This window comes from Osmerus mordax, chromosome 3, assembly GCF_038355195.1.
Source record: "Osmerus mordax isolate fOsmMor3 chromosome 3, fOsmMor3.pri, whole genome shotgun sequence".
Classification (NCBI taxonomy): domain Eukaryota; kingdom Metazoa; phylum Chordata; class Actinopteri; order Osmeriformes; family Osmeridae; genus Osmerus; species Osmerus mordax.
In genome coordinates, this window is record NC_090052.1 from 9624755 (window position 1) to 9763886 (window position 139132).

General features: G+C 41.3%; 6 protein-coding genes and 1 long non-coding RNA gene across 10 annotated transcripts in view; 4 read left to right on the top strand and 3 right to left on the bottom strand.

Moving 5' to 3' along the window:
* Positions 1-57279: 57279 nt before the first annotated feature.
* Positions 57280-59857, bottom strand: LOC136940799 (small integral membrane protein 10-like protein 3). Its single transcript, XM_067233112.1, has 2 exons — positions 59550-59857; positions 57280-59237 (listed from the first exon to the last, which is right to left on the bottom strand). The coding sequence occupies exons 1-2, from the start codon at positions 59727-59729 to the stop codon at positions 59217-59219; spliced, it is 201 nt and encodes a 66-aa protein (XP_067089213.1). The 5' UTR covers positions 59730-59857; the 3' UTR covers positions 57280-59216.
* A 649-nt stretch (positions 59858-60506) lies between these two features.
* On the top strand, positions 60507-69891 carry LOC136941280 (ras-related C3 botulinum toxin substrate 1). The gene is made up of 6 exons (XM_067233747.1): positions 60507-60841; positions 66831-66902; positions 67407-67524; positions 67703-67765; positions 68079-68238; positions 68475-69891. The coding sequence occupies exons 1-6, from the start codon at positions 60807-60809 to the stop codon at positions 68603-68605; spliced, it is 579 nt and encodes a 192-aa protein (XP_067089848.1). The 5' UTR covers positions 60507-60806; the 3' UTR covers positions 68606-69891.
* On the bottom strand, positions 69884-72626 carry LOC136941277 (inactive serine/threonine-protein kinase 19-like). Of its 3 annotated transcripts, none has more exons than XM_067233736.1 (7): positions 71848-72626; positions 71619-71714; positions 71355-71500; positions 70980-71215; positions 70653-70750; positions 70320-70467; positions 69884-70171 (listed from the first exon to the last, which is right to left on the bottom strand). In XM_067233736.1, exons 2-7 carry the CDS (start codon positions 71710-71712, stop codon positions 70126-70128), a joined length of 768 nt encoding a protein of 255 aa, XP_067089837.1. In that variant the 5' UTR covers positions 71713-71714; positions 71848-72626; the 3' UTR covers positions 69884-70125. The 3 variants fall into 3 exon arrangements, with proteins under 3 accessions (XP_067089837.1, XP_067089838.1, XP_067089839.1); XM_067233737.1 differs by lacking the exon at positions 71848-72626 and adding an exon at positions 71829-71836; XM_067233738.1 differs by lacking the exon at positions 69884-70171 and having other exon boundaries at positions 70406-70467; positions 70667-70750; positions 71619-72626.
* Positions 71981-88626, top strand: dxo (decapping exoribonuclease). Its single transcript, XM_067233732.1, has 7 exons — positions 71981-72002; positions 85612-86088; positions 86267-86493; positions 86742-86961; positions 87313-87448; positions 87835-87929; positions 88046-88626. The coding sequence occupies exons 2-7, from the start codon at positions 85619-85621 to the stop codon at positions 88182-88184; spliced, it is 1287 nt and encodes a 428-aa protein (XP_067089833.1). The 5' UTR covers positions 71981-72002; positions 85612-85618; the 3' UTR covers positions 88185-88626.
* Positions 88627-91360: 2734 nt separating this feature from the next.
* slc25a17l (solute carrier family 25 member 17-like) lies at positions 91361-111435 on the bottom strand. 2 transcript variants are annotated; one of them, XM_067233733.1, is made up of 9 exons: positions 111139-111435; positions 110885-110945; positions 110629-110695; positions 110207-110355; positions 109982-110098; positions 109727-109872; positions 92007-92102; positions 91776-91858; positions 91361-91611 (listed from the first exon to the last, which is right to left on the bottom strand). In XM_067233733.1, exons 1-9 carry the CDS (start codon positions 111211-111213, stop codon positions 91464-91466), a joined length of 942 nt encoding a protein of 313 aa, XP_067089834.1. In that variant the 5' UTR covers positions 111214-111435; the 3' UTR covers positions 91361-91463. The 2 variants fall into 2 exon arrangements, with proteins under 2 accessions (XP_067089834.1, XP_067089835.1); XM_067233734.1 differs by lacking the exons at positions 110629-110695; positions 110885-110945.
* Positions 111436-118568: 7133 nt separating this feature from the next.
* Positions 118569-119456, top strand: LOC136941333 (uncharacterized). The gene is made up of 3 exons (XR_010876480.1): positions 118569-118622; positions 118914-118978; positions 119375-119456. It is a non-coding gene; the product is annotated as an uncharacterized lncRNA (long non-coding RNA).
* Positions 119457-136762: 17306 nt separating this feature from the next.
* The window catches only part of anks4b (ankyrin repeat and sterile alpha motif domain containing 4B), a 2792-nt gene continuing 422 nt past the window's right edge, over positions 136763-139132 (top strand). Inside the window, exons 1-2 of the mRNA XM_067233731.1 lie at positions 136763-136959; positions 138058-139132. The exon at positions 138058-139132 is cut by the window's right edge and continues 422 nt beyond it. Of these exons, the coding sequence (XP_067089832.1) occupies positions 136799-136959; positions 138058-139132 (1236 nt within the window). The 5' untranslated portion in view covers positions 136763-136798. The remainder of the gene's footprint in view (positions 136960-138057) is intronic.

Consider the following 139132-nt stretch of genomic DNA (forward strand, 5'->3'; position numbering starts at 1 on the left):
CCACCAGAACCGGCCCCCGTATACGCCACCAAAGCTGCCCTGCCAATGCATCCACATTCTGTGTTTGATGTGATGCTAGTTACGGAGTTCCCAATGTAATGCGAGCGCGCAACACGTGCAAGCGAAACATTTTGGCCTTTATTTGAGCACAAAATAGTTTTGGAGCTTCATGTAAAATAAACAGCCGTTTTTCAATTGGTAAAATCTTGTCTAGTGAAGGTGATGTATTTTTGTCTCTTAATGCTTCAGCCCCACCCTTACGTTTCTTAGCCTGGTTTTCCAAATTATAAACATTTAAAACTGAAAGCATGCAGCCAAGGAGCTCTCCACCTTTATTACTCATTTAAAAACTATTTGATAAATCGAATATAAAAGCATCATAGAATGTAAAGTAAAGTAACAGCTAGCTGGCATCAGTTACTTGTAAGATGCATAGATAATGTTTAACAGTAAAATCTCAATTTTGCTTGCACCTAACATATTTGAGTGTGCTAACATTAGCAATAACGTCAGCTAGTTCGAGGTGTATGCATAGGCTAACCATTAAATTAGCATCATATTTCCCGTATTTAACAATGATTAAACATGGACTTACCTGAAAGTGATGCACGGGCATCATTTCGCAGTTTGTTTCTCTTTCTAATTTCTGCCCCTGACCCTGTTGTCTTTTTGAGGCCATTTTCGAAAAGTTGACCCTACTGTCAAAGTTCGTCAGGCCACTGAGATAGGACAGGGCACCCACGCGAGCTTGGGAAGTTGAGTGTGTATTTGTTTTGGGGGGGGGGGGGGGGGGGGAACCATCGTAACTTTTTTTGAGCAATTAAATATATCTCTTGTTCTGGCTGTTTTGTGATATACATGCCTAAAAGGTGCCTAATATTTATATACTGATATAATATCGGCATTATAATTATTAGTACTATGATGATTTTTGAGTTGGCAATTTTTTGGTGCCCCCTCAGGACTTGGTGCCCTACGCACAGCGCGTAGTGCGCGTTATGGGAGCGGCGGTACTGGTCACACTGATTTAACTCCTATGTGAGTTAGCTGTCTGGTAAGCAAACAGCTCCAACTTCAAGCACGGATAGGATATTACATGACCAGATATTTCGTATTTTCTGTTGTTTTTGGAGTACTACTTAACTTGTAGCGTTTAAACTTTTTGATCTGGCTTTTAAGTGTGTCCCAAAGGAAACATCCTGCTGGGTTTGCCTTGGATGAGGGCTTCTCATTACTGAGTGTTCCTCTCTCGTAGGACTGAACAATGACTCCTTTTTGGACTTGACACCTACACATCTTTTTTACCCATACAAATGCCAGCACACACCCACAAAGAAACACACATGCCCACACACACACAAACAAATACACATACCAACATACAGAGAAATGGGGCCGCACATGTACAATAGTGATGGGAAGTTTGGATCATTATACTGATTCATTTCTTTGAATCTCGTTCAGTAAAATGAACGAATCTTTTTTTTGAGTCATTCGTTCATTTCAACAGGGGGGGGTGGCTATCCGTCCACTGCAAACACGTATCATATTCTCATGTAGGTTAGTGCATGACATGTGCACAAGCAGATACTATTTTTAAAGAAATTCCTGCATTAAAAATAATTTATCATGACAGTTTGTATGATTTGGTCATTTATTATCACACTAGCATTTAATTATCACGGCAAACAATTACACTGCACTAAACTGTAAGTGTAAAGTGAAAATAACAAAACCAGTCAGTATGATGACTTGAGCGAATATCATTCACGTCTTACTAAAACAGCGGACACGCGAAAGGGAATGAGGAAACTGTTTCCTCTACTAAAAAATACAATGCGGGCACGTGAAAAAAGGATCCAAAGACTCGTAGAAAGACTGAGTCGGGAAATTAACAAATTGTTCGTTTCCTCGAGCTACCACTACAGAGCCTATGCAGGTCACGTGAAAAATGATCCAAAGACTCGTAGAAAGACCGAGTCGGGAAATGATCGAATCGTTCCCTCTAGTGTTTCCTCTAGCTACCACTACAGAGCCTATGCAGGTCACATGAAAAATGATCCAAAGACTCGTAGAAAGACCGAGTTGGCAAATGAACGAATCATTTCTGTTTACTTGGACGAGCCTATGCAACAGTCCCGATGCGCGGCAACGAGAAAATGAACGAATCACTCTTTGAGAGGACTCGTTACTCCCGAGTCCTTGTAAGGATTCGTTCAAAATGAACGAATCGTTCACAAACGACACATCACTAATGTACAATAACTAGGTCTATGATCACACATTAAGCCATACAAAGCAGGCCCTGGCGGTGTTGACTGAGGACACAGCAGACACAGACCACAGCTAGCCCTGACAGAGTGACTCACAATGGTTGGGGATGGGGGGTAGTTTATTGACCAGTCTGGTTGGGTGGTGGTGAGCCTCAGGCTAAGATTAAGAAGCTACTGATTGCTACTGGAGCATATTGATGCTATCTATGCACTCACTAGCAGACACGCACCCCCCAGCCTCCAGTGACCTCTAAATAGAGACACTGATATCCAACCAGTGATATTGGATTAAAAGAGGATGGGCATCGCAAGCGTCTAATCAAATTGGGCAAAAGAACCTTGGCGGGAGGATATAAGTGTAGGAGGTCTGTATTGAACATCACTCTTCAACCATACTTTATAGAAGTATATAAATGTGATATAGGTGTGATCAGGCCCGTAGAGATTACCCCCGCAGCCCCTGCACCGCGGGAGGGCCTCGCAGGGACGGGGGGCCTCGCAGGGACGGGGGACCTCGCGTTTGTTATTTTTTTATCCAATTTGAATTACATGGGATGCACACTATGGTCTTATTGTGTTGTCTGTGTTTCCAGAGTTGATATAAAAATAAAGAAAAGTATATTTAATTGTGCTTTCTTTGTTAGCAAGGTAAGTGACGTGACGAAATAGGTCAGATGGTCACACAGACCGGCGAGCCCGCAGCAAATAGGTAGCTAACTGTAGCGCAGCTCGGATCCTGCTACGTGGACTGGTGTTATTGTTGGGCCGTCAAGGTCATTTTCCAAGCTAAAACTGATCAAAACATATCTCAGAAGCTCCATGTCACAAGAGAGGCTGTCAGGTCTGGCCATCCTTAGCATAGAGAATAAACGTACGCGCAGTTTAGATGTAAAGAGCGTGGTTAAAGACTTTGCACAAATATTTGCTAAAAGTGTATTCACCTGCAAACCTGTAGAAAGTAGCCTACCGGTGTATCGACTATATGTAGGCATATTTATGTTGTTGTAACATATGTTCTTGTCAGGGTGTGAGGAGGGGTAGGACCCAAATGCAAGGGAGTACACAGCCATACTGAAACAAAGGGTTTATTACCGAAAAAAGCCAGGGACACGGATAGGGTACTCACATAGACAGGTATGGTAATGACAAGACAAAGACTGGACACAAAACAGAAACCTAAATACACAGAACCAAACGACACACAGGTGGACACAATGACGCTAACGAAAACGAGACACAGGTGAAGACAATGATAGGGAAACACTAGGACAGGGCAAAAAACTGAAACTGGGGGGGCACGGCTGTGGCCGTGACAGTTCTGTTTGAGCTGTTTGATAGGCCCTAGCCTGTTTTTTTCTGTTGGAATACATTTGTTCTCTGTTTGAGCAGTTTTTTCTGATTGAATACATTTCGCTCAAAAGAAAAGCTTGAGTTTCGATATCTTGCATTTATTATACGGCTCTTCAGAATGTTCCTAAAAGCTCAGTTGATCGCGTCAGGCTCCTGTTCGTCCCGTCGGGATTTATCGTGGGGGGGGGGGGGGGGGGGGCTCTCAGGGTTATTCTGCGGGGAGGCCTCATGTGTTTCCGTTACGGTACTGGGTGTGATATACTTACATGCAGAATTAACACAAAGTGAGTTCTATATGTTGAGACCCAGCTGGGGGAGGGGGGTGTTAGCAGCTGAGTGGGACTCTAAATTGAGGGGTACTTTTCTATCAAGCATTCCCCTCTCCACTCAGAGCTGGACTTCTGTGTACCAAGTCACAGTCACAGTGGGTGGTCAATGGAAGAGCAAGGCGATGCATGCCGCCGTTTGAATCTAGCCTAGAGACTACGAATGTCAACAAAACTCCTCAATAGGTGCATGAACGGGATGAACGGTTTGAAGTATTCCACTACAGAGTTTGTGTGTATCTTCTCTTCGCTCAGCCTGGGTTGATGAATGGGACAACCACATTGACACACGCTCATATACATTTTACTCTCTCTCTCCTGCCCTGACACAAATACACACACACTGCCAAGTAAAATGGCTGGTTTTCACACTGCATAATCAGGGTGGTCTGTCGCCCAACACCAAGGCCCTCAGGAGCGTGCTGTGAATGAGCTATCGAGGATAAATGTTCTGATTGATCCCATCTGGGTTTCTAGCAGGCTCCCCGTGGACACGCTGCAGAGACAGGACCATGCTGGGCTGGAACAGACTTCAGGAGTGTAGAAAACGCAATGAAACATAAACCAAATGTCAAAATGAATAATTTCGGCCAATATAAGTATGAAAAATGCTCAAAATATTATTCTTATTTTTAGAACAAATGTACGTTTCTCTTTCCTTAAAGTTATGTTTACTTTTAACAGTACATTTTTTTCTTTACAGAGCAGCCAGAGTTAGTAACAGTTTTGGTATTTCACAAAAATAATGTATCGCTCTCCTCATTTCTTTAGTCATATAAAATGTCACAGTGACAAACAGCTGCTTCTGGTGGACCAATCACAACTGTCTGTTCTGAATGCTCTTCCTGCTCCATTATCCAATGAACACCCTTTGTTGCCCTATAAAAGGAAATTGCACTGGTCAGTCTCATGCATGTCATATAGATTTTGCTCCCACGTTTTTACAGCATTACAGAGCTTGAACTGCACTGTAAGCGCTCAGGGGGACTGTTGTTTCTTAGAACAGAACTGAAATTATTTGTAAAGATGGACAGCTTGGCATGACAACATTTGGTTGTCATTTGGTTTCTCTGGACAGGACCGAGGGCACACTTTGAGTGAAAGTAACTCTGCTAATGACTGAAGAATTGATTTAAGAGGAGAATGTGGTCCAACTCTCCCTCTCTCACTGGCATTACTCCATATCTCTCTGGACAGTCTTCAATTCTCTTTGTCTCTCTAACTCCTTGCAACCTCTCTCGCTCCCTTTCACTCTCTTAGACACATACAGTACATGTCTTGCTCTATCACCATTTTCCACCACTCTGGTCTTTCTTTCTCTCTCATCCACTCTTACTCAATGTCCTTCTCTCTTTTTTTTCCTACCTCCCTTTCTTTCATTGGCTCTGTCTGTCTATCTAGCACTTTCGCTTTCAGTCTAATTTCCTTTCACACTGTATTTTACTCCATGTCTCTCTCTCCCTCCCCTCCTCCCCACCCCTCCCTCACTCTATCTCCATATCTTCTCCCTGTATCCTCTTCTCCCAGTTTAATCTCCATCATCTCGTGCCTGGCAGCAAATGTGTGTATGTGTTTGCATGTGTGTCTCCAAGCGTGGGAGTGTATGTTGGACAGAGCACAGGCGGCAGTGATCACTGGGCACAGCAGGGATGGTGTCGACCACCACAGACCCGCCGTGTCTCAGACAGGATCCCACAGCGAAGACCCGGCCTGCTTGGCCGCTTCCTCTCCACAGACTGTTTCTCACCCACGCATCCCTGCGATTCTGCCCAGCCACGGCAGGTTTGCCCAGCACGGAAGTGCTGGGCAAACCTGAATAAGAGGCTCCGGTGAGTCCTGGTTCTGATGGAGCTTTGGTATGTTGGGGATGATGATAAGACAATAACTGAAAAAGTCCATGAACAATCACACACCTACACACACGTACAGTACGGTGCAGCTTGTGAGGTACTTCTGACATGTGAAAGTATGCATCCACTGCCAGTCCAGGACACACGTTATTCCAGATGAACAGAAGCTCCGTGATATGAAACACACAGAACTTTTGTTTCTAGATCATGATCCATCAGCCCATCCGCTTAGGCTGCCCAATCAGACAGTGCCGCAAGGAAAGTGTGTGTGTGTGTCTGTCTGCCTGCGTGTGGTGCTCTGGCAGCCCTCATAGCTGTTGTCAGTTATCTCTGGATGGCATCAGTGAGGGGGATGCTTTCCAGCTCCCTAACAGAATGTAAGGTTTTGATGGTGGTGAACCCTTACAACATCACACAACTGTATGTCTGTCTGTGTGTGTGTGTGTGTTGCTGTTGACGTTGGAGGAGAGGTCTGTTTCATGGGGCACAATGAGCACTCTGTGCCCACACTCTCCCCACCACAGTCAAACATACACATCCTGTGGTGGTGCCAGCAGTCATTTTGTGTTTTGAACAAGTCTGTTTTAGAAAGTTTCCTTATTTACATTTGTTATTTATATATCCTTAACTTTTAAATCTGTGGACTGACTGTAAGATTTCTTAAATAATTCCTAATATCTAGAACTGTGTGTTACAAAGATGTATTCTTTGGAACATTGGATATGGAACTTTTCTGCATACACAATTTGCCACTGAACTTTACCTGAGACTGAGTACATTTGTTTAAGGTGATACCTGGCAACAGTATTGGACGACCTGTTGAGATAGCTTTGTAAGTGCCTAAACAGAACCAGCTAAAATATAAATAAAGCCATTTATAAACCCTTATAAGCCACGTTATAGCCTAGTTCAGCTTTCTGCAACTTGGGGTGACAACCTTTTCTATACTGACACCGAATATAGGTCAATCCATACATTCTGCATTAGCATAAACACCTTCAGAGAAGCATACACTCACTGAATGGGGTTTTCATGAAATCATGCGTGCAATGGGGTCACCAGCACAGCTCCGAAAGGCTAAAACTAACCTGCGATCTTTAGCATGGTATTTATTTATGTGTGTGTGCGTGCATGCGCGCCATAGTACGTCTGGTTACATGTGCAATATGCTAGTGTGATGTAGGTTACAGTTGACCAAAATGATGGAGCCGGAGCGCTGTAAAAAGCCTGGCTAAATCTATTCTCAATAATCAGCTGCAAAGTGTAGGCTATGCTACAGTGTTGTATATGTCTGTGTGGTCATATTAAATTAATCCTACATGATGAGTAACCTTTATAGAATTCTCTTGTGTTCAATTTGATGGGCATAACCTGCAAAATAACGGTCGCCTTATGTGATGACATGGAAGGAAGAAAATAGCCTACCTTGATTGTCCTCGTCCATGATAGCAGATGAAAATCCAACGTCCGAAATGGGATTATGGTCGCAGAACTTCAGTTGTAGCCTATGTATGTGATAATTAATGGCAATGCGCGATCATTTTTTTAAATATACATTTGCCGACAGGTTGTCACATAGGTAGCGTCTTGTAATTGGGGATATTGTGCTACCAACGCTTAAAACACGACGCTGTGTTCCTGGTTATCAGTCATCTAGCAGATGTTACAGTATGAACGACGTCCTTCTGCCAGAGCGAACGGGTTTTATCATGCAAATACGCCTCCACTCCACTATAGGAGAGTAGGCCTATAGGCTATCTCAGTTTGTAGTGCACGTCACCATTCTCCGTCCCGCCCTGCTAACGACAACGACTGAAAAGCTGCCCTCGCGTGACGCCAACAACAACTAAACATTTTAAACCCTGTAGTAATTCATAATGTGTGTATGTGTGCAGTCGTGCAAAGTTTCAGTTCCTAACATAATGTAATAAGCATAAGTAGCCTACAAATATGAGCATTTCTTCATTCATTTCCTAATGTGTTTTTTTTTATATTAGAGAATATATACATATCGCATTTTAACACGAGAGAAAAACGCTTATAGGAAAATTGGTTTCACATTCAAATAAAACTCTGAAAGGCCAGGGAGAGCTTGACAGTCACTTTAAACAGTGACACAAAAAGAAGACCTCCTCCTGAGCTCTCTCTCTCTCTCACTGTCTATCTGTCTCTCATTGTCTCTCTCCCTCTCTCTGTCTATCTGTCTCTCACTGTCTCTCTCCCTCTCATTGAGTTTGTGTGTCTACAAACGTCAACACACACGGTTTCAATTATAGCATTCCTGGCTCCACAGAAACTGAGGGGGTCTCACTTCCTGTGCACAATACTGCAGTGGTCAAGAATGAACACATGTTTTAAAATGTATTCATTCATTTCTTTACTCACTGACAACTCTTGAACAAATGTTTCTATGTCAGTGTTATTTTTGCACAAAGGAAATATGTGCTGTCTCTACAATTCAAAATCAAGCGGCCCTGTTCAGTGTGATCTGGTACATCACAGTCTGGGTCCTTGAAGACTGTAACGGTGGAAACCCCAGGTAGTGAAAGTTCGGGCCAGGTAGGCCCAAAATCCTGCCAATTAACTAGGGTGTGATACCGTCAGCAATTAAGGAAAATATAACAAATGCAAATAAGGAGAACAGCTCAGAAGCTTGATGCAAGTGTACGTAGTACTCTTTACTAAACAATAAACACACAATCAAAAACCAACAATTCCCCCTTGGACCCACGTCAAGGCAAACAAAACAAAAAAAAACATTAGCAACTTAAATGCCTGTATCCACGACACTCAAAACACGAAATAAACAAAACGATGCAGCGAAGCAGTCTGTGGTGTGTAAGGGTGCGTGTATGTAGGTGTGGGTGAGTTTATGTGGTGGTGGAGCGGCTTGAGAGTCGCACAGCTTAGTCTACGAGACGAGCAAGGTGTTCTCCAGTCTGGACTCACGGACACGTTAGACGCCACGGATCTGCCCTGGTCCCCATGAAGAGTGGCTACGTCTTTTACATACCCGTCACATTGGTGCCGTGACCCGGATTCACTAGGTTAGCGTCAGCTAACCGCCGGAGTGAGTTTCAGAGGGGTGAGTGTAACGGTGTGAAAAGCATGAAACTCACTCCTCAGGTATGTAGCAGGCCACCCGCGTCAACGAAGAGCTAGCTTTTCTTTGGCGTAGTTGGTAGTGGTCGCGCTTGGCAAATCGGAGGTCGAGCGTTCGAATCCCGCAAGTGGCGAACGATACCTTGTTGTGACGGAGCGTGGCTACGTCTGTTACATACCCGTCACACAAACAGTCATGATTAAAATATTAGCTGCGCTACAGGCAGAAAATAGGTCATATGTATAATCGTAGCGGTAAGGCCTGAGCAACTGACTAGCTGTCCATTAGCTGCCGTATTGCTTAGCCAGAATAAGAGCTTTATTACCAAGTATGCTTACATATACAAGGAATTTGTCTTGGTGACAGGAGCTTCCAGTTCACAATACAAAAACAATACAAGAACAGCAGGAAGATATAGATAAATATAGCTGCAAGCAGCAATGAGGTGGCCAATCAGGTAAAATGAATATAATTTTAATAGTTTGTGTGAGGATTGCCATGACTATATACAGCTAGACTACAGGTAGCTATCGACTGCGTAGTACCTGGCTTCCTTTGCAGATGCTTACAGTCTCGCTAAACAGAAAACCAGTGACATGGCAGGTGCGTTGGCTTTGGCTGGGTTCGAACCTCTGACGTTGCCCATGCCAGGACACCAATTTATCCTAGTGAGCTATTCCCAGTGCTGGAAGATACTGTGTTCAGTTACATTGTAAAAATATAAGCAGTTTTTCAACTGGCAAGCGGTTGTCAGATTTGGCAATTTTAAACAGCTGTAATTCAATCCTATTTTGACATGTCAAGGTGTTTGTGGTGTGAAGATTATCTGTGCCAAATTTGGTGAATATTGGATACATTTTGTTGGAGGAATAGGGAAAAAAAAGTTTGATAAAACGTAAAATGGCGGCCGCATCAATTCGACTGTTATAACAAGTTAACATGTGTCAGACACGGGATCGCCCCCTAGAGGTTAGATGACACAACCTTTTGTGTACCTTTTTGGAACAGAGGCACCTGTACCAAGTTTGATGTCAATTCAGAAAATATGTCCTGAGATATGATCTCACTTTTTGTTTTGGCGGCTTTATCGCTGACTTTGATCGGCTTTACCGGTAAAATGGGAGTCAGATGGCTGAGTGGTGAGGGAGTCGGGCTAGTAATCTGAAGGTTGCCAGTTCGATTCCCAGCCATGCCAAATTACATTGTGTCCTTGGGCAAGGCACTTCACCCTAAATCAAATCAAAAACCATGTGAAAACTTTATCTGAAGACAAATGGTGCCAATTATTTTGCTTATCAGAATCAGAAAAAATCCCTTTCTGATTCTGATAAGCAAAAAAATTGGCACCATTTATCTGTTAGGTTATGAATGTAAATTGACTTGGAATTTCTTAATTTGATACCTATTTATTAACCATGGTTTTCCTAGTTTAGAATAATATTAAACCTTATACTTTGAGTTTACTTATCAGTTATTAATTAAATAACTTTATTTTAAACTTAGATATACCATTTATTTTTTAAATCTTAATTCAAGTTAAGGTTGTTTGGTTTAGCTTTGTTATTCAATTGAACCTTGTATATGTTTAAACCACACTACTGTACCTTTTCCCTTAAAGGTACACAAAAGAATATACAATATTCAAAAGGAAAATAAGAAAAGATTACATTAACTAACCAGTCTTCAAAACCATCAATGTCCATTCAATTACAAAAGATTCGAAATGTAAACAAAATAAAATAAATGATCAATCACTTCTTTCTCTGTATGATTTGCTCTAGCATACAGTTCACTTATCGTCAAGAGTTTGCACTCTCGCTCCAGAAGATTTCACTCGCATGGGTGGCTCGCCATCTCAGGTTCAAAGAAACCGTTGGTTTCTAGAAAGTTCTTCAATTCGATGTTTCCAGAAGGATTTTCTTCAATTTCGATCCCAGATCAAAAACCTGGCCTGTTATTTATTTAAACAACAGGACCATAAGAATTTATTAAACTATCTTATCTTCTCGAAATAATAAGTTTCTGGTTTCAGAAAATCCAGCCGCTAGCTTATGTTAGAACACATGGAATTAGCTGCATAGCTAAACTTCACATGTCCACATCTTTACATTTCAAGAAACAATTGAACTGTTATTTCTAACAATATGATTACAATATTATCAACCAAAACAAAGTACATTACTTTTAGAAATAAAATACATATGTATGTTGACTCACCAAGTTGGATGATTTAGGCTACACACTAAAAGTCTGCATGGCAATGCTTTCTGCAATCTGCTTCCATCCACATCAATATAAGTAACAAACGTGGATTGTAACGCCTGGGACACACTGCCTGCGATCGTCTGCGACGCGCCTGGAAGCGCCTCCTTTTTTCTTTCGGCGCCCATGTTATCAATTGGGACCGACCACACTGGCTGCGAAGCACCGCGCTTGCCTGCGATTGCCTGCGATCTGCAGCGATTGTTTCGGCAGCTGGTCAAATTTTTTCGCGAAGCGCTTGCGAAATCTGCTGCAGGATGATGAAATACACCATATTAGTTGATATATTTGAATACAAAAACATGTTATTAAGATTTGACTCCATTAATTGTAGACTACGGTGAACATTTGTAAAGTTGTAGACTTTATAATTAAACAATGTTGGTAACGAACGTCCTTTACATGTGGTTGCTCTGATGAAAACGAATGAAAATAAACGGATTGATCCGTTGAGCTAGCATGCCCGTAGTTGTTTTGTTTGTTTGAGAGAAACGAGTTGTCACGCGTTGCACACAACACACAGGCAGACATAGCCTACTGAGAGAGAACCCCCAAGTCGATTTCTAAAATCAGCATCAAATGAATTCTCAAAGTTGAAAAGCACAGGGAGTTGTTGTATGTCAGCAACAATTTTACAAGGACAACGTAGATAAGGATCAATGCTGGGATATAGGGAGTCAGGTGGCTGAGCGGTTAGGGAATCGGGCTCGTAATCTGAAGGTTGCTAGTTCGACGTTGTGTCCTTGGGCAAGGCACTTCACCCTACTTGCCTCGGGGGGAATGTCCCTGTACTTACTGTAAGTCGCTCTGGATAAGAGCGTCTGCTTCATGACTAAATGTAAATGTAATGTAAATGGATATAGCCAATGCCATGTTTATGTACCATGTCAGCGTAAAGGAAAGCTCAGAGTAGCTGAAAGGCTTGGTGACCGGCGCGGAGAAATGCGCGTCTGGTGTGAACAGCTTTTGCTCAGTCGTAGCCGATCGTGGCGCTGCGCGGCACGTCCAGGCGCTTCGCAGCCAGTGTGTCCCAGGCGTCACTCTACGATTGATATGTCTTTTTAACTGAATTGTTCTTTAATGTTAAACAATTTAATCAATTTATTTGTTAATATATCCAAATGTTTCAGAGATCACCGTCTTGCATGCTTCTCTTGATTCTCTCCATCAATTTCTGACAGGTGTTTGCACGTTAGTTTTGATACGTCACAGATTAGTCACATGACTTCCGGTGAATATGGCTATTTTCAATATCTTATTCGAATTTAATATCCCTAATTAGGAATTTATCCTAAGTTTAGTTTTGGACAAATGTACAATATTTTTACCCATTATATACATATTAAACTTTTATATAGTTAGGTTCCTCCGGTAGGAGGGAACCTATTGTTATTATTGGTATTCTTATTATTATTAGGTTCCTCCGGTAGGAGGGAACCTATTGTTATTGTTGGTATTCTTATTATTATTAGGTTCCTCCAGTAGGAGGGAACCTATTGTTATTGTTGGTATTCTTATTAGGTTCCTCCGGTAGGAGGGAACCTATTGTTATTATTGGTATTCTTATTATTTTTCTTCTCCTTGCGCCCCAATATCTCAAAAAGTCCCTGGTCATACATTTTCTAATTTGGCACATTGATACTACATCCAAGTGGGTACCCCCACACCAAATATGGGCCACATCGGACGGTGTGTCCTTGGGCAAGGCACTTCACCCTACTTGCCTCAGGGGGAATGTCCCTGTACTTACTGTAAGTCGCTCTGGATAAGAGCGTCTGCTAAATGTAAATGTAAAATGTAACCTAAGCCAGGACACATTCCCACTGAATGCACCATGCTAGGCATGATTTAAAATTCCCTTCCAGGACAAGTTATGGCACTCCAAACAACCTGTTTAAAAAACCATGAGAAAGTTATTCTTTACAGCAGCAACCCAGTCATCGCCGTTGTCCCGTTTTTATAGGAAATGTACAAGCAGTTTCAACTTAGGCTGAATCTAACAACGCTTACCAAAGGAGAAACAGCTTACTTTTTTATACAGTAGCTGAACATGACAATATTCAACACTGAGAATAGCTCAATGGGCTGGGGTGGTGACTTGTAAAGTATCAGGTTGTAGGTTGGAATCCAGCCATAGTCTTTTGGCCTGTCATAATTTTGTTTATCTGTTTAGTTCAACAGGATGACATCTTTCTGAAGTACCACAAACAATTTCACCTTGGTATGTCAAAATATGATTGAATTAAAGCTGTTTCAATGTTGGCTGAATCTAACAACGCTTAACACAGGAGAAACACCTTACTTCTTTATACAGTAACTGAACATGACAATATTCAACACTGAGAATAGCTCAATGGGCTGGCATGGTGACCTGTAAAGTATAAGGTAGTTGGTTGGAATCCAGCCATTATCTTTTGGCCTGTCATAATTTTGATCTGTTTAGTTAAACAGGATGACATCATTCTGAAATACCATGCACAATTTCATGCAATTTCACCTTGAAATGTCAACCATTTCTTAACCTTTGTCCCAAAGCTGACCAAAGCTAATACTCTGCCCTTTTACGTCATACAATCTCAACAGTTGGTGTGTAGCAGCGAGGATAGAGGGACTGACTTTTGTAACCTTATGCTCATGAGTTCAAATCCCCATTCAGCCTGTTGTTGGCCAAACATTAAGTAGTTTTGCTCCCTTGTTGTCCAACTCTCAATCTTCTACAGTGTACATGTTTATAATATTTTGCCATTTTGCGGAGGAACCCGCATTGCTGCTTGCAGCTATATTTATTTTTCTTCTCCTTGCGCCCCAATATCTCAAAAAGTCTCTGGTCATAAATTTTCTAATTTGGCACATTGATACTACATCCAAGTGGGTACCCCCACACCAAATATGGGCCACATCGGACCATAGGGGGCGCCACAGGCCACGCCCAAAAGTCCGGTTTTCAAAGTGATGGCATTTCCACCCCATTGCTCCAATTCTTCTGAAACTTGGTGTGCATGCCTCATTTTTCATGAGGAACAAAAAAGCCTCAAGGACCCATAAGGTCCGCCATGATGGATTTTCCTATACTGTGATAATTTGGGAAAACCTTCAAAATTCCTCTTCTCTTGAACCAAAGGTGAAATTGACTTGAAATTTGGTACAGATATGTATCATTGACGTATTTAAAAACATTACTTAAGGCAATTTAATTAAGTACAAAATGGCTGAAATGGGTGTATTTATGTAAATGTCCACATTGCCTCAATATGTTTGTGTCACTAAATCAAATGTATTTTTGAAGGATGGTTCAAACCTAATAAGCTTTAAGGTGACATGCCTCTGAAGTACCATGCAAAGTTTCACCTTGATATGTCGAAATATGACTGAATTACAGCTGTTTGAACTTGGACCAAATCTGACAATGCTCGCCATTGGAGAAACAGCTTTTTTTAATTATCCAGTTATTGAACTTTGTGTATTCCATGCCTGGGAATGGCTCAATTGGCTGAGATGTTGTGCTGGTAATCAAGGTTCAATACCAGTCAGAGGCATAGTTTTTAATTTTTTATTCTGACCAAACGGTTTCTAGTCTCCCGATAAATCCTCCGGTTGTAAAACATAGCAATGCGTGTTTATTTGAGCCCATCACAACACATCTGTTTAGCGAGACTGTGTAAACCACTGCAACACAAGCCAGGTTCACCACAGTAGCTAGCTACACATGGTAGTGTTAGATTCACAACTGAGTTAGCTCTAATGAAGTATATTGATTATTGAGGTGGACTCCTTGCCTGTTGCGCAAATTATTTCAGTGACCTAAGCTAGGACACACAGCCACTGATGCTAGGCATGATTTGAAATTCTCTTCTATGACTTATGTTGAGTTATGGCACCCCAAACAACCTAATCTAAGCAATATGAGTAATATATTCTTTACAGCAACAACCAGGTCTAGCCTGACGTTGTCATACTCAGAATATGAGTCTGAAAACTCTCCGTTGGGCTGTGACTACGGGGCCTGTTTCAACCGAACTCGTAAAACAAATGCCTCTTCGCTCAATTGGATAGACCTACAACCAATCAGAGCAACGTAATATGTTGTTTGTTGAAAACGAATTCAACCCAAGGGCTCTTTCGTGACGTTGTTGATTACGTTACTGTTGATCATCTGTCCATCATCGTATAAAGCCCGCCCTGGCAATTTCATTGGTCCGTCCAGATCCTGGTTTTATGTAGTTGTTCCCAATACGAGACCCTCCAGACCCAACTTCCCGACCAAATTCTTTTGTGGGCGGGGAGAAGTTGGGCTGGCAGCCAGGCTAAACCAGGTCATCCCCATGTCTTGTTTTTATAGGAAATTTACATATCTTGATTGTGGACAACTTTTTGTTCCCCAATCTCAATGAACAGCCAAATACAGCAACAGTATTGACATTGTTTAACAATTACCACAGTCATTTTCTCACTTGTTCTACTTCTAAAGTCGCAGAATGAAATCAAAACAACCACTAGCGCGGTGGTTTCATTCCACCTTAGATTTAATGAATGGTGACATTTATAATCTTTGAAATAATTTGATCAGTCTTCAAAATATTATAATTATATATGCATATGGAAAACGTTTCAACAACAATGATATGGTATGCAATGCCATAGATTAATTATACATTACATGTTTATAATATTTTGCCATTTTGCGGAGGAACCCGCATCGCTGCTTGCAGCTATATTTAGTTATATTATTGTAGAATCTTGGTTTAGTAAATTTGGGTCATTATTTGACTTGCTATTTTTACTTTGTCTAGGTCAGAGTTGGCAAACTCTGATAGCGTACAAGAACTCTGGTCGCGTGAAGTATTTAAACAAATATGTAAAACAATCTGTATTCTTGATCTGAGGCAAAGGATCTGTTAACAGAGAATACGGCCCATACTCTTGACCTGCACTGTAAACCCAAATAAGTTAGCAGAACTCAAAAAAACTAAGGCAACTGATTGCGTAAATTCTTTTAAGTTAATAAACTTAAATGTTATGTTTTCAGAGTTAAAATATTTGGATTTGATGCTACATGTACCTTTTGATTACAGTTAAATTAAAGTGTTTATTTAGTCAACTCAAATATATCTGTTCTTGTGACACAAAGTTTTCATTCACCTCTCCAAAGGGATTAGTTAACAGAACTTATAAAAAATAAGTACACAAATTCACTCTGTTATGTAAACTTGACTCAATTTTTATTAGTTTCCATTGCATTTTTTTTTGTACACAAAAGTCAAACACTTTGACTTAGTAAACTCAAAAAGATGAAACTTAAAAGCTTTGTGGCAACTTATTGCCTCACTTAAATTGAGTACAATCAACTCAAATGTCTTATTTTCTTGCCCTTGCCCATTTTCTTCATCGCTAATATTTAAAAGACAGAAGAGAAATAATCACTAAAATGTACAAAAAAATGCAAAAGGAATGGGAATGTATACTTTTGGCTCAAATGCACCGCAAATCTAAACAAAATCTTGTTAAACAATTATCAAAAAAGCTCTACACTGCAGAGGCATTATTTTTCACAAAGGAAATCCCTTTGAACTCCTCTCTCCCCTCACCCAACTTTCTCCATTTCTAATCCTCCCCTCAATCTCTCCTCCCCTCACTTTCTCCTCACTCCTCTTCTCCCCTCCCCCCCTCCTCACCCTCTCCCAAAGTTTTGGGGCAACTTAATACCTCACTTAAATTGAGTACAATAACTCACTTTGGTAATTGTCTTTTTCTTGCCCATGCCCATTTTCCTACATTGCTAAAAGACAGAATAAAGAGATAATCACAAAAATTTACATGGAATGTATACTAATTGGCTCAAATGCACCGCAACTATAAACAAAATCTTGTGTAATTGATTAACAAACCAGCTGAAAACCTGCAGAGGCATTACTTTTCACAAACGAAAGCCCTTTGAACTAGACTCTCTCCCTTCCCCTCACTCTCCCCAACCCTCACTCTTCCTCTCCCCACGCTCTCTTTCTCTCCCCACGCTCTCTTCCTCTCCCCACGCTCTCTTCCTCTCCCCTCGCTCTCTTCCTCTCCCCACGCTCCCCACGCTCTCTTCCTCTCCCCACGCTCTCTTCCTCTCCCCACGCTCTCTTCCTCTCCCCTCGCTCTCTTCCTCTCTCCACGCTCTCTTCCTCTCCCCTCGCTCTCTTCCTCTCCCCTCACTCTCTCCCCCTCCCCCTCTCAATTTCTCTTCCCTCCCCTAACTCTCTCCCAAGGTTTTTGTGGTCAAGCTACTTTTCTACATCAACAAGTCATTCTTGAGAGTCTGCAGCTTGGGCGACAGTTTACCATCTTACAGACCAAGTAAAATCTTCTGAATGAAGTCAAAAGTGTTGGTCAATCCCATGGGATAGCTGAGGTGTAGTGCATATATCAGTCCAAACATTACCAGGAAGGCATCAGCAAGTCTGGGGAGGCTGACCACAATGTCATTTTCAATGACGACAGATATTTTCACAGGCTGGTAGTGAACTGGGCTTGTGTCATTGTCACTGATGACTAAGGAGGGCCAACGCAACACCTCCAAACTCTGGCTCAACGGACTCTTCCTGTATGAATGAGAGATACATTCTAAACTAATCCATTCTTTTTTTTGGTTGACAAATTATCTCCTGCACTAAAGTATGCTAGTCATGAACTAGATTCAATGTTCTACAAAGCCAATATTATACTGTTATGTAGTCATATTAACAGAAAGTGCAAAAACATTTGTATTTTGATGAATGTTCACCATATAAGTGCTACTGTTAATTATTCAGAGACTCACTGTGCAGGTTCTGAAAAATCCAGACACTTCCTCACGCAGATACACAGGGAGGGCATGGAGAACAGTGGTACGCGTGGTGTGGATGTCATGCAATTCCTTTAAGAATAAAAATAGAAGTTGAAGATGTTGACCTGCTTTTAAACCGTCCAATCAGAACATGTCCACAATATTCACATCACATGTTCACATCTTTAATGCAATCACACAAATAGCTAAAACAATGTGAATTGTGAGTGCTAATTGACTGTAGACCAATTGTAGAACTGAAAAGATAATTTGAATAATTTAAAATGTACAACATTAGAGCTTCAATCTATGAAATCTCTTCACCTGGGCATCATGGACTTTGAACATTTCAGCCAAAGCATCTGCCGTCTTCCCAGTCTTGGATGCCTTCTGTCTGAATAAGGTCATCAGTCGAGGAAGATGGCGATCAAGCTCAGTGTAGAATGTGTTGGGCAGGTTCTGGTTTGTAATCCGTTGGAATTCTGCATACACCTACATTTAAAAACAGAGCAAAAGGACAATACAGCTATATCAATTAGTCAGTTCAAAATTACTCAAAAGTGAGTTTCTTCCCCACAAATTGTTATTTGCTCCTCCATACATTCCATAAGGAGCTGATGAGTCCATTAATAGCCACAATATGAAAGAACCACAACTATCACTTTAAACTACACAGAATATGCCATACTTTATCATCAAATGAAAAACTGGAAAAAGAGGAGTAATCCATATTACCTCAGACTCCATTTTGAGAGCAGGCCAAAGGTCCATGAGCTCATTTACTGGTGGGCCTGTATTCACTATGTTCTGTCGCCGCAGGGCAAGCGTGGTCTGCATCATCTTTCTAATGAGGGGTAGGTTATTCTCAGTCTTCTTTACTTCGTCATCAATTTTCTGCCTCAAGTGCTCAAGACTTGAGGGATCTTCACCTTGCGGAAAGTTGGGTAGAAAGTTGACCTCTGCTCGTTTGGGTCTTTTTATGTTGGAGTGTGGAGGTTCTTTGCCAGGATTTCCTCTACTTCTTTTTCCAGCATTTACAGTGACCTCCTGACATCCAGCCCGTCTCATCTTGGTCCTGTAGTTGCCCATTTTAAACTTGATGCTGTTCTTCCATCCATTGCATCCAGTTTCCGATCCTACTTCCTGAAGGCAAGAATGCTTGGCCACAAGAGCCTAAGCTGCCATTGTGATGTCTCTATCACTTGGATAAGCCTTGAAGCCATACATGGAAGCTGCAAGCTTTTCCAATATATCATGCTTTAAGTCTCTAGTCAACTTCAGGTGTTTGTTGTTTTTCTCAAATTTGTTATTTCCTTCTCTACATTTAAGCTCGACGTCAAATGAAAATAGGGGAATTGGAAAAGGACCTGAAAGCCATCTGCTAAGACGTTCTGGAGATGACAGACTTGAAAGTATTTCAGTGGATGCAAGAGAGCTGGTATCTTCATCAACAGAGATATGCACAACAGCCTTTAGTGGCAACTCTTCAATATCGGAGAGGGATGTAAGATTTCCATCAAAGTCTGGATCTTCATATTGTAAACTAAAATCTAAGTCTATTTGCAACTGTTCTTTTATAATCCTTATCAATGCATCAACAGAGGCTGGTCGTGTACTCAGTTTAATCTTTCTTGCTTGATCTGGCTGGACAACCCGAAGGACCATGGGTTGTGGGGACGCATCTGCCATTGTGCTATCAAAACAAGACAATTAAGATATGATAATGAACTGCTCGATTAGAGTAATAAATAAAGATACAATGATTTATTAATAAAGAACTACTCACCATTGGCTAGTCTGAGTTCACTTTCACTTGTATGAAGCGCTTGGGAGTCAACAGCAGCAAGCCATCTATCTTATATCCTGAGAGTGGAAAAGTATCATTGAGATCAGATTGAAGATGGATTGACAAGTCTTGTACGAGTGGCTGACAGCTCATAGGACCTAAGATGTTCTACATACCAGGACTCATAATCAGAACAAAGAAAAGAAACATTGTGATTCACAAGGTAGATCTGTTCTATTTTGCTAAATTTGGATAGTCCACTACTGACTCCAACAGACAGAAACATTCCACAGACATAGTCTGTGCCATCAACGGTCACCTTTGATGTTTGGTAGATTGTGTCACTAGTTGTTTGTGTTTTAATGTGTGCCATAGCTACTTCTGGTAGAGCTGAAACCAGAACAGAGTCAACTCTGTATGCTTGTGTTCTTGGCTTGAAAAATTATGGTGCAGCAAGATGATATGCCATCATGTGTTGGTGTCTAACTGCCATTGTCTTTAAAATATTTTTGAAGTTTTGAGTGTCATGCACTACTCTTTTGAAAAAGCGGTGTTTGGCCTCAAACCGCATGGTCCAAACATGCAGCAGGGGGCCAAAGCACTTGACTAAGGTGGGATAATGCTCAACATAATGATGTTTAGGACGAAGCTTAACCTCAGGGAAGACCTCTAATAGTACCCGCCTATGATCACTGATTTTGCACTCAAAATAGTCTAAGGTTGCATTCGTATACGATGGACGCAGAGCTAACTCCACCAACTCTTTCAATTCCATCAAAACTGCCCATGCACCTTCACCCTCTGGTACTACACCACCTACAAGCAATGGAAGCACACGGAGCAGTGTGGCATTTTCATGCCCATTGCCACCTATTGTTCCTCGAGACGTAAATGTCTTTGGAATTGGGTGAGGTTTATCCACTTTATCAGTGTGCTCATATGGGAATGATACAATCTTTTGGTTCAAAGACTCCAGAGTTAAGTACTTGAGCCGGATCAGCTCCTTAACCGTTGTGTTATCTTCGGGTCATTCTGACCCATCAGTCATTGTGACCCACCGTCGTATTGCAACAACTTTACCGCATACAAAAACAAAGTGAAGCATTTTCTTTTAACCGTTGGGCTGTCTCAGACCCCCCACATTGCAAAGGTTAAAATAAAATTATTTTTATTTGTTTTTGTATTGGGTAAAATTGGGTTAACACAACGATGGTTCGTTATGAACCTTTGGGTCATGTGACCCGAAGGCAGCACAAGGGTTAACAAAGAGAAAGCTCCACAGGAACGATGCCTTCCAGAAGATCATGCAAGATATCTGGAGGAAATCCTGTGATTGGATGGAAGTAATTCAGGGATTTGTCTTGCAAGACACATCCACGCTTAACACCAAAGTGACTGCTCAAAGTTTCACTTTCTTGAACATGATGTACATGAAGGTTATGGTTGGCTTTGGTTCTCTGAGAAAACATTTTCTTTCTGACTTCAGTTGCTTGAAACTGTTCTCTTGTGGCCATAAAGAATCTGCAAACATAGCCAGCTCTAAATGACTCCACAAAGCCACTCAATCCATGGGCCCCCAGATTATCCGCAGAAACACAAAAGATGGTGCCTTTGACATTCTGACCAACCTTTTCAATGAACACACCATCCTGTTCAAGAGTACGAACAACACGCAACAATGGCGCGAATACAGATGCATATCCATACTTATGGAGGTCTGTCACTTTTACTAGCATTGCTAGCTGTATAGTGTGTAATGCTGATCTGTATTTTGGTGGCACATTGGCAAGGACCCAGTAAACAGCACAGAGTTTGTGAATTTTACGTGATGTGCCAAGCGGGTTCGCAATTTCAAGGTCATCAATGTATATTTGGAGTGGTAGGATGAGATCCCCTGCTGACAGTAACTCATTTTCTAGAAAATGAGAGCCATTAGAGCATGACACATATTGGCCAGGCTCAGTATTCTGTTCAGTTATCTTGTTGAGAATGTCTGTGTTCTTAAACAACTCCTGAATCATTTGAAGGATAGGAACATACATGATGGTATGTCCAGGTTGCTCCAACAGATACTCTACTGGCATTACACATGGATAGTTGCGCTCAATAAAGTTTTTTCTGCGCTTGGATGAAGACAACTCTGCACCTTTAGAGGTAGCAGTAAACAGAACATTGGAGTCTATGACAGCACTAACAATTTCATCCAGTGTAGGTTCTTCTATATTGTGACCATTTCTCTGCAATGCAGCATGCTGCACAAAACACAATACACGCTGCTGAGAAGGTGATTGGCTGCAATCTGCCTACCCTCGAGGGCCTGCACACCTCGAGGACCCTGAGGCGAGCAAGGAAGATTGTGGCTGACTCCTCCCAGCCTGGACACACTGTTTCAGCCACTCCCCTCCGGCAGAAGGCTGCGGTCCTTCAGGACCAAAACCTCACGCCACACAAACAGTTTCTTCCCATCCGCTGCTAGCCTCTTCAACAAGGCCAAGGACTCACACTGACTTGACTACTAATCACTTTATCTGCACAAGACACCTTGCCATATTGTTGCCCTATTTGTACTATAGCAATTTTATTTCATTCTAAATCTTTTACATTTTTATCCCCTTAGTATGAGTTAGACTTGTACACTTCTTATTTAAGATTCTTATATGTTTAATGTGTGCACCTTCCTGCCAGAGTAAATTCCTTGTCTGTGTGAAGTTTCTTGGCGAATAAAACCCATTCTGAATAATAATTAAAAGACGTAGAAACAGAAACAAGTTGGAACAGTGAAGAGCGTTGGCCAATCGGATTGATTCCTTGTTTCTTGTAACGTAGCAACCGTTGGTCATTGTCAACATTTGCCAACAGTTTTATACAAATCACTTACGTATATACAATTTGTATATGTATGCATGTAAACAGAAAACAAAACATAACGTAAAAAAAATAAAAATAAGTAAAAATATATCCAAACAGGCATTAGGAGGACCAACCAAATTTACTTGTTATAATAATTAATAAAAGGTTGCCAAATTGAGTAAAATGTTCGTTCTTCATTCCTTAAAGAATATTAAAATAATTCCAATAGTAAATTTTTCATTACATCTCTAAGAAGGTTTTGATGAGTAGGAGGAATTTTGTTTTTCCAGTTTAGTAAAATTAGACGTCTGGCTAGCAACATTACAAAACACAATACATTAATTTGTGAGCTGTTCAAATTTATATCTGCAGGTATAACACCAAATAATGACATTACTGGATCTGCTGGGAGTCTAACTTAAAAAATTGCTGACAAAGTCTCAATTATTTTAGACCAATAGAGGGTGATGCAGGGACAGTTCCAAAATGTATGTGACAATGAAGCAGGAGCATATCCACAACGATCGCAAGAGGTGTCCACTCCCGGAAACATCCTGGACAGTCTTTGTTTGGAAAGGTGCAATCGGTGCAGGATTTTAAACTGCAGCAGACCGTGTCTGAGGTCTTCACTCCAAGCATCTTTTATATGGTCAAGTGTAGTTGTACAATCTATCTGCGAAAGGTAATTATACATTCTAGAAATAGATCCTTTTTTGAGCGGGTTGTTCAATAATACAGTGTTCATAGGACATATTTCAGGTTGATTGGGAAAAGAGGGAAATGTCGTTTTAGTAAAGTTGCATATTTGCAAGTATTTAAAAAAGTCCTTGTTATCAATATTACATTTTTGTATTAACTGTGCAAATGTTGGAAATATTTTGTCAATGAAGAGGTCCATAATTGTATGCACTCCTTTAAGGTCCCAATGTTGAAATGTTTGACCTGCAAATAGCTTATGCGCTTGATTACCAGTTATTGGTGTAAGGACTGAACATTGATTCCACTGAAAATGTCTTCTTATTTGAGACCACATTTTAAGTGAGTGAGATACAAGAGGATTCTGAGCCTTAAATTTTGAAAGATCAGAGGAATAATGCATCAACGATCTCAGTGTATTAGGAGAAACAGCTTGATTTTCCATCTGTTCCCAATCAGGTGTAAGAGATCCATTCCAGAATGACATACATCGAATGTTACAGGCCCAATAATAGTCTTGCTCTTGCTCTTGACGAAGGCGGTCGCATTTTTCTATCCTCCCCTCCCTGACCTTCCCTGCTTGGCTGTGTATGTGTCTTGTCTTGTCTCAAGATACTCTCTCATCATCACTCTCCGAAACTAGAAGCATGGAATTAATTAGCTGGTCTCTTAATGCTATTGACACCATCTTCTCGAAGAGAAGCTCGGGTGCGGGGGAACCCAACTGTCCGGACGGGACGTTCGCAGCTGGCTACACGATGGACGCGTGGGAGAATTGGCGTGTCGTGTGTCTAACGGCGCTTTCCGTGGAGGACGTTGAAGACATCTTCATATTCGGAACCATGATTACAGGCTTTCTGCTGTTTGGAATAGGCGCTGGCTTTGTATATCGTAAAATCAAGGAAACGGCTGCAGCTGTCAAAAGCCCCGTTAGGCTGCCCGATATGATTGATGCGGTGGGCAGAGTTGCTGGAGCTCAGTCTGTGAACTTACAACGCAGCATTGATTACAACAGGGATAAGTTTGCGGCTCTGCAGAGGAAGATGGAGGACTTGGAGACCTTCCTGAAGGGTGGACGCGAAAATTGAGTTGCGGCTACTCGTCAAAACAACTACCCCAATCTTATCCTCTTTCGGCCCCGTAACCAGCACAAGGCCTGGCCAAGGTCGTTGCTGGAAAACAACTCCCCTGGAGAGCGCTGAAGCGAGACTATCTTGCTCCTCCCTTCCCCCCCCCCACCGACATCTGTGGTTTGGTCTCTTCCCGGGTCATGACCAAGGATGTCTCCTGGCCAACACAATCTGCATAGGGAGAATCGGACTGATTGTGGCCTAGGTCGAGGGCGCCAACCCAGACTTACTCACACATTAACTTTCACCTACTACAGATATCACCACCCCCCCACCCCCATCCAACGCCTTCGCCTGCTTGTTTCCCCAGGGTGGCTGGCGGTTCTGTGTCCAGCGCCTACATGGCTGCAGGTCCAGATGCTGCTTGTCTACCCCCCCCCCCCCCCCCCCACTCGTTGCAAGTATCGTGTTTTTGTAAATGTTGTTGTGCTTATGTGCTGAGGTTTTTGTCTGTTCCCACACTGTACTCCTCTAGGAGCATTGTCTGGGTGTTGCCTTTTTCTCTCCTCCTCTCTCCTCATGTTATGCTGTAACTTTCTAGTGGCGCCGAAATTGGCTGCCTAGGTAGGCTCTCCTACCGAAGTAAATTCCTTGTCTGTGCAAACTTTCATGGCAAATAAAAACCCATTCTGATTCTGATTCTGATTCTGATAGAGTCAGATGGCTGAGCGGTTAGGGAGTTGGGCTATTAATCAGAAGGTTGTTGGTTCGATTCCTGGCCGTGCCAAATGACGTGTGTCCTTGGGCAAGACACTTCACCCTACTTGCCTCGGGGAGAATGTCCCTGTACTTACTGTAAGTCGCTCTGGATAAGAGCGTCTGCTAAATGTAATGTAAATGTAAATAGAGCCGGAAGCTGGGCAATCTCATTCCTCCTATGTGTTTGGGTCTTTGTAAAAAGGATTTTTTAATTCTTGGCGTCTTTTTATTCCAAATAAAGGACGCAACTAAAGAATCTATTTTGGTAAAAAAATTATTATTAATCAAAATTGGAACACACAAAAATAAAAATAAATACTTCGGCAAGACATTCATTCTGATAATATTAATTCTACCAGCGAGAGAGATCGGGAGACTAGACCACCTCTCGACCTGTTGCTCCGTTTGTTTATATAGATTTACTAAGTTTTTGCTAAAGAGGCCAGATATTTCCTGCGTGATATTTATTCCAAGATATTTAAAACAGTCTGAAACAGCGAAGGGAAAAGGGGTGAGTGCGTGTACTTGATCTTTTGCTTTAGGGCTGATCGGAAACAATATGCTTTTTGACAGATCAATTTTATATCCTGATACTCTACCGAAGTCCGATAGCATGGTCATAATTTTTGGTAGAGAAAGAGATGGATCTGAAATATATAGAAGTAGATTGTCCGCATATAAGGACACTTTATGCTCCTTATCTCCTCTTACAATCCCCTTATAATCCCCTGAAGAGCGTAGCAAAATAGCAAGAGGTTCTATGACCAGTGCGAACAACAATGGAGATAAAGGGCAGCCTTGTCGTGTTGAACGGTGAAGAGGAAAAGAGCAAGAGTCCATATTATTTGTGTGAACACATGCCTTAGGCTGAGCGTAAAGCAACTGAATTAAAGAAATATAGTAGGGACCAAATCCAAACCTTGACAGGGCCGAGAAGAGAAAATCCCATTCGACCCTGTCGAAGGCCTTCTCGGCGTCTAGCGAGACCAATATTTCGGATACTACTTTGTTTGGATTCTGAGTGTAAATAATGTTGAACAGTCGCCTGTTAAAAAACAACTGCCTGTCTTTAACAAATCCAGTTTGGTCTGGTGACACAACAGTTGGAAGAACCTTTTCCAAACGTATGTCTAAGATCTTTGCCAAAATGTTGTTATCTACATTCAAAAGACTTATGGGTCTGTATGAACCTGGTTCTAGAGGGTCTTTGCCAGATTTATGGATTAGAGAAATGCATGCATCGTATAATGTTGGAGGTAAAGAACCTATAGTCAGTGCTTCATTATAAACACTTAAAAGAAGTGTTGAGATTTGATCTATAAAGGCCTTGTAAAATTCAACACTGTATCCATCAGGGCCAGGGCACTTTGTGTTTTGCATACACAGTATCGCTTGTTTTATTTCTAAGTTTGAAATAGGTTGTTCCAACAATTTTTTGTTATCTAGATTTATGGTGGGTATCTAAAGGTTATCAAAAAAAAAATCTATTAAGTTTGGTTCATTTTTGGATTCTGAAGAGTACAATGTAGAATAAAAATTATTGAACGTGTCATTTATTAATTTGGGATCGGTTGTTGTCTGACCAGAATCTGTATGTATCTCCGTAATTAACCTTGACGCTGCTTCTTCTTTAATTTGCCGGGCTAATAGTTTACCCGTTTTTTCCCCATATTCATAATTTGTGTGTCTTAATTGTGTCAAGAATTTAGTTGTTTCTGCTGTGTACAGTAAATTGAGTTCAGTCTGCAAGGACTGCTTTCTTTTATAAACGTCGGGTGTGGGGGAATTAGCATAAACTCTGTCAATTTCTTTAAGTTCTTGGGTCATTTTTAACTCTTTTTCCCTTCGCCGTTTATTTTTCAAGCTATTCAAGCAAATAATCTGGCCCCTCATATATGCTTTAAATGTTTCCCACAAGGTGGATCTTTTGATCTCTGGATCATCATTTGTATGCAAGAATATCTCAATTTGTTTTTGCAGGTCTTCTATTACTTTATCATCCGATAAAAGAGCATTGTTAAACCGCCATTTTTTGGTTGCCCCATCTCTATGTGGAATGATACTGGACTATGATCAGATAACATAATTGCTTCGTAATCACAACGTTTGGTGTTTGTTAAGTATGCATAATCAATTAAGAAATCTATTCTAGAAAACGAATGATGAACCGGAGAGAAATAAGAATATTTCCTTGTATTGGGAGATAAAACTCTAAATGGATCAAATAATTTATAGGTATTCATGAGCGTATCAATGGCTTTAGCAGACTTTGATATGTTGGATGGTTTTTGTGATGACCTATCCAATATTGGGTCTAACACCAGATTAAAGTCCCCTCCAATAATCAATTTATGAGAGTCCATATTAGGTAATGCTGTAAACAAAGATGTAATAAAAGCCTCATCATCAACATTGGGGGCATATACACTGACTACAGTAACTGGTTTATTGTACAATTGTCCTGTAACAATAACATATCGTCCTCGAGGATCAGATATTGTTTTTGATACCAAGAAGGGAATTGTCTTTCTAATAATTATAGCTGCATCCTCTGTTTTTCACTGGGAAATTAGAATGAAATACTTGTCCAATCCAAGTAGCTCTTAACCGTTTATGATCCTGATCTCTCAAGTGAGTTTCTTGTAAAAACCCAATATCCATTTCTAATTTTTTTAAGTGGGTCAATACATTTCCTCGTTTAGTAGGTTCATTGAGTCCTTTACAATTCCAGGAAATAAGTTTGACCAAGTTTTTGTGACTAGTCAAGTCTAAAATATTGTTTTTAGCTATAACTGTTTAGATGGAAAAATATTTAAAAAAATACTCTGTTTCGTTTTTTGGGCGATCTCCAATAAAAACTTGTTAGCGTGAATAATGCATGCATGGTCATCATTAGTGACGGGCAAATCGAGGCTTTTCGAAACACCGATACAATAGGGGTTATGCGGAGCGCCCAGCGTTCGAACCGGAAAACAGATGTAATCGTTTCCGCTTCTCACTTCCGTACACATCTGCAGCGCTTGGTGATGCAAAGAACTTATATTGACAGAGAAGTTCAAGCATTTTATAAATTATATTACTCTCTACATTAGGCTAAGGGTGACAGGTAAGAATAAAGTGATGAGTTTATATAACGTTATAATAGCCTAACGTTATACCGTTTCCCAGGAGGTAACGTTAACGCTAGCTCTACAGTATACACAAATAAGTTATCAATGAAATATATGAATTCAGCAAATTAATTTAAGAAGCTCATTTTAATTTACTGTCATATCCATATAAATCAATATTCTGGTTTCTATGGCTAGGACCTGCAGTTCCTAGAAGGAATTAAGTTCACTAGCCTACTACTAGACAAAAAAACGTTAAAGTTAGCAGGTGCATAAGATTACGCTACCGACAAAATTAGCGAGGTGAAGTTAGTTTCATATTCGACATTCGTCTCACATTCGGAAAACGCTACTTTGCAGCGTCGAGTTAGGGACCGGGTGAAAATTACCCATGCAATTTTTAAAAATGATTACTTTTATAATATTTTTATGGATATTTAAACCAAACTGTCACCAGATTATTCTAATAATGTCTGGCCTACTTCCACACCCTTTATTTTTTCAATAACGTTTTGAATAGAATTCCTATTAATCGTTAATCTATGAAAATAGCATGAAATCCTCGCTAATCTCAATATCTTTTTCAAACTTGTATCAAAAAATCTCAAATATACACCATATTATTCTAATAATGTCTGGCCTACTTCCACACCCTTTACTTTTTAAATAAAACTTTTTTTTTTATTATAGAAAATTGCTAATCTCTGGAAATAGCATGAAATCCTTGCTAATCTCAATATCTTTTTCAAACTTGTTTAAAAAAATATCAAATACACACCAGATTATTGTAATTATGTCTGGCCTACTTCCACAACCTTTACTTTTCCAATAAAGTTTTGAATAAAATTCCAATTAATCGTTAATCTATGAAAATAGCATGAAATCCTCGCTAATCTCAATATCTTTTTCAAACTTGTTTCAAAAAATCTCAAATACACACCAGATTATTCTAATAATGTCTGGCCTACTTTCGCAGCCTTTAATTTTTCAATAATGTTTTAAAAAAATGATAGAAAATCGCTAATCTCTGAAAATAGCATGAAATCCTTGCTAATCTCAATATCTTTTTCAAACTTGTTTCAAAAAATCTCAAATACACACCATATTATTCTAATAATGTCTGGCCTACATCCACAACCTTTACTTTTCCAATAAAGTTTTGAATAAAATTCCAATGAATCGCTAATCTCTGAAAATAGCATGAAATCCTCGCTAATCTCAATATCTTTTTCAAACTTGTTTCAAAAAATCTGAAATACACACCAGATTATTCTAATAATGTCTGGCCTACTTCCACACTCTTTACTTTTTCAATAATGTTTTTTAGAAAATGATAGAAAAACGCTAATCTCTGAAAATAGCATGAAATCCTCGCTAATCTCAATATCTTTTTCAAACTTGTTTCAAAAAATCTCAAATATACACCAGATTATTCTAATAATGTCTGGCCTATTTCCACATCCTTTACTTTTTCAATTATGTTTTTAAAAGAATGATAGAAAATCGCTAATCTCTGAAAATAGCATGAAATCTTCACTAATCTCAATAACTTTTCCAGACTTGTGTCTAACAATCTCAAATATACACCAGATTATTCTAATAATGTCTGGCCTACTTCCACACGCTTTACTTTTTAAATTATGTTTTTAAAAGAATGATAGAAAATCGCTAATCTCTGAAAATAGCATGAAATCCTCGCTAATCTCAATATCTTTTTCAAACTTGTGTGAAAAAATCTCAAATACATTTACATTACATTTATTCATTTAGCAGACGCTTTTATCCAAAGCGACTTCCAAGAGAGAGCTTTACAAAGTGCATAGGTCACTGATCATAACAACGAGATAGCCACAAAACATTGCGAGTAGCCAAAACATGAAGCACACATTGTGAACAACCAAAGTAAGTGCCAAAGGGAAGAACCATAAGAGCATGTAGTTAAACAAGTTACAATTAAACAACATGAACTGCTATAAGTGCAAGTGTACCTGTGGAAAAAAAAACAAAACAAGCAACAATAATAAAAACAATATATCACAGCGAGTACAAACCATTTTAAATCAGTTACCACTAACCACAAGAGCAACAAGTCTCTGAGCAAGAGTCATTGTGATCCTTGAGGAAACTAACATCAAGCGGTCAAGCGAACCATTCCTAAGTACCGTTGTACTCCCGGAACAGGTGCGTCTTGGGCCTTTTCTTTGAAACATTGGAGTCGGGGCCTTTGAAACGCTCGAAACCTTTACTCAACAGCGACATCTGCTGGCAGCTACGAGTATACCAACTAACAGTCTTATAGCTAATTCCAGAGCCATAGAAAAAGAGAGTTGACACGCTTTGATCTCGCCGACACGTGATCACGTGGTTCATGTAGCTCGCTGTAGTTCCAAAAAACCCCATTGCTGTCAACCGGTTTGAATGGTTTTCAATGAAGCTGGCCAACGGAAGTCGCTTTCTCAGGCAAATGATGAATGAAACAGGCTCGGTTAAAGAAATCCGATATTCTGGCTATCTTCAGCAGACTCGTATCTGCAAAAGGCAGTCCTCCCTGACGTGTTTGGTGTAGAATGGAGTGAAATACAACATTGTGAACACTCACTGCCAGTGAAACACATGAAAAAAGCTAGAGCTTTTTTTGTCACGTGGTTCCGGTAGCTCCCTGTAGTTAAACAAAACCCCCACTGCTGTCAACCTGTTTGAATGGTTTTCGGCGGGACAGACAGCAGCACCATCTCGATTCACGGACATTTTCGGTATATTAACACATAATGTCAGTTGGTTACTGGTGTGTTGTATCATGTATGTCTGATACTTTATTAACATGTATGTATTACATGAACATAACGCAATATTGTGAAGCAGAGCTAGAAATGGCTATGCTAGCTACCATACTGTACATACCAAACAGTAGCCTAATGAGGACTATATTGTTCCACTTAACGTTTAACCTTAGACGGTTGAAGTAAATGGGTCTTGTTAAAAGTTTTTGTATTCATCAGCCCACTTACAATTTAGCCTACCACATTAACAACACTTATATTTGTAGTACTTGATGCAAGTTGAATCTAACCATTATCACCAGCAACTGCTCAATTTAAGACAAGAAAGGAGTTTGGTAAATAGAACAGAATAAACAAGGCAACCAACTGCATTCAATAAAACATTTTATTGTACAATATGTCCTGTGTTCTTCCACTCCTTTTGTTTGTAGTGATCCGGTGATCTTCTGGCTATGATACATGTACAGCTAGCTACAGTAAAAGTGTTGCTTACGTAGACCTACAGTCTAGCTCCAACTGCATTTAGAATCTAACAAGCTTAAGATAAACTTTATCTAAAGCTATCTATATGAAATGCTACTCATAACAATTGATATGGTGGTAAAAATATGAAAAAATTAAGGATTTTCATCAATTTACCAGCTAACTTGCTTCAGAGACACTGAAAATGAATGGGGTTGAACGGTGGAAAATGCAATGTTTGGAACTACAGGTCGTATGTGACACGCTTTACTTCCGCATTTCTCGATAACAATGGGAGTCTATGGAAGTGTCGCAACTCTCTTTTTCTATGGCTCTGGCTAATTCCACATTGCAAAACCGAACTAAAATTCATAGTTGAATAACGACAGTTCGGTGGGTAAAATGAACATACAGTGAACCTCAAAGTCCATTGACACCTCTTTCCTATGCAAATCTCAAAATGAAAAGATTTGGCTGTAAAACGGACTGGCGTCAGTCCGGTGGCCTTCATTTTTTGGCTCTGGTCTGTATCTTTGTCACACCTCAAAATTTACATCCAGACCAGCCCACTAACTGGTGTTCTTGCCCAGTCCGAGGTAGCGTAGATCTCCGATACTAGTTTAGCTGCGTGCTGCTCTGTGTAGGCTACTTCTAAGGAATTACAAAGAAGAACGTTTTGAACTAGAAAGTGCATTTCCTGCAGAAAATGCGTTGGAATGCTGAAAGATGAATTTATTTATTTTTAATTGCTGAAAATACAGAAATTAGAAAATACCCCCAAGCTGAAAGCTGAAATGAATTTTAAAAATGTGTGAGTCACACAAAAGAGGCAGTGTGGAAGCTGAACTGCATCATCTAACAAAGCTAAGAACTTAAATAGCCTACAATGCGGGAGAAGCTGAAAGCTGAACTGTTAAACAGAAGAAGAAGTAGGCTAGCTAGTCGTAACAAGAAAATTATAGTTTTAACAGCTGAAATTATAGGATCGTAATAGCAGTAGCAGATGTAGCCTATCATTGAGTGCGTTTACTCGGCTTTCTCAGTAGGATTCAATGTGTTGATTGAATAAAACATACAGCAGTAGGGCCGATACAGGAAGACACGGCGACACTTTGTTGCAGAAGGATGATGGTGCAAGTTTTGTCCGTGGAGCATACAACGATTAATAAAAAGACACATGTAAACGGAGTAAGTAAGTAAGTAAGACATCCTCAACAGAGGATGTACTTCCTTCGGCAGCTGAAGAAGTTCAACCTGCCAAAGACAATGATGGTGCACTTCTACTCAGCCATCATTGAGTCCATCCTCACCTCCTCCATCACCGTCTGGTACGCTGCTGCCACTGCCAAGGACAAGAGCAGACTGCAGCGTATCATCCGTACTGCTGAGAAGGTGATTGGCTGCAATCTGCCTACCCTCGAGGACCTGCACACCTCGAGGACCCTGAGGCGAGCGAGGAAGATTGTGGCCAACTCCTCCCACCCTGGACACTCCCTGTTTCAGTCACTCCCCTCCGGCAGAAGGCTGCGGTCTATCAGGACCAATACCTCACGCCACAAAAACAGTTTCTTCCCTTCCGCTGTTGGCCTCTTCAACAAGGCCAAGGGACCACACTGACTCAAATGACTTATTGCTTAAAAAACTCTGCTTTTGCTCTGCACCACAACATGGTATCTTGTACATTTGTATTCATTGTAATATTTGTATTTTTGTATTTTTATATTGTAATTTACGGCAACTTATATTTTATTGTATATTTAATTCTATTCTAATCCCACTTAGTACTGCTAGTTTATGTACCCTTAGTATAGTTAGTCCACATATTTAAATTTTAGGTATATGTTTATTGTATGCACCTTCCTGCCAAAGCAAATTCCTTGTCTGTGCAAACTTTCATGGCGAATAAATCCCATTCTGATTCTGATTTATATAGCACATTTCATACAAGAATTGTAGCTCAAGGTGCTTTACATAAAATCAATAAAAACAATAATACAAGTGATAAACAATTCAAACAAAAATAAAAATCCCATTAAGATCTCTGTTCAAGAGAGAGAACAACTTTAAACATGCATCTTAAAAGTAACATATACATTTGGTTCACCCATGGTCTGTATATATAAAACCATACACTGTTAACAGATCCTTTGCCTCAGATCAAGAATACAGATTGTTTTACATATTTGTTTAAATACTTCACGCGACCAGGGGGGTGTTCCATCAACGTCGCTAACGCAAGTCGCGCTAACAAGAATAAGTCTCACTTGGGTAAACGTCAACTTAGACTTAAGCCTCAAGCCGTTCCACTAACGTTCCGTTCCACTAACAGGCAACGCTAATTCAAGCTAGACCTCAATAAGCTTAGACTGTGCAGCCCAGATCAGGCGATCGTCGAAAAGAGGAGTTATGTCGCAAAAAGTATAGCGTAAAGCAGCAGAGGTGTGTTGTTTCAGCAGTTGTTTTTTTGTTCCCAAAAAGGGCAATGTTGCCGCAATTAACATGGCAAGGGAGACAACTTGTCAAACCATTACGACCATTAAAATGCGTAAATTGTAGACCTACCAAATCTACTTAACATATATATATATATATATATGCATTTAGGCCTACTGATAATTAGCGTAATTTGATGAGCTGTCTGAAACCGTTCTGACAGGCTAGCCTATGGTCGATATTCTCAACAGGAGATTGAGAATAATAGCCCAAAAAAGAACGTGGCAGCAATTGAAAATTGTAGGATACAATTCAAAACACTGAAGAAGGCCATGGTTAATTGCACTTGATGTGGGCTAATAATGTTTTTGTCTTCACATCTTGAACAAAATCAAAAATTACTTCAAAATAACTTTGCCACACACATTTATTAACTGATAGGCTAAATGCTGAGTTTTAAGATAAAAGGGAAAGATAACCATGACTTAAATGGGGATTCACTGAAATGACTAGTATTGCACAGATCCAGCACTGACTTTTTAGATCAGAAGGTGACCCAAACTGCACACTTTGTTTGGCAGAACAGTCATTTAAAATTGCTCAGCATGACTATCATTATTATATTACGAGTATTTCCAATGGATGAACTTCAGCTACTGGTGTGGAAAAACAGAGACTTTCATTCATCTTCCGTTTTGTGCTTTACGGAGACATGGCTGAGTGAACTGATCCCAGACTCTGCGCTACAGCTAGCAGGTTTCAAACTGCTGAGAGCGGATCGTAACCCTGTGCTCTCTGGCAAAACGAAAGGCGGTGGTATTTGTTTTTACATTAACAGTGGCTGGTGTGAAGATGTGACAGTGATTCTGCAGCACTGTTCTCCTGATCTGGAATCATTTTTTATTAACTGTAGATCTTTTTACTCGCCACGAGAGTTTGCATCATTCATTCTGGTTGGCGTCTACATGCCTCCGCAGGCTAGCGTTAACGAGGCTCAACGTGTGCTCGCCAGCCAGATACTGAGTGTGGAGCATGAAAATCCGGATTCCTTGGTTATTGTGCTAGGCGACTTTAACAAAGGCAATCTCACTCAAGAACTCCCAAAATATAGACAATTCATCAAATGCCCTACCAGAGAAGGAAACACCCTGGATCACTGCTACTCTACAATCAGCAAAGCATACCATGCGGTCCCCCGAGCAGCACTGGGTCACTCTGACCACGCCATGGTCCACCTGATTCCTGCATACAGGCAGAAGCTAAAGCGCTGTAAGCCTGCTGTGAGGACATCAAAACAGTGGACCAGTGAAGCTATGGAGGATCTGCGGGCGTGCTTGGACTGCACTGACTGGGACATGTTCACGACTGCTACCAATAGTCTGGATGAGCTCACAGAGGCTGTGACATCATACATCAGCTTCTGTGAGGACTGCTGTATACCAACACGCACCAGGGTAAGCTACAACAACGACAAACCCTGGTTTACAGCTAAACTCAGAAGGTTGAGGTCAGAGAAAGAGGCCGCGTTTAGGAGTGGGGACAAAGACAGTTTCAAGGAGTCAAAGAACAGGTTTAGCAAGGCGGTGAGGGAGGCTAAACGACTGTACTCAGAGAGGCTAAAACACCAATTCTCTGCAAACGACTCTGCTTCTGTCTGGAGAGGGCTCAGGCAAATTACCAACTACAAGCCCAGAGCCCCCCACTCCACTAACGACTCCCGCCTGGCCAACGACCTGAATGAGTTCTACTGCAGATTTGAAAGACAATTGGACAGTCTTGAACTACCCCTTCCCACCCAGGAGGCCTCCCACCTCCCCCCCTCTACAGTGACGACTCTCTCCATTCAGGAGGGTGAAGTTAACAGACTTTTCAAGAGGCAGAACCCCGGCAAAGCAGCTGGGCCGGACTCTGTCTCTCCAGCCACCCTCAAGCACTGCGCTGACCAGCTGTCTCCGGTGTTTACCCACATCTTTAACACCTCCCTTGAGACATGCCATGTGCCAGCCTGTCTCAAGTCCTCCACCATCATCCCTGTGCCCAAAAAGCCAAGGCCAACAGGACATAATGACTACAGACCCGTCGCCCTGACCTCTGTGGTAATGAAGTCTTTCGAGCGCCTGGTGCTGGCACACCTTAAATCCATCACTGACCCTCTACTGGACCCCCTGCAGTTTGCCTACAGAGCCAACAGGTCTGTGGACGATGCAGTTAACATGGCCCTCCACTTCACCCTACAGCACCTGGACTCCCCAGCATCCTATGCCAGGATCCTGTTTGTGGACTTCAGCTCTGCCTTCAACACCATCATCCCCGCCCTGCTTCAGGACAAGCTCTCCCAGCTGAACGTGCCTGATTCCACCTGCAGGTGGATCACAGACTTCCTGTCTGACAGGAAGCAGTGCGTTAAGCTGGGAACACAAGTCTCTGACTCCCGGTCCATCAGCACCGGATCACCTCAGGGCTGCGTCCTTTCTCCTCTGCTCTTCTCCCTGTACACCAACAGTTGCACCTCCAGTCATCCGTCCGTCAAACTCCTGAAGTTTGCGGACGACACCACCCTTATTGGGCTCATCTCTGGTGGAGACGAGTCTGATTATAGGTGGGAAGCGGCCAACCTGGTGACCTGGTGCAGCCAGAACAACTTAGAGCTCAATGCTCTTAAGACAGTGGAGATGGTTGTGGACTTCAGGAGGAACACAGCCCCACTCACCCCCATCACCCTGTGTGACTCCCCAGTCAACACTGTGGAGTCCTTCCGCTTCCTGGGCACTATCCTCTCCCAGGACCTCAAGTGGGAACTGAACATCAGCTCCCTCATCAAGAAAGCACAACAGAGGATGTACTTCCTTCGGCAGCTGAAGAAATTCAACCTGCCAAAGACAATGATGGTGCACTTCTACTCAGCCATCATTGAGTCCATCCTCACCTCCTCCATCACCGTCTGGTACGCTGCTGCCACTGCCAAGGACAAGAGCAGACTGCAGCGTATCATCCGTACTGCTGAGAAGGTGATTGGCTGCAATCTGCCTACCCTCGAGGACCTGCACACCTCGAGGACCCTGAGGCGAGCGAGGAAGATTGTGGCCGACTCCTCCCACCCTGGACACTCCCTGTTTCAGTCACTCCCCTCCGGCAGAAGGCTGCGGTCCATCAGGACCAATACCTCACGCCACAAAAACAGTTTCTTCCCTTCCGCTGTTGGCCTCTTCAACAAGGCCAAGGGACCACACTGACTCAAATGACTTATTGCTTAAAACACACTGCTTTTGCACTGCACCACAACATGGTATCTTGTACATTTGTATTTTTTGTAATATTTGTATTTTTGTATTTTTATATTGTAATTTACGGCAACTTATATTTATCCCACTTAGTACTGCTAGTTTATGTACCCTTAGTATAGTTAGTCCACATATTTAAATTTTAGGTATATGTTTATTGTATGCACCTTCCTGCCAAAGCAAATTCCTTGTCTGTGCAAACTTTCATGGCGAATAAATCCCTTTCTGATTCTGATCTGATTCTTTCTGATTAACGTAGTCTGCCTCCACAGATCCAGAGGGGGCTTGGACAGTGACAGACTGTGGCTGTGCCAAGTGTTGACACAGCCTCACTTTGGGAAAGCATGCCCTACTGGGAACATTAGGGGAGACTGTTGGGCACAGAATCTAATTGTCTTATTTGGAAAGGGCAACATTTGGGACACTGTCATGTAGGGGCAGCATAAAGGGCACTTCATAACAGCACCTTTTTCCATTGGAAGTAAGGGCATGGGAACAGTCCAATTTAGGCCATTGTAAGGGCACCTTATAGGGTACTGCATCACATTTTCTATACTATAAAGGAACTATTTTTACATTTATAGAGGGCACACTGTCATTTATTGCATGGGGCATCCTGTGCACTCAAGCATATTTCACAATGTGAATGGCAGACAGTAGGGCACTTGGTCTAATTTTTGCCACTCTGGGCATTTTAGAAACGCTTTCAACCATGGGGGCACCAGGCAGTCACCCCCTGAGTCTTCCAATGGGCCTGGATACACCCATGGGGACAGTATATTGCACTTATAATATTGGGGAAGCCAGAGGAGAGGTAATATACAGGCTTGTCAACATATAGGCTACTTTACATTTACATTTACATTTAGTCATTTAGCAGACGCTCTTATCCAGAGCGACTTACAGTAAGTACAGGGACATTCCCCCCTGAGGCAAGTATGGTGAAGTGCCTTGCCCAAGGACACAACGCCAATTGACACGGCCGGGAATCGAACTGGCAACCTTCAGATTACTAGCCCGACTCCCTCACCGCTCAGCCATCTGACTTTAAACAATGAAAATACTTTATACAATTGAATAAAAAGTCCTCCTTGATTCTTTGTGTTTCAAGATTACCTGAAAAACTGATGATAATATTCAGGTACTGCTTTGGAGCAAGGTATACCCTTCATATTTCCTGGCATAGTTGCCCGTTCAAGAATGTCCCACATGCAAAGACATAGACAGATGCAGACAGACTGAACAGTGTCAAGGCTTGGCTACAGTGGGTTTGCTTCCTTTTGTGTGATTCCAGCAGACTACATAGTCTAGGCCTACCTACATAGACTGCAGTCTACTACCCTCCTTTCTACTATTATAGTCTACTCTCCTTTCTATTACTTTTTACAAAGGATGGTAGGCTGCTCTTATGTGTTCATTGCCATCCTTAAGAGTTGCTAAAGTGTTATTTCATATATATATATTTATGTTTTTTATTTTTTAAGAATGACAATTACATGTATCTAGATAAACTATGCTGGGCCTGCTGAACCTATACTTCTTCAACAGATACTAGTCAGGGAACCATTACTTCTGTCTCTGAAGACCCTTGGGGCTGGTGGGATAAACGCTCTTTGTATAATCTGAGCACCTTCATCCACCACAGGGTTGTCAAAGAACGGATACGCCATAATTGATTGTAACTTGTCTAGACGCTCTGCTTAGTTTCTAAGTCTTTATTTTATGTCAATTAACCAATGGCTTTTGAAAACAAAAGTGACATTATTTCTTAACTTGTATATTTAAATTAATATATTTTTTGGAGATGAAGTAAACATGTAGCTAAATCATTAATGTCTGCACTTCAAAAAGTCTGAATTTACGTTTCCGAACACGGACTAAAGTGGTTTGCGTGCAGGAATTTACTCGACAGAACTGTCTTTTGAGATTCTGTTTCCGCCTGTTTGAAATTATTTGCAACACATATTAGTTTAGCTTGACTTTTAGCCTGACACGGATCAGGCTAGTTCCGAAGTATAAGTTACCTTGGTTACGTAGCTAGAACTAAAATAAGCCACCTTAATGGAATGGAACTCTCGCTAAAGTAAGTGACACTTGGCGAGATAAGTCTAGTTTCTCCTTAATCGACGTTGATGGTACACCCCCCAGAGTTCTTGTACGCTATCAGAGTTCACCAACTCTGACCTAGACAAGTAAAAATAGCAAGTCAAATAATGACCCAAATTTACTAAACCAAGATTCTACAATCAAATAACTAATAAAAGTAGGATTACAAGTAACACACATACATTTGGTTCTCCCCTGGTCTGTATATATAAAACCATACACTCTGTTAACAGATCCTTTCCCCAGGTCAAGAGTATGGGCCGTATTCTCTGTTAACAAATCCTTTGCCTCAGATCAAGAATACAGATTGTTTTACATATTTGTTTAAATACTTCACGCGACCAGAGTTCTTGTATGCTATCAGAGTTTGCCAAGTCTGACCTAGACAAAGTAAAATTAGCAAATCAAATAATGACTCAAATTTACTAAACCAAGATTCCACAATAATATAACTAATAAAAGTTGGAAAACCCTTTTGAGATCAAATTACTTAAATGCTATGGTAAAAAGGTAGGTTTTAGGCTGTCTTTTAAAAATGTCTAGAGTGTTTGCTTCCCTAATATTTATGGGTAATTTGTTCCATAGTTTTGGGGCGTAATTGACAAAGGCCGAATCGCCAATCTTCTTATGACTGCTTCTGGTGACCTCTAATAGGCCTGCACTTGATTATCGCAGTGTTCTAGCTGGTGTGTTGTTTATAAAGGAGTTCGCAATGTAACTAGGTCCTTGTCCGTGTAGAGCTTTGTATGTGAGGAAAAGGACCTTAAAGTCAATTCTGAAGGTAACAGGGAGCCAGTGTAAAGTAGCTAGGACAGGACTAATGTGTTCTCTCCTTTTAGTTTTGGTTAATAATCTAGCTGCAGAATTTTGAATGAGCGGTAGTCTTTCAGTGGTTTTCTTGGGAAGACCAGTGAAAAGTGCGTTACAGTAGTCCAGCCGGCTGGATATAAAAGCATGAATTAACTTCTCTGCGTAATTTTGGTTTATGAATGGTCGTACCTTTGCTATATTCCTCAGGTGAAAGAAAGCTGTTTTGGTCACTTTATTAATTTGAGAGTTGAAATTCAAATCTGAGTCCAGGATTACACCGAGACTCGTCACCTCTGGTTTAAGACGGGGTTAATTCTCCAAGATTCTTAATAAGCATCTCTCTTTTGGATTTGGGGCCACATAGCAGGACTTCGGTTTTGTCTTCATTTAATTTAAGAAAGTTATCATTCATCCATTTGTTTATTGCCAACAGGCAGTTGGTAATGGAATTGATGGCCGTTGCATCGTTGGGTTCAGTGGATATATATAGTTGTGTGTCATCCGCATAGCTATGGAAATCTATGTTATGTTCTCTGATTATGTCGCCGAGTGGTAACATATAAAGAGAAAAAAGTAATGGACCTAAGCAGCTTCCTTGAGCAACCCCGTAGCAGTTCTCATGTTTCTTGGACCTATGGTCACCTAAACTAACATAAAACTTCCTTCCTGTGATATATGATTTCATCCAGTTCAATACACTATCTGTGAACCCAATAAGCTTTTCCAGTCTATTGATTAGGATGTCGTGATCAATTGTATCAAATGCTGCACTGAGATCTAACAGGATAAGGATAGAGACTTTATTTGCATCAGAGTTTAGTCTGAGGTCGCTAATTATTTTGGTGAGAGCAGTTTCAGTACTGTGATATTTCCTGAAACCTGACTGCGAGACTTCCAGGATGTTATTTTCTTCAAGAAAATAATTTAATTGGACTAAAACTATCTTTTCCAGTACTTTACTAATAAATGGAAGGTTTGATATTGGTCTGTAATTTGCAAGTAGACTGTTATCCAATTTGGGTTTCTTTAATAGGGGCTTTACAACAGCTGTTTTGAAGGCATCTGGGAAGACGCCAGTTCTAAGGGATGTGTTTATAATCTCTAGCACCGGACCTGAGACACTATCAAACACTCGCTTAAAGAATGTTGTGGGTATAGGATCAATATCTGAGGTTGTGGAGTTAGATTCGCTGACAATTTTGGAAAGTTCACGTGAAAGTTCAAAGTGTGATACAGGTAAATGTGCTCTTGGTTATGTTGCAGAATCTACTGATGTCAGTTTCGACCCCACTATTAATAATACTAGCTCTGATCAAAGTTATTTTGTTCTTGAAGAACAAAGCAAGCTCTTCACATTTAACTGCTGAGGATGGAGGTGGGGCAGGGACAGTGTTTAGCAGCTGGTCAATGGTGGAGAAAAGAACTCTGGAATTTCTGGCATTTTCTGTAATAATGTTGGAGAAATATTCTCTCCTTGCTAGACGGATGGTTTTGTTATAGGTGGTTAGTGTATCTTTGTAGATATTGTAGTGGATAGTGATCTTTGTTTTCCTCCATTTTCTCTCTGCTGCACGGCATTTTCTTTTCGTTTCACTAACATTTTTATTTCTCAGCCATGGGGAGGTTATGCGTGTGCACTTCTTTTTGGTTTTCAGTGGTGCAACAGAGTCTAACACAGATAATAGTGCATCATTGAGGTTCTCTACCATTTCACTCAGAGAGCAATCATGGTTAGTTGGCTCATATAGAGCAAATTGATCAGAAAATGTCATCATAGCTGTATCGTCTAAATATCTTCTATGGACTAAGAATTCTTTTTTGGTTTTTCTTAGGATAATTTCCACATTAAAAAGTATATAATGATGGTCTGAGAGGGGTAGATCAGTTATTGAAATATTATTGATATTTAGTCCAGTTGTTATCACTAGATCTAGTGTGTTTCCGTGCCGGTGTGTTGGGTCTGTTATGTGTTGAGTTAGATTGAAACTGTCAAGGAGATTTAAGAGCTCAATAGTTCTTGGGTCTGCTTTTTTATTTACTTGGATATTTAAGTCTCCATTTAAAACTACTTTGTCATATCTAGTGACACATAGTGATAATAGTTCAGAGAATTCTTGTATGAATATTGGCGAGTGCTTGGGTGGCCGATATATAATAACAAAAAGTATTGATTCGGTTTTGAGCTCTATAGCAAGATATTCATATGATGTGAATTCACCTAGCTCAGTGATTTTGAACAACAGTTTAGAGGAGAAAATAGCTGCGACTCCTCCACCTTTTTTTATGTCCTAGAAACTTGGTGAAAGCTGTAATCGGGCGGACACGCTTCTATCAAAGTTGCTGTTGCCGTGTCATTGTTTAGCCAGGTTTCTGTTAGACAGATGCAGTCTAAGTTGTTTTCTTTGACCAGATCATTAACTAGAAATGTTTTGTTATTTAGTGATCTAACATTTAGAAGGGCCAGTTTCATCTGTGGGCTATTAACAGATAAAACATGGGTAGATAAATCTGTTGGAAGAATATGGATAGTTCTGTGACTTCTAACACTAGTTTCAGGTTTGTAACCATGCATTTTACCATGCCATTTTCTGTTTGTGATGATGACCGGTATGTCTAATGAAATAGCATGGTGGCTGTCCTAGCGTAGCTTTTCTTTGGGAAGGTCTATGTCACTGAGCTGTTCCATCACAAGGGAATCATAAAAGAGGTGCTGTTCTGACCGTATGCTCATCGCAAGCTGTAGTACAGTATGATTTAGTCGCTAAAAGTTGCTAACGTCTCCTGTATGTAGCATAGGTAGAATGCTAAATACGTTTCTAAACACATCAACATACTTTACTTACCAAATGACTCTATAGACTAGCTGTAGTCGGCATTAGAAGGGAAGCTTACGAAAAGATTGCCAGAAAACGAATAGCAGTGTGGCCTATTGCTAACGCCTGTATAGATTATCTATTTGAAAGAACTGGAGAAAGGCAGGTGCTAGATACAGGATACGTTAGCATTGCTAATAACTGTTACCGACAAAATCATACTACAGCTTGCGGTTGTGATGAACGTAAGGTCGGAAATGCACCTGTTTTCAGCAACAGCTTCATAGCAAATCCTGCTTTACATTGTCCCAGGTTTTCAAAACCGTCCTTGGTGAAATGGTTCGCGCAAATGTGTTGAGGGTCGAACTGCACAGGGATCTCCTACGCTACGGTATAGACAAACATCAGCCATGCCCGTCTAGTCAGATGGGAGTCAGATGGCTGAGCGGTGAGGGAGTCGGGCTAGTAATCTGAAGGTTGCCAGTTTGATTCCCGGCCGTGTCAATTGACGTTGTGTCCTTGGGTAAGGCACTTCACCCTACTTGCTTCGGGGGGAATGTCGCTCTGGATAAGAGCGTCTGCTAAATGACTAAATGTAAATATAGTCAATGTTAGCTAGACTCTAGCTCATCTGCTTTTTATTAAAGCTGATTTGCAAGGAATGCAAGAACAGCTAGATAGCGAAAATACCTAGACTGTAGGCATGTGAACTAGTTTAGCTTGCTAATGCAAGAGCATAGGTAGAATGTGTGATGATTTAGCCTAGTTTATTGGCAATGGGGCTAACGTTGTTTCATGTTCCTGACTGTGTTTCATTCAAATAAATAACCTGTGTTGTTATGTAAATCTACATTTCACGATGCATGTTTGTCCAGATCTCTGTCAGGTTATTTTTCAGCAAGATATCTAGAGCTAGCTAACTGAAGCTGAGTTGAATCACGATATAGTTTGGTTGCTAAGCTGTAACGTTCTACCCACCTAGCTAAGTCAATCCAGTTTCCAACAGAAGTGGGAACAACTAACGTTATCATTTCAAATGATATCTAGTCAATCTGTTGAAAACAGTGTTGTGTAGACACAATAGATTTATTTGCACGTTTTTATTTCAAGTCTCCACCTTCGGTGTTTCAGTGAGTGCTGTTGGCCGTTTTGCGTTTTTGCTCCCCAGCTTCACTCGTTGAAAACCAACCAATCAGCGCGCAGCTCATCTAAATATTGATGAGCATACCATAAAAGTAGAAAAGCTAGTGTTTTTTCCCGGGAAAATTTCAGAGGATCTATCAGGGGGCATAGAACAGCACCCAGGCCATTTTCAACCCAACCAATGTTACATACCCTATTCGGAGACCTTAAGGAACAGTGTGAAATACCCCAAAAATCCAGTCAATCACCCCTTTAAGGATCCTTGTGGTTGAACGGAATTATTGCCGTCCTGCAATGCAGATGGCGTGGTATCGAATAAGAGAGCGATGGCTTTCATCTAACAATACAATTAAGCCCATATATGATTTTTGAACTGTATGAGACAATAAACTCAGTATAAAGTTGTTTCATATTCATATATATATATATATATATTTTTTATACACACAACAGCACACAAACAGACAAATAAACAAACAGGATTTCGCTAATGGCACACAAGTATCTAACTTTCTCTAACGTTCTCTAACTGTCTCTGACGTTCCCCAACTGTCTCTGAAGTTCTCTAACTGTCTCAAACTCTCTCAAACTCTCACAAACTCTCACAAATCTCTCAACCAAGGTCTCATGCATTCAAAACCTTGGCTTCGCCACCTCATTTAATACCCCGACACGTCAGAGTCTTTTGGCAAATACGAGACGGGTTTCGTTCAAGATCACGTCACAAAACGTTTCGAAACACTTTGACACGTGACCGGAAGTGTGTTTAAAACCCGTCTCGAAACGTTGTTCCGATGCAGTGAGTGTTGAATGTGTCGGGACAGTATCGACACCGCAGTACCGAGCGGACCATCACTAGTCATCATCGTCGTCCATCTTTAGCCGAAGCGAAGCTAGAGAGAGGATTCAATGGGAGATTTCCTACAGTAAGCTAGATCTACTGCTTCAAATTGAAAACGGAGACAAAAATTTTTTTTTGGAGGACTTACCGAACGTGGCTGCCTCCAACACTATCAGGCGATTCCACTTGAAAACAACAACGGCCGCCGAAAAATAATTTAGACCAATTATTTGTTTGTAAACATTCGGGATGCGCGCGCAATGTGGCTGCAGAAAACCGGGAAAGGATAGCCTTTATAATGGCTAGAGAAGTACACGGATTATACAAATAGTTCGATTTAAAAAGACCAAAAAGGTCGAGGAGGACAGCCTTTAAGAGAAAAAGCGATTCCCCATTGATCTGTCACATCAGAATTTTGATTTTGGTTACGAAAGTCTTGAAATTTGAGTGAGAATGTCGCCTGGTAGACCGCATAGTCTTTTGCGGCAGCCATGTCTTCACGTCATGTCACAAAGTTCATAATTTTACAGTTTTACAGTCAATTCTACACCTAAAACGTTGAGCAGGGCAGCTTTAAAGAGATATGGGAATTCTGCTTTTAGCCAGCTGGTCCCATTATTTTTGTGATTTGTGTAAAACTGGCAATCTGAGTGAGACTGCGTCCCCGTTACACTGTTTTGACTTTGTTAGCGTCAGTCAGACTCGGGTCGCTCACTGGCAGTGTGCACAATGTTGTATTTCACTCAATTCTACTCCAAAAACGTCAGGGAGGACTGCTTTTTGTAGACAATGGCCTGCTAAAAATAGCCAGGATATCTGATTTTTCAATGCGAGCCTGTTTCATTCGTCATATGCCCTGCGAAAGCGACCTACGTTAGCCAGGCTAGTTTTGCCAATTTCAGTAAGTCAGGCTATTTAAAGGTCTCTGACAGTCAGAATCACTGTTTACAGGCAAAGGTCGAGCTGGTGTTTTATCAGATGTGTATATATTGACCAGTTTACAGCTAAATACTCTTGCCAGAGCCTGGAATCGAACCCGTGTTTTGAGTGACTTTGCATGGGTCTCCATCAGGTCAACACATTTGGATTCAAGTTCAAGTAATGCCACTGCATTTCACAGTCAAAACTGTAATTTATTTACATTTACATTTACATTTACATTTAGTCATTTAGCAGACGCTCTTATCCAGAGCGACTTACAGTAAGTACAGGGACATTCCCCCGAGGCAAGTAGGGTGAAGTGCCTTGCCCAAGAACACAACGTCAGTTGGCATGACCGGGATTCGAACTGGCAACCTTCGGATTACTAGCCCGACTTCCTCACCGCTCAGCCAACTGACTCCCTATTTATGTCAAGTGTAGATGGAAAAAGCTTTGTTTTTCACAACTGAACTGACATGGATCCTTTCTTCACTTTTACAGGTCTGGAGGGTCATGCAGAGGCCTGCTCAACAGAGTTCAATAGAGGATGCTGAGAGCAACAACAGAGAATGCTGAGAGCATCACAGACCCCTTGCTGAACTATCCCTCTCTAGCTGGACAGCTTCATTCAGCTGGCATGACCTGCCTGCCTGCCTGCAGGCCCTGCTTGCCCCTGCCTGCCAGCCCTCCAGAGACAGACAGTCAGCCCACAGACACAGTAGCTCTGCAGACTGCTTTTTTGAGGACATTGATGAAAAAGGACAAACCAGCATTTTTTACTTTGATTAAAGTCTAAATGTTTAATCCTTTCCATGTCCCAGTATTCCAAGCTGCTGACTTAGAATGTCTTAAGTGATGAAACCAGTTCAAGTGATAGACTTTTGACCTGAATCCAATGATTATTCATCTGAATAAAAACCACTCAAGAGAAGTACTGCTTCTTTATTAATAGTATTTATGCATATATAATTGCGCAGCTCCCCCCGTCAATGATCTACCACCTCCTCAGCACCTGTATTAAAAATGCTCTGGTGCCGTCCCTGCCCAGGGTTGATTGTAACTGGTGTTGGGAAACACATGTAGTAGGGCAGAATAGAGGGACTGGACAAAGGGTGCTGGTGGGGAAAGTCCCCAAAAACTGTGAAGAATGGGCAGAAAATATTAGATGACATTGTATCGAGGCCCAATTGGAGAAGAAGCCATAGGATATTTACAATTGTAGTAGGCCATTAGATCTAAAAGTTCAGGGGTGTAATTTGTTGGATATGAAGCCTCCACGCTACACTCCAGAGACAGTTGGTGACAGAGAGGTGCAGACATTAAGTTAAACATAGTCATACGTTAAGAGTAGAGTAAAAAATACAGATCCCCCCTTTCTGAATAAAGTTCGACTGATCTGATTTGTTGATTTCTGCTTGCATTACCATTCAATAGCTAACAAAACATTTGTAAAAATAGCTTGCTAATATGGAAGCAAATCGTGACCTAAATTTAAATGCATTTGCAGAAATGCTTTTTCATTTTAAGAATGTGTATGCATTATTTGACTCATAAATGAAATTAGTAATCAATCATCCTATTTGCATTTTAATTTTCTTCTTCAAGAGTGCTCAATCTTTCACTTAATTAAAATGAAAAAGAACTATACATTTGAGATTTAATTTTCAAAACATGCCCCAGCCAATAGATACCAAAATTCAATTTGAAATGTAAAATTTGAAAATTAAAACGCATTTTCAGAAATGCAAAATGAACATACCAAAATTCAATTTGAAATGTACAATTTGAAAATTAAAATGCATTTGCAGAAATGCAAAATGAACGAAAAAGCATTCTGAGCGGCGCAGCAGAGTGACGTCAGTAGCCGCTCTTCTTCCTGCTGACCGAGCTACCCATCTTGTTCGGTAGGGAGCGGTATGCACATCTGCATTGCATTACATTGCAAATGTGCCAGGAAATTGATTGAATTGCCGGGTCTTTAGAGCAGCGTTCCCCAACTGGTGCCCACCGGTCCGCGGACCGGTACCGGTCCGTGGGTCATTTCGTACCGGGCCGCACAAAAAATAATTAATAACATTATTTCCTTTTAATTGATTATCAGAGTCTGAAAGACGTTTTATTCTGAAAAATGACCGGATTCTCTCCTTCTCCGCGGACCTTTCCCCTGAGCAAAAAAGCTCTGCAAAGACCTTGTTTACTCACTTTTTAGCAAGTTTGTGGGCTTTATTGAGCAGTGATAGTTACCACTCAATGAAGCCTGTTTGAGACAACAACTCTATCAGTGTTTTGGATGAAGGCTATCCTGAGATCGCCACTAAAGCACTGAAAACCCTGCTTCCATTTCCAACATCAAGCGGGATTTTCTGCCGTGACAGCAATCAAACTGCAAATGTTTACTCCTCGACAGGTCTGCAAACGCCTTTGTAAACCGAGATTGGTTAAAACGTTTGCACCATCCAAAACAAACGTTGCACCGAACGTTGCACCAACGTTTTGATAACAAACGTTTTGATAACAAAGGTTGCACCAAAACTTGCACCATCATATGATGGTGCAAGTTTTGTCCGTGAAGCATACAACGATTAATAAAAAGAATCATGTAGACGTGTTTGAGTAATCACATAACTAACTAGAGAGGGTACAATTTCTGGGGAAATTGTAGGGTGTGCTTGCTTGCGTCGGTTGCACAGGGGTCCGTTTTTGAATGACATTTTTACAACTGATATTCCTGTATACTTTATATAAAAATGCATACTTATTATTTATAAAGATTACATAGATTTAAAAGCATTTTTTTTTTGCTACTCATTTACAACTGAAAATACGAGTGAAGTGTAGAATAAAATAGATGTCTTATTTCACCTGCAAGAGGCAGCCTCATCGTTGAATCAAAACGAATACATTTGTCAGACCGGTGTAAAAATTGACCTAATCTCTATGACTTAAACGTCCTTTTAAGTTTTTCCCTTCTCGTGATATTTTAAGGAATTTAGCCTACTCATATTGCATTCATTCATGAATAAAGAACCCCCTTTGAAGATTATTCTACGACGTTACCGGCAGTATAAGATGGAATCGCGATTCAAACAGTACCATCTGCTAACTGAAAATTTGCCCCCAAAAACGTAAATAAGCTTGACATTTATTTAGAAGAAAATCGCTTTCATAAAAAGCTCACTGGTAGCGATCATTGTCAGTAACAACGCCAAGTGCGATATAGCCCTGTGTGGAGAAGCTGCCCCGGTAAATTGTACTACCGTAGTACAATAGTACTACTAGACTACTGCTGTGTTCGTCTTGGTAGCGATTGCGTTGGTTGAATTGGATTTAACGTTCCGTTGTACGGTTTAGGCTGAAATTAATTATTTTCATGAACAGATTGACAAAGTTTAGGCTGTGGCAATGAAGTTAAGGTTAGTAGTTAGATAGATTTTTGATTTAAGTAAGGGGAGTGCCGAACATGTTCTGTCGCCGTTTGACTTCCTACAGCTGTGTAGATGTTTTTGTAGTGTCTCGTAGGCTACAGCGTTTCAGTGAGCAACACTGGTTTGAAACCACAGGTAATGATAATTTCACCCACAAATCGTTTACTTGTAATGTAATGTCATAATAAATCCTACAACGAAAATGTATTTGTGAGGAATGTTTATTTTAACGATTGAAAACAGATGCATCATAGACCACTGTAGTATGTGTTGCCCGGGCAACAGAGGCTAATGTCATGATGCTAATGCTTCAGTGAAATAGTAGACTACTGTTTCCGAAAGTAGATGTACTTCCTTAATAAAATCAGCTTATATTGTACATTACACGTCACAATTGTGTGTCATATCACAAAGTAAAATTAGTAAATAGTTATCACCCTGGCCTCTTTGCTTGTGGCGTTTCTGCAGCTGCCTTGCAGTAAAGCAGTTAGCTTAGCTATCTCCCAGAAGTTTACGAGCTGCTAAACTAATGTTCTGCTAGAGGTAGTCACGCGAGTTTTCGTGACGTTAGTGACGTAAGTAGCGTCATTGACTGTGGCTAGCAAGTTAGCCACCGTTAGCTTCACTTTTCGCCACAAAAACTTAATTTCCACTTAAACCATGCAACGGAACGTAAATCCCAATAGAAGCAACTCAATCGCTACCAAGAAGAAACTTTTGACACCTAGGTTGTCTATGTAGGCCAAATATTGACTGAGTTTTAGGGGGGCAAAAAGAATAATAAAAATAATAATAATAATATATATGTGAGAGAACAAAGGTTGTGCCCTTGCCGAAGGCAAAGCACACCCAATTACACATGTAAACGGAGTCATCGTATTATTGGCATAAACCGACAATTGTTATCGGGTTTCTCATGGTCAAGTGAACGCACTCAGTGGCGTAGTAGAACAAAACAGTGCCATTAGCATAGTAGTTAGTAAAATAGATATTAGCAGCATCTGCAGAATTAGTAGTTGTAGTAGTGGCATAAGATATAGCGGTATCAGTAGTGGTAGTAGTTGTGTTATGGTGCTCTAGTCTTTTAATGAGACGAGTTGACTGAATAGCTTGTCTTGTGTCTCCACTAATCAGCTAATACCAATCACCTGTGTTAGAGACTGAGTGGCGCGTGTTTGTGTCGTTGCCACGGTGATGGTACAGCTATGATTGCTAACGCGCTGAGGGCAGAGTATAACAGAAATGTAGCTAGAATCCACACCTCAAACAAGTTAACCTAGACGCAAAAGTATACGTCCAATCCGACTCAAAATCCGACAACAATTCTGGTGTCTTGAATTGGACAATAAAGTTAACGTTAGCTAGCTAACGTCAACTTTGCTGTCGAAATCATTTCAAAACACCGGAGTGGTTTTATACATAACCACACGTGATTCACATTAGCTACTTTTACCTATGAGCTACACTGATTGCCAAACATACAGCTGTTAACAACCAAGTTAATTTCAACAGAAATTACTGTTTGTGGGGAATACTGCTTTGGTCGCACTCTTTTTTTTGGTGGTCGCGAAAATCTAGAAATCCTTCAAAATGTTGCTGGTTGAAGGGGTGGAGGGAATTATGAAGAGTTGGATGGAGCGATGCAGGTGTATTTGGTGGAGGGGTGGATGGATGTGATACTGCGATTGTTATTGTTTATTATTGTATATATATTTTAAATATATCCATATCTGAATAATCAAATTCCGCAGTTTTCTTTGTTTCTTGCCTCTTTCAAACCATTCAAATAGCCTATCTTGTTGTGATCTAGTGACACATACTCAATAGTATATTTCGTCATCCAATTCGCTAGGTGGCGCTGTCAGATAAAACGAGGGTCCTGAAACTGCGGTCCTGAAACTGCAGCTCTCCGGCTCTGCAGGTTCATACTATTGGGATAATCAGCTGTCAACGCTCTTGAGTACCCAGCATGCAGTGCGGCATGTCAAAAAACGCAAAGACTTGTGGAAAATAGTTTGGTTACAACGGCCATGCAAGGGATTTCAGTTGTTGTGTTCGTTCAGTTAGATGTTTGTAATGTTATTGTTCGTTAGTTAATATAATCTTGTTGGTCACCTTGAGTGTGCATGTCGTGTAGTTTAATGGGAAAAGAGAGTCGGCAATGTTGCCAACAGAGGCGACACTTGCCAATGAGCTAGGAATGGGCTCTACCCTAGCCAGTTACCTATGAGGCTGTTCTTGAGATCTACTCAAGAAGAAAGTGAATATCCATGATTATCAAGCCATCTTTGAGAAAGTTTGAAAACAATGTTGCGGTTGATATGTATTGATTGTGGGAGGTAATTTTTGGACTAGATCTAAACCTCATGCGGCTGCTGCAGCATCTCTGTTTTGGCATGACCTGCGCTGGGAGAGAGAGAAACAGCATGGATGGGGATAGTGTGTGGCAGATGTGTCTTTATATAGGGTGAAATGGAATGATAAATGCAATACAAAATGTCTGAAAGGGGTGTATTTATGTAAGTGTCCACATTGCCTCAATATCTTTGTTTCAATAAATCAAATATAATTTTGACGGATGGTTTTTCAAACCTTATTGGCTTCAAGCTGACATCATTCTGATGTACCATGCGCAATTTTATGCAATTTTACCTTGAAATGTCAACTGTTTCTTAACCTTTGTCCCAAAGCTGACCATAGCTCATACTGTGCCCTTTCTACTCATACAATCTCAACAGTTGGTGTGTGGCAGAGAGGATAGAGAGACTGACTTGTGACCTTATGCTCATGAGTTCAAATCCCCATTCAGCCTATTGTTGTTGGCCAAACATGAAGTAGTTTTGCTCTCTTGTTGTCCAACTCTCCATCTTCAACCGTTTACATGTTTATAATATTTAGCCATTTTGCGGAGGAATCCGCATCGCTGCTTGCAGCTATATTTTCTATTTTGTCTGAACCATTTCTCAAGTTTCTCCATTTCTCATTATTCTCCTAAAATTCACTAGGAGCAATAGGTGAGACAGAGCAACATTAGCAGGAGTCATAGTTGAGACTTGATGGAGATAACTTGTTAGTCTCATTAATGGCTCATTTTGTTCTCATTAGGAAAGAAAATTAGCAGTACCAGAGCTAATATTGAGCAATATATGAGTCATATATCCATTTCTCATATGTTGCTCCTAAAATTCACTAGGAGCAATAGCTGAGACAGAGCAACATTAGCAGGAGTCATAGTTGAGACTTGATGGAGATAACTTGTTCAGTCTCATTAATGGCTCACTTTGTTCTCATTGGGAAACAATCAAATCTGAGATTTCTCAACGACCGGTGAATCAGGTGAAAGAGACAAATTTGGGGGGGGGGGGAGAAGCCACCTCCCGGAAATGAGTCTCTGCAGGTTGGGATGTCTGTAGTATTAGGTCAAATATTGTTTTCATTTGTAGTTAAATTCTAGTGATAGAATTTGCATACATTTCCAGAACGTAAATCAGAACATTGTATGAAGACAGAATTAAAATCCTTGTTTCATTTTGTCAACATATTAGAGTCCAAAGTTTTTACAAAGGGCACTTTGGATATCTATTTTTCATCACTCCATTGATCAGAATATGGTGGCAACAGCCATTAAAGAAAATCCTTTGCAAATTGCGCGGCAGACCGTGTTCTTGCTCAGGTTCTCCACATCACCCACACTATAAAAGTACCCATAGCGAAATAACGAAACTCTATGCATATACTCTGTGGGACTGTCAGCGCACGGCTTCGATGTGTCGCATTGGCAACATACGGCTCAAGATGCTGGCAAAGACACGTAATTCCCTCTTCTGAGAATCTATATCTTGCATAAAGATACTCATGAGGGAATGCGAAAGGGTTTTGTCGGTCTCTAAATGTTCTGGCTCTTCTAAACGCGCCTCTCACTATCCGCGCACAAAGCTCCACAGGATTTTCTATGAACAGTGACAGCATTATCCTCAAGAAGACTATCCTCAAGATAGTCTCGCTTCAGCGAGACTATCTTACTCTTCCCCCCCCCCACCGACATCTGTGGTTTGGTCTCTGCCCGGGTCATGACCAAGGATGTCTCCTTGCCAACACAATCTGTATAGGGAGAATCGGACTGATTGTGGCCTAGGTCGAGGGCGCCAACCCAGACCTACTCACACATTAACTTTCACCTACTACAGATATCACCACCCCCCCACCCCCATCCAACGCCTTCGCCTGCTTGTTTCCCCAGGGTGGCTGGCAGGTCTGTGTCCAGCGCCTACCATGGCTGCAGGTCCAGATGCTGCTTGTCTACCCCCCCCCCCCCCCCCCCACTCCCCGTTGCAAGTCACGTGTTTTTGTAAATGTTGTTGGGCTTATGTGCTGAGGTTTTTGCCTGTTCCCACATTGTACTCCTCTAGGAGCATTGTCTGGGGGTTGTCTTTTTCTCTCCTCCCCTCTCCTCATGTTATGCTGTAACTTTCTAGTTGGCGCCGAAAATGGCTGCCTAGGTAGGCTCTCCTGCCAAAGTAAATTCCTTGTTTGTGCAAACTTTCATGGCGAATAAACACCAATTCTGATTCTGAAGAATGAGTTAGTGGGCGGGGCTTTTATACCGGTTGATCTCTGATCTCCAACTTAACCTGCTCCCGACCAGGTTAGCCGTTCAGCATGTGTTACCATGGCGATCTACCCCAGTAACAAGTGATCCTCCGTCGTAGTACAGAAAACCCTGGGTTGAACCCAGGGGCGATTCTATGATCAGAACTTTAGGGGTGCTCAGACCCCAATGAGAATGTGACATGAATACAGTGCCTTGCAAAAGTGCTAAACCCCCTTGCTATAAATCCTTAATTTCACTGGATAACAATTAATACATTTATGTATTATTATGCAAAATATTGAATGAAAAAACGAAGGATATCCCTTTCTTCATGAACTACCAGCATCAAATGATAATGAACAATAATAATTGTAATTTTTTATTTTTGTTTTATTATTTTTAGGGGTGCTCAGATGAAATTTAGGGGTGCTTGACCACCCCTAAAAAGGGTCTAAAATCGCCAATGGTTGAACCTGAAGTTACCTTGCTAACGCCAAATTTTGATTCGTAGTACAGGCCCCAGGTGTCAACAAGAGCACAAACATCTCAGGCATTTCCATTTCCTGCCTGTAATGCATTCTCCAACTGACCACCACTGGTGTTGTTGTGGGAAAAACATCATACTGTTGTAATTATGAAGATGGGTAATGATTATGGATTTAATGAAACTTGTAATCACTTTTGTAGTACATGCTATATTATTGGAAACCAGATGCAAAGCTGTTGACTGATTATTGTTATCCCTTGACAATGGTAGACGAAATAAAGCCCAAAAATATTAAGATCTGGATAATTAAGGGCTGAGTGGAGGAGAAGAATATGTGTGTGCTTCCATAAAGAACCAGGAAGCCCAGCTATAACTTATGAGACATATTTGTGGCCTTACGCCCAGGAGCCTAGTGCAGATGGCTGTTCAAGGTCAGAGTGGGCCTAAATTGGGAGAATTGTCTATGAAGGAAAGTACCTGGATTTTGAATCCCCTAGAACAAGGGACTAGTTGGGTAAGAATGCATAATGTATATGTAACCAACAAGTATTGTACCATATTACCATACAATGGGGAGAAGACTATAAAAGTGAAATGTCCAGAGAAAACTTCAGTCTGATCCCAGGGATCTTTCTCACGTTTGTTGGAATCTCTGTCACTCTGAATTCCAATAAACACTTTGCGTCAAACTTTGCTGAGTTCCAGTGCTGTTTTTTTAAATTTTTATATTGATTGAAGACCAGGGTTCTAAATTAACACCCGCCAACCCGCCAAATGCAGGTTAAGATTCATTTTGGCGGGTGTTAATAAAAACTCACTAGCCAGTTTAGCCGGTGATACATTACATGAATGATACAAAAGGCTCTGTTCTCGGCATGGTTGTCGGTCATTTATCCCCCTGGCAGTACTTCCTAAGTTTCCCATGAACACTGTGCCGTAATGCTACGTGATATCGTTTTATACGCCCATTGGCTGCGCGCAGTTGAAGTGAAACCGGCGCGAGAAACCTTGTGTCCTTACTTAGTCACGTGTTGGTGATTTCACATACCCTTGCATCATACTTCTGTGCTTCATTTTACTTCATTTTCTGTGTTTTTCATGCCAACAATGTTAATAAAATGATCAAATGCATTCAGTAAAACTCATAATTGTTCTTATTTTCACCGGAAAGAATTTGGCTAGTGGAAATTCTGATTGGCTGGTAACTTTAGGCTGGTGATCAAAAAAAGTTAATTTAGAACCCTGTTGAAGACGTAGAAGATTATTCACGACAATGTAATGCCTCTTCACTAGAAACGTTAGTGGGCTCATGCACAAATTGACTCCAATGAAGAAATTGATTAAAGTTTGATCACTTTTTGTTTGCGTCCTGTCTCTAACAGTGTTTCTGTGGAGCTTTGATTCGTAAGACATTGAAATGACTGAAGAATCAAGTCCTTACACAGGTAAACTGGACTGTCCATGTTTGTCTTTGATTTATTAACAAACATCAGTCAATCAATAAAACTGTGCTCTTTGTCTCTACAGTGTGCATTCACAGCTGTCAGGGAAGCAAAGGTTAATGGTAAAAGCAGAATACAGCACAGATATTGGGTATTTGAATGATCTCTTAAAAGCCAATGTGGTACACCTATTTGGGGTTAAGCAAAGAGTTGAAAGGTTTGGTCATTTTACGAATGAGGAAAAACTGCATTTAATATGTAAAAATGTCACTCAGTTTTCCAATATGCTGCGGCAGAATTCTCAAATACAATAAATATATTTGCATAATCACCAAGAGGAGCAAAACTGCTTGAGGCCTTTCCACAGATCATCCACACCTACTCTGTAACTGTAGCATTTAAGCTCAAAGAGTGCACATCATTGAATCCAAAGAGATCATGCCCCAATCAAATTTTTAAGACCAACATTTATTCCAGTTAGAGGATTCACATTTGTTTTCATTTAGTGTTTCTGTGACAGCTAATCCATTCCCCTTGCACTGAGGAGTATGGGAGAACATGAATGCATGTGACCACTGGAGATGTCACTCATGTTGACTGATGGGTGTCCCTTTGAGGGCAAACCACCCCAGAGTGTTTGATACACAAAGAGCAAACTGTCTGATTCTGACTTCTATTCTGATTAACTATCCCTTTAACTGAAGATGAACTGTCAGGTGAATTCTTTCATCACAGCCTTTGATCAGAAAGGCCTTTTACAAGAATTCTTCGAATTATAATAAAGTCTCATCAAGTCTGGGAGCCTACTTTTCGAATATATGAAATTACAATACACTTATGAATCAATTTGAAACAACATGATGTGCAGACAGAAATCCAATTGTAGGCGCACCAATACTCAAAATGCATGAAAAGTCATTTTTCCATATTGAGGTTAATTATCATACTGTGTTACACACATTCAAAGCAACATATGGATACAACACACACACACACCTGGGTGGCCTAATAATCAACACAAGCCCCTTCAGTGAAATGTATGTCAAAGGTTCACACACTAACAGTCCCAACATGCAAGTTAAACACAACCACAAATGCCTAAAGCTAAAACATTGCCACCTAATCTTCATTCCCATTTTGTTGATGTACACATGCTTTTACGTTGAATTTAGAGAAAGTATAGCCCGGTTTATCCATAATCTATCTCTCACTCTTGCTCTCTCTCTTTCCTTTTTTAAATGTTAAACCTATTAAAACGTTTTCCTGTGTCAAATCCCAGAGAAATAAATCTTTTTTTTCCCAGGGGGAGGAGGCTGAATAGAATTCCGTGGAGAATTAAGAGTGCAGTTGCCTTGACAACCCTGGTTGATTTTACACACTATTATATAGGAATATATAACTGTAATAGCCTGGCTTTGAAATTACTGTGCGAGACGTTTTTGCAGGGCACTGTTCATATAGTGAGACGTGTAAAATAAGAATAGTGGGAAAGGCCAACTTGGCCATTTTATATAATACCCAATCACACACCCACATTTAGCAATACGCAGAGAACAGCAACATAGCTCTTTAAACTAATTTAGCGGCAACTAATAACAGACCACCCAATCATTGTGTTAGAACATTAGTATAACATCCTGGTTGCTTTGATTACAATATAAATTCCCATTCACTGTAACTGCGAACAACAGACAAATAAATTCATGATCTTCCCAAATAGACATCATTCGCTCTTTCATCTTCATAAAATGTGACAGCTGTTCAATGAAGGAGAGTGATTAAATGTTTTGTAGAAATGCTCTGCATATCTTTACATTTGTTTGCTTTTTGAAAAAACTCTGTATTCTGTGCAAAAATATCTTTACTGTGCAAAAACATTACACACCAATATCTGTCTCAGAATAATCATTTAATGCATTTGGTCTAAACACATTGTGTAAGATAACCAATGGAATATGGAAGGTTTAAATTTAGCAGAGGCTCTACTTTTTGCATATTTGTATGCAAAATCTTTATAATCTTTGAAAGTATAAAACATACACATTTTAACGTACCCAGGTTTTGCATTGACGTCAATAATGTCCATCCAAAACTATAATACTCTGAGGGCTACAATACTGTAATCCACGTCAAATAGATTAATGATTGACCTAAAAATCAAACAGTCTCATGGGAGTTCATCTGCTTTAATGACATGATGCCCTGAACTAGCAAGCATTACCTTCCGTTATTTTTTGCTAAGTAAAAGATATGTGAACTGGACTGGGTTCACAAATCATTTTGCAACCTGAAAATTGTGAACCTGAAAAAGTGGAGAATTGGAGCTCTGTTTAAAGAGTATATGAATATTTTAAGAACTTTAATTATAGTTAATTGGCCAGAAGTTAAATTATTTTTTCATAATTTAATTAGGTAAAATCCTACAACAATATTTACCTTTTTAATACAGACTATAAGAATTTACAAATTCATTACAGAGAAAACAGACATACAAATCAAAGCACATCCAACACAATTATATAAATGATTTTGAAAGTATCACTATTGAAATGCCATAAAATCTAGTTCCACAAGACCTTGACAGAATTCTGTGATGTGTGTGGAAGCCTGTATGAGTGCATGACCAGGTCTGCACATCTTTTTCTTACACTGAAAAATCAATGACTCAAAAGTCATTGTGTAGATTATGTGATGAGATAGCTTGATACTGTAACATACACGCCCCCTACTTCTTGATGGACAGAAAACCATTTTAGAATTGTCCCAAGTGTAACAATGCCCTGCTGCTTCTTTACACCTCCCTAACACTCAGTAAGTCGAAGTTGCTACAACCCCTGTGAACAAAGAGCATGCTCTGGTTTGTGTCATGCTGTGTGAGATGCTACATTTAATTTTAAACTATAGGACCTCTGATGACATAATTCCAGTTTCCCCTTCTAAAAGTGTTTGCAGGTGACTAAACTTTCTGATGATTTTCTTCATAACAGCACTCTGACAATTAAGGAAGGAATGAGAGAAAGTCCCAAAGATGTTTGTTCCATTGTCGGCATCATTTCCATTCTTAGGTCCTTCTGTCTGTGACAGATAAGGCAGTATAAAATTCCACCAGTAATTTTTCCCTTTTTCTTCAGACTGGAGAACTGACTCCAGAGCATCAGGTGGTAAGATGGCTGTGAATCAATACAAACTCACATATCCCTTCCTGCCCCTGCTATGGATGATAGCATCATGGTGACCTTCCACAGCAAAGGTACTGGGTTCCTATGACAAGGGCTGAGCGAGACAATGTGTCTCACTGCGTATCGTCATAGCCATCCCTGACATTAGTGCCCCCCTTATCCACCTTGCGGAGTTAGCTATTCAGCTGAGTCTTTGAGAAGTGCAAGATGACCATGCACATTACTGCACAAAGGCCCTCTTGGTATGACTGATAGCAATGTAAACTCAATGAATTTCGATATGGACCTGTAAGTGAAAAGAAGAAAAAAAAGTCAAAGTCATGCCAAACTGAACAGTTGAGTGAATGTTGCTGCAGACGGCATTCCTAATGTAAGCACGACAAATCGTGTCAACATCCAACGTTCAGATTCTGTGCTATCGTGGCGTTTTGGGGTAACATGCTAAACAATTGTAACCCAGTAGCCTATGACATTGAATGGGCGTATGCTTTGCAAATTGCATTTATTGATCTTGCCAAGTTAGCTGAGCCAATATTAAATGACACTACAAATAACTACAAAATAGATGCAGCACAGATTGTTTTATTTAATTCCCCACCTGCAATCGCACGTTGAACATCATCGAAGCAATAAGGTAAAGATACGGAAATCTGATTCGAAGTCGCCATGCCAAATCAAAAAATATCAACAAAGTCCTCGTCAAACCTTTTGAAAACACTCCGTAAGTCCGACCAGCAGACCCCGAAAAACGGAACACTAAATACGACAGACCCGCCATAAGACGATGTCTATCACGGCAATCACAGCTAAATTATTAAAACTAGCTTGCTAGTCAATAACATGTAACAAATGCATCTTGATCAATCTCCATGATTGCCTGAGACCTGAAAAACTCATGTCTTGAGATCCAACCCAGCCGCTCGTATCGCGTTTTGGTTACACGGAAGATAAACAGTGTGACCCACGGAAGTAGGCTATAAACTATTTTGGTGTTACATAATAAAATAACCGTGTCCGCAACATGGGCTTTAGTTGTGCGTTAGGGTTAGGGTACACATACGTACACATACGTAATGAATAACACTTTACACATGAGAATATTGTGTTCTCATGTCATTTGTATAAATTATTATGGGCGCATACGTATTCTCTCAGGAAACGGTCTACTACGTGTTCTAATTTAAGATTACTTTTACTAGGCTTTCTTTCATTACATATACATTTACTTTTTAGTTTAGTTCAATTTCCCGAATCGTCTTCATTTAGATCTATCACGATATAGGTCCCAGTGGGGCAACTGTCAGTGGAACTGTTTTTGTTAGTAGGCCTACATATCATCAAATAAAGTGTGTGCCAAATTATATGGCAAATTCGGCCTTGTGCCTAGGCTAATGGTTAAACACGTTTTGTGCGTTTAACTACCTAGTTTAATCAAAACAGTGAATGTGAGGGATACATTATGTGGGAATGGGCTATTCCATTTGCCCCGTAGGGTGAGTGCGTGGGCGTCTGTAGTTGAGCAGGAAGTTGTTTGCCTTTACCGCTATCCAGATTACACCGTTGTGATTTTTTTTCAGCAGGGGTGGTGGCTGCTGTTTTCTCCAAAACTTCCAGTCCGATAAAGCATGGGAATGTAGCAAAGTAACTTCAAAATAACTTAAATTAGACTAACGGAACACATTCGATAATAGTCGAACAAGTCAGAGTCAGACACGTTATTCAAAGACTTTCTACTGAGTTTTGTAGCTACTGAGATTAAGTTCGGACAAAGACAGACTGAATAGCTAGCTACTAGCTAGCCAGTTAGCCACAACGCTAGTAAACGAAAGGGTCAGACAGACTCCTCTGCGACGCAATGCAGGCCATAAAGTGTGTCGTCGTCGGGGACGGGTAAGTTGATAAAAAGTTCAACTTTAGCTACTTACTCATAGTCATGGGTATGTAATTAAACTATTTATTGTCCTTATTCAACTTCACGCTAACTGATCATGATATGATGAGCTAGGAAGCAGGTGTGTGCGTGTGAGTAAATCATGAATGAGCATAGGCTCAGAATATTCCCTGGAATGCAAAACTATCACCGAAAGTTATATATGCGTAGTTAAACTTCGTTTGCGACGTGCTTCTTAATTGTGCATAAATTACTCGTTATAATGATCGCACACTAGCAAGCACTAAACTGCTAAATTATGGAATTGTTTGCCGTCGCTATTTTTAGGGTTGGATGCAGTTTAAATCCTTTAATTCCAGCGAATAGGCTGAGCCCGGGTCGACTCATACCACCATATAGCAACGCCTGACTGTCCCGCGTTGCAGTTAACACACATACCCAATGTTTAATACATGCTAGCAAAGTCAGTTATGAGTGATATCGTTTTCTTGTCCATGGTGTTTTGGTATACCATGCCAGAGCAAGTCTGCCATGGCCACTCTTTTGGATACCCATGTTATGCAGCGGTTACTATTTTATTTTAAGTAGATCGGGCAAATCTGTGCTTGGGCTACAGGACGATTTATGTTGTTACCACCCCTATCGTTTTCAGTTTCAACACCTAAAATATTGCCTGTCGATTTTGTTGACATAGCTCAACTCCACCTGGTTGTGTATTTAAAGGGGTCATTGATTGCAGAACCGAATTTACCTTGTCACAGTTGAATAACGACAGTTCAGTGGGTAAAATGGACATACAGTGAACCTCAAAGTCCATTGACACCTCTTTCCTATGCGAATCTCACAATTAAAAAATGTAGCTGTGAAACGGTAGGTTTTGAAAAAAGCCACCTTTTTGGCTCTGGTCTGTACCTTGGTCACACCCCAAAATTTGCTGTGCGCTGCTCTGTGTACTTCCACGGAATTACAAAGAAGAATGTTTTTCTAGAATATTGAAAATGGACTACGGTGATAAATGCAGTGTTCCAGGCTGTACAGGGAATGCTGACACTTTTCAGAGTCTTCCTAAGGAACCAAACACTCAACGGGCTGTGATGTTTGTCTATGAGAAGATCCCTGTGCAGTTCGACCCTCAATTACACATTTGCTCAAACCATTTCACCAAGAACAGTTTTGAAAACCTGGGACAATGTAAAGCAGGATTTGCTAAGAAGCTGTTGCTGAAAAGAGGTGCTGTTCCTCCCTTATGTTCATCACAACCGCAAGCTGTAGTATGAAGTTGTCGCAAACAGTTATTAGCAATGTATCGTATCCTGCCTGATGATTTAGTTTATTGGCAACGGGGCTAACGTTATTTCATGTTCCTGACTGTTTCATTCAAATAAATAACCCGTGTTGTCATGTAAATCTACAATTCAAGATGCATGTTTGTCCAGATCAATTTTTCAGCAAGATAGCTAGAGCTAACTCAAGCTGAGTTGAATCACGATAGTTTGTTTGCTAAGCTGTAGTGCTAACGTTACCCACCTAAGTTGATCCTGTTTGCTTCGACAACAGAAGTGGAAACAACTAACGTAAACATTTCAAATGTTATCTAGTCAATCTGTTGAAAACAGTGTTGTGTAGACACAATAGATTTATTTGTATGTTTTTATTTAAAGTCTCCACCTTGTTTCAGTGAGTGCTGAAACAAAGTATTTGCGCCGCAGCTTCACTCGTTGTAAACCATCCAATCAGCGCGCCGCTCATCTATATATATTCATGAGCATATCGTAAAAGTAGAAAACCTAGCGTTTTTTCCCGGGACAAATTCACAAGAAGCATGAGCGGGCATATAACAGTACCCGGGCCATTTTCAGCCCAACCAATGTTACATACCCTATTCTGAGACCTTAAGGAACAGTGTGAAATAAACAAAAAAAAACACTCAATCACCCCTTTAATATATATATATTTTTTATCCTTTCCTATTTATTTTCTCCGTTGACACATCTGGGCTTCAGGAAGGTTCTGTGTCTTATTGTTAGGCAGTAATAAATACCCCAATGTCCTCACAAGCCATGTCATTCCACTATTCCAGGGGCATTAAGGCGTGCCTTACAAGACATCATTTGTCATCTTACTTTCCATCCAGAGTTTAACAACCTTGTAAATACAATCTCTATATTGTTTGATGCCTGGTTACCCGATTAAGCATTATGTAGCTTTTAATGATCAGCAAGGGTTTGTTTGTTTCTTGTCCACAAAACTTGATTGTTTACTGTCATGAGTTTTACACCTCAAGAGATAAGGTTTTATTCTATGGTCTGTTTTGCCCAATACTTAAACTACTTTTTTTGAATGGCAGGGATGTGCTTGACCTCCATAACATTCCAGCTGTTTAAGCACTGACTCCACTTCTTGTCAGTTTAACCCTTGTGTTATCTTCGGGTCATTCTGACCCATCAGTCATTGTGACCCACCGTCATATTGCGACAAATTTACCTCATACAAAAACAAAGTGAAGCCTTTTCTTTTAACTGTCGGGCTGTCTCAGACCCCCCACATTGGAGTGGTTAAAATAATTATTTTTTAATTTGTTTTTGTATTGGGTAAAATTGGGTAAACACAACGATGGTTCGTTATGAACCTTTGGGTCATGTGACCCGAAGGCAGTACGAGGGTTAAGGACACACACACACACACAGGTGGGTGGGGGATCAAACACTGCACTCTCCGGCAAAACCAAAGGCGGTGGTATTTGTTTCTACATCAACAGTGGCTGGTGTGTAGATGTGACAGTGATTCTGCAACATTGTTCTCCGGATCTGGAATCATTTTTTTATAAACTAGACCTTTTTACTCGCCACGAGAATTTGCGTCACTCATTTTGGTCGGAGTTTACATGGCACCGGGTCCACAGGTTAAAGAGGCCCAACGCATGCTCGCCGACCAGATTCTGAGTGTGGAGCGAGCAAACCCGGATTCCCTTGTTATCGTACTCAGCGACTTTAACAAAGGTAATCTCAGCCACAAACTCCCTAAATACAGACAATTCATCAAATGCCCAACCAGAGAAGAGAACACTCTGGATCACTGCTACACTACAGTCAGTAGAGCCTACCACGCCGTCCCTCGTGCAGCACTGGGTCACTCTGACCATACCATGGTCCATTTGATTCCTGCATACAGGCATAAATTAAAGCTCTGTAAACCTGTTGTGAGGACATCAAAACAGTGGACCAGTGAGGCTATGGAGGATCTGCAGGCATGCTTGGACTGTACTGACTGTGATATGTTCATGACTGCTACCAATAGTCTGGATGAACTCACAGAGGCTGTGACATCATACATCAGCTTCTGTGAGGACTGATGTATTCCAACACGCACCAGGGTGAACTTCAACAACGAAGCCCTGGTTCTCAGCAGAGCTCAGAAGGTTGAGGTCAGAGAAGGAGGAAGCATTTAGGAGTGGGGATAGAGACAGATTCAAGGAGTTGAAGAACAGGTTTAGCAAGGCGGTGAGAGAGGCTAAACAACTGTACTCAGAGAGACTGAAGTGCCAGTTCTCTGCTAACGACACTGCTTCTGTCTGGAGAGGGCTCAAGGCCGAATTATACTTCTCCGACTCCGTTACGGACGGAGTCGGACGGATTGATTGAATTTATAGTACTCCGAAGGCTGTGGGTGCTGAAAACAATTCACCGCCAGAAGAGTAGGTGGCGCAACGGTTTTTTGTAAGTCGTCATCGAGTGTTCATTTACCTAGGTTATCAAGAAGTCGGAGCAAATGTACAAATTAGCTGTTTCATCAATAAAATACGCACATTTTCAGCAACTACACTGCCCATTTCTCGTCACATTTTAATTCAGATGCTGATTTACATGTACTGTTTAGCTGAAATATGAATTGTAAAAACTTACAGCAATGGCGGTCAAAGGATTCTGTTTGTCCTGTTTATCTCGGCAACCCCGCCCCTGACGCAAGCGGTTCTTAATACGGACCAATCACAGCCAAGGGGTATCCGTAAAATGACGGACGGACGGATAGTCAGGAAAATCAGGAGGTACACGTAGAGCTCTCCGAGGAGCTCGGAGAGGGCGTTCCTTGACGGAGAGGGCGTTCTCCGTCTCCATAAAAACGTATAAATCGGCCTTCAGGCAGATTACCAACTACAAGCCCAGAGCCCCCCACTCCACTAACGACTCCTGCCTGGCCAACGACCTGAACGAGTTCTACTGTAGATTTGAAAGACAATTGGACTGTCCTGATCTACCCCCTCCCACCCATGTGGCGTCCTCCCATCTACAGTGACGACTCTCCATTCAGGAGGGTGAAGTTAACAGACTTTTCAAGAGGCAGAACCCCTGCAAAGCAGCTGGGCCGGACTCTGTCTCTCCTGCCACCCTCAAGCACTGCGCTGACCAGCTGTCTCCGGTGTTTACCAACATCTTTAACACCTCCCTAGAGACATGCCATGTGCCAGTCTCAAGTCCTCCACCATCATCCCTGTGCCCAAAAAGCCAAGGCCAACAGGACTTAATGACTACGCCCTGACCTCTGTGGTAATTAAGTCTTTTGAGCGCCTTGTGCTGGCACACCTCAAATCCATCACCGACCCTTTCCTGGACCCACTGCTGTTTGCCTACAGAGCCAACAGGTCGGTGGATGACGCCGTTAACATAGCCCTCCACTTCACCCTACAGCACCTGGACTCCCCAGCATCCTACGCCAGGATCCTGTTTGTGGATTTCAGCTCTGCCTTCAACACCATCATCCCTGACCTGCTTCAGGACAAGCTCTCCCAGCTGAACGTGCCCGACTCCACCTGCAGGTGGATCACAGACTTCCTGTCTGACAGGAAGCAGTGCGTTAAGCTGGGAACACAAGTCTCTGACTCCCGGTCTATCAGCACCGGATCTCCTCAGGGCTGCGTCCTTTCCCCTCTGCTCTTCTCCCTGTACACCAACAGTTCCACATCCAGTCATCCGTCTGTTACACTTCTGAAGTTTGCGGACAACACCACCCTCATTGGGCTCATCTCTGATGGGTACGAGTCTGATTATAGGTGGGAAGCTGACAACCTGGTGACCTGGTGCAGCCAGAACAACTTAGAGCTCAATGCTCTTAAGACAGTGGAGATGGTTGAGGACTTCAGGAAGAATACAGCCCCACTCACCCCCATCACCCTGTGCGACTCCCCAGTCAACACTGTGGAGTCCTTCCGCTTCCTGGGCACCATCCTCTCCCAGGACCTCAAGTGGGAACTGAACATCAGCTCCCTCACCAAGAAAGCACAACAGAGGATGTACTTCCTACGGCAGCTGAAGAAATTCAACCTGCCAAAGACAATGATGGTGCACTTCTACCATCGCCATCATCGAGTCCATCCTCACCTCCTCCATCACCATCTGGTACACTGCTGCCACTGCAAAGGACAAGAGCAGACTGCAGCGTATAATCCGCACTGCTGAGAAGGTGATCGGCTGCTATATGCCTAGGACATGCACACCTCGAGGACCCTGAGGCGAGCGAGGAAGATTGTGGCCGACCGCTCCCACTCTGGCCACTCCCTGTTCCAGCTACTCCCCTCCGGCAGAAGGCTGTGGTCCATCAGGACCTAAACCGCACACCATAAGAACAGTTTCGTTCCATCTGCTACTGGCCTCTTCAACAAGGCCATTTTACCCAATACAAAAACAAATTAAAATAATTTTCTTTTAACCTTTGCAATGTGGGGGGTCTGAGACAGCCTAGCTGTTAAAAGAAAATGCTTCACTTTGTCTTTGTATGCGGTAAATCTGTCGCAATACGACGGTGGGTCACAATGACTGATGGGTCAGAATTACCCGAAGATAACACAAGGGTTAAGCGATGTCTGTTGAGCCAAATATGGTTCAATTGTCTTTATACTTTCACACACCATGTATAGGACTACAATCATTTAGCTCCATAAGCCTGTGTCTTGTTGACACTGATGTGATTTTACTTTTCTCGCCTCCTGTCCAGAGCGGTGGGTAAGACATGCCTGCTTATTAGCTACACCACCAATGCCTTCCCAGGAGAGTACATCCCCACAGTGTGAGTAGTCCTACCACCACGGTGCACCACACCTCTCCCCACCCTTTCCCATAAACAGTGTTTCCTCATGCAGTTATATTACGCAAGGCATGGGGGGGAGTGTATCACATGTGTGAATAGAGAATTTAGGATCCTGGAATTTAGACCCTAGTTTGACAGTATGTGCCTTGCTTAAGGTAATATTGGGGGGTAATCCAGATAGAGACTTTTAGCAGATCTTAATCAGACCTGGGAGTGTCTGTTTACATCAGTATGAACTGGTTCAGAAACTGGTTTTGATAAGCCTCTAGATCTGTTTCATGAAGGGTCATTTACAATTTGAAAAAACAAAACAATTGCAAGAGGTGAATACTTATATAAACTTTTGTTAACATTCAATGGAAATGGCAGAAACACTCTGCTATTTGCTTGTACATGTACTTGTGGAATTATCTGTACTCCTCAAATTCAATGGTTTATAAAAAATGTTCATGCTCAAACTCATTGCCACTGACTCGCTTACAGGTTTGACAACTACTCTGCCAATGTGATGGTGGATGGTAAGCCGGTCAACCTTGGTCTCTGGGATACAGCAGGACAGGAAGATTATGACAGACTTCGTCCTTTGTCCTACCCACAGACTGTGAGATGACAATTTTTGTAAACTCTTTCATGAAATGTGTATGTCATAAAAATTACTTTTAATGATTGGCTGAAAAAACACTGGAGTTTCAAATGAGAACCCCCGATACCGTGTAATGATGAGAAGAAAGTGGTTTTCTGGGCTTTGGTGGTGAGATGTTCCCTCTTTGACTCAACAGGATGTCTTCCTGATCTGTTTTTCTCTGGTGAGCCCTGCCTCATTTGAGAACGTCCGTGCCAAGGTATAGGCAATTTTTTAGTTGCATGAAAATTCCTCTCCTTATTGTCACGCCAGTCAGACCTGTGCTTCAGTACCATATGATTTTGAATGATATTACAGCTTTGCACTCTCTGTAGCAGTAAATGGGCCGTTAAAGTAAACATAGAAGAATGCCCTTTGAAGTGAATGACTTTTATTTAATCATGTAGATTATTACGATTATGTATTGCGCGTGTAGTGTATTGTACATTGTCAGTCAAGAGTCATAAACAAACTATGCGAGCAATTCGAGGGAGTGGCCTATTTGACTGATTTGTAACATGGTTTTACTGCAGTGGTACCCAGAGGTTCGCCACCACTGTCCCAACACACCCATCATCCTGGTGGGCACCAAGCTGGACCTGAGGGATGACAAGGACACCATTGAGAAGCTCAAGGAGAAGAAGCTCACCCCCATCACCTACCCACAAGGCCTGGCTATGGCCAAGGAGATTGGTTAGTGTCACCGTAACGATTACTTAGTAATGTTTCAATGGTCATATGTGACCTTTTGAATCAACTGTATGAAGTGAAAATGTATAGATATAAAGAATTGGTTCCATGTAATTGGTAAATTTGTGTAATCTCTGTCTTGAAAAGTATTACTCCTCCCAGTGGGACAGTGATAGTAATGTTTTGTGGACAGTAACGACACCTTGGTTAAATCTGTAAATTTCTCTCTGGTTCCTTAGGGGCAGTCAAGTATCTGGAGTGTTCAGCCCTGACCCAGCGAGGCCTGAAAACGGTGTTTGACGAGGCGATACGGGCCGTCCTCTGCCCCCCGCCCGTGAAGAAGAGGAGGAGGAAGTGCTCCCTGCTCTAAGACTCCCCTTAAGAGGAAGTATCAGGACTGGGGGTCTAGCTCAGTGGGGTGGGTGAGCGTGAAGGGGGAGATACAGGAAACACAGACACAAAAACAATTTACTTCAAATTATTTCTTAGCTACATGCTCTAACACATAATGCTTTATTTTGTAATGTTGGGTTTTCGAAAAGGGATGAATGTGACTCCCCAGTCCCTTCATTTAACACACAGTGGACAAACACACAGACATACATTAATGAATTCCTGAGGCCTTCAAGGATTTGAACTTTTGTGAACATGATCATGGAAAGTTTTTAGATTCTTGTTCTTCCACTGGTAGTTACTATTGTTTGTTTACAGTCTTGAGTTTTGTTTTGAGTGGAGAGCCTTGTTGCCAAAATTAATTCTGCAGATATTAAAAGTTGTACAGTTTTACAATTACATAGCAGACAGCAGTGGCACTTGCTGTGTCTTCTTGAAGTTTACACCTTAAACGTACAGCAAAAGTTTGGCACAATGCACAGTAGCCTGTGGTTAAAATGTCCTAGTATTCATTTAGTTTGTAGGAGACAGTATGAAAAACACTTCATTAATGAGGAACCTGAAAGACGACAGCAACATGTTGAAGAGGCTGTCTTTCGTCTCAGTAATCCTGATTATCCTTACAATGATATTTGATGTTAGGACTGTTTGGGTATGAAGAGACTAAATGAGGACACCTTTAAATGGTGTTTGGGCATTTATTTGAAACAGTATATTTTTTTCATTTTCATAAGTATCTTCTTTTTATTTTTTATAATTATGTACAATTTGCATTAGCATCTCTACTGCATAACAAACTTCAGGAAGGAAGGCACCTATATCACAAGTTCTAAATGGTTACAAAGCTACTCTCAAAAATGAAATCTATAATCATCCTTGGTTATAACCATGTGAATTAGCTATTTGCTTCATTATTCTCAGAAGTTACACATCACTCACTGTATTTTAAAACTAACACTTCGAATATTACTGTTCAATACCTCCTATAAATGATTAACACTACCTTAATCTCACTTCAAGTCTAGATATCTTTGTAATTAATGCTTTTAGCATGCAACAGATTAAAGTAGGATTGCTACATTGATATATTTTTGCATATTTACATAGTTGAACTGTTAGACGAGGGTTAAAAGTAAATGAGGTTAACTGTTGTATTCAGGCATCGGGCTGTACTTCCACTTCAAGCCAATGTGACCTTTTAGTTTTATGGATAACGCTATTGTCACTTTTTTTGAGGAAGCCAATAAATTTGAATAAAACTGATTGTTTTTTTTATTGACTAAATCCATCACTTCAAAAAGAAAGAAAACAGTCTTATTTCACAATTACATTTTATAAACCCATAATATTTTACAACGGGCAAATTAAACAATACAAATATGGCAAATATAAACAAACCACAGCCCACTAGGAGTAAAATACGCGATGCCCACTTCGTATCTGAAGTGCAGTTGTTCAGTTGTGTTATTGGTGGCCATGATGCAAAAGTACGGATTTTCAGGCAACAATAAATCGTAAGAGCTTTCCTGAAGTTGTGGGTATACTAAAAAAAAGAACAAATGATGAGTTAATCACACAAAAACCAACATTAAATATACATTTAATTATATATCCCAGACAATAACTACAAGTACACTTTTCTAATTCATATTAATAATCTATAGAAATATTAACACAGTATCCTGTCTCACCATTCTACGAGCTCTGCACCAATGATGTCATGGATGTGGTATTTCATTTGGAATTTGACCTGTGAGTTTGTGCGTCGTTCCTCTAGGTCTGACTTTAAGATTTCGCTATATTTGGATTTCTTGACCATTCCAAGTACAGATTTACGGCCTGAGGAGGGAGGGGGGGGGATTGAAAGAGAGTAGGAAACAATGCTCAATTAGCCAAGAACTACCAATGACAATTTTTGGGGGGGAGTCACACAGTATATTAAAGGGTATTTATTGGGGTGCTCTTTCTATGAACAATGGTAATCATATAGTCAAGGGTTCATAACTAGTGTTTTCACCACACACCCTGTATTAAGTACTTGGTAAATCTGCCGGAGTTTGGAATGGAGAGCCACCAGCTGCCTGCATCTCTCACAGTCAAAACCCCTGACTTCACTAGTTGCCTGCATGGTAAGAAAGATGAGAGATGTGTTAGAAGTGGAAGCACACAAATAGAAGTCAGACATTCTCTGATGGAAACTTTTAAAAGTAACTTTTGAATAGTGTGTGCCAATGGTACACCTCTACTTATTTTAAATGTTTTAAAACCCATTTAAGACAGACAAAAAGATAATATCCCAGTAATAACGAGTGTCCCAAGTAAAGGGCACATTTTTGTTATTGTTTTCATACGTTATCTCTGAATCTGTGAAAAGAAACTCCTTCAGCATCTTGTCTTTGTTGAAGCTAAGGTCTGAGCAGGCGGGCAAAACTTTCTCTAGAAACTTTTCCACTGTCCCTTGGGTCACTCTTCCCTCCTCGCCTGTCAAGACCTTGGCCTTGTAGTCTGTCCTGAACACCAGTCCAAATGCATCCGAGTCAAAGCCTAGCTGGAACATCAGAAGCTCCCCCTGTTCCCTCAATTCACTCTGTAAAGGAGAGGCAAAAAATTATGAGAAGAAAGTGGTTTTCTTGAGTTGTAATAAAACCTAAATTGACAAATCAATTTAGGTTTTGTGACTTTAAACCAAATGTGAACTCCTCTAAGAGAAATCGTCTGTTGCTTGCCAACTGTCGGTCCACCAAAGTCTTGTCATTGTGCATGCTGTAGAGTTGGTGTTTGAGGACAATTTGAGGCAGGCTGTCATTGAAGAGCTTCCGAGGGAAGAGAGTCATTAGGTACTGCAATGAGGCTCTGACGTCAAGAGGTCCATCTGGACAATACAAATACACAGAAGAATAGAGAAGAAAAAAATTTATACACAAAAGAATAGATTACAACTGTCTTCTAGAGTGGAAAAAAAACTCAGATCAAGATGATCAAATACATACCATCTTCATTAATGACAGCTCCAAACGTCGCATTGCCAATTCTTCGTTTCTTGACTTTGAAAGTGTCCGATATAAGTACTCTTTTTCTATTCATAACTGAACGAATGATAGAAGTGGGTTCAGAACCTTCTAGTCAGTAACGCTTTGAAAGAGCGCAATGCAAGATGAGCTAAATTAGTAGCCTATCTATATAAAAAAAAAAAGACATACATATCTGATATGATCGTACGATTGCTTTGGAAGTTTAGCTAGTGTAGTCTTGTGTCCAACAGTTTCTCTTCTTCTGCCTTTAAGTTTGGAACGCTGCAACTGAGTGCCACCGTGTGGCCAGGATGAAGTATGACACTCGGGAATTACTGCTAACTACGAGCTGAACTGTTCGAGGTAAGTAGTGAGTCCAGTCTTGTACATGTCACAATGCACAGACACATACAGGACGATATTTACTACCATCTATTTCACAAGGAGATCGTTTTCACTACGTTTTCAGTAGGAGCTCGAGGCTGTGTGTTAGCTAGCTAACCAGCTAACACACAATAATACACAGCACAGCTCGAGCCAGTTTAGCTAGCTAGCACTACGCCTAGAAAGAAAAGATGAGCTGTAGATGTAGTTATAACGTTGCTATCTAGCAACCTTGCCTGGTGTGGGGGCAAGTTCTTTTGTTTTCCAACAAACATTACTTTACTAATATTACAAGCTAGGCTGAGTACAGTATTATACTAGTCAGGGCCGGTCCTAGGCATACTACGTAGGGAGGACAAACGTTCTGCTCTCAATGTAATCACAACGGAGTTCCAAGCGTCAACAAATGCTAAACTGAACTTATTGCTCATTTAAAATTGTCATAAAAAACACACTTGTGAGATTTAATGTACAATACGATGTACGATGATATTATTAGTACATTTACTTTCGAAAACAGCAGTCAATTTTCGCTTGTTGACTGAGACGTTAGCATAATTAGCCTCTGTTGGACGACATATACGATAGCGGTCTGTGATACATCCGTTTTCAATCGTTAAAATAATAAACATGGCTCACATATCAATGAACGTTTTATGATTTATTATGAGATATTACTAGTAAACAATTAATGGGTACAATTATCATTATATACCTGTAGTTTTAAGCCAGTGTAGCTCACTGTTATGCTGTACGCGACGCGGTTTAGAGAAACTTCTAATTCTATTACTGTTTAGGAAGCCAAACGGCGACAGTAAAATCTCGGCCCTCCCCTTACAAAAATCAAAATTCCCAGATGGGTTTTTCAATTGGTGAATCAACCTGTCACTCAAATTAGAGCCAATCCCTGTGCGAATACCATCCCGTATGTGGCACAGAGGTTTTCCCATTTTAAGACGTTTGTAATGGGCTGAGAGTACTTTGAGCCATTGGCTACTAACCTGAACTTCAATGCCACAGCCTCAATTTGATGTTATTCTGTTCATGAAGGTCTCCTCTACAGGACTGAAAACCGCTAACATTTCCCAGCTGGGTTTTTTTTAATAATCGAGCTTAAGTCCGAGGAGTGCCTGTGATTTCCTGAATTCTGACAGTAGCTACCTACAGTAGCTTGGAATGCCCACGACAGACTGATGTTATACTGGCTTTGTTTTAGTTTTACAGTGCCTAAGTGGCATGACATGGTTGCGTTTTGACGTTTTTGGTACATTGGGCTTCATATAACATTTCTATTTTGAGTATACTTGTATCTTGCAAGGTTTGCTATAAAAATCACAAAAAAAGTATGTTCATACTCGGAAAAAGGCGCGTTTTTATATTTCCCTCAACTCCGCCATCTAGTGACTTTTTTTGTGAACTGATCTGCATTATCTTCAATCACCAGCACATAATGAGACAATTATATATCACATAGATTAAACAACAAATTTAGCCAATCCCAAATTTAAGTAGGCTATTGTGTGAAAGGTTCTGGAGGACATTTGGATTTGAATGAGTGACAGTGATCAGCTCAACGTGACTTTCACTGAGCGCATTAGTGAAAGTATATTTTGGGGTTATTTAGGTGGCTCTTAAAAGAGCCTTTGTTGCTTTTAGGCGGGAGTCTTCACAATATCTTGCTCAGACCTGAGTGGAAATTCAACAGAAACATTTAGTTTCCCCTGAAATTTAGGTGAACGCCGTCCCTAAAATAACAATCATCCTTATGATGGATGTTGCTGTTTCGGATGCCAGACATGCCCCTATCTGCCAGAAAGGCGGCTATGCCGGCATTCACACGCCTTCGGGCCCGTTCAATCCTATACACACTGGTACCAGGTACATGGTTCCGATAGACCCGTTGCTGGATGATATCAGAAAATATGATCTTGGTACTGGGGTACTTTTGCAGTAACCATCCAAGATCGTTCCTCATTTGGATCATCAGAGAACACGACGTTTGAGAGGCCAGGTTGTTTCCGCCTAGATGTACGATCATTACGTTGGGACCTGGACCCGGTGTTCTCTGGAGAAGAGGCAGGAGCTACTCCCATCTCATACCCCTCTTCCCCATCCACTCAATCTGGCACATCAAGCCGAGGGTGGCTGTGTCCCGTGGCCGTGTGGCAGTCAGGTGGCGTTCAAGCCAGTAAATCAGCGAGCTGCCGATTATCCACACGCGTGGCTTTCGAAGGAGTTGGAGTTTGTTTTCCATAATTGTTGGTAAGTAAAGTCTAAAGACAAATGCACTTATATTTAAACCCCCTTCTATTTTTTTAAAGGGACAAATAACTGCTTACTATTGGTCTATCATAAAATGGCGGGAACATGTTACAATTTACCACAGTGACAGGGGGGAGGGGCACAAGTGAGTGACAGGGGATATGATCTTATTGGGTATTAATCAGAGTAAACAAACCAATTATATCCAGCTAAGCAGCCTCCCCCCCAGCAACACACACAAACACCCCAGCAACACATTGTAACTCATACAAAGATTAAGCCAATCAATTGTTACTGTCCACCCCTCCCCCCCTGTCAGTGAGGAGTTACTAGTTCAAATCTAATAATTCATTACTGACAGACGACAAGCAAGACAACATGAGCTGCAGCAAAGAGACAAAGAGTGAAGGTAGTATGGTGTTCAGGGAATGTGAGAGATTAGGTGTAGAGTTGCATAATTTATCAGGAGAGAAAGATAAGATCGATATCAAGTTGTTGACCAATAGGGTCTTGTTTGAGATTCACAGGTTTGTATCTTTGATGGATGTAGGTACAGTGATTCAAAGTGTAGTTGACATTTTGTGTTACAACTTTGTTTTAAATGTAGATGATCGCAGGGCCCTTGAGAGGTGGGTAAGTACATATATCAAGAGAGCGTTGTCAAGGAATCGTAGATTTGTACATAGAGAAATGGTCGCTTTTGAAGAGAAATCTGTTAATTTTGGTCAATGTACACAGGCTGAGAGCCAGGAGCTAGAACCTAGTATCGAACTGGAATGTGTCAGGGACGTAGACAAGGTTGTTGTGGATTTAGAAAGGGAACTGAAGGAAAGGGATCAATTAGTGCAGGACTTTGAGGTTCTGCTTAAAGAGAAAGATAGGATAGACAATGATAGGAAAGAGAGAGGTTTGAAGCTGTATGAGGCTGAGGTTAAGATCAGCAGCTTGCAGTGTAAGCTAGACAAGTGTAGTCAGAGATTCTCAGATAACCATAGCTCCAGATCCCTGGTTAGAAGAAGTTGAAGAGGAGGGAAGATAGGCGAGAGCCTTAGGCTTCAGAACAGTGTGTTGGAAGTGGCCAAGGAAGAGTTAGAAGAAAGGTTAGTAGGCCTGAGTCAGGGACTATCACAAATGAAAATTGAGAAAAGGAGGGAGTCTGCGTTCTAATTATTTAAAAAGAAAGGCCGATCAGGTAAGTGGTAGAGCGTCTAGTTTAGTAGAGCAGGTTCAGAGTTTAAATGAGCAAGTGCAGTTTTGGAAAGGGGAACATGCTGCCGCACAGGAGGAACTAGACAGGTTTATACAAGGGCAGGTCCCCACTTTTGAGCATGGTAGGTATTCAGATGTTGTTAGGGAGGTGTACATGGATTTGATCACAACTATGGGGGTGAGTTCCACCAAAGCATCTGAAGTTGTGAAAGTTGTGTTGCAGAAGCTTGGCAGGTCCAAGATAGGAAGGCTTCCTAGCCAGTCCTTTTGTAAATATATGGTGTTGGAAGCAAGACAGGTGTCGTTACAGCATCTGCAAAGTACTCTGTTGTCAGAGAATAACTTGACCCTTTGCACAGATGCAACAAGTAAGTTTGGACACAAATATGGCACTGCAGGCATCTTTTTAAAGGATGGTACTAGACTCCATTTAGGTGTGAGAGAACAGGCATCCGGTTCTGCCCAGTGCATGTTTGATACTGTGCGGGAGATGATTCATGATGTTGTTAGCAGTGGTGGTGAAGAAGTTAGTGATTTTTGTGAGAAAGACATTTTCTCCAAAATTAAGAACCTGATGAGTGACAGGGCTAGCACAGAGAAGAGGTTCAATGAAATACTAGCTCAGTACAGAGCCAGTATCCTGCCTGACATAGTTGAGGACTTTGATCAGTGCAGTGAGGTAGAGAAAGCAAGACTCTGTGTGGTGAATGAGCTGTTCTGTGGTTTGCATCTCATTGATGGTCTGGCCCATCAAGCAAACACTGCCTTGTCTACCTGGGAAGACATGGTTTTTGGCAGTGCAGAGATTGGAAGCTCTAGGCACCCTGGTTTCCAGAAGAGTTGTGGTGAAAGCGGAGCTGTACACCTTTTGAGAATAGTGTGTAAGCTCATTCAAGAGCGTGGCTGTGAAAAGAGTGGCAAGCCGGTTCAATTTCGAACATTTTTGATGGACAGGAACGGAACGGATTTTGTTCCCCTTGCTCCTTTTAAGGGAAACAGAGAAAATGTCACCTTTTACAACTCAGCAGGTTTGTATTTTTTGAGTAGGGATATTTTGGATTTCTCTTGTGCCAATAGAAGTGACAATAGGTTAGTAGAGGCTGTGTATGAGGATCTTAATGTTCTTCATTTCCTTGCAGGTTGTCGGGCCTTGGGGCTTGTAGGGAAGTTAGTTGTTGATCCTGTGTGGGAGGCACTTTCTAGGAAGGAAAATGTGCTGGTAATGAATGGCAGGTATCAGGAGCTTGTCAGAAAGCTTAGAGAGTGGCAGGTGGATGGAGCTTCACTTCTTACAGGGGAAGTGACTCTCTTTGAGGACATAGCTGTCCATGATAGTCCTGTTTTAAAGTGTTTGACTAGAAAGACTGACATAGATTTTGATGGTTTGACAGTGCAGGCTGTCGAGATAGTTTTAGCCAGCCTGGTTAAGGTGTGTAGCAGCATGCTAGCGGACCACTTAGTGCATGGACGCTATGCAGATGTGTCTGAGGAATTGGTTGACCAACTTGCCTCAGCACCTAAAACCAATGTCAGTTGTGAGCGCGACTTTGGGGTGTTTGATAGGCTTCTTCGAGAGAAAGCTAGGGCAAAGGTCAACACACTAGAGGGCATGATGCTTTTCAAGCAGAATCGGTCTTGGGAATGGCTGTCAGGGTTAGATAGAGACAGGAAAGCACAGGTGTTATCTGTAGCTAGAGCATCAGTGCAAGAACAGAGAGCCGTTTTCTGTGAGCGTGCTCAAGCCATTAGGGATGAGAGACTTAGAATTTTGCAGGCGTCTAGGGTCAAAGAGAGAGAGAGGGAAGTTAGGGATGTTGCCACAAAGCAAAAGCTGACATTGGAGATCGGTAAGTATGGGGGCTTGTGGACAACTTTAGATGAAATAGATGAGCAACTAGAGAGTTTAGGTGAGAGATCCAAACTGTTAGCTGTATCAGCACAGTTGAGGTTTAGACGGGTGGTACTAGGGATGAAAAATGAGAATGGTGTCTTCAATCTAAGTAAGGACAGGAGAAGATTGCCTTTAGAGACTCTCACTAGGAATCTTAGGAGTGTAGTTCAGGCACCTCTAGAGTTGGAGGACACTGAGGATAGGCAGTATGGGTGTGCATCAGCACATGTTTTTGCAGAGGCAAAGGCTGAATTTATACGCCTTGCTGAGAAGCAGCAGGCACTTGTTCAGGATTCAGGTAGGAAGAGGGGGGGGCTCTCAAAGGTCATAGTACCTGATGTGCAGTCGGCAGACCAGCTCCTTGGTAAAATCATCAGACATGGGTTTGATGAGGATGGGACTAAAGTCTGGTACAGAGCCACAGTTATAGGGGAAAAGGAGGTCAATGGTAAGACCATTTCCCATGTAAGATACGATGGGGAAAAGAGACTGTGGTGGTTTGATTTATGGTCCGATTTTCAGGAGGGGTATGTGGAGTTGTTGTCTGTCAGTGCTGCAGACATGATAGGCAGGAAAATAAAGCACATGTACATAGATAGTGATGATGGGTTGGAGTGCTGGTATCCAGGTAGAGTAGTGGGCTGTAGCACAGGTAGTTTACTTGTTGTAGAGTACGACGGTGAGGACGAAGAGGAGGGGGTTTACGAATGTCCTCTTTTAGATGATTATTTAAATCATGAAGTCAGATTTACATAGGTTGTAAAGCAAGGCTGTTGAGCGGGCTTTAAAAGCCAACAGTATAGAGTAGGGCATTGGCAGTTAGACTGTTGAGCGGGCTTTAAAAGCCAACAGTATAGAGTAGGGCATTGGCTATAATTTGTAGTTATGTGTATCTTCTAATATTAATCTTTTCTTTTAGGTTGAAGATAGCTGTATAATTATTTGTAACTATTGTGTATCTAATATAATCTTTTTCTTTCAGGTAAGATTTCTGATGTAAATAGTTCCCTCTGCATATATTCTTATCTCTTATAGGATGTTTATATAGCTAAATATTGGCAGTTTGACTCTAGTAAGGCTGTTGATCTGGTTTGATATTAATATTTAATAATTTATGTATTTCTAATTTCAGGTATGAAGAGAAAATGAAACAGCAGCAGCACATTCCGTTTGCAGTGAGGTTGTATAGTAAAATGAAGTTTTCATAAATATGTTTATAAGTAACTTATTGTCAATAAGTATTTGTAACAAATGTGCACTTTTTTCTCTCTCTTTCTCAGATTAACTTGCCTTCAATTAGCTACACATTTTCCAGGAGCTTGCTCGATCGCCTTTTTGCTAGGGGTCGGGGAATAATTTTCCAGTATCCCATATTGGCTAAAATGGATTAACTGTTTTTTTGATTCCCTCTGGAAAATGAGTTAGGTTTCCTATTAAATATGCATATTAAACATTGTTGTTCTTGAACAAATTTAAGTCGCGTAATTATTATATTACATGTATTATGTTTCAATGGAATAACTTAATTAAAATTACATTCATTTAAATAAAGACAACGAAAAGTAATTTAGAGGTCCACTTTGATAACATGTTATTATAAATCGACTGGACAATATAAGAGTACAGACAAGAGAAGAAACGCTTCTCCACCCCATTCACTGCAATGAAAAGCTTCATGGAACTCCGACTCGGAATTTGAGCTTCAGGGACGCTTGACAAAAAATGACACCATTTGGCGTGTCGGACTTTTAGAGTTGTTTATGTGATGTGTTCCCATCGTATTTAAGACTACATATTTTACAAACAAGAGGTTTGTTAATGTAGCTGTTTACATATCTCACTCGTACTGGCTAATCAGCTAGCATGTTAAAGTAGGCTACATCCAAAGTCACTGTCGTAAAACTAGCCTCTTTTTCACAAACAGCTGATTAACGGAAGTAGCTTCGAGGTAAAATTAAAAACCTTTAAAAACGTCTAAATTGAGCAAATATTGTTGATATTATTGTGCACACGTATTTCAGTATAGTTAATATGTAATTTAATTCCATAATTTCCCCAGGAATAACTATTAAAACGTATTTCAGGAAAAACGCTCAAACGGGTTTGTCCTCCCTACTAACAGAATGAAAAAGAGGATTACCCGTTTGTGATTGACCCATCGCAACAGTAAGCAAGATAAGTTAATCACATAACTATAAAACTGTCAAATCTGTTTTATATCTAACGTTACAGATCACCCTGGACACAAGTGTGTTCAGAACACCTTAAAAAATTGTTTCTTAAGACCCAAGTTTGTATGCAAGAGTTGAAGGAGGGCCCTGTGCCAACTTGTCTGAATTGATATGCTGTGAGGCCTGGCAGAAGAGCTGTTGTTAGAGAAACTACAAGGTACTTTTCTGTGCAGTTAAAATCCAAGTCTGTAAAACATTTAGAATTGGCTTATTTTCATGTGAAGAGGAGTCTACTCCAATTCCCTACTCCTTTTACCATCAATATTGTTTGAATGCTTTAGATGAGTGTAATTTATTTGCTGGTACTTTTTAGTTCCTATTAATATTTTTTCTTGCATTATTCATTCTCACTGAGGAGACCCGAGGAGAGGCTTCGAATTGGTCCCCAAGATGGCGGCCGCAACAAAAAAGTCACGTGACTGAAACCCATAAATACCCCTCAAAATCCACTTTTCTCAGGATATAATTCTTTGTCTAGTAATTTGAATAGTGAATTTGAAAGGGAAGGCAAAAAAAATACACACTGCTGGGTGTAAGATTTTTTTTTTAAGTCGCCTGTTGTTCTACAAAGCCTTTTAAAATGTGAATGACGTCATAAACATTGTACGGCCAGTTATACTGCATTACGGCAAGCTCTGGTCACTTCCTTTTTTTCTCTCGAGGCATCGACAACACAGCTGACAGGTTAGGCTCTCCCTGTTAATACACATGCTAGAAAGAGTTTGGGCTTGCTAATGTTGTTGCTAATTAGAAAATTTATGACCAGGGACTTGAGATATTAGATACATTTTCTATTTTGGCACATTGATACTACATCCGAGTGGGTACCCCCACACCAAATATGGGACAGTTTCGACTGTAGGGGGCGCCACAGGCCACGCCCTAAAGTCCGATTTTCAAAGCGATGGCATTTCCAACTCATTGCTCCAATTCTTCTGAAACTTGGTGTACATGCCTCATTTCCCATGGGGAACAAAAAATCCTCAAGGACCCATAAGGTCCGCCATGATGGATTTTCCTGTACAGTGATAATTTGGGAAAACCTTCAAAATTCCTCTTCTCTTGAACCAAAGCTCCAATTGACTTGAAATTTTGAACAGATATGTATCATGGATGTATCTAAAAACGTTACTTAAGACAGTTGAATCAAATACAAAATGTCTGAAAGGGGTGTACTTATGTAAATGTCCTCATTGCCTCAATATGTTTGTGTCACTAAATCACATGTCATTTTGAATGATGGTTTTTCAAACCTAATAGGGTTCAAGATGACATCACTCTGAAGTACCATAAACAATTTCACCTTGGTATGTCAAAATATGATTGAATTAGAGCTGTTTCAACCTTGACTGAATCTAACAACGCTTACCACAGGAGAAACAGCTTACTTTTTCAGACAGTAACTGAACATGACAATATTCCACACTGAGAATAGCTCAATGGGCTGGGACGGTGACCTGGAAAGTATAAGGTCGTAGGTTCGAATTCAGCCACAGTGTTTGAGCCTGTCTAAAATTTGAATATCTGTTTAGTTAAACAGGACTACATTGTTCTGAAGAACCAGGCGCAATTTCACCTTGATATGTCAAAAGATCATTGAATTACAGATGTTTAAACTTTGGCCGAATCAAACAATCCATGCTACAGGAGAAACGGCTTCCTTTTTTTGTACAGTAACTGACCATGTATTGTCGTCCTTGAGGATAGCTCAATGGGTTGAAACGGTGTCCTACAAAATGCAAGGTCACAGGTTCGAATCCAGGCACAGTCTATTGGCCTGTCATCATTTTGATTACTTGTTTAGTTAAACAAGCAGACATCATTCTGAAATACCATGCGCAATTTCATGCAATTTCACCTTGAAATCTCAGCAGTTGGTGTGTAGCAGAGAGGCTAGAGAGACTGACTTGTAACCTTATGCTCGAGTTCAAATCCCCGTTCAGCCTATTGTTGTTGGCCAAACATGAAGTAGTTTTGCTCTCTTGTTGTCCAAGTCTTGATCTTCTACAGTGTACATGTTTATAATATTTTGCCATTTTGCGGAGGAATCGCTGCTTGCAGCTATATTTAGGATTCCTCCGTAAAGAGGAAACCTATTGTTATTGTTAGTTTTATTATTAGGATTCCTCCGTAAGGAGGGAACCTATTGTTATTGTTAGTTTTATTATTAGGATTCCTCCGTAAGGACGTCAATTTCCGGTTATATAGATTTTCCGCCATTTCCGGTTTTATCAAAAACCTTTGAAAGCCTACTCCTCCTACAAATATTTTTCCAATATTCCCCAGAATTGGCACACATCATCTTCAGAGCAACCCTCACTGTAGTTATCAAAAGGTTTTTGATTTTCAAAACCGTTTGTCCGGTACAGCCAATCAAAATTGGCAACAAAGCAACCAAACAGGAAGTTTGGTCATATCTCAGCAAATCCTTGAGAAATCAACACCAAACTTGGTAGGATGACTCGAAACCCTCTTCTGAGGATGTCCAATCAATTTGGTGTCATGTGACCACTGGGCGTGGCCGCAGGAACCAAAAATGTGTTTTGGCCAATAACTGTTGATTTGTTTGCCTTTATTAAGTGATGTCTTTGTCTCATGATATATTGGGACATCCCGTGTGTGACACATGATAATTTGTGATAACAGCCGAATTGATGCGGCCGCCATTTAGAATGACTGAAAAAACACGTTTTCTCCACTCCTCCTACAAATGTTGTCCAATCTTCACCAAATTCGGCAGATATTATCTTCAGACCAAGCCTCACAAAGCCCATTACATGTTTTTTTGATTTTCGAAACCATTTTCCCGTTACAGCAAATCAAAATGTGCAGTTAAGCCTTCAAACAGGAAGTTGGGTCGTATCTCAGCAAATCTTTGATGGATTCACACCAAACTTGGTATAGGGACTCGGAACCCTGTTCTAATGATGTCTAAAATGTTTTCTGGGTCATATGACTGCTTGGCCACCTCATTGCTGCTTGCAGCTATATTTGCCAATGTCTTTCTTAATTGTATTAGTGCAGTGGTTCCCAAACTGGGGTGCGCGCACCCCTAGTGGTGCGCATACTGACCACCGGGGGTGCGCGAGAGAATGTAATGGCGGGGGAAAGAAAATTGTCTCAATTTTTTTAAACGTTTTTAACAGAGGTAAACTTCACATGCCAAAGTTTTATTGAGAAATAAAATAAAATGTTACAAGCTGTAAATTACTCATGATTTAATTTCATTTTACAAGCACGTCTGTGTCACAATAGCCCCGCCCTGTTCGTATTAGGCGCTAAAACGGCTAGCTAATTTATTCATACATATTCTTTGCTTACTACGTTCATCAAAATGGACACCTGGTTGAAAACGGGCACTTTGAAGAAATCAAGGAACAGTAGCAGTGAGCCATCTACGTCCTCGGCATCTTCTGTGGAGATGTGCACCGACCACGGCGCTGAATATATGGAGAAACCCGACCAAACAGCCTCAGAGGATCATGAACGGGGTGAAGAGGCGGGAACAGAAAAACCGATGTGCTGAACAGAGAAACCTAGCGTTACCAGATGTGCTGGTCAAGAGAAATAGGCCTACATTGGAGAGTCTGAAAATGTCAAGTAAGAAACGCAAATACAGTGACAGTTACTTTGGTTTCGGGTTTACATGGATTGGTGACGCAGACAGTCCAAACCCGCAATGTGTAGTCTGTGGTGAAGTTTTAGCCAATAGCAAGCCCTCATATATGGTCCAGCACTTACAAACCAGACATAGTCACTACAAGACATGCCTGCAAGTTTTTGTCCAAGGAAAATTGGAGGAACTGCAGAAGAAGAAAAACCCATCCAGGCTTAGGGACTTCGAAAAATGCACAGAAAGCTTCATATCTGGCGAGCTACCGCATAGCTAAAAAAGGTATGCCCCACCCAATTGGAGAAAATCTGTGCTTACCCGTTGCCAAAGACATGGTGAACTGTATGCTCGGGGAGAAAGCAGCAAAGACGTTGGACAAATTCCCTTTCTCTGACAATACTGTGGCTCATCGCATTGATTCGATATCTACTGACATCCTCAGCCAGCTAATAAGCAGAATAAAAAACAGTGAATTCTGCTCACTGCAAGTCGACGAGTCTACTGACGTAGCGAACCTAGCTAATCTTCTGGTGTATGTCCGTTATTTATTTGAGAACACAGTTCATGAAGATTTTTTGTTTTGCTGTCCCCTTGTCACACGTTCAACAGGGCTAGATATTTTTTATTTGATGGATAGCTTTTTCAGAGTACACGAAATTGACTGGGCGCGCTGCGTTGGAGTTTGTACAGACAGGGCGAAATCAATGACAGGGAGACACAAAGGAGCAGTAGCTCTCATCCGAAAAGTTGCACCATCAGTTTTCTGGGTGCACTGCAGCATCCACCGAGAAGCCCTAGCGACGAAAAACATGCCAGGTGAACTTTTGTCTGTTCCTCATGACGTCGTGAAAATCGTCAACTTCATCAAGGCTCGTCACAAATTCACAGATTTTTCGCACTATATGCAACGAAATGGGCAGTGAGCATGAAACACTTCTACTACACATGGAAGTGTGCTGGTTATCACGCGGAAAGGTATTAGCGAGGATTTTTGAGCTCAGATGTGAAGTTCAGGAATTTTTTGTTCACAACCCGTTTCACCTGTCTTCATGCTTACAAGATGACATCTGGCTTCAGAAACTGGCATATCTGGCAGACATATTTTCTACTCTTAATGAACTTAATTCAAGTCTGCAGGGTCTTAGTACCACCGTTTTCAACACCCAGGACAAAGTTGAAGCACTTATTAAAAAGCTTGTTTTCTTGGCCAACTGGATAAATACAAACTCAACTGAGTGCTTTCCTCTTCTATCTGAATTTTTGCAATCCCGGGAATCTGTGCTAAGTGATAGCGTCAAAGGCCTCATAACTGAACATCTCAACCAGCTCAGCCAAAATCTGCAGACTTACTTCCCCCCAATGGACCAAACTCAGACATGGATTTGGAATCCTTTTCATGTCACTCCTCCAATCCCACATCTCTCATTTCAAGAGCAAGAAAAGTTACTCGAGTTATCATCTGATGGGAGACACAACATACTTTAAAAAAAGAAGTCACTGGTGGATTTCTGGGCTTCAGAAATGGTGGAGTATCCAGGATTGTCAAAGCAAGCACTTAAAGTGTTGATGCCCTTTGCAACCACGTACTTATGCGAGGCAGGCTTTTCTGCACTGACATTGTTGAAAACAAAACATCGACAAAGACTAGATGCCGAGAATGATATGAGAGTAAAACTGTCATCCATTACCCCGAATTTTGATGATCTGTGTGTAAACATTCAGGCCCATCCATCTCACTAAAAAGGGTAATAGAATATTTTTTTAATTATAGCTGAATTTTTTTTGTTTTCTAATCTACAGTCAAATCATGTCAAAATGTATTTTTATTCAATTTTTTATTATTACAGTGAATATTTGTATTTAGTTGCAATCAAAAATTGAAGTTTAACCAGAGTAAGGTGTTGGGGGGTGCTTGACAGGTGTCAAACACTAGAAAGGGGTGCATGCTGCAAAAAGTTTGGGAACCACTGCATTAGTGCTATCGCGGTATCCTACTTCACTCTGTTGGATTATAAAATGACACATGGAAAATATTAACTGTGTGCCCGGTTCTCGAGTTGAGATATTCGTAGGAAACTCGCTGCAGACCAGATGACCAATCAGAGTGAAGGGGCTGTGACGCGAAAAGAGCAAGCCAAGCTGCAGCAAATTATTTTTTCATTATTTGATATCGAAATGCTTATCCAAACAACGTCAGTCGCGGCACTGCACTCTGTTGGGTTATAAAGAGGACACATGCCAAATATGAACTTTGCAGAGTGCCCGGTTCTTGAGTTGATCATGATAAACTAAACCCATTCTAATTTACACACACAGAGATTCCTGGCATTATTAGAGAAATGTATTAGTCCATTTTTAAGTATGTTTCTCTCTCTTAGGTAGCTACAGTATGGACCAACATCAGCACAGACCCCCAAATCCAAACTTCAGTCACCATCAGTCGACCACATACAGGCGAAACAGGGATGAGAGTCATGGAGGTCACTTTCAACCTAAACGTTTCAAATGCGAGAACCAACACCACCAAGCTGGTTCTTCTGCTGGACCACCCCCAACAGCCCCCCAGACACTCGGCACCAGACGACAACTATATGAAAGAGACTTCCCCTTATACAAACAACCTGTGGAGCTCGGTCACTTCTCCTTGGACTCTCAACGTCGTTTTTTCAACGATGCAAGGCAGCTGAGATATTACGTAGAGCCAGAGAAGAGTCCCAATTTTGACCTGAGAGATGGCTACAAAGACCGCTTTGTAAAAAGAGATGATGGGGTGAAGGAGAAACTTGATCACATCCTGAAATGGATCCTGTTAAACAGAGCCAAAGTTCAGTCAAAAGGAACAGCAGCCTCATCCCCATGGTAAGCTGTTGCAGTCCAAACCGTGATTATAACTACAGCGTCATCTGTTTATAATAATAATAAATGTTATTTGTATTGCACTTTACATTACAGCAATCTCAAAGTGCTACAGAGCACTTTGCACATCATAATGCAAATCATGTTCAACACAGCCTTTGATCCACCTTCCCTTTCCCAGTGATTTGGAGGTAGACTTTGTGACTTGGCGGGGTCATCTGACAAAGCTTCTGACCACACCGTATGAGACGCGTGAGGGCTGGCTGCTGGCCATTTCCAGGCTGGGGGGCACTCTGTATATCAGCGAGGTGGAAACTGAGGCAGCTCGCACAGACCGGGAGAACCGTACTGAGAGTCATGAGGAGATGATGTACTGGGGATACAAGTTTGAACAGTATACCTGTGCAGGTAAGGATTTGTCTTTTCAGGAACAAGGAATTCACAGTACATTATTAGTATTAGTATTATTAGTATATTATTGAGGTGAACAGTATATTGATGAGTTGATTTTTTTTATTATTGTTTTGGGAGAGGTTGCTCAAAGGAGATACTCAGCCAGGCCTTTTGCTTAGCAGAAATGTCCATTGTCCACCCTGATTTATGCACAGTATTTGCTTATAACAATACTAAACATTGTGACAACATTGTGGTTTCAGATGACATCCACAGCCTCCCAGACCCAGCTGGGGTAGTAAACACTAATGAGGCTTTTTGCACTGTGGTCCAGACCCGACTGGCCAAGCATAGACTCCTCTTCTCCGGTGAGGTGGATTGTCGAGACAAGGACCCCAAGGCTCAGACCGCCCCAGCATGCTACATCGAGCTGAAGACCTCAGCGGAGATCTGCACCCCCAAACAACGCAGCAACTTCCACAGGTACCCGTGGAAGAAATTATATGGCAGATGCTGTCTTCTCCCAGTAGAACCTGGTACTTCGAAGAAGAAGAAGATTAATTCCACGATCGAAGAATCCCAAATCCTCCATTCCACTCCATTCCTTTTTCACTGGGTTCCAGTTCCAAACAGGATGAAATTCCTGCAGCAGACAGGAGGGCGAGGAATAAAGACCATGACAGATCAACCTTAAATCAACCTTAATAATCAATATCAAGGTTAATCAACCTTAAATCCAATCATAGTCTTGTTTGGATGGTGAGGGTGCAAACTAGCACTGAGGTCAGAAGCTCTAGACAACATTGATGTTTCCTCTCTGTAAACTTCTTATAGGTTCAAACTGCTGAAGTGGTGGGCCCAGTCTTTTCTCCCCGGCGTCCCGAGGATCGCAGCTGGTTTCCGTGATCAGGAAGGAGTGGTTGTGTCAGTAGAGACTTACCACATCTCTAAGATATCCCAGCTAATCAAGGTTGGAGTTTGGGGGGGGTCACTTTGGAAGATATGTTTGTAGTTGTGGTTGTATTTGTAGGTCATGCATCTGCTGTATGTGTTTGCATGTGTATGCAAACACATGGGAGTCAGGTGGCTGAGCGGTGAGGGAATTGGGCTAGTAATCCGAAGGTTGCCAGTTCGATTCCCGGTCATGCCAACTGACGTTGTGTCCTTGGGCAAGGCACTTCACCCTACTTGCCTCAGGGGAATGTCCCTGTACTTACTGTAAGTCGCTCTGGATAAGAGCGTCTGCTAAATGACTAAATGTAAATGTAAATGTATGCATGCTTGAGTGTCACTCCGGCACATAGTTTATTCCTATGAATTACAGTTTAAAGTGCTCATTTGTTCGTCCCCATACAGAATGAATACAACTGCTGGAAGCCTACAGTCTGCATGAATTTCTGCTCTGATTTCCTGTCCTTTGTGAAGAGTGTTGTCAGAGAAGACAATCCCAGGTGAGAGTATTGAGTGTTATAACCATGGCATGAATGGTGTGAATTTAGGTGAACATACCCATGATACTAACACTGAGTTCCCTTGTCTTGTTTTACATGCAAATGTATTCTTTTAGGGTGGTGTACCTGTTTTCATGGGATCCCCATAAAGATGTGACATTCACCATCCACAGAGACTCTCACTATTCCTTTCTGCCTGACTGGTATGTGAGGGACCTGAACAAGACACACCACCATGCCCAACCTCAGTCTTGATTCACTTCTAAGCTTTGGCAATTGAGGTAAAAGAGAAAGACAAGAACTGTAGACTCCCTAACTCCCGGGTAAAGACTTGATGAACTTCCATTTTCTTTGGGTGGATGGCTGTTTCTATTCTAGTGCAGACCAATTCGGAGTTAGCGCCTCGATCTTTGTATTTTTAACACTTTTTTTTATTTTTCTTAAAAGTGTATGCCTTTCCTGTATGAAGTATGTTCATCGAGTTGAATATGTATAATGTTTTATATTACAAAAAGCACCATTAGACAAATGTTATTTCCAATAGAAACCCTTTACTGTTCCCAGGATATATTAATAAAGTACAGGTTACCCTATAAATCTCTGGGTAAAACATTCATTAAATGTAATCAAACAAAACTACATTTAAAAACGTTAAACTGTGCAGTGAAAATCTAAATAAAGGCATGACTTCAAGTTAGTGTTAGTATTGCATCAGACTTTTTTCATGTAAAGTCAGTATTGTGTGTTTGAGTAACCAAACCACATAAACTAGTGTAGTTTATGTGAGTAGGCCAACCGAAATACATTATTGTACTATGATGTACAGGCGTACGCCCAGCTGGTGAATATTACACATCAAAGGCACTGAAGGCAGTAAATTAGCTTTTCTACATAAAAGGTCCAGAGGATAGGAGGTGGTCTCTCTAAATGAGATCTATGTAACATCTATGGTGGTACATGCTGAAGTGCAAAAGTTGAAGTCTCACAAACCATGTTTTTTCCATTTGGAGGCACTCCACACAAACATTGCTGAAAACAGCTTTGACTATAATGTTTTGTGTAGTAATGTTAATGTGCAGTAATACCTTCTAAAATGATTAATGCCCCTACAGTTATTGTAGATTTGGTTTGCAGATTTACATTTACATTTATTCATTTAGCAGACGCTTTTATCCAAAGCGACTTCCAAGAGAGAGCTTTACAAAGTGCATAGGTCACTGATCATAACAACAAGATAGCCAAAAAACATCGCGAGTAGCCAAAACATGAAGCACACATTGTGAACAACCAAAGTAAGTGCCAAAGGGAAGAACCATAAGAGCATGTAGTTAAACAAGTCACAACCAAACAACATGAACAGCTATAAGTGCAAGTGTACCTGTGGGAAAAAGCAAGCAACAGTAATAAAACAATATATCACAGCGAGAACCAAAAATTTTAATCAGTTACCACTAACCACAAGAGCAACAAGTCTCTAAGCAAGAGTCATTGTGATCCTTGAGGAAACTAACATCGGGTCAAGCGAACCGTTCCTAAGTACCGTTGTACTCCCGGAACAAGTGCGTCTTGAGCCTTTTCTTGAAGGTGGAGAGACAGTCAGTGTCTCTGATGGAGGTGGGGAGTTGATTCCACCACTGGGGGGCCAGACAGGAGAAGAGCTTGTGTTGGGACCGGGCGGTCTTGAGCGGTGGGACCACCAGGCGGTTGTCTGAAGAAGACCGTAGGTGGCGGGTGGGGGTGTAAGGCTGCAGGAGAGACTTGATGTAGACGGGTGCAGTCCCGTTCACTGCTCGGAAGGTCAATACCAGGGTCTTGAATCTGATACGGGCCATGATAGGTAGCCAGTGGAGAGAGATGAGGAGCGGGGTAACATGGGAGCGTCTGGGTAGATTGTAGACCAGGCGGGCCGCCGCGTTCTGAATCCTCTGAAGAGGGCGGGTTGCACATGCTGGGAGACCAGCGAGCAGAGAGCAGATTGCAGTCAACTGTCTCGGTAATGCATCTGCTTGCAAACTGAATACATTTGAATGATTTTTTCATTTAAAAAAAGTCGGCTGTCATTGTACCAATATTGAAACATAGAATTAGCTTCATGATATCCATGTTTAAGTTAAAACTGGAAAACTGACATCAAAAGTGTAAATTGCATTGTTAAATGTGCAAATAGGAATGGGTTCAAAACACAAAAGGCAACACAAAGTTAAAGAGGAGAGCACCTATAGCATCTTATTGGTCCTTCACTGCAGCTTGCATGTCTCATTTCCCATCTCCTGTGTCAATAGGAGAGAAACTATTGTTTGATCTAGCTGTCTAGCACATAGGCACCAAATTTGTCACGGCTGGTTGATAAATTGGAACTTCCTTCTAAATAGGGTTGCAATCATCTGGAGGGGGCTGACAGTGATCTGTACTGCTGTGCATGGCTGCAGGAACTAGGGGTGCTGCAGCACCCCCTGCTGACAGCACGAAAATTTACAATTCTTGAAAATCCACCACCGCGGCACTGCCCTGCAACATTAACCCTCGTGCTGCCTTCGGGTCACATGACCCAAAGGTTCATAACGAACCATCGTTGTGTTTACCCAATTTTACCCAATACAAAAACAAATTAAAATAATTTTCTTTTAACCTTTGCAATGTGGGGGGTCTGAGACAGCCTAGCTGTTAAAAGAAAATGCTTCACTTTGTCTTTGTATGCGGTAAATCTGTCGCAATACGACGGTGGGTCACAATGACTGATGGGTCAGAATGACCCGAAGATAACACAAGGGTTAAGCCTCCCCAGCACCCCCCTGATAAAATATGTTCCCGCGGCTATGCCGCTGTGCGATGTACCAAGGTATACAGTGCTTAAGATGCAATGCTGCGGATGGTTGAAATGAACATGAAACTGCCTCTATCACTCCCATCCACCTCCTTGGCTCTGTACATTTAAAACAAGGTCATAAGTGCACGTTCAAGTTAAATCTAATGTTAGACAACCAACATCAATGACAGGTTATGCCACATAAATAAGCTTATGAGGTTTAAAGTGCAGCCAGCACGTTTCAAGTATAATGTAACAAATCTATCTTCAAAGAAATGCTTGTTAGCAATACTTGCTTACTTAATGCATACTGGCACACTATTCATCTAACTTGAGGATTCCCACCACCCAGCCACCAACAATGTTATTTTAATCTAGATAATATTAATCTGATTTGATGAGGGCAGAGTAGTGAAAACCAATGCAGTCAGAAAAGCTGTGAGTCAGAGAGAGAGGTAGTGGGAGTGGAAACCGTCGGGCTGAATCTTGTTGTGAAGGTTGGGCTGAAGATTGTTCCTCAAGCCTTTCCCCCCCTCAGCCCTTTCCCATTAAGCACCTGTCACATTCCACAAAAGGAAAAGATGTGAGGAATCACGCAAAGACTTTTGAGACCCACCGCATCTGATAGATTCTGTCTGATGATTTATGATGATTTATGAAAGACTTCAACGGTAAAAAATGCCAGTCCTGAATCAAAACACCTGAAAATAACCTGTCAGATAAAAGTCTCAGTGCTTCAGTTTCTTGTTCAGGCCCATGACTTTGAAGGTGACAGCTGTAATCTTCTCATACACTACGAACATTAGAGCAGCCGTTAGTACCGTCTGAAGGAGCTTGGCCTCCAGGCCTTTGTACAGGCCCAGCACTCCATGTCTCCTGCAAAGACAGAACAGACATCCTCAACACCCAGCAGTGATATACCATGCCACTCAAGACCATGACAAAAGGTCTATTCACAATCACTGATTCTTTGTGATCATAACCATGTCAGATTGCTGCCACTTTGAAAGGTAGGCAAGAGTTCAGTGAGCATTACTCACTTGATTCTGTCCATTAGGAGGAAGATAACATTTCTGAGACTTCCAAATACACCACCCTTGCCTTCAGCTTTGAACTGGCCAAACTGAGGTGGAAAAGTGTCTCTGAGTATGTTAATGACTGATTAATCATTATTAAATTAGCGTGTGTGTATATAGATAGATATAAGAATAAAACTTGACACCATTGAATGGAGACTGGACTGTATGTTTTGTGAATGCATGTCTGTTTACCCTTAGAATAGCCTGGACTGTCTGCAGGGGATATGTTGCTGTTGTAGCAATAGCCTTGGCAAGTGCTCCAATGAGAAAGATCTCGACAGAGGAAATCTGTATGTAGACCAAACAATGGTGTTGTTATCTTTAAGCCTGACATTGACTGAATTACTTTCTACAAAACTTTGAGAATTTTTTAGGGCTGGGGATCCTTAATTTTTGGAGATATCGATACCATTTTCGAGACTGCTTAACGATCCGAGTCTTTATCGATACCACTATCAATACTTTACTGGGGTGAGCTTGAGCTAACCACCATCTAAATAAATGAATTTGGCAAATGTTAAACATATAGAGCTCCGGGAGTTGACGTCATGCACTCCCAGCAACCACCGGTCAACGCCATTTTGGCAGGAAAGTGGAAAGCCCAGACCCCCACCCCTCGCCCCTCGACTTGAGGCAACGGCCCCGGTGGATATAGGTGGTATTGCATTTCCGATTTGCTACCTGACTCGTCCGGTCGTTTTTATTCTATTAACTCCAGTCAACATATCTAAAACTATCTCCCCCAATAATTATTTTTGATTCTTGAACCTGGCTTATAATACTAGCTTTTTCGTAGAATAATTTCGAAACCAATCCGAAATGGGTAAACTAGCACCCCATTTATTTGCTTACGTCAAGAAAAGTTGCCTGTAAACGTGCTCGCGGATACAAACAGGGGACAAGCACATAAGGGAACATCAGCAAATTGCTGGTTTACCTGAACTGAATGAGAACAAGGAGAAAGTGCTTGATAATCTACAGTTGCCTGCCTTTATAGCAAGTTTAACAAATGGTTGCACACATACATGACGGTTGTTTGTAGAGTTTATTTCCGTTATTTTAAAGCAGATTTAACCCTTTTGTAATGAACGCTATTATGCTCATGGCATGACGAAAGTAATTATAGCCCAATATAATTAGTTATAATATCGTGGCATGTTACGGCGTCATTATAGATTGTTGACATGTTATTCTGGAGCAAAGACAAAGATGTATAAATCATGTCTGATAACCACAATATTGTTATGGTCGTTATATTCTTAGAACTTTATGTCAGTTAACACCACAACGATGGCATTCACAATAAGCTAGTAATAGTAAGCAACACTCATCATCATTATAATAGTAACAGGCTCAGGGCCGGAGTGGGGCCACTTTTCAGCCCGGGAGTTTCAGTCCCAAGACCGGCCCTTTTTTTTTGTATACCAAACAGGGACGGATGCAGCCTGCTTTGACTGGGGGTGCAGTGAACCTTTCTGGGGGGTATCATGATTGTATTATTTTTTATATTGATACCATTTTTGAGACTGCTTAACGATCCGAGTGTTAATCAGGCACGGAGCCAGACGTTGTAAACATTCGGAGCTTTGCCCCAACCTAGGACGTATGGGTTTGATGTGAGTTTGATGTGTGCAAGATAGGCACTTCTACACTTAATGCGAGCATGCAAAGAGCGCGAGCGAAATGTTGGCCATTATTTGAGCGCAAAATAGTTTTTTGAGCTTTATGTAAAATAAACAGACTCCGGCCCTGCTCCCATCCATCCTCCCTGACGCGTATCGTTACGGTACGGCCGCCCGTCCCAGCTATCGGTAGCCGATCTGAGAAAACATTTTGGAAAAGACGCGCTATGGACCCAACCAACTCTATTTGGGAGGGGATAACTCCCTCACATGGTACAACCCATGCAGAGGCTGAGGGGTCAGAATGCGGAACGTGTGTAGCCTACTTTAAGAGAAGATAGACTAACCTGCCAAATGTCAAAAAATAAATAAAAATCCTCGACCGGCCCAAAAGTGAAGCGGCCCACCGGCCCAAAAGTGAAGCGGCCTACCGTAAAGTTCACATCTATCTGCTTCTTGATCGGACTTGTACCACATTCTGACATTTTTTTGGCAATGCCTTAGCTCCAGCTCACAAGCTCGCGACTGGTTGTCGCAAAGTATGACGTGTACAGCTAGTTGCAAGCATGCACGAGTTTCGGAGCTAGGAACAAGCTTCTGCGCAAGACCGGACGAGTCAGACTGGAAAGATGGCGCAGTCCATTTCGCGCTCTCGCTTGCCTCACTGCGCCACTGAGCACTTTTCATAGAAATGAATGGGGACGCCATCTTGGAAGAAAAATCTAGCTGTGTCTATTAATATATACGTCTATGGGAGCGCCAGAGTGTACATACATATATACTTACATACATATTATACATAGTTTAATAGGGGTTATGCGCAACATTCTTCCGGGTTCTACAAAACAGATGTAACTACTTCCGGCCGTCCGCTTCTGAGGTAAACACAGCGTAGTAATGGCCACCTTCGGTGTTTACAGGAGCTACCCTTAATTACAATTTCCGATGTACACCGTATTGCCAAACGGACGTCCAGAGCCCCGAGTACTCTGTTAGACAAGGTATTTAAGTTTTACGCCTCCTCATTTATTCATAATTATAAAGGCATGTAATATATGTAGCTTTTGCTAATGGCATCGGATATAGCGATAGTGGTAGCCTAGCTAACTATCAGTAGTTAGTTTAGACTTGTATGCTATCAGTAGTTTAGTCTTTTATTTTTGCTCGCAGACGATTAAAACAGTCAAACGAAGACTGCATTTTAGCGATGGGGTTATAGTACCAACAGTATAATTACTACGATGTCCTGTGTGTTTATGCTGGTCAACCGTTATGTAATCCATCTGACTGTAGGTCTAATGTGTCTAATGTAGACTGCTGTTCTGGCAGGTGTTTCAGATTTCTAAAATATTGTTAGAATAATGATAAAAGTACTGAATGGATGAATGCTGTATCTTCTTGTCCACCAGCTTTCATTTGACCATGAACATGTTCTTGACTATGTAAGCATTCTTCTGAGACACTTGATGAATGGCTATAGTCTACCTGTTAGTGGAGAAGTAAGGTAATTGGGGCAAAGTTGATTGACAGTAAATCTTTCTATTGCAACATATTCGGTATGGTATACCTCACCTCGTATTGTAATAGACTTGTAGGAAACCCCTTGTCAACAAACTTACCCCAGCAACTTTACTAGGCCAATTCTTAATTCAGCGGTATCTGAATAGTAGCAAAATTCACTTCAAAAGCACTTGAAAGGATACATCAGTATCAATGTTTGTCTAATTGTCTCTTTGTGTACTTTACACAGATAGTGCTACGTGATTCAGAACCTGTCGTCATGACCTCCAGTCAGTGTTTGTGCAAAGCTGGCACAGCAGTGTGTAATGACACTGCTCTTTCAGACAGCTCATTACTCAGAGCTCAATATCCAGGTTGTCCCCCCTGTTCATGCCTGCACAGAAACTGAAAAACAATAGCACAAGCCCAGAACTACAGTAAGGGTTGAGGCAAATGTACTGTATATGTAAGAGTTAGGCTATGTATGCAGCAATAAAAATTGTAAATTGCTAAAAGAAAGTATTGTGATCTAAGGTCAGAAGCATTTTGAGGTGCAGCGTAATATAGTGGAGACTCAGTTTGTTTTCCGAGCGGTAAATGGGACTGCACCCGACTACATCAAGTCTCTCCTCCAGCCTTACACCCCCACCCGCCAACTACGGTCTTCTTCTGACAACTGTCTGGTGGTCCCACCGCTCAGGAATGCCCGGTCCCAACACAAGCTCTTCTCCTGTCTGGCCCCCCAATGATGGAATCAATTCCCCACCTCCATCAGAGACACTGACTGTCTCCCCACGTTCAAGAAAAGGCTCAAGACGCACTTGTTCCGGTACTTAGGAATGATTGGCTGGACCTGATGTTAGTTTCCTCCAGGATCACAATGACTCTTATTGAGAGACTTGTTACTCTTGTTGGTTAGTTGTAACTGACAAAGTTATTGTACTCGCTGTGAATTATATTATTGTTGCTTGCTTTTTATACAGGTACACTCTTGCACTTCTGAAGTTCATGTTGTTTAATAGTAACTTGTCTAAACATGCTCTTATGGTTCTTCCCTTTGGGACTTATTTGGTTTTTCACAATGTATGCTTCATGTTTTGGCTATCCGCAATGTTTGGGGCTATCTCGTTGTTATGATCAGTTACCTATGCACTTTTGTAAAGCTGTCTTGGAAGTCGCTTTGGATAAAAGCGTCTGCTAAATGCATAAATGTAACTATCCCTCCAACGTCAACACCTGCAAAGTTTTTACCAAATGATGGAGTGGAAAGGGGGAAGTGAACATATGGACCAAAAGACTGGGGGTGGCATGTTTTGGATGGGAGATTGATGCCAATAATGACCATCAGGTCATTGGCAGAAGGATGATTGGATGAAGATTGGGATATGTATTTGTCATATAAATGGTGTTTCTGCCTATTCAAATTAGAGCATATTCAATAAGTGTGGAGCTCATGTGAATATTCAAATTAATTTCGAAAGAAACTTGTAATACAAAAAAAGTTACTTTTCATGTATACTTTTACTATGTTAAGTTTTATTGTGGTAGGAGTAAAGGAAAAAATTTAGCCTATTTGGGTGTATTTTGGGCATATTCGATTCGTGTATAGCTCATTTGCATATTAACATTCATTTTTAAAGAACTTGTAATACAAACAATGTTACTTGTCATGGGTAGTTTCATTGTGTAAAGTTTCATTTTGATAGTAGTAAAGGAAAAAAATAGCCCCATTGGGGTGTAATGTTGCCTGGCCTTATTGGCACACATCTCGGATTGATGATAATTTAACATATTTCCTCAACTAGGATTTCTTAGGACTTTTAGTATGTTGTTCTGGACACCTCATAGAATTAATCTAAGCTGCAAAAAAAAAATTACATTTAGTCTGTCGTAAAACGCTACTTTGCCTGGACTAATAGTAACAAAGTTACATACTAGCTAGTTATAACAGTTACACAGAAAGAGACACTATGACAACGAAGTCCAAGTGGACTCAAAGAACGCAGTGTTCGGCAATCAACTGCAACAACTACCAATGTGACAGTATTTATGCCTTTCATCGCTTTCCCAAAGACCCTGACAGGTAAATTTTGGCGGTAGCGTAATCTTATGCACCTGCTAACTTTAAAGTTTTTTTGTCTAGTAGTAGGCTAGTAAACTTAATTCCTTCTAGGAACTGCAGGTCCTATCCATATAAACCAGAATAATGATTTATATGGATATGACAGTAAATTAAAATGAGCTTCTTAAATCAATTTTCTGAATTCATATATTTCATTGATAACTTGTGTACTGTAGGCTAACGTTGTAATGTGTAGAGCTAGCGTTAGGTTACCTCCTGGGAAACGGTCTAACGTTAGGCTATTATAACGTTATATAAACTCATCACTTTATTCTTACCTGTCACACTTAGCCTAATGTAGAGAGTAATATAATTTATAAAATGCTTGAACTTCTCTGTCAATATAAGTTCTTTGCATCACCTAGCGCTGCAGATGTGTACGGAAGTGAGAAGCGGAAACGATTACATCTGTTTTCCGGTTCGAATGCTGGGCGCTCCGCATAACCCCTATTTGCTGCCTATTTCAATAAACGTCGATTCAACATGGTGGGTAGCTGCTGTGCGCCAGGATGCCTGAACCATCGGGGAAAAGATAAAGGGAGAGCATTTTATAGGATTCCTAAGATCCAGAGAAGAACCCCATAATTCCTGACAACCACCCATGGCTTCAACTGAGGATCATTCAGTCTCTTGGAATGACTTATCTGTAATAAATATGTAATGGCATTTTTGTGATGAAAAGTGCACTGATATAATATACGTTAGCTAACGTTAGTAGCTAACCGTTGACGAACGTTACAGACTAGCTAACGCTAGCTAGCTATACAAGTTATAAAACTGACTGCATTAACATTACACATAGCAATTTGTAGCAGGTAGACTTCAAAGTTGAATATTCATCACTAATCCAACTGATTGCATCCATTTATATCCCTCCAGGCTTTTGCAGGCTTTCAAAGACTCTAGATTAGGACGAATGAAAGTTGATAGTTGTAGCTAAATAACTGGATACAGACTGTCAGGGAAGCCTTCCGTTTCACTCCTAAAGGTCGTAAAAATAACTCCGGGAGCATTATATGGATCACTAATGTTTAATCGATCAAGTTTAGCTTTATATGTCTTTTGAATGAAAGTGCGCAGTGAACTCGGACAGGTTGAAATCCGTGCTGGCGGCGTTCATTTTAGCCACTACTTTCCTGCCAAAATGGCGACTTAAACAGCAAAGTCACGTGATGGGTTTCATGTGACCTCACACAATGGTCGCGGCGCCATCTTGGGGACCGAATTGCAAGATGCCGTCTATCTGCTGTGCTGTGGGCTGTGATAACAGCAAATCTCAAATACATAAATTACCTTTTACAATGTCCCAAAAAACCCTAAGCGTCATGAGAAATGAATTGCTGCTATCAAGAAGGATCACCGGACTCCTACAGAACATAATTTAAAATGTGAGCATGTATTCTGGACAGCCATCATTGTGCTAGCTGTCCAGAACAACGTTGATATAAATTTACATTAGTGACGTTAGTTATGTAAGGTATTTTATTATGAGCTTTCATTGTGACAAGGAGTCATTGTTCTGACAGTCTGGCGGAGTGAGTTAAATAAAGTGAGACGTGCAGTGCCGTCTTGGAAGCCTGTATCCTTCTTTTAAAGCCCAAACCTAAGTTTAGTTTAGCATAGCATATAAAACCCTTGGCTACAGTTATATGGTTGAATTATGTTATGTTGCTACTTGTTGGAGTGGCGTTAGTATGCTAAACTACTTTTCATTTGATGCCCTGATGTGACTGATATTACAACGTAATCTGATGGCAATTCAGTTCAGTGATATAAAAGCTATTTGTGTAATGTTAATATCGCTTGATTAACAGACTGTCACTGATCCTTCCTATGATAAAGAACATTTTCTTCATCTCCAGAATGATACATTCATTCATTAACCCATCCTGATGAGAAGTAGGGGTAGGCTTCGGTGCTTTTAAATGCCTTAATGGCTTCCCCGGTGTATGGAGAGGGATTGTGGACGAGGTAAATATAGATGTCAGCAAACGTCAAATTTGGCTGGTTTTTACTATACTTTAGTGGAGTAAGCAGTTCACTTGTCAGTATATAAGGATCAAAACCTAAAGTATCTGTCTAAATATTGTTTCTTTTTGTCGGTGGTAAGGTGTGCTATTTTCGTGTGCGACATCATTCATTCTCACTGAGGAGACCCGAGGAGAGGCTTCGAATTGGTCACCAAGATGCCGGCCGCAACAAAAAAGTCACGTGACTGAAACCCATGAATAGCAGCAACCACACAACACCATGTAAACAAGATTACTGAACAACATTTACAACAATAACTTAAGTAAAACAGATGTCAAATAGAACAAGGGGAACGTTTTGCTCTCAGGAGGAGGGTGGCTAAAAGGAGCACATATTGGCACAATGGATCCTGGCTCTGGCTAAATCTACAATTGTCCACTACAGATGTACTATCCAAAACCTAGATGAGTAACTAGTATAAATGACTGTGATTGGTTGGTTGACAAAAAGTGACATTGACAAGACGTTATGAAAACGGCGATGGACCTGCCCGGCTATCAACTCTTTAGAGCAGACCGCGATGCAACAGTCACCGGGAAAACAAAAGGCAGAGGTTACTGCTTTTATGTGAGTAACAAGTGGTGCAGCAATTTAACAGTCATCGCTGGATTATACTCCCCCGACCTGGAATTATTGGTGATACACTGCAAACCCTTGTACTCACCTAGAGAAATATTATCCATTATCCTTGCGTGTGTCTACGTCCAGCCCCAGGCGCACGCTGACACTGCACAGCAAAGTTTACCAGATCAGATCACGGAGGTGGAAAACAAGTTCCCTAACTCCACTTTATTTGTCATGGGTGACTTTAACCACACTGATCTGAGATCTGAACTTCCAAAATACCATCAACTGGCGCGCTGCGCCACCAGGGGAGAACGGACTCTTGATCATTGCTATTCTACCATCAAAGAGGCATATCGCGCGTGCACTCCATTAGGCAATGGCGATCATGCTGTGATTAACCCTTGTGTTATCTTTACCGCATACAAAACACTCAAATTATCTAAACTATCGACCATAGCATTACATATCAAAACAGAACGAACACAACAATAGAACTCCAAACAACCTCCAAACAATGCTTATTTAACTAAGCTAATGCCCTTAACTCAGTAGCTTTTCAGCTTGCCGCAGGGCATTCTGGGTACCAAGTGCAATGCACGAGTATAGGCGATCTTACAGCATTGTGTAACACACTTCGGTTGTGGATAGTATGTCCAGAAATAAATCAAGGTCACTCATTTAGTGGCAGAATTCATTGTTATGTCTACAAAATTATTTAGATATATTATAAGTTCAGCTAGCTTGCAAATCCTGAGGATAGCCTACTGTAGCAGACCTTTCTATGTGACAACGGACAAGGGTGTTTTGTCCCTCGGGAGTTGCCGTAGGCTTGATGCTGAAAGCATTACGTGAAATCAGTGAAGGCTGTTCGAATGGCGATGTCAAGAAGAGCAGTGGTGAAATACAAGTTATGAAAAGAGACCGCGTCCGTGTCTTATTGTCCACACTATCATATACAATTATATCTAAAACGAATTTACAAAGAGCTGGTTTGACTACTAAAGTTGAATTAGTAATGTTGCTAGCGATGCTAGCGTTATTTTGCTAGCTAGCCTAGCCTATAATATTTCACTGGGTTTGCAGCTGTTTGATTAACTGAAATTATTATGAAATGTTATGTTCTACTAGCCATTTGCCTACTTTAGCAAGTCACTGTATTTCCAAGCCCTGATAGTGTAACTGAGAAAACAGTAAATAATTTCTCTTTCAAGTAATAAGCCCCCGTTCAAGTGTTGAGCATAAAATAAGCTGCACGGTCAGTAGAGATCTTGAGAGAAGCCACTTTTTTGTTGTATAACCGGAGTGTAAACCGCTTCGAAATATAAGCCGCACAAGCACAAGAAAACTGTAAAATCGTAGTACAAGTCTTATTTTCCTACTTATTTTCCGTAAAATACGATAAGAGATCTGTCCAGAAACGAACACCTGTTGCAACTGAATCACTACAAACCTGTTTTGACATTACAGACTGGGCAGCTATTATGCTGGCATGCAATAACATTGATGAGTATGCAGACACATGCTCATCTTACGTCTACTTTTGTGAGGAACTCTGCATCCCCAGACAATCCATTGTAATTTATGGAAATAATAAATCGTGGTTCAATAAGGTGAGGCTACTGAGGAGAGAAGGAGGTGGCCCACAGGAGCGGAGACAAGGACGCGTACACCAAAGCCAAATATGCCCTCAGCAAAGCCATCCAGCATGCTAAAGGGGTGTATAAGGCAAGAATTGAACAACAGGTCGGGGATAAGAACATCAGTGCTGTCTGGAAGGGCCTACAATCTGCCACGGGCTACAAGAAGAAGCCCCCCCCCCCCCACCTCTAACAACCCAAATCTACTAGACCAGTTCAATGTGTTCTGCACAAGGTTTGAAGCACTGCGTGGGTCCCCCCCCTCCATCCCCGCCGCTTCCCCTCCTCCTGCCACCACCTCCCCTGCCCATGCCACCACCTCACCTACTCCACTGGTCATCACTGAGCATGAGGTTCGGAAGGCTCTTCAAAGGTCAGAACACCAGGAAAGCGTGTGGGCCGGACATGGTGTCACCTGTTACCCTCAAGCACTGTGCCAGCGAGCTGGCTCCAGTGTTTACGGACATTTTTAACCAGTCTCTTAATTTATGCCGTGTTCCTGTATGCTTCAAATCTGCTGTCTTCATTCCAGTGCCGAAAAAGCCAAAGGTCACCTGCTTGAATGACTACAGACCGGTCGCCCTCACCTCTGTAGTCATGAAGGTATTTGAACGCTTGGTCCTCTCCTATCTCAAAGCATTCACTGACCACCTCATGGACCCCCTCCAATTTGCATACAGACCTAAATGCTTATATATGCTTCTGCGTTTTTCAAAAACGGACACATGGGAACACCCTCTTCTCCGAGGAACGCCCTCTACGAGCTCTCCCTCAGCCCTCGGAGAGCCCCGGAGAGCTCGACGTGCACCTCCTGAATTTTCTAACTATCCGTCGTGAGCGACGGAGAGCTACGGAGACCCCCCTTGGCTGTGATTGGTCAGTATTAAGAATCGCTTGCGTCAGGGGCGGGGGCGGGGTTGCCGGGATAAACAGGACGAACAGAATCCTTTGACCGCCATTGCTGTAAGTTTTCACAATTCATATTTCAGCTAAACAGTACATACAGTTAGGTCCATAAGTATTTGGACATTGACACCATTTTCATCATTTTGGCTCTGTATACCACCACAATGGATTTGAAATGAAACAATCAAGATGTGCTTTAAGTGCAGACTTTCAGCTTTAATTTCAGGGTATTTACATCCAAATCAGGTGAACGGTGTAGGAATTACAATACATTTTATATGTGCCCCCCCCCCTTTTTAAGGGACCAAAAGTAATTGACAATTGGCTGCTCAGCTGTTCCATGGCCAGGTCTGTTATTCCCTCATAAAGGGAGTTCGTTATTTCATTGACAAGGAGCAGATAAAAGGTCTAGAGTTCATTTCAAGTATGGTATTTGTGTTTGGAATCTGTTGCTGTCAACTCTCAATATGAAGTCCAAAGAGCTGTCACCATCAGTGAAGCAAGCCATCGTTAGGCTGAAAAATCAAAACAAACCTATCAGACAGATAGCAAAAACATTAGGTGTGGCCAAATCAACTGTTTGGTACATTCTTAAAAAGAAAGAACGCACTGGTGAGCTCAGCAACACCAAAAGACCCGGAAGACCACGGAAAACAACTGTGGTGGATGACAGAAGAATTATTTCCCTGGTGAAGAAAAACCCCTTCACAACAGTTGGCCAGATCAAGAACACTCTCCAGGAGGTAGGCGTATCTGTGTCAAAGTCAACAATTAAGAGAAGACTTTACCAGAGTAAATACAGAGGGTTCACCACAAGATGTAAACCATTGGTGAGTCTCAAAAACAGGAAGACCAGATTAGAGTTTGCCAAAAAACATCTAAAAGAGCCTGTACAGTTCTGGAACAACATCCTATGGACAGATGAGACCAAGATCAACTTGTACCAGAATGATGGGAAGAGAAGAGTATGGAGAAAGGAAGGAACTGCTCATGATACAAAGCATACCACCAAATCAGGTGAACGGTGTAGGAATTACAACACATTTTATATGTGGCCCCCCCTTTTTAAGGGACCAAAAATAATTGGACAAACTAACAATCATAAATCTAATTGTCACTTTAATACTTGGTTGCAAATCCTTTGCAATCAATGACAGCCTGAAGTCTGGAACCCATAGACATCACCAGACGCTGGGTTTCGTCCCTGGTGATGTTCTGCCAGGCCTCTACTGCAACTGTCTTCAGTTCCTGCTTGTTCTTGGGGCATTTTCCCTTCAGTTTTGTCTTTAGCAAGTGAAATGCATGCTCAACTGGATTTAGGTCAGGTGATTGACTTGGCCATTGCAGAACATTCCACTTCTTTGCCTTAAAAAACTCTTTGGTTGCTTTCGCAGTATGCTTCGGGTCATTGTCCATCTGCACTGTGAAGCGCCGTCCTATGAGTTCTGAAGCATTTGGCTGAATCTGAGCAGATAATATTGTCCGAAACACTTCAGAATTCATCCTACTGCTTTTGTCAGCAGTCACATCATCGATAAATACAAGGGAACCAGTTCCATTGGCAGCCATACATGCCCGCGCCATAACACTACCTCCACCATGCTTCACTGATGAGGTGGTATGCTTTGTATCATGAGCAGGTCCTTCCTTTCTCCATACTCTTCTCTTCCCATCATTCTGGTACAAGTTGATCTTGGTCTCATCTGTCCATAGGATGTTGTTCCAGAACTGTACAGGCTCTTTTAGATGTTTTTTGGCAAACTCTAATCTGGTCTTCCTGTTTTTGAGACTCACCAATGGTTTACATCTTGTGGTGAACCCTCTGTATTTACTCTGGTAAAGTCTTCTCTTAATTGTTGACTTTGACACAGATACGCCTACCTCCTGGAGAGTGTTCTTGATCTGGCCAACTGTTGTGAAGGGGTTTTTCTTCACCAGGGAAATAATTCTTCTGTCATCCACCACAGTTGTTTTCCGTGGTCTTCCGGGTCTTTTGGTGTTGCTGAGCTCACCAGTGCGTTCTTTCTTTTTAAGAATGTACCAAACAGTTGATTTGGCCACACCTAATGTTTTTGCTATCTGTCTGATAGGTTTGTTTTGATTTTTCAGCCTAACGATGGCTTGCTTCACTGATGGTGACAGCTCTTTGGACTTCATATTGAGAGTTGACAGCAACAGATTCCAAACACAAATACCATACTTGAAATGAACTCTAGACCTTTTATCTGCTCCTTGTCAATGAAATAACGAACTCCCTTTATGAGGGAATAACATAGACCTGGCCATGGAACAGCTGAGCAGCCAATTGTCCAATTACTTTTGGTCCCTTAAAAAGGGGGGGGGCACATATAAAATGTATTGTAATTCCTACACCGTTCACCTGATTTGGATGTAAATACCCTGAAATTAAAGCTGAAAGTCTGCACTTAAAGCACATCTTGATTGTTTCATTTCAAATCCATTGTGGTGGTATACAGAGCCAAAATGATGAAAATGGTGTCAATGTCCAAATACTTATGGACCTAACTGTATAAATCAGCATCTGAATTAAAATGTGACGAGAAATGGGCAGTGTAGTTGCTGAAAATGTGTGTATTTTATTGATGAAACCGCTCATTTGTAAATTTGCTCCGACTTCTCGATAACCTAGGTAAATAAACACTCCACGACGATTTACAAAAAAAAGTTGCGCCACCTACTCTTCTGGCGGTGAATTGTTTTCAGCACCCACAGCCTACGGAGAACCATAAACGCAGTCTATCCGTCTGTATCCGTGCGTATCCGTGCGCCCGCCCATCCGTAAACGGAGACGCAGAAGCATATTGCGGCCTTAACCGCTCAGTAGACGAGGCAATCAACATAGCCCTTCACTATATTCTACAACACCTGGACAATCGGAACACCTTTGCAAGGGTCCCGTTTGTGGATTATAGTTCTGCCTTTAACACCATCATTCCCGACCTCCTCCATAGCAAACTGACCCATCTGAACATCCACCCCCTCACCTGCTCATGGATTACAGATTTTCTCACCAACAGGTTGTCAGGCTGGGCCCGCATCTGTCACAGCCCCGCACAGTTAACACCGGTGCACCTCAGGGTTGTGTGCTGTACCCCATGCCGTTCTCCCTGTACACCAACGACTGCTCCTCTGGTGACCCGTCTGTCAAGACCATCAAGTATGCAGACGACACCACCATGATAGGTCTCATCAGTAAAGGCCGAATTATACTTCTACGACTCCGTTACGGACAGACGGACGGATTGATTTAATTTATAGTACTCCGAAGGCTGTGGGTGCTGAAAACAATTCACCGCCAGAAGAGTAGGTGGCGCAACGGTTTTTTGTAAGTCGTCATCGAGTGTTTATTTACCTAGGATATCGAGAAGTCGGAGCAAATGTACAAATTAGCCGTTTCATCAATAAAATACACACATTTTCAGCAACTACACTGCCAATTTCTCATTTTTTTAATTCAGATGCTGATTTACATGTACTGTTTAGCTGAAATATGAATTGTAAAAACTTACAGCAATGGTGGTCAAAGGATTCTGTTCGTCCTGTTTATCACAGCCATCACGGCAACCCCGCCCCCGCCCCAGACGCAAGCGGTTCTTAATACGGACCAATAACAGCCAAGGGGTATCCGTAAAATGACGGACAGACGGATAGTCAGGAAAATCAGGAGGTGCACGTAGTGTTCTCCGAGGGGCTCGGAGAGGGCACGGAGAGGGAATTCCTCGTCGGAGAGGGCTTTCCCTGTGTCCGTCTCCGAAAAAACAGAGAAGTATAAATCGGCCTTAACAACAATGAGTCTGCCTACCGGAGGGAGGTCGGCCATCTAGAGTCCTGGGCCCCGTTTGTCGTAAGGGTTGAAGCTAAGTTAATCAATTGTCCCTTTAGCCAGTTAACATTAGCGAGATGAGTGAGAACAGCAAATATCGGTTCGTCAACGGCTGATCCGCATCCAAATCATGTGGTTAATTTCAATCAGGCTAAACTTATCAGGGAAATTGCACGTGCACGTCCTACTTCAAAAGGCAGGAAAGGTCGATAACCAAAACCGTGATTTTCTAACGGTATGATGGCGGAAAAGACGAAAGAGAGAGCGGTGATAGGCTATCTCGCCATCCGAGCAAACTATTATAATGAGTCTCTACGAAGACAATAAGCATATTATCATGGCTAAGTCAAACACTGCCACCGCTGCCAGAGCAAGGCAAGCAGCTTGGCAAAAAATTGCCGATAAGCTAAATGCGAAAGTTTTGGGGAAATGTATAGGCTCATCTTAAGTGCCTCATTACCCCAATCAATCAGATCACATTTCTTTAAATGTGCCTGCTGGCAGTAGGCTTAATGGAAATTAATAATCGAATGAGATCTTGCTAGCGAAAATAATGATCTCAACTCTTTCAGAATAAGTAGGGGGCTTGGACAGTGACAGACTGTGGCTGTGCCAAGTGTTGTCACAGCCTCACTTTGGGAAAGCATGCCCTACTGGGAACATTAGGGGAGACTGTTGGGCACAGAATCTAATTGTCTTCTTTGGAAAGGGCAACATTTGGGACACTCATGTAGGGGCAGCATAAAGGGCACTTCATAACAGCACCTTTTTCCGTTGGAAGTAAGGGCATGGGAACAGTCCAATTTAGGCCATTGTAAGGGCACCTTATAGGGTACTGCATCACATTTTCTATACTATAAAGGAACTCTTTTTACATTTATAGAGGGCACACTGTCATTTATTGCGTGGGGCATCCTGTGCACTCAAGCATATTTCACAATGTGAATGGCAGACAGTAGGGCTCTTGGTCTAATATTTGCCACTCTGGGCATTTTAGAAACGCTTTCAACCATGGGGGCACCAGGCAGTCACCCCCTGAGTCTTCCAATGGGCCTGGATATACCCATGGGGACAGTATATTGCACCTATAATATTGGGGAAGCCAGAGGAGAGGTAATATACAGGCTTGTCAACATATAGGCTACTTTAAACAATGAAAATACTTTATACAATTGAATAAAAAGTCCTCCTTGATTCTTTGTGTTTCAAGATTACCTGAAAAACTGATGATAATATTCAGGTACTGCTTTGAAGCAAGGTATACCCTTCATATTTCCTGGCATAGTTGCCCGTTCAAGAATGTCCCACATGCAAAGACATAGACAGATGCAGACAGACTGAACAGTGTCAAGGCTTGGCTACAGTGGGTTTGCTTCCTTGTGTGTGATTCCAGCAGACTACATAGTCTAGGCCTACCTACATAGACTGCAGTCTACTACCCTCCTTTCTACTATTATAGTCTACTCTCCTTTCTATTACTTTTTACAAAGGATGGTAGGCTGCTCTTATGTGTTCATTGCCATCCTTAAGAGTTGCTAAAGTGTTATTTCATATATATATTTATGTTTTTTTTTTTTTTTAAGAATGACAATTAAATTTATCTAGATAAACTATGCTGGGCCTGCTGAACCTATACTTCTTCCACAGATACTGGTCAGGGAACCATTACTTCTGTCTCTGAAGACCCTTGGGGCTGGTGGGATAAACGCTCTTTGTATAATCTGAGCACCTTCATCCACCACAGGGTTGTCAAAGAACGGATACGCCATAATTGATTGTAACTTGTCTAGACGCTCTGCTTAGTTTCTAAGTCCTTATTTTATGTCAATTAACCAATGGCTTTTGAAAACAAAAGTGACATTATTTCTTAACTTGTTTATTTAAATTAATATCTTTTTTGGAGATTAAGTAAACATGTAGCTAAATCATTAATGTCTGTACTTCAAAAAGTCTGAATTTACGTTTCCGAACACGGACCAAAGTGGTTTGCGCGCAGGAATTTACTCGACGGAACTGTCTTTTGAGATTCTGTTTCCGCCTGTTTGAAATTATTTGCAACACATTTTAGTTTAGCTTGACTTTTAGCCTGACACGGATCAGGCTAGTTCCGAAGTATAAGTTACCTTGGTTACGTAGCTAGAACTAAAATAAGCCACCTTAATGGAACGGAACTCTCGCTAAAGTAAGTGAGACTTGGCGAGATAAGTCTAGCTTTTCCTTAATCGACGTTGATGGAACACCCCCCTGGTGTGCAGTCAACAACCTAGAGCTCAATGTCAACAAGACAGTGGAGGTGATTGTGGACTTTCAGAAAAAGGTTCCGACATATCCTCCACTTGTCATCAACAACTCATCTGTCACTGTAAAAGGGCATTTCAAGTTCCTAGGCACAACCATCACCAACACACTAAAATGGGACAATAACATCACTCAATTAGTGAAGAAAGGTCAACAGCGCCTGTTCTTCCTCCAGCAGCTGAGAGGACTACAGGTCAGCCCCCCCCATCATGGTGCAGTTTTACAGGGCTATCATTGAGTGTGCTTACATCCTCTCACTCGGTCTGGTATGACTGTCTCTGCCCGCTCTAAGGCCAGGGTCCAAAGAGTCGTAAGGGCAGCAGAGCGCATCATCGGCTGCCCCCTTCCCTCCATCAAGGACCTTCACAGTTCCAGATCCCTCAGGAAAGCAATAAAGATCACGGCAGACCCCTCACATCCTGCCAACTGTCTCTTTAACCATCTCCCCTCTAGACGGCGATACAGGGCCATCATGACCAAAACATCACCTCAACAGTTTTTTCCCCCAAGCAATAGCCCTCCTAAATAGCTCTTACACATGAACTTTATGCCACTTTATTTAACATTACTATTGTTGCACTACCTCCACTCTTTTATTTATTTTTTGCTCATACTGGTACTATCTGTCCTTGTATTGTTTTTCTGTTTTGTCTTGTTGTTATATTTGTGATGTTATAGCCTGCATGGAGAATACCAAATCAAATTCCTAGTATTGTATACATGTAGAAATAAAGTTGAATTGAAAAGTTTAACACGTTTCAACAAAAGGCACCTGATATAGCTAAATGACCAGCAAACCAAACAACCCTTCCTTATCTCATCCCTATGTTGTTCTGTCTCTGTTATTGTTTAACAAGATGCTTAAGCAGCCCACAGAGCCATGCTCCCTGTGACTATGTTTTGAATGATCAGCAGCAGGGCGGGGGAGGCTAGTCTTTACTCACACAATGACTGTGTTCGTAAATAATTTTTCCGGTTCGATTGAATTTAGCACTTTTATTAGACAATCGATGTGTTTGTGCACCAGTGATTTGATTTAAATGACCTGACTTATCTCTTGAGACATAAGTTACATTATATTACCTAGTCTCGATAACGGTATCGATAAGCTCGGACCTTATTGATCTTCGGGTTTTGAGAAATTTGGAACCGGGTCCTTACAGAACCGGGTATCGATCCCCATCCCTAGAACATTTCTCTATGTCCCCCTCTCTCCATTCTTTCCTCTTGCTATTTGTGCGTTCTAAGCAACCTAATTTGACAGATGAAGGAACAGTATGAAACCATCTTATCAATTCAACAGAAACAAGGTCAAAGAAGCAGACAGGTAATGCGACAAAGCTCTCCTAGTATTAGAACACAGCCACTCTCTCCCATTCTCTCACCCGCCTCCCTCCTTGGCCAGCCCTCCTCTTCATGGTCTCATAGAACATGAACTGCATGGCAGGATTCAACACCAGAACCAGAGAAGGCAGGATACCATTCCAAAGCGTCCCCACTCCCTCTTTGGCTATGATCTGGGAAAAAGCATCTGGAGAGATGTTTCAGTTATTTTCTCTCTGGGACAGAAAACAACACATATTATCTGTATTATGAACTAGACCAATAGGAGACCAATAGTGTTGGCCACAGACACACACCAAATATGCCCTTGTAGTGGGTTTGATGCAGGTCTTCATTCCTAAACTTTGCCCCCTGTAGCTTCAGCCGAGTGTTGACCACCCACATGGGTGTGGTCAGGATCACGTTCACAGCACCTAAGGAGGTAGCTGTAATTAGGCGACATCTATTTTCAAATGCTAATTGCCTCATTTAACCACAACTCTAAAGAAATTAGATAACTGATAACTTCAGGGTGTTCTCACCTGATATAAAGCCCATAAGCAGGTCTTTGCTCGGTCTGGACTTGCCTGACACCATCAGTTTCTTAAGTGTGTTGAAGGTGTAGAAGTAGACAAAGTTTGAGCAGCACAGGCTGGAGATAACAGGGAACCAGCCTCTGTACAAAGACAACCTGATGCAGAAAAGAGGATATAGAGTCATATCTGATCAATCTTAGTTTAGCCTTATAAACATGAATTGACTTGTTTAAACTCCAAAGCTTATAGAAAAAAAATTCTAAACACAGCAGCACAATCAAGGCCATGTACACGTTTGTAAAAAGCAATATTACTGTTGATAGATCAAATCAAACTATGGTAATTGGATTATGGTGGCGTGGTGTGAAGATTAACTCAGTGAACGGAATTATTGTGCTCCATGTTTACTACTTCAGTAGGCAACTTACACGCCTTCTTCCTTTGCTATTTCAACCAGAATGACGGGGGTAGTTTGGGCCTTCCGACTTTCATCCACTGAAAGAAGAGAAAGGGGAGCATGGCTTCCTATTTAATTTCACCTATGGAATATTCTAATACATTCGAACCTGCTGCATATCGGCCGTCCAGCAAAAATAGATAATCTAGAATAGATTGTTCTTTGAGACCTTTGTTCAGAGTCCAATTCGCAAGCAGTCAAGCCAGGCCTATGCTCAATGTACCCACCCTGCAGTCTGATCCTGGCTGTGTCCAAAGGAAAGAAGACGGTCATCGCCGTCATGCTACCCTAGAAACAAATGCATTCTGCAGTGTGAGTTAATGTGTTGTCTTTGACAGGGGCAGTCATAAGACGATACAACGCCACTTCCTCTCCGACACCGGTTCCCTGTGTTCGGCTTGGCCTTGGGTGAGAACATGTAGCCTAACGTAAATAAACATAAAATAAGACATAAAATGTGTTATGTTGAACTATTTCTTACCACTGCACCAGCCAAGGCATGCACCAACGTCTCATAAGACAAAAGGCCGATAGCCGAGTCACCGTTGTTGGACATTTCTTGTTGTACGATCGTGGACTGTCAAATGAAATCAAACACCGGAACAACGACTGCCAAAGCTGCCCGTTAAATAAAGGGTTGTCCTGCGTGCGACTGATGGTATTGGTTGAACTGCTTTCCAAACTATCTAAGCCGACATTGCAAAAGAGGTGGGCTTTGACACAGCAATCAATAAGTACAGTTGTGTGTGCGCACTACCTCAGACTCGGCACACTGTTCCGTCTATGGTTCCGTCCCCTTTTGCTACGCAGTTTGTGAGATGCACGCACCCAACGAGTGATACTGCCATCTACTGTGAAGGATGGATAATTAGTGTGTTTGCTGAAAGCAAAAACACTATTGTTATTCTGCATACTTATTATTTTTGTGTGTTTGCTGAAAGCAAAAACATCATTGTTATTTTGCATACTTCTAATTATTAATTTTCCTCACCCTTTTTTTTGCTCGCTAACTAGTTTCACACCGTTTAAGCTAGAAACACCGTTCAAACTTCATTTGATAAAGTCTGAACTGAGTGTGCTTTCACTTTTCTCACTGATAACACTTAGTTTTTAAGATATTAAAGTTGAACACTTTCCTGCCTGAATATGCACTTTTTCAAACAATATACCTGAACTGAAGTAGGGCTTTCTAATTATGTAAATATTTATATGATGTAAGGCAAATCATCCTTTATCAAGACGATTTCACGGAGCCATTTTGACAAAAATCTTCTCCATCTGCAATACTTTTTTACAAAACGTAATTTTTAACCACTTTAAATACAAGATAGAGGACAAGTTAGAGTTTATGATACCTACGTCATGTTGTGATGAATTCAGATCAGTAGACAGATTTAAGATAGACTGTTTTGTTTAAAAGTTATAACCACTGAAGTGGTGAGTGGGAAAACGCAATTCTTTCATAATCGAGCTAGCGCGATGGCTCACCAACGGTTCAACTTTTTTCCACAATCAACCAAATTGGCCAAAGAAGGTATGTACATTGATCTTAAAGTGTACATAATCTAGCTAGATCATTTTTCTTTTAGCAAGTTTCACAGAAATCTGCAAAAATCAAGGCTCAACACTGATAGCTGACAGTCATGAACAGCCAAACCGGGGTCACGTAAGAGTTTGCTGCAGCTGGCTTTAATCCTACGAACAAATGCTTCGTAACTGAAAATGTTTAACTTTTAATTAAGCAATTAGGTACGAGAGGCAGTACATTATCGTCAATAAAGTACGTGTTCCAGGGTGTTTCGGAGGGCCGGCAAACCCTATAAATAGTAAGCTGTCTTTTAGCACAAAATAGTTATAGCCAACAAACGTTCTGTATCCATTTCAGTAGCCGAGAGAAAATAGTCCCGTACGTGTGGCTGTTGCTATGCAACGGACAAACAGCATTGTGAATTTAAAGTTTGTTAGCCTAGCTAGATCTCGCACCATCTCATTCATTCTCAATGCTCATTTTATAAAAGTTGCCTTTAAAATAACAACAATGACAATGGGACACCTTCAATAAAATAATATTTAATTTAAACATTAGGCCTAAACATTCTAAATCATTCAAATGTAGGCACTGGGTATAGGCTATACTATAGTTACGAGTTGCTCGATAGATTAAAGCCTAATTTACACTTATGTCGCTGACACTTTTGAAATGGTCGCCGACGAAAAAAAAAGTGTCGCTCAGGCTGCTGCATTTATACTTCGGCAAACAGTCGCCTGTGCTCAAGGTTCGCTTGACTTAAACAGAATCATTTTACCGTTACATTCATAGCTATGGTTACATTGTTAACGCTTTGTAGCCTAGGTGATCAATCGAAGAAAATGGCTACAGCTAATTTTGAGAGAGAGGGAGAGAGATGGGTTGGAGGAATAATAGAGACCATGTCAGTGGAGGAGGAATTTGATTTATTAGAGGAGGAGGAATTACTAACAGAATTGCATCGGTTGCATTAACGGGAAGCATGTGCAGATCAAAGCCCCTCCATCCGCCGGCAGCGAATATGTCAATTATAAGGGAACACACTCCGTGGTGTTGATGGCAGTTTGCAATGCCCAGTACCGATTCACCATGCTGGACGTTGGAGCCTACGGGAGGCAGAGCGATGGGGGGATTTTTCAAGCCAGTCGGTTTGGGCACGGGCTTCTCCAGGGGACACTCGATCTTCCTCCGCCAGCCGATCTTCCTGGAAGTACAGTGCCCATCCCACACACCTTTTTGGGAGATGCTGCTTTCCCCCTACACACAAATCTGATGCGTCCCTACGGTAAGATTCCTGTTGTTACTGGCCTCACGTTGAAGGCACACAACACAGCACCTCGTGAGGCTCTTCTGATTGTGCACCGGTAAAACTATCCTGACGGCAACAATTAAATAAATCCCAATAAGTCGCAAGCGGAACGAAAAATTGGTTCCTCCTTTTCCTATGGTTTAGGCTAAATAATAGGAAATTACTTGACAGGAAATGTATTACTTATTTATTCAAATGATTATGCTGAACATTTACCTATTTATTGACCCTTAAACCCAAATATGGACTGAAATATTCTCTAATAAATCTCTAAATATGAGAGTTGCCTCTGACGAAAATCACACAAAGCATTGTGTCTCTTGTCTAATACTTCTATATGCAGGTACCAATCTTGATGAAGGTAAAAAAATCTATAACTACAGGCACTCAAGAGCCAGGAGGGTGATCGAAAACACATTTGGAATAATGTCTGCGCGATGGAGGGTCCTAGGTCGGCCCATCGAGTTCCATCCAAAGAAGGTGGTTGATGTGGTCAATGCCTGTGCGGCTCTCCACAACTACCTGTGTTACACAGACGCTGCAAACTCCTTGGCCACTAGGTATTATTATAAATTCAGGTGTAATAGCAGCAACAGGAATCAAATAGGAATCAAAGATCTTTAAAAGTCTAGCCTTGTTATACTTATATAATCCAACTCATCACCCTGTATAATGTGTGTTTGTACATATTTCATCTGTCAGGTATATCCCACCAAACTTTACTGACACAGTGTCAGCAGCTCAGGAGATCCAGCCAGGGGAGTGGAGACGGGTGGTTGCCGGGGACAATAACCTCATGGATATTGGGCGTCTGTCAAACGCAAGGGCATCCCAAGCTGCTGTTGCCACCAGGGATGACCTCAAGATGTTTTTTCAATCAACACAGGGTCAGGTACCCTGGCAGCTTGACTACATCAGAAGAGGTCTCCTCAATCCCCACCCGCCACAACAATAACTGCAATAATAAATAATAATATACTGCAATAATAAATTATAATATACATCTCATCAAAATCTTTGATTTATTTTTTTATTGTGAGACTACTCCTCTGTATTTTGCCCTGCTTGCTCCATCTCAAATAAGAGTTTGTGTATGGCAAACTTTGCTTAGCTCTTCTTCTGTGGAGGCAGTTTTTGGAGCATGCTGGCCACCATGTTGCCAAAAACACTGTCCTCATTCTCTGCTCTGGCCTGTCTCTCCTCCCGGATCCTCCGTAGCTCCTCCAGCCTCTCCAGGATTGCCTCTTCTGAGCCTTTCCTCTTTCGGCGCTGAGATGGCTGTGAAGGAGCTGGCCGTGTAGAAGCTGGCTGTGTAGAAGCTGGCTGTGTAAAAGCTGGCTGTGTAGAAGCTGGCTGTGATGAAGCTGGTTCTGCTGTGCTGGTCCCAGAGAAGATTGCATCCAAGTCTTCCCTGTTAATAGTTTATTCATTCTCTGACTAGGAGGCAATGGAAAATATTGTAAAATGTCAAGCCTTAATTCATAAGCATTGTACAGGCTATTGAATACCACATTGAGAGGAAATGTAATTTTGGTATGATTTCAATCATTTCGAGCATTGTGCCTCATTTCAGATTGCTGAGATGTGTATTTAAAGGGTAAACAAACTAGTAGCTTCAATGTTGCTGCCCCTGCCATATGTAATGTTTGACTGCAGCATAATGACACAATCATAATACTCACTGTCACCGCCTCTGTCTCCGGAAAGTTTGTCATGGTGTTGTTGGTGAGCCTGACAAAGTCATGCATCCATGAGAGGCTTATATAAATGTCGGGGACACACTTTCCTCCGGCATCGCCGCTTCTACCCGCCATCCTCTTTTTTGCCTTGTTATACCTGTACACGTACATGCTACTATTATGAGTGACCTTTATTAAAATAACAACACTATCTATAATAGCTATTTTATTTGTATTCTGACTGTTGTTAGCTTCATTAGCCACCACCAGGAGGATTTTAACGTTAGCTCTACCTGTCACGCAGTTTCTTCCACCGGGCCTTGCACTCCACTACTGTCAAGCCAATCGTTTGCGAAATCTCCCCCATGAATTTACTAGCACTTGATGATCTTTATAAAATGGCAGAGAGGCATTATAAAGGTGTGGATATTTTCTAACTTGCTCCGTCAATCTCTCCTCTATTCTTTCCATCATAAACAGCTGTTAGAAAACAGCTGTTGGAAAACAGCTGTTGAGCACTTGCTGAAAATTCAAAACAATGAAGTCAACGACGCGTGCCGTCTATCTAGCCAATCACACTTGCGCGACACTATGTGACGACATCAGCGCCAGTAGAAATTTCTCCTGGTAGGCGACACTTCCAAGCGACGGTTAAAAGTGTCGACCGTGACGTAATTTCTGTCGGCGACTTTTTCAAAAGTGTCTGCGACCTAAGTATAAATTAGGCTTAAGGGCAAACAGTGTTTCTTTCATTGCGCAACATTTCAAAGACCTAAATTTCTTTTTTGTCTATAAGAGCATGACGCCCACCTGAATCATCCTCTTCGGCTAACCATTGATCAAACGTCATCCCCCCCAAAAGATCGAAGTTAACAAGAAACATGTTGTTGATGTGATTACTGTCAGGGGCGGTTTTAGGCACGGGCGGACCGGGCAACCGCCCGGGGCGGAATTTTTTCATGTCACGTGGGGGGCGCACGAGCATAAAATAAATAAATACAAATCTCTGTGCCGCGAAGCGGTTTTCTCTTTTCTATCATTTCACTGTGTGGGGAATTGGCAAATTGGCGCCCCCTTCAGGCAGCTGCAGGCACCCCTGCTTGCTGAGAAGGTGCCGTGCACAGAAGCTGTGTGAAAAAAGGGGAGGGGGACAGACAGCTCACCTGACTGGGTCTCCCAAATGGAACGGACAAGGGGGGGGGGAGGGGGGGGTCCACTGTATAGTGCAATACTCTAAATTAGTGGGCTAAAGTCAGTTGCACCTCGACTTTCTTACAAATAACGCACATTTCATTCATAATATTATAAATATAGGCCTAAAGTTCCTGCACATTTTTGTTTTTTTTAATTGTGTGAAAAAAAAGAAAAGAAGAAGAGGAGAAACGAGAAAAAGATAAAGGTATGCAAATATGTCTCTGTATGATTATTACGGTATCCATGTCATGAATGAAGGGCTAATGTTAATTGGTGGGTATAGGCTAACTCTTACGTTTGTTAGCCTTTTTGCTATGATGCTTGCTATGCAACAACAATATTTCGGTTTTAACTCAACAAACACAAGATAACATTTCACCATAATAGTGTGCTTTTAAGTTCAGTTATTATTTATTTTCATTATTTAGGTTAGGCCCTGTAATTAGCCAACGGAATTTTCAAATCTGTAGGTAGTTTCAAAGATGAACAATTGCTATTTGCTACAACTATATTTTGTGACAAAGTATAGTTCATAACGTCATAACTAAAAGTGTTCCTCCCTAAAAGTTATATTAATATAGCATGTAATAACAGACATTTAGCGTGTAAGTGCATGTTTATGTAACCCTCCTATTATGTTTGGTGTCAATTTGACCCCAGGCTGTTGTAGCTGTATAGAACATAATCGGTCTTACCATAACAGCCTTTTGATTTCAATGGGTGAAGGCGAAGGGCGTCTCGCCCTGGGTGTAATTCAATGTAGAACCGCCACTGATTACTGTCAAGCTTGAAATGAATAACGGTCGCGTACAATCTAACCGTTATTTTGATAACGCACCAATATGGAAAGCTCCTCAGCTTAACTGTAAACAGGTGTACAGTTACTTTTTGAGTGCGCAGATGTTAACACAGATGTTAAGAAACTTGTCTTTACTCTAAATATCTTCTCTGTTTACAATTTGAAGCAGTAAATCTAACACGATCACGTGTGACGCTACTCCTTAACGGGTTAAAAATCCTGTAAAGTAAATTCCATGTTTTGCTTCTAAGAACATTATATATGTGTGAAATGAGTTCCTGAAAGCATGTGCAAAGCGCTAAAATTTTGTCGCACTGAAATGTGGAGTTAAACGGAAGAACATTTTCTCTTCTGTTTACAGATCAGGTTTTAATGGGCGGAGCCAAAAAATGCCCTATCTACGTCATTTCGCCCCATCTACGTCAGATCACTGAATGGCTCCTCCTGCTGTACTGTTATTGTAGCTTACATCAGCTAGCTAGCTAGCTTCAGGATGTCTCCCACCACCCGCAACTGCATCTTCCCTGGATGCAAGAACTCCAGCTGCGCTGCAACGCCATTTAAGTTCCCTGTTGATAATGAAAGGAAAAATAGGTGGATAGATTTTGTGAAGAGCCACGCTCGTGTAAAGTTTCGGATAAACTCGAACAGCCGCCTCTGCGCCACTGACCCTTTCACGGCGGACAGTTTTAACATGGACCAGAGACAGACGGGGTTCACCAACACACGGCTTCTCTTGCAGCGCGGAGCCGTACCGAGCATCGCCCCCCCGGCCGTTCATCCTCCGGTCGCACCTGGACCATCCACCTCCGCCAGCAGTTCATCACTCAGTTCTGTGTGTTTGTTATAATTATACTAGATAACTTTTCCAGAGGTATCTCTGCTATAATTAGTGCAAACCGCTAACTTGATATTAGGCTACTCGGTGTAGAATGATGGTATTTTGGTGAAATGGTAGCTAATGTGCTAGAAGTAGTTGGAGAGCTCACTGTCTGCTGTCTCTGCTGTAAATGTTTACTCCTGTGTTACAGCTCGGGGGAATATTTCATTTATATGCATCTGTATGTTTCACTCATTGAACAAATACATTCTAATTCTATACTGTTTTGTTCGGCTTGACGTAGCGTCTATTATCTGGGTCGTAGGTAGCTTACTTGAGAGAGGCGGTGCCTTCCAGCGAGGGGGCCGAGCTTCAGTTCCTTCAGGCGACACGCCCCCCCAGTCTCGAACAGAGAAGACTGATGATTTTCTTACAATTTCAAAGCCTAATTTAACATACTTGTCGTTGTTGTTTTTTCCATTCGAATTTGGATGGGTAGTTAATAATACATTATTCTGTGGTGTGGTGAGCTTGAAACTAGTTTTTAATTCCACTTTGCAGGATCTTTAATTTCTCTGCTAAACAGATTGCGGAGATCTTGGGTGTCTCAAGAAGAACAGTGAACAGACGGTTACGGTATGTGTCAATTGAAGGACTAGTTCAGGACAGATCTGAATAATGTAACCCCTTTCTCACTGAGCCATACACAATTTTATTTTTCTTTACAAAGACAAAAACACTGCAGAATTACCCTTTCTATACATTTCATAAAGAAATCGATATACTTTGATAGAACTCTTTCATATCCCATATCTTTGGAGAAAATGTCATGCGCCTGTACGCATTGTTTTTTTTTTGGAGTTACTACTAGGGATGAGTGTTATTTTTTTTAGCTAAGTTCTAATATGTATACATTGTCTTGCATAGACAGTACAAATTTCTCTTTTAGAGGTCGCTACACGGATCTAACAGATGATGCTCTTGATCTGAAGGTGCTGCTATTCGGACTATGTCCCACAGGCTTCGGAGGAGAATATATCGAGTGGCAGAGTCAATTTTGCTGTGGCATCTTGATGGCAACCACAAGCTCATAAAGTAAGTGGCTTGTTTTACTGTGATTTGTTCATTTACCCTAACTGTGTCCCTAACTGTGTCCCTAGCCAATGACAAGCTGATTATATTATGAGTTTTGAATTGAAAATGAGATTTTCTGCTTCACATGAATGCAATAGAGGTTAGGACTTTTCTTTCTATTAAACGCCCAACATGTTGCACAGAAATGTATACAAATCATTTTAGCTGCATTCAAGCCATTTATATATTTTTTGTTATTTATAAAATAAGATGTGCAAGTGAAATCTTTTATTTTCCCTTCCTTCATCTCTTAGGTGGAGGATTGTAATCCATGGAGAAATCGATGGGTTCAGCCGACTGGTGGTTTTCCTGAAGGCTTCTAACAACAACAGAAGTGACTTTGTAATGGACCTGTTTTCGGAAGCAGTCGCCCAGTTTGGTGTCCCATCCAGAGTCAGATGTGACTATGGAGGGGAAAACAACGCCATTTGTCTCTTCATGGATGTCTTCCGAGGATCAACCCGAGGGAGTGCTTTAAGAGGGATGAGCACTCATAATCAACGCATTGAAAGACTGTGGGGCGATGTCTGGAGAGGCATGACAAAAAAAACACAAGGTCCTATGTAGTGTGGTCAGGTCTGCTGAGTTTATCATCGGCAGGCCACCACTAGCCACTTTACATTGATGCAGTCACTTTACACACTGTCACTTTCAGCTACTGGTTTCACTATCAGCAATATTGCAGTAACTGTACCCCACTTGTCTTAGGTTAGTATAGGTCTAAAGTTAGTATAGGTCATTATCTGTATTAGAGGTCTAATATATTGTATACTATTTTGTATATTTAGGAGGTTTATAATTGGTTATTATCATTTTTCTTTTAGCTTATCATAGATGTAATCTAAGTACTTATTATGTTATGCCAGGTTGCTTTGCATTGTCTTGTCCCAAAAATGTCAGTGCCCAGTCTGACTTTGTGGTGTTCTGTGTACCTGACAATAAGACTTGAAACAGATGTGTACCACTCCTTGTTTACATATCTATAGAGACAATGAAGGAATCATTATTGCCAACAACGAAAGGAATCTTTGGGCTCTTCACTTCGTTTACCTGCCTCGTATAAAACGTGACCTTGGATTGTTTTGCAATCAATGGAATCACCACTTACTGAGGACTGCCAGATACATGTCCCCATATCAGATTTTTGTGCAAGGTAGTCTTGACACAACAGTTGCAACATCAGACTGGTATCCAAGGTATATTTGGAGCAGCCAGTTCTAGGGGGTGGCCGACCAGGGGGCGGCTGCACTTGCCTTTGACTGGCTACAAAGAGTTGTGGTTCCCCTAAACCAATTTCAACCTAGTGGTGAACAGTTGGAACACCTCAGGCAACACACAATCCTTTGGGTGGAGATAGAGACAGTTTGGCAACTGATCAGGTCCTCAATGTCCTGTGTTAAATACAGTGCAAACACACATCATTTAACTGTTGTAATCACATTGTCAATAGGCCTTGGAATGAGTAAGCAGTCTCAATCACGTCAATGTAATAAAGATGAGCTGACGAAATACAATTTTGTGTGTGTTTAATGTTATTGCATTATGTAACTATGAAAATAGGATACATGTAGGACTAACAATATTCAGCCCTCCCAACGGGTCAGCAGATCACATACATAACAAATTCAAAGATGAGTATCATGCCTTTGAAATCCATACATTTAAACTAGTGGTGGGCATAGATTTTTTTTTAAATCTAGATTAATCTCACTGTCATCTTGGCGTTAATCTAGATTAATCTAGATTAAAATGGCTCATTTGAATTCCGCCGAAGGCATTCAGAATATGTGTGCTACCCAAATAATGACTAAAAGTAAGTCTTTGAGAACGGGTTTCTCAAGCCAGGTGGCGCATTAGACCAGGGGCTCATCTCCTGTTTCCAAAATGCATCACAAACTGCTTGAGAAAGCTGTTCTAGTATGATAATTGGTGATGAAAATAAATTATGTTCAATAAGATGTACTTGTGTTTATTAACTGTTTATTAGATTAGTTAGCTTGGCTGATAGAGCTGTGCTGACGGGCTTGCCTCGGTTGCACTCAAACATTGTAGTTTGACGACGACTCTTCCCCTGCGCTACATCAGTGCTTGGCCCGGCATCTTCCGCATTAGCTAAGGGATGCTTTGCGGTTAGGTGGTATTTCAGACTGGAAGAACACCTACAGCAAACTAATTCCGCATAGAACAAGGTGCAAACAACCTTAGTCTTGTCGAGGTTTCCATTGGGAAGCTTCTTAAAAATACATTTTCCCTGAAGCAAACCGTCGACGGTGGGTCACAATGACTGATGGGTCAGAATGACCCGAAGATAACACAAGGGTTAAAAATACATTTTCCCTGAAGCCAACCAGGTGGCTTCATAACTGCATCCATGTTAGCACGTCACGTTTGATGTGATAATTTCATACACAAGGCATACACACAGGCTCGAAGACTCGTTCTCGCCCCCTACAGTGCAATTCGGCTAGGTATACATCCGCGCTAAAATATCAAGGTGAAAGTCATCATAGCTTGCGTAGTATAGACGCAGCTCCCAACCCAACTTTGAGAATAGATTAACGGCAATATATTTTTTATCGTCGATAACAGTCGAAGCGCGTTAACGCGCGTTAACGCCGATAACGGCCCACCACTAATTTAAACAGAACAAAATACATTCATGTGTTCATGTAAAATAAAATTAATTTACGTCTACATTTAGCCCTCCCCAAACTGATCCGCAGAACCTATTCTAACCTATTCCAAGCTCCACCTTTCTTTTAAAGTTGTCATAAGTCTGGCCCACATGTAAGTATAGCACCAGCGCGCACGTGTTTGCCTTTGGGAACGTGGCCAGTCCATCTTCTGGGTAGAGAAAGGCGAGCTCTGGCTGTACCGGAAATATGCATTATATACATGTTATAATAATAATAATAATTAAGCCTCTATAGTGCATAGGAGAATTAATTCCTAGTCAAGTCAATAGCCTATATTTTGCTGTAGCCTTGTTTTGTGGTGTGTTTGGCCTCCGACAGTTCAGAAAAAAGCAGAGAACTGATTTTAAATGTACAGTGCATTATATACACTGCATAATATACTAACCCCCTTGGTTTAGAATATTAAGCTAGGCCTACATAATCTAAATTGACCAACTTTAGGCATTTCATAAACAACGTGTTCAACTTTATGCATAAATGTATGTGTACCCGAGTGGGTACCCCCACACCAAATATGGGACACCTTCGACAGTAGGGGGCGCCACTGGCCACGCCCTAAAGTCCGATTTTCAAAGTGATGGCATTTACACCCCATTGCTCCAATTCTTCTGAAACTTGGTGTACATGCCTCATTTCTCACGGGGAACAAAAAAGCCTCAAGGACCCATAAGGTCCGCCATGATGGATTTTCCTGTACAGTGATAATTTGGGAAAACCTTCAAAATTCTTCTTCTCTTAAACCAAAGATATAATTGACTTGAAATTTTGTACAAATAAGTATCATTGACGTATTTAAAAAGTTTACTTAAGGCAATTGAATCAAATACAAAATGGCTGAAAGAGGTGTATTTATGTAAATGTACACATTGCCTCAATTTCTTTGTGTCAATAAATCAAATATAATTTTGACTGATGGTTTTCAAACCTAATAGGGTTCAAGATGACATCACTCTGAAGTACCATAAACAATTTCACCTTGGTATGTCAAAATATGATTGAATTAGAGCTGTTTCAACCTTGACTGAATCTAACAATGCTTACCACAGGAGAAACAGCTTACTTTTTCATACAGTAACTGAACATGACAATATTCAACACTGAGAATAGCTCAATGGGCTTGGATGGTGACCTGCAAAGTATAAGGTTGTAGGTTCGAATCCAGCCACAGTGTTTGAGCCTGTCTTAAATTTGAATATCTGTTTAGTTAAACTGGATGACATTGTTCTGAAGTACCATGCACAATTTCACCTTGATATGTCAAAAGAGATGTTTAAACAGAATCGAACAATCCATGCTACAGGAGGAACGGCTTCCTTTTTTTGTACAGTAACTGACAATGTATTGTCATCCTTGAGGGTAGCTCAATGGGTTGAAACGGTGTCGTGCAAGGTCACAGGTTCGAATCCAGGCACAGTCTATTGGCCTGTCATAATTTTTATTACTTGTTTAGTTACACAGGCAGACATCGTTCTGAAATACCTGCGCAATTTCATGTCACCTTGAAATGTCAACCGTTTCTTAACCTTTGTCCCAAAGCTGACCAAAAACTAATACTCATATCATGCAGTCAGAGCACAGCTAGATAATCAGCGTCAGCACCCTTGGTGTACCCAGAATGCAGTGCGGCATGTCAAAAAAACGCAAAGACTTGTGGAAAATTGTTTGGTTACAACAGCCGTGCGAGGGATTTCAGTTGATGTGTTCATTCAGTTAGATGTTTGTAATGTAATTGTTGGTTAGTTAATATAATGTTGTTGGTCACCCTGATTGTGCATGTTGTGTAGTTTAATCGCACGAGAGAGTCGGCTGCTATACAATCACATGCTATTCTCGCATAAGGAGCTGGACATGAGCTCTGCCCTAGCACTGTTGCCCACATGACTATAGTTAGTTGTGCATTGATTGAGAGTCTGGAAAGAGATCAACCCAAGAAGAGTTTCAATATCCTATAAAAAGTTAATACTCAGACCTTACTATTCATAAAATCTCAGCAGTTGGTGTGTAGCAGAGAGGCTAGAGAGACTGACTTGTAACCTTATGCTCATAAATTCAAATCCCCGTTCAGCCTATTGTTGTTGGCCAAACATGAAGTAGTTTTGCTCTCTTGTTGTCCAAGTCTCGATCTTCTACAGTGTACATGTTTATAATATTTTGCCATTTTGCGGAGGAAAATGTGAGGTGTGTTAAGAGTGACCGAACTTGCTTGGAAGAACGTCGGAGCCGCTCCGAAATCCTGATGTGAGGGGGGAACCCCGAGGACAAACACCACACACTATAGGATCAAAAAGGTTAAATCTAGGATTTTCTTGTCCACCATGTTTGTGGTCTCTCACATTTTAAAAATATTAAAATATTAAAAAAATATTTTTGTGTGTACCCAGCATAACACAGGTCTCTATCCTATAGACCTGTCCTGCATGTTTGAGATGTTTCCCAGCTCCAACACACCTGACTGAAATGAATGGGTCGTTATCCAGGTGGCTGAGCGGTTAGGGAAGCGGGCTAGTAATCAGAAGGTTGCCTGTTCGATTCCTGGCCGTGCGAAATGCGAAATGTTGTGTCCTTGGGCAAGGCACTTCACCCTACTTGCCTCGGGGGGTATGTCCCTGTACTTACTGTAAGTCGCTCTGGATAAGAGCGTCTGCTAAATGACTAAATGTAAATGTAATGTAAAATGTTATCCAGCTCTGCAGAAGCCTGCTTATAACCATTCATTTGAACCAGGTGTGTCGGAGCAGGGAAACATCTCAAACACGCAGGACAGGGGTGCCCTGAGGACCAGGGTTGGGAACCACTACCAATACTGATAGGTTCCCATTCCTATCCAGGGGGAAAAAAACAGACCCTGTACATTTTCATTTACTCTCAATTACATTAAAAGTATTTTGTACATTCTCTGTGCTGTGTTGGATATTACTTGTATATTGCCATGGGTATTACGTGTTTTATTTCTTGAATAAGGCTACTCTGTGTACTGTCCAGCTGTCTTCAACCCTGTGTATTCCTAACCTGTTTATTGTATTGTTATTTTTCTTGCTGTTGCGCCACAATTTAGCCTTGGGTATACCCATCAAATTGACCAGAGGCTCTGCCCTTACTATTTGTGCTCTCACACTGCCATCTAGTGGGCACTTTAGCGAACTTAAATGTATACCTTTTTCAAAATGTGAATATGATATAGTATACAAACATGGTTATTTTTTCAGTAGCTTACAATAGCCTACAGTTGTTGATAATGTCGGTTGAGTGTGGACAGGTTTTCTCTGTTGCAATGATCGTTATCTGGTTTCCCCTCAGAAACAAATGAAGTTGTAACACCCAATTTTAAACGTGTACAGACGTTAAAAACGGCCGTGTACAGACGTCAAAACGTGTACAGACGTTAAACGTTTTAACGTTAAAATGTAACGTCTGTACACGAACGAGAATTCAGACGTTTTGGCACAGTTGGCGTTCCATAGCAGGCAATCGCGGCGCTTCGCAGCCAGTGTGGTCGGTCCCATTTGATAACATGGGTGCCGAAAGAAAAAAGGAGGCGCTTCCAGGCGCGTCGCAGCAGATCGCAGCAGAATCAGAATTCGGTTTATTCGCCATGTATGTTATACAAACACGGAATTTACTGTGGCAGGGAGGTGCAAAACACTAAACATATACAGATCTTAAATTAAGTAAATGTACAAAAGTTTAACTGTTTCTAAGAACTAAACAATCAAAGAATACAACAATTTAAATATAAAATAAAATATATATAAAAATAAGAATAATGAGCAGCGTGAATGGTCAACATAGTGCAATCGGATACTGAGATAAAGTGGCTTATGCATACTGAATTGCCATTAGATGGACTTATAATAGTTAAATAAGTGAATGAATGTCAATGGGAGTCCTTGGCCTTGTTGAAGAGGCCAGTAGCAGATGGAAAGAAACTGTTCTTATGGCGTGAGGAAATCTTCCTCGCACGCCTCAGGGTCCTCGAGGTGTGCAGGTCCTTGAGGGTAGGCAGATTGCAGCCGATCACCTTCTCAGCAGTGCGGATGATACGCTGCAGTCTGCTCTTGTCCTTGGCAGTGGCAGCAGCGTACCAGACGGTCTTATCTTATAGCCACAAGATAACTTTTACATTTTACATTTTTGCAACAAGTATCAAAAGCTTTTTATGGCACACTTTACAGGGCACGAGGAGCCACCAAAATAATGTTGGGGTGTGTCAGATCTTATAGACCCAAGATATGAGGAGGGAAGGATTTCAGCAGGTATAAAAACAGTGTTGCCAAAATCCTACTCCCCTTCTAACTTTTACATGGTTGGAACTAGTATCAAAAGCCTTTTACGACACACTCTACAGGGCATGAGGAGCGACCAAAATAATGTTGGGGTGTGTCAGATCTTATAGTCCCAAGATATGAGGAGGGAAGGATTTCAGCAGGTATAAAAACAGTGTTGCCAAAATCCTACTCCCCTTCTAACTTTGACATTTTTGCAACTAGTATCAACATCTTTTTATGGCACACATTTTACAGGGCATGAGGAGCCACCAAAATAATGTTGGGGTGTGGCAAATCTTATAGCCCCAAGATACGGGGGGGGGGGGGATTTCGGAAGGTATGATGAACAGTGTTGCCAAAATCCTACTCCTCCCAGTAAGTTAAAAAGAAATACTAAATTGCTGCATCATTAAATAGTTGATTCAAGTAGCAGTTAGTTTTTAGGATTGTTAAATTCGTGAGGTAGCGTGCGAGATAAAGAGAACTCATACACAGTAGCCTACTGCAATGCATACAAGGTGAAAATAATGGGTCATTTAGTTGTATTAAACATAGATAAACACAACTCTATTTGAACATTTCAGGGAATTCAGTTGTATTATACTGTTTCTAAAATGCATTGTGAAATGCATTGTACAAATGCGACGTTTCACATAACTGATTACGTAGGATAATGTCTGCGGATTGAAAAACATCTGATCGCTGTTCTGCTATAGGGCAAACTGTTAACTCCTTAATGGAGAAAGTGTTTGTCATTTCACTAACGGAGTTACAAAATTAAGCTGAGTTGTGGGTTTTATAAGAAGCCTATTATCAATCTGCAGATTGGAGAGAATGTTTAAATAACACAACGACTTAAAATGAAGTCTCAGAAGATAGGATGGTGTTGATAGTGAATAGAGAAAACAAATATTACATGATTTACAGTCAAATAGGGTTTGTCAGGAATCAGAGTGTCAGAATCAATCCTCTTTACAGAATCTCTCCAGATAATCCAGGATCCTACTCTCTTGTGCACTCATCTTCAGCTCAGCCCACAGGTTTGCAATAGGGTTAAATGAATATTGCCTTTGTGTCACCTTATCTATATAGGCTACAATATTTTACTGCTGGTAAATTCCTAAATATTGCTGTGTATTTTAATTTTTTATTTTTTACAGATCTTTCACTTATATTTGCCAATGTATTGCCAGTAATTCTGGAGTTGGCTGTATGAACAGGTGATAAGGATTATTATTACTATTGTGATCAGCATAAGCACATAGGAAATGTATTTTCTTCCACCCCCCTGAAATGTTCAAATAGAGCAGTGTTCATCTATGTTTAATACAACTTAATGCCCCATTATTTTCACCTTGTATGCATTGCAGTAGGCTACTGTGTATGAGTTGTCTTTATCGCACACGCTACCTCACCAATTTAACAATCCTAAAAAACAACTGCTGCTTGAATCAACTATTTTATGATGCAGCAATTCAGTATTTATTTTTAATTTACTGGGGGAGTAGGATTTTGGCAACACTGTTTTTCATACTTGCCGAAATCCCCCCCCCCCCCCCCCCCCCCCCTACTAGTTGCAAAAATGTAAAATGTAAAAGTTATCTTGTGGCTATAAGATCTGACACACCCCAACTATGCGGGGATGTGGACAATCTGGATGGCGACACTAACTGGGTAATAGCTTGTAAACCGGTATTGAATACAATACTTTTTCACTACACTGTAACAAATTTCTGTAATTTCTACAGCAAAATTTTACAGTAACTTCTTGTTCTGTCATTTTACAAAGTTTACCTGTATATTGCAATGCATTGTGGGTCGAAAAACGATTACAGTAGCCAACAGTTTTTTTCTACAATAATTATTGTGAAATTACAGGCATATTTGCGCTTGACTGTAAATGATGCAGTAATACAGTTATTTACTGTTGAATGCGTTGCACAAGGCGGTTAGCTTGACGAAAGACCATTTGATGGCAGATTGCAGAGGAGCAGCCACATTTCCACTCCCCTCATCTACAATATGTAAGTATACATAGCTATAAATAATAGCTATACATAGCTATAAATAGCTTACATAATTAAATTGTGGTTTAACTTGTTTATGTTGGTTGAAATAACCTACATTGACCGTGTATCAGTCTAGTGCAGGCCCCAATATAAAGTTCACTTATAGCTAAGTAACTAACTAAGTTAGCTAAGTTAGCTGGAGAAATGTCAGAAGACATTTTGAACAAGCAATCCAGGCGAAGCAGTTTAGCTTATGGTAATAGTACTGAAGTAAAAGTATAGTGGGTATTATGTTACCGTTAATCCTTTTCATATTTATTTCATTTTGAACTGAGCGTAGTAGTGGAAGTAGAAGTACTAATCATGTTTTTCAACTGCTGCATTGTTTAGCATAGATAGCTAGAGGTCGAGGAAAAAAATCCGAAAGGGAGCGCCATCGCTGCACAGTGATCAACCAAAGGCTACATGGCTGAAGACGATTTTCAGGTAAAAACGTTTGTCAGTTATGCAATTATGTTCTGTGGCTTTTATAAATGTTACAGTTTGGGTGTGGGTAGGGAAGCATTAGTAATCTTCAGGGTTGGTTATATGTGGCGGTCAGCTAGCAAGATCTTCAAGCCATGTCGAATCAAATGCTCCGTTTGCCTTCTATTTTGAGTGCTGCAGCAGCCCAAACAATTGATCAATGAAGTCAGGCTGTTAAACTTAAAAAAAACTTGTTGGATGCTGAGCATTGAGGGTCAGGTGGTTGTGCCTCCACATCCCAACTTTGTGGCTGGAATGGCAGCTTTGTTTTCTAGCTACTACAACTTTAATCTGGTGTACCAGGAGCAAGCATCTTGCACACTGGAATTCATTCAAAGGTAACTATGTGCTTGAAGTAGAAGACGGTTGATCATTATGTTGTAAAGTTTTCTATTATGATTAACAGATTTTATTTAGCTTTAAGTGTACTTAAACCCCTTTAACATTTTGAGTAAAAAAAAGGGTAAGTTAGCAGTTATTGTAAAGCAGTTAAGGCACTTTTTAATGAAGTTTATTTTCATTGTCATATTACACCTACAAAAGATTTCATGAAATTTGTGATTTCAGATGCTTCATCGGACTTAACCCCTCCAGTGGGACCAAGGCAACCAAGATGGTGACCCAAAAAAGTGGGAAGGTACAGGAGAAGAAGAGAAACTCCATTAACCCTCACGTCTCTTCTTTACTAAAGCGGCTAATGGACTTTGAATGGCTTATATTGTAATACGACTTCCTCTGTGAATATAGTTTTAATGTTTTATTTTTGTCGAGGTGATGTTTTGAACAGTTTTTCTAATCCAGGTCATTATTTTAAATTGGGTCTTCAAGTAATGTATATGGTAACTTTGAATATAGCTGGACCTCGTTACATCTCTTAATTTAATTGAATGTTTATTGTTTAATGAGTTGTTAAGAAACTGAAAAGTTAAAACGTACAGTATTGTAATACTGTATTGCGTTCAAAAATAAAGTGTCATGATTTTGTATCTCGGACTGGTTTTATTTAACAGTTAAAGAAAAATTAATGAAATGATTTGTGGATTAAAAGCAAACCTGGTCTTATTTAAAACACTTTACAATAAGCATCAGCAAAGCTGCAAATGTAAAAAAAACATATTGTATTGTGAAATATTTACAGCTTTTAGCTGGCAACTCGAGTTGCCAGGTAACATCTGTAATTTGAAAAGAATACAAGATAATGTTGTAAACTAAATTACAATAAAGTTTTGTTTTTTTAAGAAAAAAACAATACATTGCTGTAATATATTTACACCAATAACCTGTAAAAGAAATCCTGTATTATACTGTAATTATATTCACAGTTATTAACAGCAATTTTACAAGACTTTACTGGCAACTTTTTTGCCAGGTATTTACTGTAAAATCTACAGTCAAATTTGTTACAGTGTACTAGACACATTTATAATGAAGCAGTGGTATTTCTTTGTATAAGAGGTCATGTTATTATAGGTGACAGTTTTTGCCATTCCTAATGTTTGATCATTCATTATCATTCCACCAGTTCATCTTAATGTTTATCCAAAATCTCGGGTTGGCTGTGACAGCTGCCTCAGATGGTTCTTTCAGTGTTGTACTCAAATCCAACTGACAGGAATATGTCTGTGCTGCCTGCCGTAAACAGCCCTGACCTGTTTTCATGATCAAGCCTCAAACTTGTTAAAACTCTTATTTAAATTATCACAATGTCTTTCTTTTTTTCTACCTTTTGTTAAATATATCATTTTAGTTTTTTGTTAAAAATAAATGTGATGGAACCAATCAAAATGTCATCGTTTATTAGATGTTTTTCACTAGCCATTCACAAAGGGAAGGTCCAGGCTCGGCTTATCAGGTACTAAAACCAAGCACTGTACATTGCAAGTTAGAAGATACTAATTAGGCTGTGGGAAGCAGGATCTATAAAATGGATATGATTGTAACACAAAACAGTTGTGTGGCAAGTTTACTGAGGGAAATAAAAGTTGAATTCTGGTAGGAGGGACCTGTGAGCAGGGGCCTTTTTATATACATTTGTAAAATAATGTAGCTATACTCATTTTTCAGACGATTCCATTACAATTGCCATATAGTGCATTTAGTAAGTAGCCTATAACGTCTAGTACAACGTAATCAAGAATCGGAAGTGAATAGTTCTACTAAAAGAAGTGATTTGTACAAATGAATACAAAGAAGGATGCTTGCTTTTACCAGACAGTGATATCGTTATCATTATCATCGTCCTATTATCATTCCGATAATAGGACAGTGTAGCACAACATCGACATCAACATCATTTTTAAAGTGCAGCTCCACATTACGTCTATTTTCGTGAGACAATCATTCAAAATTTACATGTAGCACGACTTACAAATCATATAGGCTCTCATGTGCAGCGCAACATAACTTATATTTTAATGAAACATGAATTAAATAGCCTACTGACAGTTTCCTGAAAGCCTAAAACGAGGGAACCTAGGCTTAACATTGTAAAAATCGCCTTGGTTCACCAATCTACACATGGCAATACACTAGGAAGGCAGTGCGCGTTCACGCGTAGGGGAGTGGATTTCTGCGGGGGAGTGAGAATTCGGTCCAACACCGGCATGAGGCAATGAGTGCAAAATGAATGGGACTCTATGGAGCTAGACGGCTAAATTTGTCTCTTTCGCCTGATAGTCATTGAGAAATCTCAGATTTGATTTAAGTTTTTGCAATTTCAATATGGATTATAGGCAGGGGCGTAGCAAGGGTTGAGCAAGGGGGCAGAAACTGATTGGGGGCCCCCTTGTTATTAATATTTTGCAGTGCAATAAAATATAACAATAAAAAGTAACCAATGGCAACCTCTATTGTGAACAGCACATATTAGCCTATATAATAAATGTGTTCAGTCATCATAGCCCCTAATGTGCGAACAAAATGTAGGCCTAGGCCACTAGCCTCGCATTCAGCATTCATTAGAATCTTTCACACACAGTAGGCCTACACAAACCCATGCATAACATGGGTTTAATGATCTGTCCATTTACCAAATACACTATATTCAAATTCAACGATAAGAGGTCCCCCCCCCCATTGAATCAAAAGGCTGTTATGGTAAGACCGATTATGTTCTATTCAGCTAAAACAGCCTGGGGTCAAATTGACACCAAACATAATAGGAGGGTTACATAAACATGCCCTTACACGCTAAATGTCTGTTATTACATGCTATATTAATATAACTTTTAGGGAGGAACACTTTTAGTTATGACGTTAAACTATACTTTGTCACGAAATATAGTTGTAGCAAATAGCAAATGTTCGTCTTTGAAACTACCTACAGATTTGAAAATTCCGTTGGATAATTACAGGGCCTAACCTAAATAATGAAAATAAATAATAACTGAACTTGTAACAGTTTTGTTGCAAAGCACACTATTATGGTGAAATGTTATCTTGTGTTTGTTGAGTTAAAACCAAAATATTGTTGTTGCATAGCAAGCATCAAATCAAAAAGGCTAACAAACGTAAGAGTTAGCCTATACCCACCAATTAACATTAGTCCTTCATTCATGACATGGATACCATAATAATCATACAGAGACATATTTGCATACCTTTATCTTTTTCTCGTTTCTCCTCTTCTTCTTTTCTTTTTTTTCACACAATTAAAAAAAACAAAAATGTGCAGGGACTTTAGACCTATATTTATAATATTATGAATGAAATGTGCGTTATTTGTAAGAAAGTCGAGGTGGAACTGACTTTAGCCCACTAATTTAGAGTATTGCACTATACAGTGGACCCCCCCTCCCCCCCCTTGTCCGTTCCATTTGGGAGACCCAGTCAGGTGAGCTGTCTGTCCCCCTCCCCTTTTTTCACACAGCTTCTGTGCACGGCACCTTCTCAGCAAGCAGGGGTGCCTGCAGCTGCCTGAAGGGGGCGCCAATTTGCCAATTCCCCACACAGTGAAATGATAGAAAAGAGAAAACCGCTTCGCGGCACAGAGATTTGTATTTATTTATTTTATGCTCGTGCGCCCCCCACGTGACATGAAAAAATGCCGCCCCGGGCGGCTGCCCGGTCCGCCCGTGCCTAAAACCGCCCCTGCTCAGCTCACGGTACATAGTACGAAGTGTAACAAATTCATCAACCACATAATCGGCCTTAGACAGATATTCCGAATAGAACTCCGCAAGCGCTCTAACTTTCCGAGCAGCATCAGGGTGACAAAAATGTTTCGGGTTCATCACAGCAAATTTCTCAGCCATTCTCCTGAAATCAGCAAAGCGATGCTCAAACTGCAAAAGTTTACTCAACGTCTATCCTACTGTACGTCTACTACGTCTCTACGTCATGTAAACAAATTGAAAATGTATATATATTTAGTAAAATTGTCTTTTAGTTAATCCCCATGCTTGATGGAGTAACAGGAATGAATGAGACACTAAAATACTGATGATCACGATAATCCTTGTTCATACAACTAGCCCAGGAACACTGCGCCACAAAAATAATTTCACCTACAAAGAAGGAATCTGATATATTTGCGAAGAGATTGCACACAACTATATGGAAAAACTATATTTAGTAAAATTGTCTACCATGGATACAATCAACGTTTTGTTGCCAAAGAGAAATTATGAAGAAAGAAAAACAAAATCATGGATCGCGGGGCCCCCTCGGGTGCGGGGCCCTGCGGGAGGGAACCTAGGCTTAACATTGTAAGAATCGCCTCGGTTCGCCAATCTACACATGGCAATACACTAGGAAGGCAGTGTGCGTTCACGCGTAGGGGAGTGGAATTCTGCGGGGGAGTGAGAATTTGGTCCAACAACTGCTCTCACCTAGCCTGGTCCTAACCAGACTCTCGTACATTTCATTTGTACAGAGTCTGGGCTCGCTCCATTGACAAGCGTTAACTTCCTTGAAGGCGGGTACTCTTTGAAGTTTAAAACTATTGGATCTTCCCAGAGACACTCTGGATCTGCCAAAACTAATCGCTAGCGTTCGCCTTAGCTAACTCCTTCACGACTAACGAAGCTAGCTGGAAAATCAAACAAACCCTGTGGGGATCAAAGATTGTTCTTGCTCCAGCTTTAACCTCTGGATATTCGGCAGCGTTGCCACAACGGACCGAATGGCTTCGCTCGCATCTTTCTCCGCGGCGGTTACGGAACTACAACACAAACTAGCGCATTACATCATCGTCATCGTTCTCAGCCACTCCCTCTGTTCGCTGATTGTACAGGTAGAAAATTAACCGGAGACATCTGACTTACGTACCTCATGCCCAGACCTAATACAGAAGAAAAATCTAAATTGAGCGGAAGTACGTAGGAGGGCAGAGCCAGGCTAGCGATCACCCCCAGTGGAACTGCAACCATATTCGGTACAATGGGGCTTACTGTAATAGGGAGTGTACAGGCTCTCCCTTGACGGCTCTGGTCCTGGGTCCTGAGGAGAAAGCAGGGACGGACTGGCCATTGGGGATACCGGGGGAATTCCCGGTGGGCCGACGGGGTTGGGATGGTCCAAAATACCAGCACACTTCCATCACCAATCGGCCTTACCTCTTATATCCCCAGCACTTCCAACTATTTACAATTTTACACAGCTTGAACACATATAATTTGCTCTAAGACCATCTAAAATCACTGACTGACTTTATACTCCTCCTCGCGATCTGTATTTACACTCATGGTGCCTATTTTTAAAAACATTTCTGAAGTGTCTTTTGAAATGTGTTCTTACGGACTTCGGACGTTCAACGTAAGAAAATATATATATGATGTCATTTCTTTGTAATCATCCAAAATAATGTTAAGTGTATGGGTACTTTTCCAAGTAGGCCACTGATTGGTCGATACATAAGATGCATTGAGTGGGCAACTCGCCGTGTACTGAATGGGCCACGCGCCGTGTATTGAGTGGGCCGGTCTGACAGTAACTCCTGGGCCACTTTTTTCCCCCAGTCCGCCCCTGGGAGAGAGGTCTGGTCTGAGGAACCTGAGGAGAGAGGTCTGCAGGTTATGACCCTTCTCAGACCAACATTTACATTACATTTACATTTATTCATTTAGCAGACGCTTTTATCCAAAGCGACTTCCAAGAGAGAGCTTTACAAAGTGCATAGGTCACTGATCATAACAACAAGATAGCCAAAAAACATCGCGAGTAGCCAAAACATGAAGCACACATTGTGAACAACCAAAGTAAGTGCCAAAGGGAAGAACCATAAGAGCATGTAGTTAAACAAGTCACAACCAAACAACATGAACAGCTATAAGTGCAAGTGTACCTGTGGGAAAAAGCAAGCAACAGTAATAAAACAATATATCACAGCGAGAACCAAAAATTTTAATCAGTTACCACTAACCACAAGAGCAACAAGTCTCTAAGCAAGAGTCATTGTGATCCTTGAGGAAACTAACATCGGGTCAAGCGAACCGTTCCTAAGTACCGTTGTACTCCCGGAACAAGTGCGTCTTGAGCCTTTTCTTGAAGGTGGAGAGACAGTCAGTGTCTCTGATGGAGGTGGGGAGTTGATTCCACCACTGGGGGGCCAGACAGGAGAAGAGCTTGTGTTGGGACCGGGCGGTCTTGAGCGGTGGGACCACCAGGCGGTTGTCTGAAGAAGACCGTAGGTGGCGGGTGGGGGTGTAAGGCTGCAGGAGAGACTTGATGTAGACGGGTGCAGTCCCGTTCACTGCTCGGAAGGTCAATACCAGGGTCTTGAATCTGATACGGGCCATGATAGGTAGCCAGTGGAGAGAGATGAGGAGCGGGGTAACATGGGAGCGTCTGGGTAGATTGTAGACCAGGCGGGCCGCTGCGTTCTGAATCCTCTGAAGAGGGCGGGTTGCACATGCTGGGAGACCAGCGAGCAGAGAGTTGCAATAGTCCAACTTGGAGAGGACGAGTGCTTGGACTAGCAGCTGGGTGGAGTGCTCAGACAGGTATCTCCTGATCTTCCGGATGTTGTAGAGGGTGAATCTACACGACCGGGAGACCGCAGCAATGTGGGCCGTGAGGGAGAGCTCGTCGTCCATGGTAACCCCAAGGTTCCTGGCAGAGGATGAAGGGGTCACCGTCGCAGATCCCAGGGTGATTGAGAGATCGTGGGAGATGGAGGGTTTAGCCGGGATGATGAGAAGTTCTGTTTTGGCGAGGTTCAGCTGGAGGTGGTGCTCGGTCATCCAGGCGGAGATGTCTGTGAGGCAGGCCTCAATCCAACACGTGACAAAAAAAAATATGGGGAGAAGTTTTGCTTATTATTTCTGGATAGATACACCTATACTCCTTTTCAGAAAATTGTGGTGCTACTTTTTCATCAGAACGAACGAATTGTTTAATATGGTGGAAATGAATCTGTGGTTGTGATAATATGGAAATGAGAATAGTTTAAATCTCCTACATTTACATTTTACATGTAGTCATTTAGCAGACGTTCTTATCCAGAGCGACTTACAGTAAGTACAGGGACATTCTCCCCGAGGCAAGTAGGGTGAAGTGCCTTGCCCTCGGACACAACGTCAATTGGCAGAGCCGGGGATCGAACCAGCAACCTTCTGATTACTAGCCTGATTCCTTAACCGCTCAGCCACCTGACTCCCTCTAAAACTTCAACTCCATTTAGCCAGAAATGGACATATGAACAATAAACCAACAATAAATGGTTCATTCTATTCTGACCAAAATTCTTATTTTACACGGGGCAACAAAAAAGAGATAGCAACGGCTTGTCTACATTACATTCCCATCCAGGCAGAAACTGACAAATATTTTAATTAATCTGTGCATAAATAAATGCACCTTGCCCAATACTATGACCTAAAGTCATAGGTATAATATAGGACTACGTGACAAAATAATTTGCCCCACTGATTGATTGAAGCGTTCATCACCCGAACGAAGTTTTTCACTTGAACTTTTTGACCATTTTGCCAATCGCCTACTTTAAATGTTTAAACGTTGTAAAAGATATGAGATGACGAAACAGCTGCGAACTTTGTGCTTTTGTTTTATGGTTTTGCCACTGATATGAAGACGCCCAGTGCACTGACCATTTCATTCGGATGTCCAATGCGCCATTAACGCGCTCCAACGTGTGTGAAGGAACATGCTAAAATATTACAGTCTTTGCTATTAATGGCTCTGATCTTTTAACTGCTAAAGTGTGTAGCATTCTACAGTCAGTCATGTCTAGGTATCACAAAGCGGCGATTGATGGCTACTTGGACCTCTTGAAAGAGGCCACAAGGAAAGACCTCAACACTCCGGACGAAGATGGAATGACGCCAACGTTATGGGCTGCTTTTCATGGACATATTGATGCCCTCCAACTCATATGTAGTAGAGGGTAAGCACCATTTATATTCGGTCTTTATATTTCACATTTACATTAAGACACAGTCAAATTTCATCTTATTCATTGAGGTGTTTCTTTCACAAAGTTATAGCCAATTAAATGAAGTAATTTGCAGTTTCGCCCACGACTGTATTTCGACGATTCGTCATTTTATGACCTAGTCATAACAACGGATCGTGCCATTGTACTGAATAAAGTCCCTAGGTTGAAATAAACGTGGCTACGTAGTGGTGGCTACGAATGTTTAACACAGGTTTAACACAGAAATATAGAAGAGACAAGTAGATTATGTGTAGCTTCTACTTAACACACTGTTGTGAGTCTGTAATTAACTTGGCAAACTTACTTGGAAAGTTACACTATATGAGGAAACTCTGAAAGATACACTATGAGGAAACTTCAATTGGTGATACAAAGGGCCACTTTATTGTCCATTAAAATGTCAAACACTCCATTAGTATTTATTATACCCTTAAACATAACTCAGATTTTTGGACTAGACATTCTTTCCAATGAGTTGAGCTAGATATTAAATGAGGCAAGGAAATTATTTCAATGAGGCACAATGGGTCCTTTCACTCTCTCAGATGGGGGAGGGGGGAGGGTAATTCTTCTACCTCTTGTGAATATTTGAGGAAGAATTATACACATTTCTCTATACAATGTTTGTAGTTAAAGAATACAGCATTGAGCAACCTTGAATTCTGTAACCCAAATCTTGGGCGTTAGCAGCACAGTGATGTGATATGCTACAGCAAACCTGGTTTTATGATAAACTGTTGCTAAGATACTGCAATTCAGAGTTTTATGGCTGGAGGAATGGGGCATATATGTACGAGGACTTTCATTCTTAATGGCTTACCAAGTAACTCCCATAAGGGCTGGGTTTCCACACCCTTAGTACAGCCTTAGTGAAGAGAACATTCTGATTAACCTTATAGTATTTTAATATAAATTGAATAATGTCACACGGCTCAATTAATCATATACAACTTTAAGGTTCTTTGTTGTTTCAGGATTAAGGTTTTATAAGCAAATTTTGTGTATTTTACTAATATGTTATGAGTGGTGTTTATCTTTATTTGACAGAGGGGATCCTAACAGGAGTGACATCTGGGGCAACACTCCTCTGCACCATGCTGCCACCAACGGCCACATGCATATCCTCAGCTTCCTGGTCAACTTTGGTGCAAATCTCTTCTCCTTGGACAATGATTTCCACACGGCCATGGACGTGGCTGCATCACGTGACCGCATGGACTGCGTGCGCTTCCTGGACTCAGCTGCCTCACAGCAGACCAGTCAGAACGCCAAGAAAGTGGCCCGACTGAAGCAGGAGGCCACCAAAGAGGCTGAGAGACGAGTGAAAGTCTGCGAGAAGGTCAAGAAGAAGCACCAGATCAAGATGGATAAGATGTACCGTGGAGTGGGCAGTGGAGGGTCTGTCTCTGAAGCCGGCGTAGCTTCATTCTCCAACACGGGAACCATTAACAGCGTCAACGAGCAGTTCTCCAAGCTCATTGCTGCAGACACCTCAGGGTCCCTCACAGCCAGAGTAAGGGGGACCCTCCAACGGAAGTTTGGTAAGAAAGAGAAAGGGGGAACAGAGAGGGCTGGAGGAGACGGGAACGTAATCTTCGTCAAGCAGGAGAACGGTACTGCAGGGAAGCCAGAGTTCATGGGTGTCTTCAGTGAGCAAGACGAGATTGAGGCAAATGACGACACAAGAGAAAGTATGGGAGGCTTTGAAGATGATGATGTCGAAGATGGAGACTGGTCTAGCCAAACCAAGGAGTCTATCTTTAAACGTCCAGGTCTGGGCAACATGGTCTTCAGGAAAAACTTCTCCATGGAAATGGGGTTGGAACCTGACGACTTCCCTAGCAGAGACACAGAGGACCTGGGCTACCTCATCCGCGAGGAGGTGTTTGAGTCGGAAGTAGTTGACAGCAGTTTGGGGGATGATGCTGAAGATGCCGATCTGCCCTGGAACCAGGAGGAACTGGGTTTGGATGATGAGGAGGATGAGGACACTTTTCCTCTAGATGCCTTTCTGTCTGCCCTTTCCCTGCCAGACTTTGCCCCTGCATTCACCAGGGAGCAGCTAGATCTGGAGGCCCTCATGCTCTGCACTGATGATGACCTCAAGGGCATCCGCATCCAG

Excerpts from the sequence above, each read along its gene's own strand:
- LOC136940799 (XM_067233112.1), bottom strand. The coding sequence starts at position 59,729 with ATGGCGGGTCTGTCGTATTTAGTGTTCCGTTTTTCGGGGTCTGCTGGT. Across the intron at positions 59,238-59,549 it reads TGTTCAACGTGCGATTGCAG|GTCCATATCGAAATTCATTG; the intron begins GTGGGGAATTAA and ends TTTCACTTACAG.
- LOC136941280 (XM_067233747.1), top strand. The coding sequence starts at position 60,807 with ATGCAGGCCATAAAGTGTGTCGTCGTCGGGGACGG. Across the intron at positions 60,842-66,830 it reads TGTGTCGTCGTCGGGGACGG|AGCGGTGGGTAAGACATGCC; the intron begins GTAAGTTGATAA and ends CCTCCTGTCCAG. Across the intron at positions 68,239-68,474 it reads GGCTATGGCCAAGGAGATTG|GGGCAGTCAAGTATCTGGAG; the intron begins GTTAGTGTCACC and ends CTGGTTCCTTAG.
- LOC136941277 (XM_067233736.1), bottom strand. The coding sequence starts at position 71,712 with ATGAATAGAAAAAGAGTACTTATATCGGACACTTTCAAAGTCAAGAAA. Across the intron at positions 70,468-70,652 it reads TACCAAGTACTTAATACAGG|GCCGTAAATCTGTACTTGGA; the intron begins GTGTGTGGTGAA and ends CTCCCTCCTCAG. Across the intron at positions 70,172-70,319 it reads GGTGCAGAGCTCGTAGAATG|TATACCCACAACTTCAGGAA; the intron begins GTGAGACAGGAT and ends TCTTTTTTTTAG.
- dxo (XM_067233732.1), top strand. The coding sequence starts at position 85,619 with ATGGACCAACATCAGCACAGACCCCCAAATCCAAACTTCAGTCACCAT. Across the intron at positions 86,089-86,266 it reads ACAGCAGCCTCATCCCCATG|TGATTTGGAGGTAGACTTTG; the intron begins GTAAGCTGTTGC and ends TCCCTTTCCCAG. Across the intron at positions 87,930-88,045 it reads GTCAGAGAAGACAATCCCAG|GGTGGTGTACCTGTTTTCAT; the intron begins GTGAGAGTATTG and ends GTATTCTTTTAG.
- slc25a17l (XM_067233733.1), bottom strand. The coding sequence starts at position 111,213 with ATGTCCAACAACGGTGACTCGGCTATCGGCCTTTTGTCTTATGAGACG. Across the intron at positions 110,099-110,206 it reads GCTTATGGGCTTTATATCAG|GTGCTGTGAACGTGATCCTG; the intron begins GTGAGAACACCC and ends CTACCTCCTTAG. Across the intron at positions 91,612-91,775 it reads CTCCTAATGGACAGAATCAA|GAGACATGGAGTGCTGGGCC; the intron begins GTGAGTAATGCT and ends CTGTCTTTGCAG.